General features: G+C 38.4%; 2 protein-coding genes across 2 annotated transcripts; one reads left to right on the top strand and one right to left on the bottom strand.

Annotated features, from left to right (window-relative positions):
- Positions 1-36,471: 36,471 nt before the first annotated feature.
- AGA (aspartylglucosaminidase) lies at positions 36,472-54,294 on the top strand. The gene is made up of 9 exons (XM_063310027.1): positions 36,472-36,702; positions 38,078-38,231; positions 43,452-43,564; positions 44,339-44,451; positions 47,451-47,568; positions 49,626-49,701; positions 50,514-50,621; positions 52,060-52,193; positions 52,813-54,294. The coding sequence occupies exons 1-9, from the start codon at positions 36,558-36,560 to the stop codon at positions 52,911-52,913; spliced, it is 1,062 nt and encodes a 353-aa protein (XP_063166097.1). The 5' UTR covers positions 36,472-36,557; the 3' UTR covers positions 52,914-54,294.
- A 21,619-nt stretch (positions 54,295-75,913) lies between these two features.
- On the bottom strand, positions 75,914-99,042 carry NEIL3 (nei like DNA glycosylase 3). The gene is given in 10 exon segments (XM_063309852.1): positions 75,914-76,247; positions 78,322-78,496; positions 80,834-81,212; positions 84,463-84,632; positions 86,246-86,412; positions 87,129-87,203; positions 90,448-90,661; positions 92,532-92,666; positions 93,758-93,876; positions 98,930-99,042. Coding segments are annotated over 10 exon segments (1,713 nt in total). The 5' UTR covers positions 99,026-99,042; the 3' UTR covers positions 75,914-76,064.
- Positions 99,043-144,179: the final 45,137 nt, after the last annotated feature.

Below are 144,179 nucleotides of genomic sequence, written 5' to 3' on the forward strand. Positions count from 1 at the left end.
CAGTTGGAAGCAAATTCTCCTGGAGAAAATCTATCTACAATATGTAGTTGGTAAGAATCTCTACCAACTTGATGGCGTATAATCACTCTATCTATCTATCTATCTATCTATCTATCTATCTATCTATCTATCTATCTATCTATCTATCTATCTATCTATCTATCTCTAATTATCTAAAATAGGACTAAAAGTCCAAACATCCTTAATGCATTGAATTTCTGAACTTGGGACTTACTGCAGAGTAAATATGCACATATTTATATTTGCTGAGTCCAACTCACTCATTTTCTATTGATTTGCTTTGCTTTGTTTTGCCTATTAAGCTCCATGCTATCATCCATTCCATTTTGTTCCTTGTTTTGTCTTCCCTCTTCCAGGTAGCTAGCCCCCTCCCTTAATCCTTTTCCATTCTCTGCCTCTGCTATTTTTTCTGGAAGAGGGAGGTGTGCATATTTGTGTGCATGTGTATGAAAATGGTTGTCTATGAGAAAGATAATAGTTTGTGAATCTATACGCAGATGGTTGAATCAATTAATTATATAAGCAAAGTGTCATATTTCACAGCTAGTTAATTTTAATCAGTTGTTATTAATTCAGTTAATATTAATTGATTTTGTCCTGGCCCCACTCTTTCTTGGAAAGTGACCTCTGTAGTAGATCATATTATCAAACTTTGCCCTTGTGACTCTTTTTAAGAGCAACAAATCTAGTATAATTTTTTTAAAGCTTATTTTACACAGTGTATATATGATGTATTCCTCATCTGCTATTGTAAAATTGATCACTATGCTTGATTCTGCTTGGTACAGTATATCTGTTCGTCAGTGGCAACTTTAGACAAAAGCAGCCATAACTAAAAATAAATCTACATAGTAAAGTCAGGCATATCATGCTATTTTAGTTTCCCACATGATAAATGTAAAATGTATTATTAAACAAAGAGTATAAATGATCCATGTTAGATCCAGCTAAGAATCTGGCCCGCCCCACCAAATCATGCAGAGAGGGCATGTTACGGACCTCGTCTGTAAGAGAATTTTATCTCGCAGGGTCCAGGAAGCAGGCCTTCTCTGCAGTGCCCCCCGCCCTTTGGAACATCTTGCCCCCAGAGGTGAGGCAGGCCCCATCGCTCTGATCTTCAGGAAGGCCATGAACACTTGCTGTCTCGCTTGGGGCAGGAAGGTGGGTAGGCATTCTTGGGGGTGGCTTGCACCTTAGAGCCCCTCCCACCAGATTGGCATCTTAGAGCCACTTGGATTTTATATTTATTTATATTGTATTTTATATTGGTAATTTGTTTATTTTTATAAAAATTTAATGTTTATTGTTGTGGTATGAATGTTATTGTAAACCGCCCAGAGTCCCTCTCGGGGGAGATGGGCGGTAACAAAATTTGAATAATAAATACAATAAATAAATAAATAAATGTAGTCCAGGATTCTGTGTAACACAGTAACCATGCAGGTATGTTTAGGAAATTAAGAAGCAAAGCAGGGAGGTGTGGGTGGGAATAACAGCATCCCAGCAATTTACTGTATGTTGTCTATGATTCAACTCAGGAGGTGTTATACGGTCTTCAAGGTTTGCATCATCCAGGAATTTGTCTGTTTTCCTTTTAAAGCCATCAGAATAGGTGGCCATTACCATTTCTGATACCTTCCTGAATCTCCCTACACTTAATTTCAAGAAGACAGGAGACTGGCTGACAGCAATCACTTACTAAGGAAGAGGAACAAGAAAAGAGAGCTGTGTGGTGTAATGGCTAAGGTGTTGGAGCTAGGTGCAGGAAGACCTAGGTTTAAATCATTTTCAGTCATGGAAGCTCACTGAGTGAGAGTCATTCTCTGTCAGCTTAATTACCTCATAGGTTTGGGAAGAAAAACTGCAGGAGGGAGTGCTATGTACTTTTTTGCTGAGCTCCTAGAAGAAAGGCAGAATATAAATCTAATGAATAAACAATAAAATAAATATATATATAATAGTGATGCCTCAGATCCCATCTTGTCCTGAAATCTGGAGTCAAAGGGAGTTTGAGTCTGAAAATGGTGGATACCTCCTCTACACTTTGATTTGCCTTGAGCAACATGGCAATCTCATTCTAGTCCAAGTAAGACATGCACTGGGAGGAATCAAGGAGAAGCACTAAGCTTTCTTTAATGTACACAAGCACATAAGGGCTTTCATTCCCTTATACTTCGATAACTATTGATCTAATGTGCAGCTGGTTTTTCCCACCAGTTCTATATCTTCTGCTTAGAAGCCCGACATTTTAGCAGCTGCTTTTGTTAGAGATGCATGATATCCATAAATACATTTGTTTGCATACTTGGCTATACTGCTCCCATGAAATGCAGAAAAGGGTTTGCAAACTATTTCTCTAGGAGCAACATGCCATGACATCCAAAGGTACTTTTCCTCCCAACACACATAAAGAGGAGTCATATATTTCATTAAATATGTCCTGACACAGCTTGATCAGCAGGCAAGCAAAAACAAACTTAAACAACAGTCCACTTTAGTCCTGACCTCAGATCAATGACAGACCTGACATTCTGCTTCTCTGCTGGTAAAGTGCATTCTAAAACTGCAGGAAAAAGCAGTGTGGCACAGTGATTTATAATCATAGTTCTGAACAAATGAAGCCCACCATTTTTACACTTGAGTAAAAATTGGGCTGGGACAATAGGGAACCAAAAACTCATTTGGATACATGTGGAGTTCAAAAACACATCCCCTGGATTTTAAAATCGTTGTGGTATCTAATTGGTAGGCAGCACAGAGATCCCTGTGCTGAAACATGTGATGACCAGCTACTGTGCATACTTAAAATTACAGTAGTGAAATTACTCTCAATGCCATGGTTTTCTGAAGAGAAAACTGACTGATACCTGCAAGCAGTGAATTACAGTCATTTAAACAGAGTGTCACAAAAGCACAAATTAACATTTTGGTATCTCTGCAAGACAAAAGTCTCAAACTTGCTACATTTCTAAGCTAATAATAGGACTTTTCTTCTCCTAGAATGTACATGGTCTTCAAAGAAAAGCCCTCAATTAAAGTTTACTCCAGTATTCAGAAGAAATCCAGAATACAGCAAAAATAGGGATGGGGACTTTCAGGTACCATGTTAACAGCCTTATTAACTATGAAGAATAGTTGACTATTGTTAACTAACTATGAGGACTACTTACCACTTGTGGTGAACATGTAAAAAAACTAAAAAGTACTGGACAGACAGACATAGCATAATGCAGAAAATCTTGGAATTTAAATTTGAAATGAAACCAGAACTTTGCCGACTAGGTATAATCTCAGAAAAAAATCAACAATAAACATTGTAATTTAACGAGATATATTCTTACAGCAGCAAGAATAAATTTTGCTCAACAATGGAAGGAAGACACAATTCCAACAATATCTAATTGGCAACTTAAACTTGGAAAATATGCAGCAATGGCAAAACTAACATTATACTGTATATATACAATAGAAGTTTAACTAAATTTAAGCAAGAATGGTTCCCATACAGCACATCACACAGTATGGCAAATATAATCACTTACAGTGTGGCTTCTAAGGGGGCCAAAATGTCTATAAACATTGCAAATTAGCAGATATATAAAAAGGAAGGAATTAGAAATCCAATAGTCTTTTTATTTTCCTTTTTTTTTACATTTTTTGCATTTAATTCTTGTTTAATTTTCTCTGCTTATCTGTTTTTTTCCTTTCATTAACATTTGTGTGCATGTGTGTGTATGTGTATAAACAATACAATAGAAATTTTAATATTAAGTAATCAGTTTAAGATCAAAACCTCTATTATACAACAATAACTTTGATGTGAGTCATAATGATCCTTTTTTCAATGTTATACTCAACTTTGGATGAGAAAGCCAAATAATTTTATGTTTGTAATATTGACATCCTAAATTGTAACTAATATTTATAGAATGTTTTTCTTTCTCTTCTCTTTTCTCAATAGTCTAAGCTAGTTAAATAATATAATGTTAATAATATTTAATCGTATTATATAAACATCACTGTGTTGAAACAACACAAGGTATCAAGATTTGTAACAACATCATAATAATTTTTAAAAAGCTATTAAGGCTCATCTTTTCCTCTGCTGAGGCAATTTTCAGATACCAAGAGCCAGTCTGCACAAGATAAGGGGAACCAGATGCCAAGACTGCTTTTGTGGCAAAATAATTTTTAACTATTATTTCTAGTATCAATGCCAATTTTTCCATTGTGCTGCCTATTATCTTTTCCTCCTCATCTGTCTTGTCTACAATACTAAGACAAAAATATAGCAATCTGAGATTATAAAAAGCCTGGAATGAAGGTTTCATTACCCACTATTTTATCTAACAAAAGATAGCAGTAATTAAATTACTCAGTAAAGTCTAGACAATGACATCACCAGGAGCTTCTTGTGGACAAAATATCAAAGTAATCAGTTCTTAATCTTTCCTAACCAAATCTGTTTTTCTCTTTCTCAGTCACACATACAAACTTACTAAAATGTGTATACATGTGCAGGGGCTGAGAAGATTTCATTAGGTGAGGGAAACAGACTTCTGACTGAATGCTCTTATTTAGCAATTTATGGCAGAAACCATTTGCAAAACAAATTTATCTAGTCACACTTATTTTTGCCCAAATTTTCTGTGAGGGGCTTCTGCTGAGGATTTATGGTGGACTAGATGTCCCTGAAGGAGCAGGGATAGCATTGTGGTGGAAATCAGTGGCCAGACACTGAATTGTGTCTGGCACAGTCTCTCTGGAAAAAAGAAAGATGAGATGCCCCTCATGAGAAGCAGAGTGCAAGTGGGCATAACAAGAAGTGGGTGTAAGAAAGTTTAAAATGGATAAAGGGGATAATTATTTTGAAAGATTTATTTGTTGGTGAAAGTACTTTTGAACAAATTAAAATAGTCAAATGAACTAGACCTTCTTGGAAATGTTTTTTGTTTGTTTGTTTGTTTACTATTAAAGATTGCAGACAATTGGTGAATTTTACAAAACAAAAGATAGAAGTAATATGAGCCAGACTGTGATGCTGACTGTAACTATGGAGTGCCATTTGAGACAAAGTATTAAGGGCATAGGAAGACTAAACAAAACAAAAAAAAGAGGGGTGCTTGTCTTTTACTCTTTCCCTTGCAATTGACACTTTCACTTTTGGATTACAATATTACAATGGCAACCACTAGAAAAGTGGCAAAAACAGCAGAGGAGGAGGAGAGGAGCCCTGGAACAACCTGCAGAGAGAGGAATTCCACCAGATTTTCTTCAGAAAATGTTTGGGAAATTAGACAATAAGTTAGCTGAATCACTTGATACTAAATTGACAGCTTTTGAAAAAAGAATGGATCAAAGACTTGAAAAGATTAAAGAGGAGATGAAAGAAGTTAAGTAGATGGAAAACTCTGTAAAACAAGTGAAGGAGATGTATAAAAAATCAATGGCAAAGTGGAAATTCTGGAGAGTAAGGCAGAAGTTACAGACAGAGAGTTGGAAAGAGGACTAGATTATTTGGTTCTATTGGAATTAAGAGAGAATGAATTTTGTTTGAGATTTAGAGCAATCTCAGAAGATTCTGGTGAAGATATTAGAGAAAAGGTTATTAAAGTTTTAGCAACCTTGTTGGACTGGAATGAGGAAGTTACAGAGGTATAAATTGATAAAGTATATAGAATAAATACAAGATTTGGAAGAATAAGAAATTTTCCAAGGGATGTCTCGGTGCACTTTGTCAGGAAGAAGACAAGGGGTTTTGCAGCAGCATTTTAATATAAGACTGAAGATTGATAATACAGATGTAATTGTTCTTAAAGAAATTCATATTCAAATTTTGTGTAAGAAAAAAGAGTATTCTTTTTTGACTGATAGATTAAAACAGAAAAAGATCCCATTTAGATGGGACAAATTGGAAGGTGTGATTTTTACTCTTAAACAGCAGAGATTTCAACTGAATTCTGTCCAGAAGGTGAGGTAATTTCTAGAAAAAATTAAATAAGAACTGGAGGAGATTCAAATGGAGGTGTCAGATGAGACTAGACAAAAACTGCAACAGGTACAACAAGAATCTGAAAGGGATGATGCCGAACTAGGTGTTACAGCTATCGACTTTTCAAATTTTTGGCTTGATTATGGATTACAAATGCCTAACATGGAATGTAAATGCAGCAAATTCTCTTCAAAAAAAGGAAAAAAAATCATTATTTGAAAAAGTTAAAACAAGATATAATTTGCCCAGAAGAAACATATTAGAATAAGGACATAAAATATTTGATTTTAAAAATTTGGGTGAAGAATTTATTTCAACAAGAACAACAACAACAGAGTTGTTTTGTATATAAATCCCCAACTAAAACCAGAACTTGTATTGACTGATGAACATGGTAGATTTGTTGGGGTGGAAGTTAATTTCATGGCTCTGATACTGGGAATTTATGCCCCAAATGAGGATAAAGTACTGCTTTATAAAGGACTTATGGAGAGACTAATAGGTTTCGCTCATGAAAATTGGTGTTTGCTGCGGGATTGGAATGGAGTGATCTCCCCACAGTGGATAGAACTTCTGAGAAAAATATTAAAATTACTCAAGGCAAATTACCAAAATTTTCTTTGATTTGATAGACAATTTAATTGATTGATATATGGAGACAGAAAAATGGCAATTCAAGAGACTACACCTACTTTTCTAAAAGTCATAGATCCTTTTCAGGAATAGATATTATTTGGTTTGATTTATAAAAGGAAATGTAATGAAATTAAATAAAAGGAAAGTTTGGTTGATAAAAGGAAATCTAGTTCTTTTAAATGGAGTCTAAATGAAATGTTGCTCCAGAAGGAAAAAGAAATTAAAAGAATTTAAAAAAGTAATTTAGATAAAGGCACTGATTTAAGAATGGTTTTGGATGCAAGTAAAGTTTTTATTAGGGGTTATTTTATACAGCATAATAGTGAACTCAAAACGGAGAATCAAGAGAAAACACAAGCTATTTTGGGTGAGATAAAGAGAAAAGAAGATGAATTAAAGTAATTTCCAGAGAAGATAAGTATTTCTCAACAAATTAAGCTTTTACAACAACAGTTACCTATGTTAACAGTGAAAGAAATTGAAATAAAAATGAACTATATAACTACTGTATAACTACTGTAAAACAAAACAAAAAAATGGAGTTTGCAAACAAACCAGGGAAGTTGCTGGCATATAAACTAAGAAAATTATACCCAAATTACAAGAGGGAGATACTGTATTAACAGGTAAGGCTGTTAGCACAATGTGGCTATACAAAAAACATTTCATCAGTATTATTCCAACTTGTATAAAGGAAATGATATCTCTCTGGAGAAAATAGATGAATATCTAAAGAAACAAAATTTACCGGGGATTATAGAGAAACAGAGACAGGTTATGAATGGACCTATAACAATAAGGGAAGTTTCTGAAGCTATAAAAAAGATTAAACCAGGAAAGGTGCCTGGACCGGATGGATTATCAGGTTCTTATTATAAATGTTTTGAGGATGAACTTAATGAACAATAATGTCATTATTGAATAATGACTACAAGTTGTTCACAACGATTCTGGCTGATAGACTGAAAATAATTTTGCAAGAATTTATTCATGAAGATCAATGTGGGTTTTTACATAAAAGACAATTAAAGGGCAATCTTAGAAATGTGTTGGACATCTTGGAATATTTGGACCAACATAATGAAAAACAAGCCGCAATGATTTTCTTAGATGTGGAGAAGGCCTTTGACAATTTGAACTGGGCTTTTCTGTTCAAAGTTTTGGAGGATATGAACTTTGGAGAAAACTTTATAAAATGGGTAAGATCAATTTACATTTCACAGAAAGCAGAAATAATTGTTAACAGAGATTTAACAAAGCCTTGTGATTTACCAAAATGAACAAGAAAGGGATGACCACTATCTCCTCTTTTGTTTATTTTGGTTCTTGAAATACTGAATAGAGATATAAGACAAGATGAGAGAATTATGGGAGTAAAGATTTATATATATATATATATATGTGTGTGTGTGTGTGTGTGTGTGTGTGAGTGAATTAGTTTGTTTGTTTGTTTGTTACTTAGTTAGTTAAGGGCTTTTGCAGATGACTTGGTGTTGGTCTTGGAAGATCCTTTAAAGGGAATTGGAACATTAATGGGAAAACTAAAAGAATTTGGTACATTAGCCAGTTTTAAGATCAGCAAACAGAAGATGAAGATGTTAACAAAAAATATGAAAATAGAAGATCAAACAGATTTGAGGAATAAAATGGGTTTTAAGTTGGAGAACAAAGTAAAATATTTGGGTATCACTGTTATAAATATTAATTGTATGTTATTTCAAAATAACCATGCTAAGACATGGAATAAGTGAAAAAAGACATATTAAGATAAACTAAAATTATCATTGCTGGGAAAATTTATATGATAGAAATGAATGTCTTGGCTGGAATGATGTTTTTGTTTCAGACAATACCTATTTTGACAACTGATGCACCTTTTAAACAGTGGCAGAAGGATATACCTTAATTTGTGTGGCAGAGGAAAAAACCACAAGATAAATATAAGATGTTACAAGATGCAAAGGAAAGGGGAGAACTGGGTCTATCTGATTTGAAACTGTATTTTACAGCTTGCTGTTTGGTTTGGATGAATGAGTGGGTGCTGCTGAGAAATAAAAGGCTATTTATTTCTATATCTCTACAATAGAACTTTTGAAGTTAGAAAGTTCAAGAAAGATGCAAACTGAGATTTGGGTAGCATGGATATTTGTGGTATGATAAAGTCAGGGTTAATGTGGATTTTAAAAATCATTATATTATACATGCCGTATTGAGAATATGGGATAGTTATAAACTTAGGTTGTGCCCGAAAACACCTTTGTGGCTCTTAGCACAAGAAGCATTTTATAGATGAGACGTAATAGGTAAACACGAATGGCTAACCTATCGTGAGATACTAGAATTTTGTCAAGGGGAATACAAAATAAAATCAAGAGAACTGGTGGCAGAGGGATATAACTGCCAATGGTTTTCCTATTTACATTTATTAGAAAGATTTAGGGGTAGACAAAAGGGTTTATGGTTTTGAACATTATAAGACTGAGTTTGAAATAGAATTGTGTACAAATGATGAACAGGTATTGCTAAAATGTATAAACTTTTATTGAAATTTGAAACAAGAACAGTGAAAGAATGTATGATAAAGAGGGCTAAAATTTTGGTTATAATATACAAATGGAACAATGGGAAAATATGTGGTTGAAAGGATTGAAATTTACACTATGTTATAATCTTAAAAAGAAGTTTTATAAAAGTGATATACCATTGGTATATGTCACCAGAGAAATTGTGTAGAATGTATAAAGGCACTTCAAATTTATGTTGGAAATGTAAACAACAAAGGGACATTTCATCATGCTTGGTGGATGTGTAAAAAAGCTAGAAAATTTTGGATTCAAATACATACACTGATTCAGAGAATTTTAAAGATTAATATACAATTAAGACCAGAGGTCTTTCTTTTGGGAATGATGAACAAACAGTTAGAAAAAAGTCACAGAACTTTGGTAACTGCAGCGAGATTATTGTATGCACAAAGATGGAAAGATTCAGCACTACCCACAATGGAGGAATGGTTAGTGAAGATGATGGAACTTGCTGAGATGACCAAAATGGCTTCTTTGATCAGAGAAAAGACCATATCTACATTTATTGCTGACTGGAAACCCCTTATGGACTTTTTGCATAAAACAGAAAAAAATGAACTTTTTATGGTTTTATGATGATTATACAGGATAGATTATGGAAAGAAGAGAGTTATGTTGTAACTTTAGAGTAAGAGATAAATTTATAATTGTACTTATATTGTAACTGCTATAAAGAAGATTGGAAGCCACTTCTTTGTATCTTTTTTCTTTCTTTTCTCTTTCTCTTTTACTTTCCTTTCCGTTCTTGCACTTGAATTTTACCTCATTATCATCATTATTACTGTTAGGCATGTACATTTGTATATTATGCCCTGGCAAATCTTGAGCACACGTGCTTGATAAGCAGGACATTATGATTTCTTGGTGATACCAAAATTATTGCCCATTAAGCAGCTGAGCTGAGTGGTAAGACCTCTTCTGCTTCCTGCATCACCAGTTAAAAAACAAGATCTGTATTAGGGCTGATGCTTTTTCATTTACTCAGAAAAGATTTCAGGTTTAAAGTGTATCATAAAGTGGCCTACTCTGCACATGATATTTTTAGGAATAGTAAAAAAAAAAAAAGAGAAAAGCTCAAAAATTCTCTCCCCCAACTGGGCAGATAGACAAATACAATTCAAGAGTGTTATTATCTCATCTGTCTATAGAATAATGTAATATACAGTGTAAGTATACAGTGATGTACATGGGGATAGTAGCCACAAAAATAGCCCTAACTATTGATGGAATCTGAGCCAGCTGTAACTTTTCATTTGGTTGCTCATGCTGTAAAATAGGGTATGAGATAACTAAAGCTTTAGTATTTTCCATCAAGCTCTGCTTAAGATCTTAATTGATTTTTATGATGTTTACCTTGTCTTCCCTCCAGGAGTTCAAGGCAATGTGCATTATATTCCTTCTTCCAATTAAATCTTCACAAGATCAATCATGTATGGTTAGTTACTCTGAAACTGGCCCAATGAGCGAGTGAACTTCTATAGCTAAGTATGGATTTGAACCTAGTCCAGCACACTTATAGTCCAAGCCGTCAAGAATATAAAAAACGTAAAAATCTTTTCCGCAGGTACCATTACCAAGCTAGGTATCTTTCACCACATACCTGCGCTTTGAATTTTTGTTCCCTAAGTGAAGATGAGTGAATTTTAACTTGTGTCTCTTAAATCTCATTCTACGACTTTCTGTTCATTTCTCTAATCCAAGGTTTCTCAACCAGGTTCCATGGAGCCCTAGGGTTCCGCGAGAGGTCACTAGGGGTTCCCTGGGAGATCACGATTTATTTAAAAAATTCTTTCAAATTCAGGCAACTTCACATTAAAGAGGTAAGATTCCTTCTTTATTTTTAGTTCAAGAACACTGTTAATGCATATATACAAGCTTACACATGAAACTAATATAACAATTTGTAACTTCTGTCCTATATTTGAGCCTGAATGTGCAGGGGTTCCCCAATGCCTGAAAAGTATTTCAAGGGTTCCTCCAGAGTCAAAAAGTTGAGAAAGGCTGATCTATCAAAATAATTCTGAGTTTTATTTCTGTTGTTTAGGTTATTAGCATTATGATTAAGTTTAAAAAGCCCACCTTTTTTTCAGGAAGGTAGCCAATCGGAAGTATGGCCATATTAGTCTCTATTAAATAGAAGGTACATCATACCATTCTAGCTTCACTTATTAGGACTAGCAGTCCTAATATAGTTTAAATCCTATTCTCTCTTGCCAGTAAATGTTTATTTAACCGCACTAAAAGTTAGTTTCCTTGACATTAAGTCTAGTCGTGTCCGACTCTAGGGGGCGGTGCTCATCTCCGTTTCAAGGCCGAAGAGCCTGCGTTTGTCTGTAGACACTTCCGTGGTCATGTGGCCAGCATGACTACACGGAACACCGTTACCTGCCTGCTGAAGCGGTACCTATTAATCTACTCACATTTGCACGTTTTCGAACTGCTAGGTTGGCAGGAGACTAAAAGTTAAAATCAAACAATAAAATAATATAGCAGGGTCTAGAAAAATATGCATCTGAGTTGACAAATGATCATTCTCAAGCTCAGATGGTGTTAGGAAAATAATTTAATGTAAGATTAGGCCTAAACAATTGAGTGCTCTACCCAAAGAACTATCTTTACCTCCCCCTCCCCAAAATGACCTGCAACACCACTAGAGCCACACCAGTTTAAGGATGGGATGTGAAGTTATTCTGGCTTCTGTTTGATGCAATGCATTAATAAATTAGATCTTCATATCTTAAATGGAGCAATCCAGGGAGACAGTGGAATGTGCCTTCTGGGCCAAAGTGAGCATAATATATTATACAGCCCTTTCATGGAGTTTGCTAAAGCACTTGAAAAGTTTTAGTTATTAGCTCCCCAGACAGTGACCACCTACCACTGTTCCTATATCTGTATTAAGGAGATAAAGCTGAGCTGACTGCATTTCCTACCTTAGCAGTAATAGAAGTGAACCCTTGTACAGGTAGTATAAGATGGTCAGCAAAACTGAGCATAACCTTGGGAAGGCTTTTGAATTTCATCTAACTAAGTCAGATCCATATGAAGGTTATCTCAAATCTACCTACTTTATGAGTCTGTGATCCAGTCCTGTAAACAAAAAACATTCTTGCCCAAGTCTAACAAGAGGCCAATAAGCAATATAGTTCAAAGTTTTGGTCTGATAAGGAATTTCAAAACACTAAGAAAGTACAGGTAGTCCTCACTTAACAATCCTAACTGGGACCGGCAACTCGGTCACTAAGCAATCATTAAACAAAACATCACATGACTACTCTGCTTAGTGACAGCAGTCCTGGCAATCCCAGTTGCTGTCGTTGAGTGAATTCCATTCAGTTGTTAGGTGAGGACCCACCTGGATCCAAGCCATTCTTGGAAGAAGGAAAGGGACTGTCTCCAACTTCCCCCATCCACCTATCTCCCTCCCACCTCTGCCCTTTTGGCCACTGACCTACCCATCGCCCTTGCCACCTGGCCCTGCCTGCTGCCAAACCTGCCACACCTGCTGCACCATGCACCACTACTGGCCAGGTCCTTCTTTCATGCCACCTCCTTTTGGGCCAGACTCCTTTTGTATGCCAGCCAGGTCCTTTTTTTGCATGCCAGCTAGGGCCTTCTTTTGCATGCCGGCTGGGTCCTTCTTTTGCACCTGTGCAGCCAGGTCCTTCTTTCATGCTGGCCTTCTTTCATGCATTCTTTCCTGTGCTACTTGGGTCCTTCTTTCGCAAAAGGAGGCCTTGACCAGCACACAAAAGAAGGACCACGCTGGTACACAAAAGAAAGAACCAGCTGGTAGTGGCACATGAAAGAAAGCCCTGGCTGGCACATGAAAAAGGGACCTGGCCAGTAATGGTGCATGGTGTGGCACACACCCACCTGCCCACCTGTAGTTCTCACCCTCCAGCCCTCTGGCCTGTGGGACATTTCCACGGCACCTCCCCCATGTGTGGCCGGCATGGTGAGCCCAGCAGCAGGGAGGCAGGTGAAGACAACAATGAAGATCAGCTGGGGGTGGGGGCAGCAGCAGTGGCAGAGGGGTGGTTGTAAATACAGATGGGCCCAAATTTTGTTCACATGACTGTGGGGGCACTGCAATGGCTGGAATTTCAAGGACCATTCATAAGTTCCTTCGTTCAGCACCATTGTAACTTTGAATGGTCTTTGAATGAATAGACATTAAGCAAGGACTACCTGTAGTGACCACTTTATTTAGGATTTACAGCCAGAATCCATACTGAAGAGTTCGGCTTCATAAGAAGCACCACCAAAAAGGAAAAGCTGTTCATGTAGCCTGGCCTCAGTTGATAGTGGCAGCATGTAGGCAAGATTCTGCTAAATTCTGGAGGGCAGTTATGGTGGTCTGAATGCTCAATTGTCTTGATTAGATTATTATATTTCAACAACTGTCTGGAACCTTATTTCTGCAACTTATATGATAGGGAGAACTTGCAAAGCACTCAGTTATTACTTCATAGGTCCATAAGCCAATAAGACAACTAAAATTGAGAAAAGCACCAAGTATGGACTTGATCTGTCTTGAGTTGATACAGAATCATGATGATGTAGTAGGGCCTATATTAAGGCCTCTCTTCACTTATATAGATAAATCAGTTTGCATCCCTAGTAACTGGGGCTTCACTCTAATCATCCCTACATTTAAGCAAGGGCAGAAAAATGACCCAGCTAGCTATCACCCAATAGGTCTCGTCAGTACTATCAGTACCTGTAGACTAAACATATTTACTGGAAATGTCTGGACTGGCTAGAAGATAAGAATCTTATAGCCAAGGAACAGGATTTAAATAGGGAACATCTGTTTTTGACTATAGATTGATACTATCCTGCCTGATTGAAAAATATACTCAGTTTCCCAAGACAATTTTGTTTGCTCTTTTTGGGGACCTCAGGTAGCTTTTGAATGAATCTCCAAAGAACTGCCCTGGCATCAACTAACTGGCTCCTGGTTTGCCACAAAACATTGCAAATTCATGTACCCTTGGGTGTCATAGGCAGGGCCAGTGGGCCCATTTTGGGTGCAGCTTTCTTTGGAGTCAAGGCCTGTGGATACCTGCAGAAACTTTGGAGCCCCGGGAGCAAGCACTACCTGTTCCAGGAAGCCATTCTAGCTTTCCAACCAGGCCTTTGGTGAGGGTAGCAAATCTCCCTTTGGACTGTGTGGTTTTGCTTGTTTTTTTCATTCCTGTCCAGCTATTGTTGTTGTTGTTGTCCTGTCCATCTTCTATTCTTCATTCCTGTCAATTGTATTCTTTTTTTTTTTTTTTTACTTGTGAACTGCCCAGAGTCATCAGGAGTTGGTTGGCATATAAATCAACATCATCATCAATGGCAGATTAATCCTTTTGACTGTACTGTGGAGAGTAGAATTCTCCACAAAACATTCGAAAAAACATAATTTTTTACCCTATTTTCTCTTTTTTAAAGAACTTTATTAGTTTTCAGAATATAATTAAAATACAAAATATAGAATATAGAACAGATAGACTACAGAATTAAAGGAAAAAGAAAAACTATAAAAGTGCAGAACAGAGAGAGAACAGAAACAGAAAGTGACTTCCAACCTTCTCCAATACAGATACGAATACATTTACAAATATAATCTCTTACCATTAGTTAAACCTTAGTAACATTATTTCTATCAAATCAAACCATTTAATTATCAAAACCCAAAATCAAAACTTTTTTTTTTTCTGACACAAGAAAGTAGTCTAAAAGTGGTTGCCAAGTAGAAACAAATCCAGAAATAGTGTTTTCTCTTATCAGCACTGTTAATTTGGCCATTTGGGCCAGCTCCATCAGTTTGCTAACCCAGTCCTCCACTGTAGGTATTTGTGGATCTTTCCATCTTTGTGTATATAAAATTCTTGCTGCTGTAATCATATATATTTACCCTATTTTCTCATATAATATTTTTTTATTTTAAAATTTTTATTTAGTCTTTTATCTATCTGATTATTATTGTATTTAATCTAATGTTCTGATATGTACTGTATGTTGGGTCTGTGACTTGTAATAAAGGAATTGAATTGTTTAGGTTATTAGTTCTCTAATGTGTCATCCACCTACTGATCCAAGTTGTTAATAAAAAATATTGAATAATACACATGGCCATCCATGAGCATAGTGATCATACAGGAATAGAGGTTCCACCTCCTCAGAGGATTTTGTTGTTGTTGTTCAATCATGTCCAATTCTCAGAAACTGCCTGGATAAGTCCCTGCAGTTTTCTTGCCAAAGTTTTTCTGAAGTGGTTTGCCATTGCCTCCTTCTTAGGGCTGAGAGAGAGTGACTGGCCCAAGGTCACCCAGCTGGCTTCATGACTGAGCATAAATAGAACTCCCGGTCTCCTGGTTTCTAGCCTTATGCATTACCCACTATAACAAATTGGCTCTCTAGTCATTGAGAAAAAGACATTTTCCACATACTTATGAATGGCTCCTGAAGGGGAAAAGGCGGGGAGCAGAGCATCCAAAGGGCCTTATCTTCTACATATTCACCCTCACACTGAGTGAATGAGGAAATGGAGCAGTGGAGGGTCAATTGTAGTGCTGGTGGAGTGAGACCTACTTCTCCCACTTAGCGTATGGAGAAGGAGCAAAATCAACAAGAATGCTAGGACTGACTTTTGCTGCTAGTTTCACTGGCCTACTGAAAAAGCCTACTCATGTATAGCATCAGCTTCCTGCAGGTACCCAGCGTTAGAGGAAGAATTTCCAGGGGAAGGCAAAATGCTAGGCACCATTTTATACATGCACAGAACAGGGCCACTACCCTTGTGCATACACACAAAAGAGTGACTGCTCCCCTTGTCCTACCCATCTCCAACAATCCTGCAGATTCTATCAATAGCTTACAGGAAGTGGAAATACAAAGTTTGTGGAGTCCTAATAAACCTTTTTAAAGTTACTTTTCAGGATACTGGACATTACTGGCAAAAAATGTTAGGGGAATTAAAATCCAGAGTACTCAGCAACTGCACAACTTTTAAAAAAGGTGAAGTAGAAATAGCTTTAAACCATTAGATTTCTAAAAGAACTAATCAATAAGCACTGGGAACTTGATCATGTACCACAGGCCCAGTCTAACAGTAATTAACAGGCCAGACACATCAAGGCCACTGAGGAATTAAAGCTTCATTTGACAATTGCAATAGGGGCTCAATTCACCAATGTAATATAGGCCTAATGGAGACAATTTGACAAAGCATTAATTCCAAACCAACACTGGGACAAGCTGAATGGAAAACCAATGTAATAAAGTCCCCAAAATAGCTTCTAAACATAAATACTAGAATCAGAAATTGTAATTTAAAACACAACAATTTAACCAATAAAATCATGTAGTATTTCAGAAAGCATAAAAATAGTTACAGGACTATAAGCAGTCATTTATTTTCCCACAAATCTGCTTTTTAAAAACAGAAACAACCCCCAAAGAATTATTATGTCTGTTGCTCCTCCAGCATTTTACATTATATGTAATATCAAAAAAGCATCTTGCAAAGTAAATCTGCACTTTAATTCTACAATGTAATAATCTGGGCTGCTACAGAAGAGCTCAGATTGTTGAATCATTGCAGTCAGAAGAATTCAATAGCATTCAATGATGTTGATTTCCAGATAAGCACACTATAATTGTGGGATGGATGCATAGTCACAACTATACTGGATTTTAGCCTGCTATATTTCTTTTCTGTTCACTCCACCCTCAGTTTCCCATATTTCTTCCTAATATATACTATATATTGTGGTCACTGCTTCAGCAAAGGATCGTTACCTTGTCGTGGTGCTGGAGCTTGAGCACCTCAATGATGCCATGAGCTAAACCGTGAAGGGCCACCCAAGACAGGAAGGTCATGACAGAGAGGTCAGACTAAATGCGATCCCTGGGGAAGGTAATGGCAACCCACCTCAGTATTCTTGCCGTGAAAACTCAATGGATCAGTACAACCAGAGATATGTTGGTATACCATCGGAAGATGAGACCCCCAGGTCGGAAGATGGTCAAAATGCTACTGGGGAGGAACAGAGGATGAGCTCAACTAGCCCCAGACGTGATGACGCAGCTAGCTCAAAGCCGGAAGGACGGCTAGCGGCCGACGGTGCTGGTGGTGAACGGCGAATCCAATGTTCTAAGGATCAACACACCATCGGAACCTGGAATGTAAGATCTATGAGCCAGGGCAAATTGGATGTGGTTATTGGTGAGATGTCAAGATTAAAGATAGACATTCTGGGCATCAGTGAACTGAAATGGACTGGAATGGGCCACTTCACATCAAATGACCACCAGATCTACTACTGCGGACAAGAGGACCACAGAAGAAATGGAGTAGCCTTCATAATTAATAGTAAAGTGGCTAAAGCAGTGCTTGGATACAACCCAAAGAATGATCTCAATTCGAATTCAGGGCAAGCCATCTAACATCACAGTGATCCAAATATACGCCCCAACCACAAATGCTGAAGAAGCTGAAGTAGAGCAGTTCTATGAGGATCTGCAGCACCTACTGGACAACACACCTAAAAGAGATGTTATTTTCATCACAGGAGACTGGAATGCTAAGGTGGGCAGTCAAATGACACCTCGAATTACAGGTAAGTATGGCCTGGGAGAACAAAACGAAGAAGGACACAGGCTGATAGAATTTTGCCAAGACAATTCACTCTGCATAACAAACACTCTCTTCCAACAACCTAAGAGACGGCTTTATACATGGACTTCACCAGATGGACAACACCGAAATCAGATTGATTACATCCTTTGCAGCCAAAGGTGGCGGACATCTGTACAGTCGGTAAAAACAAGGCCTGGAGCTGACTGTAGTTCAGATCACGAACTTCTTCTTGCACAATTTAGGATCAGACTAAAGAGATTAGGGAAGACCCACAGATCAGCTAGATATGAGCTCACTAATATTCCTAAGGAATATGCAGTGGAGGTGAAGAATAGATTTAAGGGACTGGACTTAGTAGATAGGGTCCCGGAAGAACTCTGGACAGAAGCTGGTAGCATTGTTCAGGAGGCGGCAACAAAATACATCTCAAAGAAAGAGAAAACCAAGAAGGCAAAATGGCTGTCTGCTGAGACACTAGAAGTAGCCCAAGAAAGAAGGAAAGCAAAAGGCAACAGCGATAGGGGGAGATATGCCCAATTAAATGCAAAATTCCAGAGGTTAGCCAGAAGAGATAAGGAATTATTTTTAAACAAGCAATGCGTGGAAGTGGAAGAAGACAATAGAATAGGAAGGACAAGAGACCTCTTCCAGAAAATTAGAAACATTGGAGGTAAATTCCAGGCAAAAATGGGTATGATCAAAAACAAAGATGGCAAGGACCTAACAGAAGAAGAAGAGATCAAGAAAAGGTGGCAAGAATATACAGAAAACCTGTATAGGAAGGATAACAATATCAGGGATAGCTTTGACGGTGTGGTCAGTGAGCTAGAGCCAGACATCCTGAAGAGTGAGGTTGAGTGGGCCTTAAGAAGCATTGCTAATAACAAGGCAACAGGAGACGATGGCATCCCAGCTGAACTGTTCAAAATCTTGCAAGATGATGCTGTCAAGGTAATGCATGCTATATGCCAGCAAATTTGGAAAACACAAGAATGGCCATCAGACTGGAAAAAATCAACTTATATCCCCATACCAAAAAAGGGAAACACTAAAGAATGTTCAAACTATCGAACAGTGGCACTCATTTCACATGCCAGTAAGGTAATGCTCAAGATCCTGCAAGGTAGACTTCAGCAGTTCATGGAGCGAGAATTGCCAGATGTACAAGTTGGGTTTAGAAAAGGCAGAGGAACTAGAGACCAAATTGCCAATATCCGCTGGATAATGGAAAAAGCCAGGGAGTTTCAGAAAAACATCTATTTCTGTTTTATTGACTATTCTAAAGCCTTTGACTGTGTGGACCATAACAAATTGTGGCAAGTTCTTAGTGGTATGGGGATACCAAGTCATCTTGTATGCCTCCTGAAGAATCTGTATAACGACCAAGTAGCAACAGTAAGAACAGACCACGGAACAACAGACTGGTTTAAGATTGGGAAAGGAGTACGGCAGGGCTGTATACTCTCACCCTACCTATTCAACTTGTATGCAGAACACATCATGCGACAAGCTGGCCTTGAGGAATCCAAGGCTGGAGTTAAAATCTCTGGAAGAAACATTAACAATCTCAGATATGCAGATGATACCACTGATGGCTGAAAGTGAAGAGGAACTGAGGAGCCTTATGATGAAGGTGAAAGAAGAAAGTGCAAAAGCTGGTTTGCAGCTAAACCTCAAAAAAACCAAGATTATGGCAACCAGTTTGATTGATAACTGGCAAATAGAGGGAGAAAATGTAGAAGCAGTGAAAGACTTTGTATTCCTAGGTGCAAAGATTACTGCAGATGCTGACTGCAGTCAGGAAATCAGAAGACGCTTAATCCTTGGAAGAAGAGCAATGACAAATCTCGATAAAATAGTTAAGAGCAGAGACATCACACTGACAACAAAGGCCCGCATAGTTAAAGCAATGGTGTTCCCCGTAGTAACATATGGCTGCGAGAGCTGGACCATAAGGAAGGCTGAGCGAAGGAAGATCGATGCTTTTGAACTGTGGTGTTGGAGGAAAATTCTGAGAGTGCCTTGGACTGCAAGAAGATCCAACCAGTCAATCCTCCAGGAAATAAAGCCAGACTGCTCACTTGAGGGAATGATATTAAAGGCCAAACTGAAATACTTTGGCCACATAATGAGAAGACAAGACACCCTGGAGAAGATGCTGATGCTAGGGAGAGTGGAAGGCAAAAGGAAGAGGGGCCGACCAAGGGCAAGATGGATGGATGATATTCTAGAGGTGACGGACCCGTCCCTGGGGGAGCTGGGGGTGTTGACGACCGACAGGAAGCTCTGGCGTGGGCTGGTCCATGAAGTCACGAAGAGTCGGAAGCGACTAAACGAATAAACAACAACAACATTGTGGTCACTGACCATGGTCAGTCTTCATCAGGCTATTTCTTTAGCTTAAGGGTGTTCCTTAAATATTAGGTACATCCCTCTTGCTTCCCAGAAGTCTTTGTCTAAGCTGCAGTTCTTTTGGCTCCAATAGAAGAGGATATATTTAGCCTAGGGTTGAACTGTGGAGTGCTTGGTGCTCTCTGAGCTTGGTTGTTTGCTTGCAGATGTTTCATTACCTGACTTAGTACCATTATCAGTGCAAGTGAGTGTGGGGTTTGCGTCCTGTTTATACAGTAGCTTGCCCTGCCAGTGTTGGTGTGGTTTTCTCCTTGGTAATTCCTTGATTGGGGTTTTGATAGGACTCCACAGTTCTTTTGGCTTTTGTCAGCTACATTTGTAATTAAATGATAAGATATTGTGAAAGGTAGAAAGTGCAGCATAATTGTGTAATGCCAGGGATAGACAAACTGCAGCCCCCTATAGTCCCTTTTCCATCCTTTGAAGGCCCTTCAGATCAGGTATGCTCAAAATTGAGGCATAATTCCCTAAGTGGAAAATACTTGAAAGCTGTAATACTACCATTAAGATAGGCTAACAATAATATAAAACAATAAAAACAACCCTCCAAAACAAATTGGTTACAGTATGCCCACATGTGTGATAAGCCCCATCTACTTTGTGGCCTTCAGATTTTATTTATTTATTTAATTTTCATCCCATTATTATTTTTATAAATAACTCAAGACGGCAAACTTACCTAATACTCCTTCCTCCTCCTATTTTCCCCACAACAGCAACCCCATGATGTGGGTTGGGCTGAGAGAGAGTGACTGGCCCCAGGTCACCCAGCTGGCTTTCATTCCTAAGGTGGGACTAGAACTCACAGACTCCTGCTTTCTAGCCCAGTAATTTAACCACTACACCAAAAGTACAGCTTTTGGCCACCAAAAAGTTGTCCATTTCAGGTGTGTTAATATGTTGCCACCTGGGGATTGCATGACAACACAGCTCTAAGGATGTTTGGTTAGAAATCAGTCCTGTGGAATTCATGAATTAAAATGGATTTACTCCCAAATATGTGTGCAACCTTTGTTTTGCTTCAATAACAGTATCTCTCTCTCTCTCTCACACACACACACACACAATTAGTGCTTATTCATGACTATGTAATGCACCTTTGTTAAGCACTGGAAATTGAATGGATTTGCCATTTCTTCATCCGTAGCTAAACCAGACTAATTAAATCACATTTGAATTTAAGGTATGTTCTAGAGCAGAGTGGACATGGTCTGTGGGAAATTAATTCGGGCTGAGCAATCCCTTTAGATGGTGCTTGTCAAAGCAACCAGAGTGCCCCTCTGACCTCAGTGTTTGAAGCATCAGGATGCTATGGCTCCTCAGAGACTGATCACAATCACTTTGTGGGCTTTTTTGTGTTGCCTGACCATGCTTTATTTCAGCAGCACTTCTGCTGGGATCTTCTATGCACATGCTTAGATGCTGTGGGGTGGCCCTCAGGGGACTCATGCCCAGTCTTCATCAGGCTGCAGCATCATGGTGGCTCAAGCAATGAGTTTGGTGGAACATACTTAGAAGTACCAACTGCACAAGCTATATATGATATGTGGATTATCCATCCCAATGATAGAGAACACTCCGGAATTATAGCAGAACACTTTTATTTAGTACTTCAAATGCTGGTTTAATCTAACCAAATTAGGGACAGTTATTTCTGGAATAAGAATAATACAATATTTGATAACAAAAGAACAATTGACGGACAAAACAGCATAGCAGTATAATGAGCTTCCTTGTATCACACAGCATTCTACTATGCTCACATTCAATATACCATTATAATTATATGAATCTGGGTGCAAATCAGTTTGATATCCAAATAACTCATACATATATAGCCTTTATTATTTTCATTAGCCTTTATGAAAACTTAAGATCATTTTTAGTTTGGTGAAGTTTCAGTTTTAGCACATTATTTTGTCCTCATTCTTAAAGTTGGGTTGATAATCTGAGATTCAGTTCCAACGCAGAGAAGTTATCCTACAAAAGGGGTGGCATTTCCCTTTTTCCCCATAAGTAAAAGTTATGGAGTAGTGTTGATTACTGAGTTTTTTATGAACAATGAATGGAAATATTCAGCCAAGCAGAGATGCACTTTCTGTTCATATTAAAATGCCACTCAATGAAAAATCCCAGTGGGGTGATTTCAGTGGAATAATATGCACCCCTCTATTTTAGTTGTCATGGGTGGATATGAATTCAAAATCTCCAGCTGAGATTCAGTCAAGCAGAACCAGGCACCAGATGGTTATCTGTGTAATATCCTGACATATGTGTTCCTGGTTACACAGCTGTTCTTGAAATTTGAAAGGAATATTTTAAAAGCACAAATATAGAATATTAAAAATGTAACTGGAGAGATAGACTAGCGGCTGTCCTACAAGTCCTTAATAATATATATAAAAAGTAATTTAGAAATTCAGAGCCCTAATACATTACTGGTCCTGTCTACAAGGCTGTTTCCCATCATGGAAGTGTACTCAATCTCAGTCATATACTACATCTTCCATTTCCAATGGTCCTTCTGGGTAATCATTATGCTATGGTTTTCCCCACAGATAAATGCGAAGAGTGCTGCTTCTATTTTAAAGCTTGAGTGTTTTGAAAATGAATCCTAATGAATAGATTTCAAAGTAGAGCCGCAGGAAGTGAGGAGATATTTCAAACGCAGCATATAGGCTACCTTCAATTATTCTGATGAGCCTGTAATCTTTTTCTGAATCCCTCTTGCTGAATACAAAAATATGTACAGCATTATATGTAACCATTTTTAATCAATATATTTTTTTCTACCTTAGTTGCATAAGAAAGTACTTACAGAAATCCATTTCTGAATAGTAACAAATGATTTGTGGTTTTCTTCAGACACATCCAAGCCATTCAGCAGATGGCAAAGTATGTTCTATATAGCACTGTGATTGGCATAATAGCAAATAAGTATGTATTCTCTGTCTCCATATGCGTGCACACACACAACCATTTTTATAAAGGAAATGGATCTTTCTAGATGATACTTTAGAAGCACAGTGCACAGCAAACTGAAGTGATTAAGCCTAAGGCGGCAGTTCTAAGCATGGTTATTTAAGAATATATCTCACTGAACTCAGTGACACTTAAAGAAAATATGTCTGGAGCTGAATTATATCATTATGGCAAATAACTGTTTAGGCCTTAAAGCATTCTCCTTACAATCTATAGCAGTGTTTCTCAACCTTGGCCATGTGTGGACTTCAACTCCCAGAATTCCCCAGCCAGCCAGAATTCCCCATGGCTGGCTGGGGAATTCTGGGAGTTGAAGTCCACACATCTTAAAGTAGCTAAGGTTGAGAAACACTGATCCAAAGGCAAGAGAAGAAACACAAGTGTCACACCCACTTATCACTATTACTTTAAAATACCCATATCTGTCTATCAAATTTAGCCTTTTAATTTTGACAGCGGGGAGAAATAATCAATCCCGAGGAAAAACAAATACCAAATAACTAACCAGGGAGAAGAATATCCCCTCTAAGGGGAGCTTTTAAAAATCAGGGACAGATCCATTTGGCCTCTTTTTGCCTTTTCTCTCATGAGAGGGTCAAAGCATCTTTTTTCCCAGTTGCCTCAAAGGCAGATAAGCAGTGTCCTGGTCCCCTGGACTCAGAGTATGGAGTTCTATTAAAAATATAGCAACCTAGGGAATAGTCATGCTAGATGTGAAATGCCCTTGGGGGAAGGGGGATTTTTATTTTATGGAAATGATTTCAACTGTATGCTTTTGTTATTATGCCTTTGTAATTGTTTGCCCTGCCTTTCTCTCTCTCTCTCTGCACTTTCCTGGAGGGAACAGCTATTGAGATGATCCCTGTAGAAGTCATTGTATTTCCTTTCTTTCCCAGTCTCATTTTTGGTTTTCAAGTCTGGTCTAGTTCCTTAATCTTTATATACAGTACATATTAAGTAAATACTTCAATCCTTATGGAATCAGCACTCTGATTATTTAACCTTAGCACATGCATCTCTCACACACACTACAAAAGGAGAGAAAATCGGGAGGGTGACACCGCATAATCTACAGTGCTCTTAAGTAATTCTGCACCAGAGAGGATTTATCTGGGGAATAGTAGTTGGCAAAAGCATACCATATAGGCTCCTCTCAAGAGTATGGGTGTGCGTGCATGCAATGGGTGGGGTGCAGAAGGCTTAGAAATCCCCTTGAGGAACCCAGAGAAGAACAACCCATCACATTCCAGGGTGATAGGGTTGTCCAATGATTACTATGCTTAGTGTCTTCCCAATTTGCTTTCCTACAGCCCTGTAATGTCAGAAGGATAACTAAGTTCCTTTATATACTGGGGATATTTTTCCTGTCTCAAGAGAATGATGATCAGTCCTTCCTGGCAGGATTGAGAACAGAACAGCAAACTGGGAGTATAGTCCTTCAGCCTTAGGCCTCTGCTCAGTGGAGAACATGGAATTTCTTTCACTCCTTCCCAAACAGATGCTGTCCTGACTCCCACTTCTCCCAACAGTTCAACAGAGATGCTGAGCACCTTAGCTTCTTAAGCACAGTACAGCTTCATGGCATTTATACAATTGTCAGTCCTTCGGGTAGACCAAATCAGGAAATAGACTCCGCAGGAGAAGAACTATACTTCATGGAGATAGGCTATTATAACATTATTATTCCAAGAACCTTGGAAACCTGGTTGCAGTTTACCTCTTCTCCCCCTTACTATATCCCAGTAAATCAGGGAGGAGCCTGCATGAGCTCTTCTGAATACTGTCTTGCTTCCCAGGACCTAAGGAATGTTTCATTTCACTTCGCTTATGTAACAGTGCTTGCCTGTTTCCTTCAAGGCCATATCCCTGATTTTCTGCAATAGCAGACCCTGGCTGAAGTGTGGTCTCTGAGAATTTCACTAAGTAATTAACAGGCTCCAATTTTGTTTAGAGGAGCTCTCCTTTTTGCATACTATTATGATACTATAAAAGGGCAAACTTCTGTTTTCAGTAGAAATTAGTAAAATGAAATTTTGTTTCACCAGTTCAAATAAAAACTTGGTTGGATCAGCCCAAATGTTTATTGTGGCTCGGCTGTAAGCTTTATTAGAACCACTTTATTGCCAAAACTACAGCCTCAGAAGAAAGCAGATTGTGGTCATAATCACCTGTCTACATACAGTAGTTTGCTGTAGAACGAGTTTTATCTGTAGGAGCTTCATGGCAATGGAAAATAGAAAATCTCTCAGACATGAGCTACAACTGAAATAAACATTTACACAAGCATCTCACTGAACAAATATTTACACAAGCATCTAACCACAACACAAACAAGTCCTAATAGCCACTTTTGCCTTCTGTTTCTCCATGGCATTCCCTTCATCTTATCCTTATCCCATACTCCAGACAACCTTAAATCATCCTCTGCTCTTAAAACGTTTTCCCTTTTAGGCAGCCAAGAAGTCATAGCAATTTTACCATGGATTCAATTTGGTGTGCTTCACCCACCATTGGGGGTCGGGGGGGCAAAATGACCCCCTACAGGTAGGTCAGACCAGCATCAATTAGCCATTTTAGGCTACTATGGGTATACTTCCCCCTTTCTAGTCCCTTCAAGGGCCATAGGCAGTTCACCAGAGGTCTGAGGTGGGGAGGAGACAGCATTTGGTCTTTCTCTGCCATTTCATGGCTCCACTCCCCAAGCTTTTGATGCTAAACAGATTATAAACAAACCAGACACCACTTGCTTTGTTGGGCAAAGCTGTGGTAATTCCCAAGTTCTGTTCTTTTGATAATTTTATGCAGTATATGCAAAAGACCCACTGCAAGCTTCCTTCCCCCAGATTTATTTAGTTCATAATTTGGCAGAAAAACAGAAATTTTGGGGTTATTGATTAATGGGTTAAGACTAGTATAAACTTATTTTCCTACTTCTTAAAATTGATTAATGAAAACCAAAGTCCTCCAAAAGCAAGAGTAAAAAATAATACTTGTGTACCCTCTGCTAAATTTACTATGTAATTGTCACAATTTCTGCAGTCCTTAGAGGCTGTTAAAGAGTGTGGCTTTTTTGTGACCATAAAGACATACATTTGCTCCAATAGATGTACCCAGCCTAGTGAATGACCATGGCAACTGTGTGCACAAGAGACTTAAATGTGTTTTGGAGAATATACACTATATAATACATAATTTTATATTGGGATGATGGTTTGCTGTGATCACAGTTATTTTCATGGATAGGACTTTTCTATGTACAACTGCTGGGATGTATAGAAAGTAATTTGATTACATTGCAGTTTACTCTGTGTCTTAGAAGCGGCTGTTATAAAGCTTAACTACCTGTTGATAATTAACTATTCCACTTAACTTTGCCGGTAGGTAATCTTGTTTTTCAATCAGATTTCAGGGAACACTTAAAACTACCTTCCTAATTCAAATAGTATGGGAAAATGCCTTCACAACCCAGAAAATATTAAAGGCCAGAAGGAATGCTCTGACTTGTCAGCTAATATGAATGCAGATATAATCAGTGGGATAAGATAGGTTTTAAGCTTTTGTTAAATATTCAAAATGTATTTCTTATGAATGTCTAAGCTGGATGATTCTACTAAAGAAGTCTTCTCCAACTTGAAAAATAACTTTTAAAGTCAGAAGTTATGAAACAGCAAGTTGCAGCAGCTGTCCAAAGTCCTTGTTATTGTAATGGATGGCACTGTTAAAACCTAAATAGGTTATAGAGACAATTGTTATAAAAGAACAGTTCCAGCAATGTGAAGTGGTCCATTAAGGCTTGGGTATGAAAACTTTGGAGTGGACTACTATTACAATTACTAAAGGGAAATTTATTACACAAAACTTCCTTGAAGCAAAAAAGCAAGGCGGATTAACGTATTGAGATAAGAATACGTTAGATATCTTTCTGAACAGGTAAATAATTATACAGGACAATTCTATACATGACAAACACCAGTATATAATAACAGATACAAAATATTATTCCACTAAAAGAACAGAAATATTCTTTGCTGCAGTACAAGGTTTCATTTTTTTTGCTACAATCTTGTACTCACTTCCCTGAAATGAAACTGTGTTGAACTTAAGACTTACTGAACATTACAAATTTTATAGTAATAAATATTCCAGTTATAAAATAAATCATGCAGCAGCACTTTCAGAATAAATAGCTCATTGAATTTAAATCACATAGTCTTTTCTAATTACCTGCAAGGTAGAAATTAATGTCCCTGATACTTCTCCTCAGGGAGAAAGTGTTAATAAAGGACATTATTGCTGAAAACCTCTTATCCTAATAGAGATCAGTCTTGTTTTCACAAATTACCATATCTGCAGCAGATTCTTATATGGAAGTACATGTTCTCTTAGATATTCTGATCCCACTTTATTGAAGATATTTAATGAAACCCAAACTCATGAGTTGTGCCCAGAAGTTAACTGCTAATAATGACTAACAGATATCAACTGTGGTTGCATAACATATTGTCTCATGTTGAAATTGGTTTACCATGTCCAGATCTGAAGCATGATCATTTGTGGTTAAGTGAGAAGCTATAAGCCATGATGTGTTCTTGGTTAAGCAGTAGCAGCCATGGCTCAGGATGTCACCCACATATCAACTAATAGTAGCTAACCATGCAGAGATGGTCACTCTCAGATACAAGCATTATTTTTTTACTCTCAGATACTATAACAGCCCAAGCCGGCCTATCCCAGATTGGGGCCTCTCAACTCCCAGAATGCTGAGCTAACAAGGCTGAGACTTCTGAGAGCTAAAGTAAATGAGCAGACAGGAGGCTGGCCTAAATATTAAACTTGTTTCACCTTCCCCATTTTCTGTGACACCTGGTTAACTTTCTTGAGGATATATATATTTTTAATAAAATGTTTCCAATTTCTAGTTTAAAACAGTGAAATTCCCACTGAAGACCCTAGTACAGTTTTACTTGTTTGGAATAAATTATACCCAATGTCCATAACAAAATAATAGACAAGTATCAAAATACAATTAGCATGACAGTAATTCACAAATGCTAATTAGATGAAGTTGCAGATTTCAATAATTGCAGATTGCTTAGAAAGTCAAACCTTACATTCCATTTTTAAAAACTATTATTTATTTAGACCTCCTATTACCTTTTTGGCTGATGTACCAAATGTCATAAATCCAGGAATAAATTAAAACACATAAAACCATATAAAGCAAACAGCATGTACAAATTTGAAATCTTTTCTTAAAATAGGAATTAGAAAAAAGTAAATTTTAAATGAGTAAACATTATAGGCCAAACAAAAGATAAATATTTTTAAAGACTTCTTAAAGCCAATGTGGATGGGTGTTCCCATATTACAGTATATTGGGAAGAGAGTTCCAGACATGGGCAACTATAGAGGTAGCTGAATCGTAAATAGTAGCAAGATAAACCAACTGCTACTAGAGGTAGATCTTCCTAGGTCGTAGTGGGTGGTGGGAATTCTACAGGAGACAGCATGGTCTGAAAGAAGTACAATGTACATTTATGGTCTATATTTTTGCTATTTGGTCTGCCTAAGCCCAGTGGGCTAAATCTAGTATAAGATGAGCAAAAAAAAAAAAAAGTCATTCTGCATTTGTGCAATGCTAGCAAAACAACTAATGTAAATAATTCATAACAAGCTATGGATGCTTTCGCTTAAGCAGCATCAAATATACTGAAACTTGAACAATGTCAGGGCAGCCACGCTCTGAATAAGACACAGACTCACTTAGAAGGTCTAAGGATTTCTGGCTTTATTAGAACGGAGTGCGTGCAAAGAGAAAGACGGGAATCCCTATGTGGTGACAGGGTGCCCTGTTTATACTTTGCTGGCGGACGTTGTGCTTCTCTACCCTCGAGCCAGGGCCAGATGGGTGCTTGGGACTGCGATGCATCAGCTGATGGGCGATCTCCTTTGTCTCCCTGTCCTCGTCCGGACCGGGTGCGTCCCCTGGGGAAAATGGGAAGGTGTTTCCCCGATCTTCCGATAGGCGTTAAGTCCTGTCTGATGGGCACTCCCATTATGTTGGATATTCCTCTGTGGACATGTATGCCTGAGGGAGGTGTGAATGCATCCCCTGGGGGAATGGGAAGGCGTTCCCCCTATCTCTTTATGGGTGCCAAGTCTGATCTGAAGGGCTCATCTATTGTGTTGAGGATTCCCTTCTGGATATGGGTGCTTGAGTGATTTAGGGATTATGCTTATCCCTTCCTCTTACCTAATGTGCATGTTCCCTGTTGTGATGCCCATATGCCTTGCAACAGGGAACATGACAAACAAGGAGATTTAGCTTGTGCTCATGGAATGACAGATGAAAAATCCAGTGATTATAATGGGCTTAGGTACACTATTTAGAAAAGGCATCTAGAACTATATTTATTTTATTTATTTTTTTATTTTTCAAATTTTGCCACCACCCATCTCCCCCCAGAAGAATCATCTTTGCATATGAATTTTCAGACTGTTCAGACCAGAGCCACAGGCTTCCATCCTAATGAAAGCGGTGGTTAAATAAACATCATACAATTTATTCAGTGGACTTCATTGGGAAAACAGGAATGAATCAAAGGTCAGACATTATATATTCCATATCACATTAGTTATATATTACATTTATGCAGGTGAACTTTCAGGAAATCTTAGAAGGGTGGGATGCCTTGCTAAGAATCCCTCTTTTGGGGGAGATGGGCAGTAATTAAATTTGAATAATAAATAAATATGTAGGATATTCTTCATCTATACCATGAGCAAACAGGAAATCTAAACAAAGTTTTTGTGCTAGCTAGTAGTTTGGCTGTCTTGTAAGGTGCAGTTAATCAGCTGAGAAATTTATTTTAGAGTTGTTTCAAATTGGTTTCCGTAAAAGGTATCTGGCTATTTCATCACCTAGACTTTTGGTGTCTTCGCAGTAATGGTTTCTGTTGGAACAGATAATTTTACTTGCAAACAGTATCCTCAGCTACAGTAATGTTGAAGTAGAACAAACAAGACATCTTGTGTGTTTGACAGAAATCCCAACATATTATAAGTCTCTTTAAAGAGCAGAACTAGAAATCTATGGATTAGGTGAGACTCAGTACAGCCAGTATATTTAACCAAAGGGATGTCAAACTACTCCAGTCTTCTATGCTAACTCTGCATATAAACTGGCTATGAAATATGATGTCTAATATACAAGTAGTTCTCATCTACTGACCACAATTGGTACTCACAACTTAGTTGCTAATGGAAAACTACATGCCAGCAACTATGTTTACAATTTTACTTCAGCTTTCCTTTCTCCCCACTTCCCCCCTCTTTGGAGTGCTCACCCAAAGTGTTGGTATAATTAGCAAGAAGGGAATTAATGTTTGTATTTACAGTCATTGGAAAGGGATTACAAGAAAGTAAGCAGGCACATAGAGGGGAATTCACATAAAGGAATGCACTAGCACCAGCTATTTGCTTATAGCACTCAGGGCTCCAGGCACACTTAGGAGGCAAACAGAAGCCAAAGGTGTGAAACTGATAGAAGTCTTGTCAGTTACAGGCAGCAGCCCAATTAAGGTCACAGAGCTGAGCTTGTTAACTTGCCTTAGCACCTTTTGCCTAAGCAATACTGAGAAAAGCAGCTCAGGAAGAGATTGCTAGTTTAAGCAATCTCTCCACTCTGTGAGGGGGAAGAAAAAAAAATGGGTCAGGCATAGGACAATGCATACTAACCAACTGTAATGATGAACACATGACTGAGAGACAGAGAGATGCTACAAAGGTCATAAATGCAGGCATTGGTCACAAAGTTACTTTTACATCACTGTCATAACTTCAAACAGTCGCTGCCCAAGGGAGTTACTTAGTGAGGTCTGCTGTATGGCTATTATAAATAGTAACTTAGCAAAGTGTGCATACAATATTTTGCAAAAGTGGATGTTACATTATCCTGCAACCTGATAAGCTATATTATTACCACTGTCCTATTTTGGCATGATGCTGATCGCAATTTGGCAGGACAACACCTGACAATTCTGTATTCATCCACTAATAACATCCAAATCAAAAGCACTAACATAATTGCATTCAATAATAACATCAATTAAGTAATATAACTGTGTTTAATAATAATTTATTAAATATATAATAAATACTTTTTAGATTTTAGATTTTTTTCATCCCACCTTTGTTATTTTTATAAACAACTCAAGGCAGTAAACATACCTAAAACTCCATTCTCCTCCTATTTTCCCCCCAACAACCCTGTTTGTAGCAGAAAGAAATTACTTGGGATGTGCCAAATGATCATGTACAAACCATTTTCACAGGTAATTGCAGGTGGCTTCTGCATGAACCATAACAGTGTTTTGCTTGCTTTGCTCTCAACATGGACTGAAAGTGGATAGAATTTTTTGACTGTTCTGTTTTAGCTGTTGTGACTCTTGCAGTTGCAGTATTATCTTCTGATTTCTCCTCTCTGGGCCAGGACAGTCATGGTCCTACTGCTATCGCTTAGACCTGTTAGATGACCAACTGAACAAAAGGACATCTTGTTACTCTATGTGCCAAGTGCATCCACGTGCAGAACACAATTTTCTCGGTGACACTAAGCTTTAGAGCCTAGTAGAACACTATATGGTTTACACATCAACAAAATAATAATTTGGTTTGGCTGATCTTGGCTTAGCATGCTGTGTGAACCCAGCCATGATTGACGTTTTAGTTATTCAAAGTCAGCCGGTTTGTATAATGCATATATTTGTTTTTGTTGTTTATTCGTTTAGTCGCTTCCGACTCTTCGTGACTTCATGGACCAGCCCACGCCAGAGCTTCCTGTCGGTCGTCAACACCCCCAGCTCCCCCAGGGACGAGTCCGTCACCTCTAGAATATCATCCATCCATCTTGCCCTTGGTCGGCCCTTCTTCCTTTTGCCTTCCACTCTCCCTAGCATCAGCATCATCTCCAGGGTGTCCTGTCTTCTCATTATGTGGCCAAAGTATTTCAGTTTTGCCTTTAATATCATTCCCTCAAGTGAGCAGTCTGGCTTTATTTCCTGGAGGATGGACTGGTTGGATCTTCTTGCAGTCCAAGGCACTCTCAGAATTTTCCTCCAACACCACAGTTCAAAAGCATCAATCTTCCTTCGCTCAGCCTTCCTTATGGTCCAGCTCTCGCAGCCATATGTTACTACAGGGAACACCATTGCTTTAACTATGCGGGCCTTTGTTGTCAGTGTGATGTCTCTGCTCTTAACTATTTTATCGAGATTTGTCATTGCTCTTCTTCCAAGGATTAAGCGTCTTCTGATTTCCTGACTGCAGTCAGCATCTGCAGTAATCTTCGCACCTAGGAATACAAAGTCTTTCACTGCTTCTACATTTTCTCCCTCTATTTGCCAGTTATCAATCAAGCTGGTTGCCATAATCTTGGTTTTTTTGAGGTTTAGCTGCAAACCAGCTTTTGCACTTTCTTCTTTCACCTTCATCATAAGGCTCCTCAGTTCCTCTTCACTTTCAGCCATCAAGGTGGTATCATCTGCATATCTGAGATTGTTAATGTTTCTTCCAGAGATTTTAACTCCAGCCTTGGATTCCTCAAGGCCAGCTTGTCGCATGATGTGTTCTGCATACAAGTTGAATAGGTAGGGTGAGAGTATACAGCCCTGCCGTACTCCTTTCCCAATCTTAAACCAGTCTGTTGTTCCGTGGTCTGTTCTTACTGTTGCTACTTGGTCATTATACAGATTCTTCAGGAGGCATACAAGATGACTTGGTATCCCCATACCACTAAGAACTTGCCACAATTTGTTATGGTCCACACAGTTAAAGGCTTTAGAATAGTCAATAAAACAGAAATAGATGTTTTTCTGAAACTCCCTGGCTTTTTCCATTATCCAGCGGATATTGGCAATTTGGTCTCTAGTTCCTCTGCCTTTTCTAAACCCAGCTTGTACATCTGGCAATTCTCGCTCCATGAACTGCTGAAGTCTACCTTGCAGGATCTTGAGCATTACCTTACTGGCATGTGAAATGAGTGCCACTGTTCGATAGTTTGAACATTCTTTAGTGTTTCCCTTTTTTGGTATGGGGATATAAGTTGATTTTTTCCAGTCTGATGGCCATTCTTGTGTTTTCCAAATTTGCTGGCATATAGCATGCATTACCTTGACAGCATCATCTTGTAAGATTTTGAACAGTTCAGCTGGGATGCCATCGTCTCCTGTTGCCTTGTTATTAGCAATGCTTCTTAAGGCCCACTCAACCTCACTCTTCAGGATGTCTGGCTCTAGCTCACCGACCACACCGTCAAAGCTATCCCCGATATTGTTATCCTTCCTATACAGGTCTTCCGTATATTCTTGCCACCTTTTCTTGATCTCTTCTTCTTCTGTTAGGTCCTTGCCATCTTTGTTTTTGATCATACCCATTTTTGCCTGGAATTTACCTCCAATGTTTCTAATTTTCTGGAAGAGGTCTCTTGTCCTTCCTATTCTATTGTCTTCTTCCACTTCCGCGCATTGCTTGTTTAAAAATAATTCCTTATCTCTTCTGGATAACCTCTGGAATTTTGCATTTAATTGGGCATATCTCCCCCTATCACTGTTGCCTTTTGCTTTCCTTCTTTCTTGGACTACTTCTAGTGTCTCAGCAGACAGCCATTTTGCCTTCTTGGTTTTCTCTTTCTTTGGGATGTATTTTGTTGCCGCCTCCTGAACAATGCTGCCAACTTCTGTCCAGAGTTCTTCCGGGACCCTATCTACTAAGTCCAGTCCCTTAAATCTATTCTTCACCTCCACTGCATATTCCTTAGGAATATTAGTGATCTCATATCTAGCTGATCTGTGGGTCTTCCCTAATCTCTTTAGTCTGATCCTAAATTGTGCAAGAAGAAGTTCGTGATCTGAACTACAGTCAGCTCCAGGCCTTGTTTTTACCGACTGTACAGATGTCCGCCACCTTTGGCTGCAAAGGATGTAATCAATCTGATTTCGGTGTTGTCCATCTGGTGAAGTCCATGTATAAAGCCGTCTCTTAGGTTGTTGGAAGAGAGTGTTTGTTATGCAGAGTGAGTTGTCTTGGCAAAATTCTATCAGCCTGTGTCCTGCTTCGTTTTGTTCTCCCAGGCCATACTTACCTGTAATTCGAGTTGTCATTTGACTGCCCACCTTAGCATTCCAGTCTCCTGTGATGAAAATAACATCTCTTTTAGGCGTGTTGTCCAGTAGGTGCTGCAGATCCTCATAGAACTGCTCTACTTCAGCTTCTTCAGCATTTGTGGTTGGGGCGTATATTTGGATCACTGTGATGTTAGATGGCTTGCACTGAATTCGAATTGAGATCATTCTGTTGTTTTTTGGGTTGTATCCAAGCACTGCTTTAGCCACTTTACTATTAATTATGAAGGCTACTCCATTTCTTCTGTGGTCCTCTTGTCCGCAGTAGTAGATCTGGTGGTCATTTGATGTGAAGTGGCCCATTCCAGTCCATTTCAGTTCACTGATGCCCAGAATGTCTATCTTTAATCTTGACATCTCACCAATAACCACATCCAATTTGCCCTGGCTCATAGATCTTACATTCCAGGTTCCGATGGTGTGTTGATCCTTAGAACATCGGATTCGCCGTTCACCACCAGCACCGTCGGCCGCTAGCCGTCCTTCTGGCTTTGAGCTAGCTGCGTCATCACGTCTGGGGCTAGTTGAGCTCATCCTCTGTTCCTCCCCAGTAGCATTTTGACCATCTTCCGACCTGGGGGTCTCATCTTCCGATGGTATACCGACATATCTCTGGTTGTACTGATCCATTTAGTTTTCACGGCAAGAATACTGAGGTGGGTTGCCATTACCTTCCCCAGGGATCGCATTTAGTCTGACCTCTCTGTCATGACCTTCCCGTCTTGGGTGGCCCTTCACGGTTTAGCTCATGGCATCATTGAGGTGCTCAAGCTCCAGCACCACGACAAGGTAACGATCCTTTGCTGAAGCATATATTTGTATAATGCAGTTAACCAATTATGGCTTAATTAGTAGTGCATGAACCCAATTACAACCCAATCTTTCCTTGTAAGAAATGAAAATTCTAAAATGCAAACTGTAAAGATCAACAATTTTATGAGAAGTTTAATTGTTCCTGCTGATACTTGTATCTGACAAGTATAGATTATACTCTAACCTCCCCTACTCCAGTTGATGCATTTGGTCTAAGATATCATTCACGCAACAAACTGGCTATGGTACTATGTACGTACTTGGGCAAACTCATTCTCTGTACTCTGCTGCTATATGAGACTGCAGCCATACTGAAAAGTGATTTTCACTGAACTAGTTGGAATTCCTGAATAAGGAAGAATAATGTTGATCTGCAGATTTAAGAAAGGAAGTGAGTTATCAGAAACAGTGGAGGCTACAACTACGTTATCACTGCCATTCTGCACTAGCATACTGAGGGCAGAGAGAACCAATGGTGCAGCATCAATAGCTGCTCCTGCAATGCCTCCTTTCACTTATCTTTGCAAGTGGCCCACTGCCAGGACTAAGCCCAATCCCACTGCTGTTTATCTTTCAGGAAGTAATCAAATAAGCAAACTATTAGCTCTCTGTAATCACTCGGCAGCATAACTTGAAGGAATATTCAAATAATGTCTGAAAGGAGGCGCTTCCATTTCTCTGAGAAGGTCTGCGGGCAGAAGTTGCTCTACCTCCACTTGGATGCCTATTTCCAGGTTGTTATGCACACAAGACAAGGCACACTGTGCTCTTAATTCTGAGGAAGGCACATGGAATAGGCACTGCAGAAATCCGACCTATATAGTTCGTTTACGGTTCAGTCCGCCTTGGGAACCCAGAGCACTGGGTTAAGTATTAAACACGGGCGAGCATGAAACACAGCAAGGAGATCTACGAATAGCTAGAAGCCACGTTCTCTCAGTTTCCTAACTCTGCATGGCTACAACCATTTCCCCCATCCCAGCTTCGTCCTTACTGAAAGCTAGCTTGCTCGCTCTCCCTGACCCATTCCCGAACAACGCCCCGTGCAGCTTTCTCATCCGCAGGCTGAAAGACATCGGACGGAAACCAGGCGCACTTGCGCCGCCCTACCCAGCCCGAAGGCAACCGCCGATGTTAATATCCGAGTGCGCAGCTCTAGCGCGCCCTTCCTGGTCTATTTCCTGCGCATGTGATCCTCCGGTCTCTAGTCACGAGAGGCGGGAGAAACAGAAAGGCGATACGGATGTGTTTGTCGCTGCGCGGCGGAGAGGCGGCGTTCAGCCTTCGAGTTGGCGCTTGCCATGGGACATCACAGCCGGTGGCGTGAATCCTGCTGGTTCTTGCTGCTGTTGCATGGGCTGGGGGGCTTGGCCGCAGCGAGCGCTGGGGCGTTCCAGCTGCCTATGGTCGTCAATACCTGGGCATTTAAGAAAGCTACCGAAATAGGTGCTGCTTCTTTTCTTTCTTCGGTCCTTAGTTGGGGAGGCATCAGTGTGGGTCGAAATCTTCACCGTAATCTGGACTTTTCTGAAGTTTTGCATCCTCGTTTACCTGCTCGCCCCTACCTGTGCCATTTATGGTTCTCTCTGAGCTGGTGTAGTTAATATTGTAATATAGTGTCACCTAACTGCCTTATGAGTGGTTTACCTTATACCATTGTCAATTCTGATTATACTTTAGGGAGCACTATTTTCTTTTTTTATATTACTTGGCATGTTCTGCTTTCACTTAAGGTTTGCACTGAAAACAGATTTCAAGTTTAAGCATCTGCATCTTTTTGCACCAAGCAAAATATTACTGATTATTGCTCTCTTTATATTATGGTTTAAAGATGCATCAAGATTATACAGATTAACAGGGCCTAGGGGTAATAGCCCCATTCCCTGGCAGTTGCTAAAACATAGTGATGAATACAGTAACTTGTACTTTTGAGGTGTAGACCTTTTGGTGAAATAAATTTGACCTTGGTTGATCTCAAAAAGATAAGCAGCCTAGGACCGGCTTAATACGTAGAGGGAAGGCTATTAGAAGATCTTATTATTGTATTCTAGACTGGGAAGACTTTGAAACACATATCAGAAGAAGGGAATGGTAAGCCATTCCATATACTGTTGCCAAAAAATGAACTCACCAGGAGTTGAGCTTCAAGAAGATTCTTGAAGAAGACTTTACATTTTGATGAACTGAATTTTGTGACCTGCAGTCATTGCTAATAGTAACGTAGCAGAGAAAGCTTGGCTACCTTTTTTAAGTCTTAACGAGCACAATGAGACCTACTCCTGGATGAATATCTGTAAGATTGTGCTGTTGCTAATATAAGTAACACTGGGACGTTCCTGGATGTAGATTCGGTTTAGTGTGCGTTCTGTAACAGAGCTGAAAAAGAAAAATGTGAGTCTGTGAAGTCAAATAGCCCATTTTAATTCTAGTTTATTTAACAATACTGACCAATGCCAGATTTTAAAGAGAATATTTAAGTAAGCAGTTATAAAAATCAATCTTTCTCCAGTTAAGTTACTTTTTTAATGACCTGAGACTGAAGAGCTTTGAAATGGGTACTATATTCTTTGGAACTCTGGGATTCAGGCCTCAAATCTGTGCTTGCTTACCTTGGAATATAGCTTCTCAATAGACATGTGCAAGTTTCTTGTAACTTCTCATGAATTCATTTGATGTCTGACGTGCACACACACACGCTTTTTTACGTTGAGCCAGCTGCACGTTCTAGGAATGGGTGTGGAATTTGCATGTATTTTTCTTGAAAGAAAAACGATATGCATTCAACCAGTTGTAATAAGTCTGTGCATGCTTTTGATTGCAGCTTGGAATACCTTACAAGCAGGAGGTTCTGAACTTGACGCAGTAGAGAAAGGTTGTGGGCAGTGTGAAATAGAACAATGTGATGGAAGTGTAGGATATGGCGGAAGTCCAGATGAACATGGAGAAACCACTTTGGATGCCATGATTATGGATGGGTAAGATATCCTACAAACAGCAGAGATTTTTTTTCCCCAGCCCAGTAATTTCTTAAAGCAGGAATGGGGAGCGGTGGAGCTCTTCTGGCCATGATGGCACAATTTCCTGCCATTTTAAGGTGGAAACACCAAAAGACTACAATGTAGGCCCTAAGATACGCATATTTCAATTTTTTAAAAATTAAAATCCTCCATGCCTATTATCCATTATGTGTGATGTGGTCCCACCTACTTTGTGGGCTTCTGTAAACACTTGTTAAGCATATCTTTTGTTCATCAATAGGTTTCCCAACCCTGTTTTATAGTTTTAAAACTAAACTGCAGATACTCTATTCAGCAAGCAATTCTATAAAATGGCCAACTCCATTAAAAAGTATGGTAGCAAAACCTACTGAGATCAGACATTCATGTGTGCATCTAAGAATAAAGATACTGTACTTGGTATTAGAGAAGTTAAAACTAGAGGACAGCAGGATGAATGATGCTTACTGCAGTTTATTGACATACTGTATGTCAAGGGGTTCTGCTTAAGAGAACATGCCCAGGGAATGTTCAGCTTGTATTTATACTGTATAGTGAACATCTATTCTTCTCCTAAACTTTGATTATGTGCCATCAAGTCAGTGTAGACTTGATGATCACACAGACTTTTTCCTGGGATAATCTGTCCCTAACCTGCTCTTTCAGATCTTCCAGTGATGCCCATCACTATAACTGAGTCTGTCCTCCTTTCTGCTGGCTGTCCTTTTCTTTCTTTCCACCTTTCCCAGCATTACAGCCTTCTCCAGAGAGCTAGATTTTCACATAATGTGTCTGAAGTAGGATAATTTGAGCCTGGTCATTTGTGCACTGAGTGAGAACTCTGGGTTGATTTGTTTGAGGATCCATTTGTTTGTTTTCTTGGCTGTCATGGTATTTTCATGAGTTTACTCCAACACCCAGATTTCAAAAGCATTGATACTCTTTCTGTCCTGATTCTTCAAAATCCAACTTTCATTTCCATAGAGTGTCACAGGGAACATCATTGTCTGCAATATTCTGATCTTTGCAAGTATAGACACATCACAGCATCTGTATATCTTTTTTCATGGCTATTCTACCAAGTGCTAGTTTGCAGCATATTTCTGGACTGCTTGTTCCTTTACTTGTTGATAGTTGATCCCAAAAGTCAGAAGTTATCTATCTCTTCAATATCTTCATTGTCAATTCTGATTGTCCTACCTGTTGTCATTAGTTTGGTCTTTATATTTCATTTTAGTCCCATTTTTTCACTGCCCCTCTTGACTTCTGTTATTCTGCATATTACCTGCAGAGCAGATCCTTTGTATATTGGCTATCAGAGTAATGTCATCAGCACAGCACAAGTTATTGAAATTTCTTCCTCCAGTTTTAAAACATGTTCATCTTCTTCCAATGCTGCTTCTCTTAATATATATTCAGTATATAGGTTGAATAAATAAGAGAGATTATACAGCCATGTGTCACTCCTTTGTCAGTCTGGAGTCTCATAACATCTCATTGTCCTCATGCGAAATCTATATACAGGTCAGGCAGCCACAGTACAGACAGAACATGGTGAAACAGATTGGCTCCAGACTGGCAAAGGAGTTTTCTTGGTAAAAATATAGCAGTATTTTACCATTGGCTGCTCCCATGCAGTATGAAATGATGCATTTGCCATTGTCACTAAAGCGATCATCTGCCTCCAGCTTCTTCCTATATTGCTGCTGCCCAATATAGGTGCCTGCTTGTTTTAGCTGTGCTGTTGGTATGACCTCATGCCTTGGGTGATTCTGCTGGGATTGTATATTCTTGGCATACACCATACACTCCCTCATTCTTTGCTCATACTTCCCAGGAATGCCTCCCCTCCCCTCCCCAATGATGAAGTAGCATAGCAGGACTTGGGGGAGGGAGGTGTCCCAAATCAGTCATCCTTAAAATCTTTTTGTTTATTCGTTTATTTGCTCCTGACTCTTCATGACTTCATGGACCAGCCCACGCCAGAGCTTCCTGTCGGTCGTCAACACCCCCAGCTCCCCCAGGGACGACTCCGTCACCTCTAGAATATCATCCATCCACCTTGCCCTTGGTCGGCCCCTCTTCCTTTTGCTTCCACTCTCCCTAGCATCAGCATCTTCTCCAGGGTGTCCTGTCTTCTCATGATGTGGCCAAAGTATTTCAGTTTTGCCTTTAATATCATTCCCTCAAGTGAGCAGTCTGGCTTGATTTCCTGGAGGATGGACTGGTTTGATCTTCTTGCAGTCCAAGGCACTCTCAGAATTTTCCTCCAACACCACAGTTCAAAAGCATCGATCTTCCTTCGCTCAGCCTTCCTTATGGTCCAGCTCTCGCAGCCATATGTTACTACAGGGAACACCATTGCTTTAACTATGCGGGCCTTTGTTGTCAGTGTGATGTCTCTGCTCTTAACTATTTTATCGAGATTGGTCATTGCTCTTCTCCCAAGGATTACGCGTCTTCTGATTTCCTGACTGCAGTCAGCATCTACAGTAATCTTTGCACCTAGAAATACAAAGTCTTTCACTGCCTCTATGTTTTCTCCCTCTATTTGCCAGTTATCAATCAAGCTGGTTGCCATAATCTTGGTTTTTTTGAGGTTTAGCTGTAAGCCAGCTTTTGCACTTTCTTCTTTCACCTTCATCATAAGGCTCCTCAGTTCCTCTTTGCTTTCAGCCATCGAAGTGGTATCATCTGCATATCTGAGATTGTTAATGTTTCTTCCAGCGATTTTAACTCCAGCCTTGGATTCCTCAAGCCCAGCGTGTCGCATGATGTGTTCTGCGTACAAGTTGAATAGGTAGGGTGAGAGTATACAGCCCTGCCGTACTCCTTTCCCAATCTTAAACCAGTCTGTTGTTCCATGGTCTGTTCTTACTGTTGCTACTTGGTCGTTATACAGATTCTTCAGGAGGCAGACAAGATGACTTGGTATCCCCATACTGCTAAGAACTTGCCACAATTTGTTATGGTCCACACAGTCAAAGGCTTTAGAATAGTCAATAAAACAGAAATAAATGTTTTTCTGAAACTCCCTGGCTTTTTCCATTATCCAGCGGATATTGGCAATTTGGTCCCTAATTCCTCTGCCTTTTCTAAACCCAGATTGTACATCTGGCAATTCTGGCTCCATGAATTGCTGAAGTCTACCTTGCAGGATCTTGACCATTGCCTTACTGGCATGTGAAATGAGTGCCACTGTTCGATAGTTTGAACATTCCTTAGTGTTTCCCTTTTTTGGTATGGGGATATAAGTTGATTCTTTCCAATCTGATGGCCATTCTTGTGTTTTCCAAATTTGCTGGCATATAGCATGCATTACCTTGACAGCATCATCTTGCAAGATTTTGAATAGTTCAGCTGGGATGCCGCCATCTCCTGCTGCCTTGTTATTAGCAATGCTTCTTAAGGCCCATTCAACCTCACCCTTCAGGATGTCTGGCTCTAGCTCACTGACCGCACCGTCAAAGCTATCCCCGGTATTGTTATCCTTCCTATACAGGTCTTCTGTATATTCTTGCCACCTTTTCTTGATCTCTTCTTCTTCTGTTAGGTCCTTGCCAACTTTGTTTTTGATCATACCCATTTTTGCCTGGAATTTACCTCCGATGTTTCTAATTTTCTGGAAGTGGTCTCTTGTCCTTCCTATTCTATTGTCTTCTTCCACTTCCACGCATTGCTTGTTTAAAAATAATTCCTTATCTCTTCTGGATAACCTCTGGAATTTTGCATTTAATTGGGCATATCTCCCCCTATCACTGTTGCCTTTTGCTTTCCTTCTTTCTTGGGCTACTTCTAGTGTCTCACCAGACAGCCATTTTGCCTTCTTGGTTTTCTCTTTCTTTAGGATGTATTTTGTTGCCGCCTTAAAATCTACATTCCCTCAAATTATGCTTTGATCTCTGAAGGTGTACAATATTCTTTTTTTCTTCTTAAACAATCAAAACGATATTGAACTTGTTCTCAGATAAGGTGGCTTGACAATCTTTAACTAGTATCCTTGAAGACTGCTAGGTTTACACAAGAAGTTTCATAGTAACACAGAGTTACACATAAATATTTAGTTATACATTACATGGTTTAGACTGTGGTTATATTACATAATGAGTTCCATCAGCATCCATTTTGGAACAAGATGGCTTTTCAGTACAAAATGGTTCCTCCTGAAATGCAGCATTCCCACAGTAGGTAGTATAATAATCTGAATACATATTTTTGACCCAAACAGTCTTAAAACCTGTGTAAGTATTTTAAGAAATTTGAATAGTATCCCGCAGTGCTACAGGTGTAAATCTAAGTTTCTTAAGGTGATAATGAACCTATAAGGTTATCTAGTTTAGAATGCTTTGAAATGGATATTATATCTTGGGTGGTAAATTTATATGGGAGAATGCATGTGGTGCCTAGCAAATATGTTTTCTTCCTTTGATATATGTAGTAGTGAATTCATATAAAGTGTTTTTAAGAGGGGGAAGGTGAAGAAACTTGTTTCGTGGATGGCAGCCTTGTAATTTTCAAAAGAGCAAAAGAAACCTGCTGCTGATAATGGCAAAATGTTTTTTAAGTTAAAGCCCCAGTCTAATGTGGGCTTTATATACTCTGCTATTAGAACTGCTTTGGTTTTGGTTTATCCAAACACTGCCATCTGGTTGGAGACCTCAAACATGTTTTGTAGTTGCAGCAGATATTTGTAGCATGTAGTTCTCTAGATAAGCCTTGTGTTGCACAAAGCAGTAGGTGGCAGTATTGCAACTGAAACTCTCCCCACAACCCGGGTTCAATCCCAGAGGAAGCTGGATTCTCAGGTAGCCGGCTCAGGTCGACTCAGCCTTCCATCCTTCCAAGGTCGGTAAAGTGAGTGCCCAGCTTGCTGGGAAAGGTGATGACTGTGGAAGGCAATGGAAAACCACCCCACTCTATAGTCTGCCAAGAAAACGTTGCAAAAGCGGTGTCCTCCCAAAGGGTCAGACGTGACTCGGTGCTTGCACAGGGGACCTTTCACAGTTATCCAGATTGCAGCCTACTAGCAAAAACTATTTATCAGTTAGCAATCTAATAGGCTGCAAATGATCATTGAATATCAATTGTATCTATATACATTTTGTATTAATACCTTCAATTTGGCATAACTGATTTTGTTTTCTGTATTTGGGGGGTAGCACTTTAAATATTTGTTCCTTGTTTTTGTTTGTGATCTAGTAACACAATGCAGGTTGGAGCAGTAGCAGATCTCAGACGCATTAAAAATGCTATTGGTGTGGCACGGAAAGTGATAGAACATACTAGGCATACCTTACTAGTTGGCGAGTCAGGTAATTTTTTTATTTCTTCATTTGTGAATATTAGCTGCCATGTAGTACTGAGAGAGGCTCAAGCCAGAGCCAAGAAGTTCTCTCAACCCCAGTGGGGCAAATTGATTTTACTGGAACACAGTGAGGATGATTCTTGGATTTGTATTCCAGGTTTTGGCCAGATGGCACTTACAAAGTAATAACTCGACAGTAAAATGTTGGTTGTTGTAGACTAGAACAAAATAATGAAAAAGAGATCACCAGCTACATGTAGTTCGATTTGAGTAACTAGTGCCTTGTTAGTGTTCTTGCTGGAATAATTAGTGGCCCTTATCCCCAGCTGGTGATTGGGGTTAGAGTGGGCAGCCTTGAAATCTCAAGCATGAGCTTGTACAGGCTGGGACTGTAAAGGGATAGGATGTTATCCTTTGTCCTGATGTCTTTTCTGGGAGATAGAATGTCTAGTCCCTCTCTGTCTCTCTCTCTTTTAATACATTTTATTAAAAGTTTTAAAGAGAACATAAAAACTGATACAAACTAATACAAAATAGAAAGAAAGGAAAGGAAAGTGAAAAAGAATAAAAAGAAATAGAAAGAAGAAGCTATATATAGTCTCTCAGTGTCCGTTAGGCTGTGGCCAATGGATGAGGAGAGATTGTGCTGACAGTATGAGAACAACTTAAGTTACATACTGTGGATTCGGATACTGTACATTATTTTTATGATTGTAGACAAATAGTAACTGCCAGGAATACGTATACATAACTTATTGTTTCTTTTTCTTCTTTTATAAAGCTTCACTGTTTGCAGAAAGCATGGGATTTCCAAGTGAAGATTTAACTACACCAGACTCTCTTTCAATATATGTAAGGTGGCTCAATCAAAGCTGCCAGCCAAACTTCTGGAAGGTAAAATACCATTTAAAAATAAATGGTGGCTGTTATTTGTCATAAAAAAATTCTCTGGTAAACAAAATACATCATCCATACATTATGACTGTAACTTGGAGACAAGATGACTGACTATAGTCCACTTTGCCGAATATCATATTTTATTTATAAAAGCATTTCTGAGTCACCAGAAAAGGCCATCTTGATGATATAATTTAATATTTTGAAGTGATTTTTAAAATTTCAAGCACTGCATACAGGAAATGAGAAAACTATTGTAAGTGTGAAGCTAATGCATTTAACATTTCTTAACAGCAGTATCATATCAAGAAATCTATTTTACACCAATTTTCAGTGGTAGATGATCAGGAAGATGTGATGAGAAGGGGGCAGGGGCAAAATGATTGTTCACCCAAATAATTGTGAATATGTCTAATATGGTTTTCAACTATTTATTGTCCTTGGGGTGAACCAACAGCATTTTTGTTTTGTTCTATTTAATAGCAAGAAAGTAATATTAAAAGTGATTTAGGACATATTGGGAAATTTAAAAAGTTGAATGCTTTAGAAGAAGATTCTTAGTGGATCAAACGAAGGCCTGGCTCTGTTTTCCCTTACCCTTGGACTACAGTTCTCATCCTCTTGAGCTAGCATACTTGCTGACAATTATGATCATTATAATCTAACAGAATATGGTGGGATCAGGCTAGAGCTGAGTCTGTCCAGGCATCATCTTTCTCACAGATGTTGATGGAAGCACAAGGTAAAATTAAGATGTACCCCAGCTTTTCCTCCCAGGAACTGGCATTCAAAATTCTCCCACCTCTGATATTAAAGGCAGAGTTTTAATTTCCTGACTAGGATCATACAAAGTAAAGCCAATGCTTGAAGAAAGCTAATAAAGGAGATGTAAGTAGTAACTTAAGTTTAGGAATGTTCCTGTACCTTCTCCAGCTCCAGTGAGCAGGACAACAGCAGAGTTATAGAAACACAACCGCATCAGTCAACTTCTTCCTAAAGCATGTTTTCTGCTTGCACTGCTCCATTCTGTCACTGTCCCAGTCTTTGTACATAGCCATAAAAGGCAGAAGAAAGTAACAAATGGCTTTAGGAGAGGAGAGGCTGTTTCAGCTCCAAAAACGAGGTGGTTTACAGGAATTCTGTTCTGTTCTGACTACAGTAAACAGTATAACCACTGGGTGAAAATTTGGAAAAGCGGTGGTCAATCTGTGCTTAAGAATGAGCAAACATTTTATTTGCCACTTCGTTAACATTGAAACATGTAAGATAAATGGGAATGGATGCCTTAAAGTTGGTGTCAGACAAAATATATACAGTTTCTTCCAATTAGTTGGCCATTATGATTCTTGTAAAAGTTGCAGAGTCTTTACTAGTGTTTCACTGCCAAGGTAAACATACAGTTCCCAGCAACAGTATAACTTAGGAAGCTCCCTAGGTATATAATCTTTCCAAAGAATTGGGCAGATTTCAAATAATCTATAATAGCCAAAGTTTTGGGGGGAAGGGGCCTGTTCATATTTCTTCACCCTTCAGCTAAAGCAACAGCTCTTTTTTTTCCTTGAAGCCTCTCTCCTAATTGGTATTTTAATCTATTTTATATATTCCCTGAGGTTACTTTAGATCCTGAATTTTATGATCACCTGGGAGTGCAGGGAGGAGCTTTATATGGCTATGTATATTACTTTGCAACAATGACCAATTTGTTTCCCAACTAGATGGCAGCACCCAATTGACCTTGGCTGTACTTAAAAAGGAGATCTAGATGCTTTTAATATTTGAATGGGAAAACATGAGGAAGCCGTAATGCTATAGGCTAGAGGGTTTTTTTTTAAATAATCCAGAAGAAAGCAAGAAAATTCACCTGTATTGCTTCCAAGAAAATAACATGAACATGTGTATGAAATCAGTTTTTTAAAAGTGAGAATTTCTAAGTTTTTACATCTGTAACCCAGCCAACGTATTTATTTATTTATGGCTATTGCAGCAATGCCAGCTCCATTAGGCCCTGGCATGTGAGCTCAGATCTGGCAGTATATGTTATCCTGTATATGTATATGTTATAAGTATGTTTAGTGGACCAATTTTAACATACCCTGATGATCCTAGGTAGAGCTGTAATAATCAATACTCTGGGAGCCTTTTATGCTCTTGAATTAGCTGTCTTGCACCTCTAGTTCTTCATATAATATTAAATAATGAGAAGCTCCATAGCTAGCCTTAGCCAATATTGTTGAGTGTAACAAACGACATCCTAGCTGTGTCCTGTAAGTTATCCTTCAGAAAGCACAGGCAGTGCAGTATAGTGGAAATCTAGGGAAAATACTAAGGAAGTTAGGAGACAAGAGCTTGTAAGTGTTGCAAGAGAACTTGGTAATTATACCAAAGTCTTCCATTACCTTCCTTATGAAAGCAGGAAAGCGGGGTCTTGTATTTTGCATTCAGTGCCTGATTTGCATGTAAAGTGGGAATACAATAAGCTGAATTATGAGGTTTAAATCTTACAGAAACTAGAACTATAGTTATATATGAAGTTGTCTAATCACAATCAGTAGGGATGCTCATAAGGTCTGGGAGGAACTCATCTTAAATTATAGCTGTAGGTGGTAAGACATATTATCATGCTGAGGTTTTTTTGCACATGGAATGTTGATATATTTCATTTCTCTTCTGGGTATTCGTCTTAGGGCATATTTGCAAATCACATAGCAACATGAGATCTGAGCATTTTTGTAACTGAAGTGTTTTCAGTATTGAGTTCCTCTAAATTGAGATATATGCTTTATCTGTTCTTTGTTTAATGCCTCTGAACTGCAATAATTTGCTTCAGATGAAAGTTCTTTGTCCTTGGCATATACAAGCTTATATTTTTTTTCTTTTAGCAGGGTAATTTTGTTCTTTTTTTCTTTTTCAGAGTCTAGGAGAAAGATCCATAGGCTTCTTTGAAATGCCTCTTCTTTTCCTTAAATATTTTAATGTGAATAAAACTTTGATTGCAGAATGTTACACCAGATGCTTCAAAATCATGTGGTCCATACAAACAGACTGCAGAGTTCAGTAAAAAAGAACAGAGCTCTTCAGAGAGAAGAATAGAAGTTCACAATCATGATACTATTGGTATAGCTTCTTGACAACTATTCATACTTTAATACTTGTGTTTGTTGCAGCTAAAATCCCACACAAATCAAATCCCAATTGTATATAAAGTAACAGACATAGTACAGGGAACTTCTACCAATAAATGGATAGTGTTACTGACTTTGCTATTTATGTGTTGAAATCTGCCTGGTGCCTATGGTAGGCATCTGGCATATTCTTCCCTAATTAGTTTTAGAGCGTTCTATTCAGTTTTCAACCCTTAGCTTTCCCTCCTCAAATATAGTCATAATGGACTCTAGATCCACTGATTGGTGTGTACAGATGCATACAGCCTAAGGAGAAGCTTTTATTAGCAAAGCAGGGTTGTGATCTTGAAATGTGCAATACAGGTTCATTTTCAAGCAAGAGCAATTCTTTGTTTTTGCCTGCTTAAAACATTCATCAAGAGTATCCTTTAAAAAAAAAAAAAAGGAAAAAGTCTTATTGGATGTTCTGAAACTCTGTAGCCAGATGAAACTTGGGGATTTGGACAGATTTAACTTCACATTTTGAAAAATTCACTCAAATGGGTAGGAGGGGAACTATCTATGTATTTGGATTTGGTCTCTGCCATCTGCATAGCAATTAAATATGGAATTTACAAAAGCACTGGAGTGACTTGGGAGCATAAGTCTCATTGCCAGACACTTAAGGCAACACTTGAAGTGTGATGATTACACTCGTCATCATTTAGCAATTGGCATTTTTAAAATGTCAAATGCTAAGTTTCTTACTAATCGAAAGGTATGTCCTTGTGAGCGCTTTCACTTTGGCAGCTTACCTGAGCCAGTGATTTACTGTGTGACAAAGTTTTCACAAGGCACAGTGATGTGCAGGAAAAGTAGCAGGAACAGGGCATGTTAGTGTATATTGAATTTGATATTTTGTCTGCTCTAGGCAAGTTGCCCATTTGGCAAATAGGCTGTGATTGGATACTTGTATTCATTCAGTAGTGAGATAGGATGCTCTCGCTGCCTGTTATATGAGCATTATAGAATTGTTAGTAGAAATGAAGAATTAAGTGCCTTAAACTCTGCATTTTCACAAGGAGGTAAAACAAATTATTAGAATGCTTCCTTGTAAAAATCAAGATTTAAGGATACCAACCACACTGGAATTTCAGTTGTCTATTAAGAAAGGAAGAAAACACACAAAAGCTATAGACTCATCATCATCACTCTTACACTTAAAAACCCAGAACGGAAATAAGGGAATATCAAATAAATTTGAATATACAGAAATACAAAGTAGACACATTAAAAACCTAAGCAGCTCTACCTCTAAGGGAATAGCAAATAAGTAACTACTTTACAACAAAAAGAATAAATAAACTACCCTATAAAGCTTAATAATATATGACTAATTAAATCAAACAAAATTAAGCAGTATACACCAGAGAAACATGTCACCAGGACCAGGCCAGAAACCCCAAAACCCCAATTCAATTTATTAAAGTTTAATAAATAATTGTTTTAATCTTCATTTTTTCCCCTGTACTTCCTAGAGCCACTTTCCACATTTCCTGATTGCTGGAGCAGAGTTTTTTAGGGAATTTATTCAGAGAACACCTACTTTATTCAGTAGGAACACCTACTATTATTCTATTGCCCCTCTAATAACAAAATCTTGTGAGCAGAAGTCTGTTTTCAGATAATCTTTATGGAGCTCAGTGTTTCTAATTTAATTGGACAGAATTTGAAGACGGGGAGAAATTTTAGCGGTCGTGCGTCTTCTCTGATGGAAGAATCCCTTTTGGCTAATGGAATGTCCCTTGAGCAAACCTATTTCAAAAGTAAAATGTCTTTTGTCTTATTTTTCTGAGAGGCCTCTGGAAGAAAGATAATTCCCAAGTGAGATTAATCCAATCAGCGTGTTGGGGGAAAAAAATATAGCTGCCACCTAATGCTCTGTTGGATAGCTCCTAAAAGAATGGAAGCCCTGTCCATTTTGAAGGATAGGCATCCTGGTGTTATCCTCATTAAATGAACAAAAGCCTCCCCAAATGCTTCTAAGTGTCAATTCTTTTTCATTTGTAGGCATGATGGTAATTGGTCGAAGTGGAAGTATTGCTGTAGGGACATCTACAAATGGTGCAAATCACAAAATCCAGGGGTTTGTATAATTGTCTACAAATCTTGGCTCTGTAAATGTAAAATCTGTTTTGCTTTATTTAATGTGATGCAAATAGTTTCCAGCAATGTGTTTATGAACTATTTGTGTAACAGGGATCACTTTTATTTGGTGTTATGGGAAACTAAAGATAGAGGCTGGATTTTTCCTATGTTGCCATTATTTATTTTCTTCTCAGTAAAAGGAATTTATTTTAGGAGTGAGTGCTTTGAATAAAACTGCTACTTCCTAGTGATGAATAAGTATTTGAGCTAAACATCTTCAGTTCTCAGTCCTGACATTGCTAGATCCGCATGGGCATAGAAATGCTAGTCTTTCAACCATAGACCATCTACTTCAATACCCGTTTTCCCTGAAATATATATGTAAAGCTTATATCTTTATGACAATTAGGTTTGAAATAGAAATATATTGCTGTCAAGATTTGGTATTGCTGTCGTAGAACAAACTATCTGATATATTCACAGATGATACATTAGATCTCTTAAATCCCAGGACCACATATGCTGCTCTGACTCTCTTCGTGAGCCGTAGGAGCTTGCTCTGACCACAGTTGCTAAAAGTGAGCAGATATTTTGCAACAACCTTGAAACATGAAATGCCAAAAAAAAAAAGTAACACAAGTTCTGAAATGGGTTTGGCTTAGTATAAATAAATATCTGCAAGTGTTTTCCAAAACTCTCTTCATTATGGCCCCTCCACTGTGATTTTTCAGTAGTTGTTCCTTTGCTCAAAATAAAGCTGCTATTATATAGAAAAAAAATACATTTATTGCATGTTACTTTCTTCCTTAGACGTGTAGGAGACTCTCCAATAGCTGGAGCAGGAGCATACGCTGATAGTACAGCTGGAGCTGCAGCTGCTACTGGTAATGGGGATATCATGATGCGATTCTTGCCCAGGTTTTTATACATTATTAACTTTTGAACATGCTGTGTTTCAACACTTTTACATTTGAAACTAATAAGGCTACCTGTGCAAATAAATAAATAAAAATGGAGGTTGACAAGTTTACCAACTTAGAATGTTTCAATTAAGATTTAACATATTTTTAAAATGGCATTTATTTATTGATTGATCACATTTATATCCTGCCGCAATCTGAATTGACTTCTGGGTACGTTTTGAAGTGAAGCCAACCTAAATTGGCTTTTTATAATGCTGTCTCTTCATTGGAGATCTAATTCCCCATTCTATCTTATTTTAGAGAGAGACATACAATGCAATACTTGTGATAGTTACACCACCATTCTTTTTCATATTATACTGAATTATTCCTTCATTTTCAATGTTACACCACCATTCTTTTTCATACTAAATTGTCCCTTCGTTTTCAACTTTTGTGGAATGAGATGGCCTGTTTTATATGGGTACAATTTCTTGGTCTAGTGAAATAAATGGATGATCCAGTTTATATTACATTAGGACTATAGACTGTATTAAGCACATCACAATGACATTTCAAACTCCAGGAATGTTCCATTCTCCTATGCAAAAATTTGAAAACAGTCCATGTGGGAAGTTTTCATAGCATACAGTGTGTTTATAAGTGCAACTGTTGAGTTTCAAATGTCCTTTAGACTTTGATGAAAAGCAAAAGGAATTTTAAAAAGCATTTGGAAACCAGTGGCCAAGGGCAGCTGAAAATTATGAGTACATCACTGCAAGCATGCTGGCTATAACTGACAACTTTTGCCCTGTTCTGAGCCTTCCCTTTTTGGGGAAGGTTGTTGAGATGGAAGAGAACCAACTATAAAGGTTAGTTTCCTAGAGGAAGCCAATTATCTTGGTCCCTTCTAGTCAGGATTCAGGCCTGGACAAGGGATAGCATTGGTTTCTTAAGTGGATGACTTTTGTCAGAACCTCAGTGGAGGAGTGCATGTCTCCTGGTCATTTTAAACATCTTGCAGTGTTCGATAACAGATATTTCTGGACCATCTACAAGGTCTGGGAATTGGAGGAACCATTTAATGGCAGTTCCACTCCTAACTAAATGAGCAGATCTAGTCAATATTCAAGGAGGGAAGGGTTAAGGCGCTTGATTGTTCCAGTATGGGTTTAAAGCGTTTAAAGGGTACTCTTCTTCATCTTATTTAACATCTATATTAACCTGCTGAAAAAGGTCGTCATTGGTTTGGTCTGAGGTATAGGCAGCAGCTTGATGACATGGAAATTGTCAGAGACTGGATGTAGTGAAAAGAGCTCAGATTAAACCCAGCGAGACTGAATTTCTGTCATCATTAAACATCAGCCAATTCAGAAATATTGGTTCCAGTAGTTACTCTTAATGGGATCTCACTGGACAATGTGGATGGTCAATTCATTTTCCTGTCTCTGTAGTTATCAAGCGGTGGAATATATGCGAATGGGAATAGACCCAGTGGTGGCATGTCAGAAGGTTATTTCTAGAATCCGGAAATATGACCCCTACTTCTTTGGTGCTGTTATTTGTGCCAACACAAGTGGAAGCTATGGTATGTCTTTTAGTTTTTCATGCAAATTTTTCTTAGCATAAAAAAATGTATAAGTATAGGTTTGGTTCTGTTTACAATCCATTTGTCACACAAGCATTGATATGAATATGTTTCATATGAAAGTGGCTAAATGAAATGTTCACTTTCCTTTTTGGAAAATAGCATCAGGCTGAGGCCCACTTCAAAGCAATCAAAGATCAGTCGTTCTGGTGTCTCATTAGTAAACCCTTGAGAAGGGTAATTTTGCTAATCAGTATAGCCTGTTGGGCTAGGTTGCTTAGTGTAATTCTTTTATCTCTGATCTCCCACAGTTCATATTTGAAGGATTAAATATACAAAGGTTCATTATATTGGTCAATATTAAGATGTAAATTGAAATAAAGTTGCAATTATACTTTTAAGAGATATGAAGTCTATAGAGCTGCTTTGAGGCAGATTCCTTTTGAAAAGGGAAAAGATTTATGAAAAAAAAAATCAGTGATGGTTTAATTAAGGCTATAAAGGAATCATAACACCATTGTAGAATAGTGGAGTCCGTAAATGTTAAAAGTACCAGGACGCAGATTAATGTGACACCCATTGTGTATTCTCTCAACTTCTTATCTTTTTCCTGCCACAGGTGCTGCCTGCAATAAAGTCCCAGGATTCACACAGTTCCACTTTATGGCTTCTAACCCCATTCTGAAGCAGCCGTCTGAGCAAATAGTAGACTGCATCTAACTTCTTTTCTTCATCCCTTCTCTCAGTATCCCTTCGCTTCTCTTAATGGAAGTCTCTAAACTCAACCCAGTGGAAGAAATGAAGGCTTTCAGTTTAATCGTAATATACTCTTGGAATTAAACTGCACTGCATTCAATAGGAATTATTTCTATATTAGTTTGGTATATAAAGACAATAAATGAGTGGATTAGGTCCAGTCAAGTTGAACAGAACCGCAAAACATCTCTTCTCAATGACTTTTTGAGCTACTTTTTGCAATAACATTCATTTTTAAAGATACGTTACAAAATTGGAGAGCTTAATGATTTTTTTCCCTAGGCTAACTCTCAGCTCTCTATTTTGCTTATATTCTAATATAAGAGAAGCTATTCCTCAAATATACAAAAGGAAGTTATTGCTTAAATAGTTCCTTACTTTTTTACCCTTAAGTTTAGACTTCAAAAAACAAGATTCAATTAATTCAATTTTTCTTTGCGACACTGTACAAAATACTTTTTTTCTGTCATTGAAGTTGGAGCATAGAAAATACCTGGATGACACCAGTTACTAGTCTGTCCTTCAGGCTATAGAGCAGGAGTTGGAAATGTAGCCTCTGTGGCCCAACCATACCTTTAAATGGCTACCACTCGCCCTCAACATCAAACATTTATTAAATGAACACATGAAAATGGCTGAAAAAGATCGCAAAACAAAATGTTTGTTTTTCTTTTAAAATTCTAAAAGCAAGTTTTTCAGCTGATTTTACATTTTCCCTTTGTCAGTATTATGTTGTTTTAGTGAGATCAATACTTTTAACTAGCGTTTTTTCTATGATAAATGACTTCAAGTCAGTGATTTTACTATGCAGCTGAATTGCTGTATGCGTGAATCTTTAAAACAAATTCTGTTCTAAATGTGTGATTTCTATTCACAGAATGAATAGGATAGTGATAGGATAATGTATAGTATAGAATAGTATAGTATAGTGAATAGAATAATGTATTCACAGAGTGAATAGTATAGAGAATTTCACTTCCTTACGTAAGTGATCTTGTTAGCAAAACAAAAAAGTCAGTCATGATTTCCTGAAACAAGTTTAATTTTAAAAAGTTCTCAAATTCTCCTAAAACAAAGGTTGTTTTCCCACTTGTTACAAATTTTTTAAATTTTTTACAAAATCCAGATACGGGACAGCTAATTGCATTTTGTTAACGCTGAACCTTAAAGGACATCTCCAGAATTTTAAAAAAACCAAAACTGTGGTCCAATGTATGTATATTAATACTAAATATAAACTTCCCCAGCCTGGTGTTCTCCAGAAGGATTGAGATGACAACTCTGAGTGTTCTAAACTTTTGACCATGACCTAATAAAACATTGTTTTCAATGGCTTCAGACAGCATTATTTTAGCTTGTTCTAAATAAGGTTCTGCATTTTTACCTTTTTGTTGCAATTTTATACTGCTTTGAGGGCCTTGGGGGTCAAAAAGGTAATTTTGAAATATTTTTAATCAGTACAACCCCATACTTAGCTCCAAAGACTTTGGTGAGTGTTAGCACTTTTATAGAGTCATTGTAGAAATAGATCGTAATAGCCTTTATATGTTTCTTGGAATTCTTCCTTTATGCCTCTTATAAGCAGGAATCCTATTTGTAATTGTAGGTACGCACATTCTTTTGAATTCACTGTATAGATTTGCCCTAAGGAGCCAATTATGTAAGTTACTTTGAATCTCCATTTTTATCTATTGTGGAATGGAAAGGTTTAGGTCTTGTATTAAAAAGGAAAAAGAACAAAATTGCCCTGTGTAATATATTGAAGAAAATTATTGTTCATGAAGGTTTTTAAGATGAGAAACTACCAACTCTATTATTACCTTATTCCTTTTAACCTTCCCCAAATAAGTACTTTTCAAGTAGTACTTCATGTTATGGAACAATACAAATTTCAGTATTTCTTAATGGACTTTGCGCCACAACTTTTCACGATACTGCATTCAGTGACGATAATTTTGTCTTTGCACCATAATTAATTACAATGTGAGAGTTTTGCTGCAGTGTGCTTTAGGGAACCAATTAAAGGAAAATAAGAATGGCTAGTGAAGTTATAATTTGTTTTTAATACTAAAGAAAAGCAAAAGTTTTATAGCTCAGTGGTAGAATACTTGTTCTGTGTAAAAGAGATGCAGCACTCAGTTTCTGGTATTCCCAGCCTGAGCTGGGAAAAATGGAAATGTACTCATTTAGTGTTGCCAAGAAACTTCAGGGACTTGTCCAGGCAATCAGCAGGAGTCAAGCCTGACACAAAGATACAGTCAATCATTGAGTCTAATTTAGTGTACACAATTAGATGAAGCAATGGTCTAACACTCTGATACTGATTCTCATAATAGTGAAAGTATTTGTTACATAACAGGCATGGGAGTGTAGATATATGTACATTCATACTGTACATACATAGTTAACATTTTTAACATGTTCCTCAAACAATCAGTGGTGCATAATGCTTCATTTCTTCAACCCTACCCCACCAAACCACTTCTGAAAAACCTTGCCAGGAAAACTGAAGGAACTTGTCCAGGCAGTCTCAGAGAATTGGACATGATTGAACAGATTTTAAAAAACAACACAATGAGATTATACTGATGGTGGCTTTCCAAGGTTTATGTTAAATCTGAGAATTAATGGAGATTTGAGCCAGTTCTTCCTAGTCCTATTCTAACATACTTAGAAAGGCATTGCCAAATGTTATTTAGTTGAAGAGAAAATGAGTAATACTGTTGTTTGATGAAGCAAAATGCCACAAAAACTTACCATTTCTGAATTCCATGTATACGTACTTGTATAGATTTCTCTTCATCAGGCTTCCCTAGAACTCTGTGAGACCAAAGTTTTACATGTTGGAAAAGCTTGTGGGCACAAAGGTATACATACAAGGGCTTCAATTATGTATGACTAAAATGAGAGAAGTCACATGATATTTGGAATGTGATACTGTATCCCTTTCATATATTGATTGCAGGTAAAATCGTTAATGCGAGAAAGATGTTCATGATTTTTCTGCAGTTGAGATAACATGTTTCTTCAAAAATGAATGTTTCTCAGACCACGGGGCTTCTTTCCAAGCTTCCAACATTTCTAAACTACTTTTCATTGCTATTCAGAGAATTTGAGTTGGGGAGGAGGAGATTCAGAAAAAAAATCTAATTCCTATTTTAAACATAATCTCACTACTATCTTCTAGACAGTACTGCTTTATAAAACCTCTGAAAACCAAATATCAAACAAAGGTACCACTGAATTTCAGCAGAAAGAGGCTTCCAACTGGCTCATGGAGCCCAGAGGGAGCCCATACTTCCCTTAGATTTTATTTCATTTACTTTACTTTGCCTTTGAGTCAGTGTTAATTACTGGCCACTGCCTGGACAAGTCCCTGCAGTTTTCTTGGCAAGGATTTTCCAAAGTGGCTTGCCATTGCCTCCCTCCTAGGGCTGAGAGAAAGTGACTGGCCCAAGGTCACCAGCCTGGCTCTCATCAGGAAAGCCATTAAGACTTAGCTATTCCAGAATGTAATTTGGAATTGAACTGATACATTTGGTCTTTCCTGGTTTTGGATTATTCCTCAGCATGGCAAGATGTGACTGATACTGTCCTGTTTGATTCTATTTGATAGGTTTATTGTTGTAATCTTTATAGTGGAATTGCAAGTGTATGCTGCTTTGTTTTAACTGAAGTAAATCTAATAAAATAAAGCCAGTTTGGTGTAGTGATTAAGGCATCAGGCTAGAAACTGGGAGACCATGAGTTCTAGTCCCACCTTGGGGACGAAGCCAGCTGGTGACCTTGGGCCAATCACTGTCTCTCAGTCCTAGGAAGGAGGCAATGACAAATCACTTTGGAAAATCCTTACCAAGAAAACTGCAGGGACTTGTCCAGGCAGTCTCTGAGAGTCAGACATGATTGAACAGATGAAAATTAAACCAAACAATCAGGTTATTAAATTGATTGGAGTAAGCCTCATCTACTTTTTGTAGGCCTTACTGTTTCTATAGAAATTAGTTTTCCTTATTCATTTTTTTTAAAAAATATCTCAGAATAATTAATCCAAGGACATTTTTGTCATTGGTACATAAGTGGTTTGCTGTAGTGGTTAAAAGCACCAGGCTAGAAATTGGGATACTGTGAATTCTAGTCCTACCTTGGTCATAAAGCCAGCTGGGTATTTCTTGGGCATCTAAAAGACCACCAACTCCCACTCAAATCTGTGTGCTGCAATATGCTCTGCTGGCTGGAATGATTCCCGTAGTTAACAGAAAAACTCTTCTTCCGTGGGGCAACTGTTTGCTGCAGTCTCACCAGACTGAACTGGCACTGAGCATTTTGTCTTTTTGTCATCAGGCAAGTGCTCAACTGCTTCTGATTTTCATATTCATGGCTGCCAATCTATTCCCACCCCTCCTATGTTTTTAGTCTCTTACTCTTCTCGTACTGAAAATGGATATAACTATTGCTTTGTATTATACAGTAATTGTAAGTTGTCCTGAAACTTGTCACTCAACTGAAGAGTGAAATATTACATTTTATTAATACCTGGCTCCTTATGAACATAAGTGAAAAGAAGGCTATATATAAGAGCTATTGAAGAAATCATTTTATTGAGGCAGAGTTGTACAACTTTTTGGAGCTCACAGCCCCATTTGCTCCATAGGCCTGCCAAGGGCTATGCTAAAAGTAAATTTATCATTTAGATTTAATGAAGTTAATTAAATACAGCAAATAGGATTACTTTCCATGTATTCATACTTCTCCTATCACATTAAAAGATACAGTTTGGTAGCAATTTTTGGAAGGACTGGGAGCCAATTCCAAAGTTTTTCAGGGCCATATGTAGCCCTGGTGGTATTTGGGTTATGTATCGTGGCTTTAAGGCAGCAAAATGCATGTTAGCCATTTTTAAATTCTATTGAGAGAAAAGCAAGTTACAAGCCAAGTATTTGTTTATATTAAAATTGTTTTAGACATGCATACAATTTTATTTTTTAGGAGGAAAAATCTGGGAAGGGCAATAATACATGTCCAGCACACCCTGAAGCCAAATCAATTTGCTTTAACAGCTTTTTCTCCAGGCCATGCACTGACCTTAATTTTTACTTGCACATCCATTTTAGTACTTGTTTCATGCAAAGCTCAAAACTTACAGTCCAAATGGGCAAAAATGCTTGGGACATACAGTATATTGTAAATCATCTTTACCAGTTCTGATAAGGTGGACTAAAATGAATAATAATAATAATAATCCCTACCAAACCACTGAATATCCTTTCATATCAAACAGACAATGCTGAGAGATTGTTAGTGAATCTTAAATGCACATACTTGCCTATCATACTTGAATTCCCAGATTACACTGGAGCCCTGATCTTTCCTTTAAGTTCAATGATTGTAAATAACTTGATTTTTTTAAAAAATCAGACAATTTCTCTACAAATATATATTGTACATGCTGCTTGCTATCATTTTAACTTTATCTAAATAGAACAGTGTCTTATTTTTGTACAACCAACCTGGAATTGTCTGTCCACAATGGGGCATCCTAAGATACCAGTATAATTTTAACAATGGCTACCCAAACAGTAGGAATCGCTGCTAGGGATGAGATCCTTGGCATGAAATATGACAATTTTCTTGCTTTCTTGCTTTCTTGCTTTCTTTTTGTGCTTACAATGCCCCTTGAGCTGTGCAAAATGATTTAAAGAGTATTTCTAGCCCTGTCTTCCTTCCTTCCTTCCTTCCTTCCTTCTTTCAAGGAAGCTATTTCCAACAAAATTAAACTTGTCTCTCCAACTTGCTATTTCAAATGATGGTGATAAAACTATTACAAATGAAAACACTCAGCAAATATTATCAAAAAATGTAAATAGGACATTCTAAAAATAAGCATGCCATCCATCCATAAGTCCAATCGATACTAACCGGTAAACAACTGTGAAGTCTCTTCCAGCTTTCTAGGGACAGTACAAGTTGAATTTAAGCTCCTATGGTCTGTGCCATAGTTCCGTATTATGCCTAATAAAGGACAAGTACGCCAGTAAAAATTGTATTAATTTCAAAGAATACATTTTGGAGGTGAATAATTCAGAAAAGCTACCTGAAGCCAGAGATAGGAAACACTGCAGATTTTAGCCAGTGATGTAACTTGTTTTTTAAATGAATCATAGGTGCTAGAACAGGCAGCTTCTATAAACTTTCTTCAATTTTAAGAGCTGCATAGAATCACTGGTGCAGAGACTGAAGTAACAATTGACAGAACTCCTTTATTTCAATACTGAAAGATAAAGCATTTTCAAAGATCTTTTAAGATCTTAAATACTGTACCTTTTGTTTCTACATCCCACAGACTGTGCCTTTAAATTGAAGATGGCTGAGACAGTGATATTCCCCCAACATTACTCAAATGGTTTGTTTATTAAAGAAATTTGTATGGCCACCCAACTCACTCATGGTGACTCAGGGTGGCTTACAGAAATAAAACCCAAATAGAAAACCCTCCTGGTGACAACACCACATTCAAACAAACCACTTGATGGGCCCTGCATAAACCTGGGATCCCCAGGCCCACTGGCAAAACCATGTCTTCAGAGCCTTTCAGAAGAGTACTAAGGTGGGGGTCAGTCTTATCTCCTCAGGGATGTTCCATGGGGAGGGAGCCACTACAGAAAGGCCTTCTTCTCGGTCCCACTAGATGGACCTCCTTAATGGGGGCAGGGGACATAACATACCCTGCCTTCCCAATCAGGTTGATCAGGTAGATATAACTAGAAAAAGGCAGTCCTTCCAATAACCTGGTCCCAAGCTATGAAGGGCTTTAAAGGTGATAACCAGCACCTTGAATTGGACCTGGAAGCAAATCGGCAACCAATGCAGCTCCCGCAAGAGAGGTGACACGTGTGCAAATCTAGACTTGCATAAAACCCTGTGGGCCACCATATTTTGAACCAACTAAAGCTTCCGGATACTTTTTAAGGACAGCACCATGTAGAGCATGTTACAGTAGCAAGATGGAAGGTAACTAGGGTGTGGATGACTGTGGGCAGGGCCTGTTGGTCCAGGAAAGGGCATAACTGGCACACAACCCGTAGTTGTGCAAAGGCTCTCCTGGCCATGAGCAAGAGTTGCAAATCCAAGAGAACCCACAAATTATACACTGGGTCTGTCTGGGGTATTGCAATGCCATCCAAGACCAAAGATGGCAATTCTCCATGAATGAGAGCCTGAAACCCAGAGCCGCTCTATCTTTCCAGGGTTCAGTTTCAACCCGCTGCTCCCCATCCAGACCTTAACAGCCTCCAGGCACTGTGAAAGGGAGGTCATGGCATCGCTTGGCTCACCATGGGCTGAGATATATAGCTGAGTATCATCAGCATACTGATGATATCTAACCCCATGGCGATGGATGATCTCACCCAGTGGCTTCATGTAGATATTAAACAGAAGCGGAGAAAGTACTGAACCCTGTGGAACCCTGCAAAGCAGGGACTGAGGGTCAGACCTCTCGCTCCCTGTCAACACTGACTGGTAATGGCCACAGAGGAAGGAAGTGAACCAGGACAACACAGTGCCTCCCATTCCCAAGCCCTGAAGCCACTCTAGGAGAATATCATGGTCAATGGTATCAAAAGTTGCTGAGAGGTCAAGTAGAGCAATGGACACACTACCCCCATCCCACTCCTGCCAGAGATCATCAAAAAACACAACCAATGCCACTTCCATCCCATATCCAGGCCTGAACCCCATAATATCTAGCTGCATTCCCCTACCATCTAACCATTCAGGGTTTCCAGAAGTGGAATAGCATAAAATAGGAGGAGGAAGGAGTATTAGGTATGTTCGCCACTTTGAGTTATTTATAAAAATAATAAAGGCAGGATACAAATTAAATAAATAAATAAAATGTTATAAATAAATCTAAGGAGCTAAGTTAAGAGAGCCAGTTTGGTGTACTGGTTAAACTCATCAGGCTAGAAACCGGGAGACCGTGAATTCTAGTTCTGCCTTAGCACACAATTGAACGGATGAAAAAAAAAGGCTTCCCTAATGCTACTCTAATCTTGAAAAGGGAGAGAAGCAGTACAAAAGAATGGGACAGAAATGGAAAAGCCCCCTTTATGATTCCTGATGTAACCCTTTTTCAGAATATGGACCCAAAGGGAGTCCTACCCAATCAAGCCTTTTTTACATCTAAAGAGACCACCATAGCCCATTTCAGTGCTTTGAAATGATATTTAAAACACTGATAATATTACCCAAGGCTTGCCAGCTTTTCATAAAAGCTATCAGATTGTGCAGGATGGGTAATCATCATTGGTTACCTGTCAAAAATTTGAGATTTATATTTATAAGGGAAATCTGTTGATAGCCTGAGCATTAAGTAGGATATTTACTAGCCTTCAAAATCAATTATATATGCTAATTAAAAGAAGTTACTAAGCTCCATTCAAAAAAGCATCCTTATAAATCTCCAACATATTACTTGTGGATATGTGTATCTTGTGCCACTAGTTGGATAGCCATTGAGAGCAGGAAATTTACTGTTTTCAGAGACTTAGTAGTGCCTATTGTTTTCTGGAGAGAGAGAGATGTAGCTAAATAAACAGCTTGGTCACGCCATTTTGGAATGGTTACGTTGCATTAAGATGATTAATTTCTTCTTCAGTAACCTTTGACTCACCTTTATAAAGTCAAGTATAAAGATTAAAACATTGCTGGTGTATTAGGACAGATCATTATGCCCTTCATCCTTAGCTTTTTTCCTAATAGAAATAGTATTGTTTTCTTGTACCTATAATTTACCAAAACTTTCTCCTCTTTTCCAATATCTGCAACTAACGTGTTTCAGTGAATATTATGTATAAAGCGCATAAAAAGAATTAAATTTCTATTTGGCAGACACTGAAGTTATCTGTCATTCCAGTGTAGGCTGTCCTGCATATGTGGAGGTGATGGTATTGAACTTTAAGCTCTAAACATCTTAGGACTTGACTATCTCAAGGACCACCTTTGCTGTTACGACCCTGTTATGCTGTTATGAAGATCAGCTCAGGTATTCTGTGTTAGGAAAATGGTTTCTCCTATGCATTTCTCTGGAAGGAATGCTTTTCCTGGGGAGTGTGTTTGGCCTTCTTTCTCCCAGTAATTAGAAGAATGGTGAAAATGTATCTCTTTCACCAAGACTTTAACTGTTGTTGGTTTTAAGGATACTGGTTTTAATTCTGTTAATTGTATTGATCGACTGTCATGCTTTATATCTTGTATGTTGTTTTATTGTTGTAAGCTCCCTTGAATGTTTATTTATGCAGAAAGGCAATGTAGAAATAATCTCTAAAAATAAAAATAAACATTACCTACAAAAAAACATGCAGATCCATTGTGTGTTCTTGCTTCTCTGCTGTAGCATATTTGTGGAGGATATGCTGAAAAAGTAACTTCCGTCTCTTTAATGTAGAACTCAGAAATGCAGTGAAATAGGACTTTTAAAAAGTTTTCAGTTGGGCTTCAGTCTGTACTCAGTTTTATCTATCCCAAAGCATCCTCTGCTTGATCTCTAGCTAACATCTGCTTCATCAATCTCAGCTTCCTCGACCAGGGCTGATCTGGTTCTGCTCGAGGGAAGAGAGCGCTTTGGAGCAATAGGTTCAAGCTTTTGCTTGTTTCAGTATTCCACTCAGTGGTATTCTTGATGAACTGAAGAACTTTACAACTTGTATACCTTTTCTGCTAATAAAGGTATCAGACAGCTATCATTGTATATGGATTTGATGTGTCTGTTCCTCCCAATAGCAAAGGCTATGATGGTTGAGTTTTTGTTATGAAGGAGAGGTCCTAGGGTTATTTTAAAAAAATCTATGTTAGGCCTGTTTCAGGGCTTGCGTTGCAAGTAATTTCTACCTTAAAATGTACTCATTCACTGACTTCAGGCAAATGTGATTGGAAGGGGTACCAGGGGCAGCAAATTAGAGTAATGAAGTTTTTATGTGGGCCCCTATAAACTATGTTAATGTTGTCCACACTAATTAGAAGTGATACTGCAAATTTTTCAGCCAAGAGCCTTAAACTTGGGATCTTCATATACAGAATATATCTGCATTCAGTCATAACGCTTGCTAGCTTTTCATATGTATGTGACATCTGTAACATGATTGGGAAGTACATACAAATCCCCCCCACCCCACCCCCCACTGCCTTGCTGCTGGATATCAACTACTGAAATAGTTGTTCAGTTCAACAGGAAAATACAGTGTTTTAAATCATTCATAGAAAGAAGTATTTAGGAAGGGAACATTTATCCTGTACTAAGTTGCAGTAGAATGCAAAGGAGTGTCCCAAAGTTCTTCTTTGACACCAAACTATTAAAAGTCTAGCATCCTCACTTATATTGAGCTTGACAACTCTGGAGCTCCTTGGCTTAAAAACATCTAATGAAACCTTCCAGTAAATGAGATGAATAAGAGGTGTAATAAAACCCTTTAAGCTGACCAGTAGGTCCAGTGTTAATTACAACAAAAAGCTTTTTAAATATTTTCCTGGATCCTTAGTGTCTTTTCTTCTTTCAAAGCAAACCACATTTGACTATTAATAAGCTATAATCATTATGTTCACCCCTTTTTCCCTGTTTTATTTTTCTTTTCAACCAGCTCCGAGAAGTCCAAACAAGATGAATGGCTGTATCATTCATCTAAAAGGCTTTTGTGGGTTTAGGCATAAGTGGTTCTACATCTCAGCTGTTAACATCCTGAAATCTGATTCGTACAGTTGTTGTCTAACTTGCACTTATGCCTCTCTCATTCCAACACTTGGTCGTCATCTGTTTTAAATTGCCAATGCATACTTGTTTTTCTTTTTATTTCTGATGAATCAGGCTAGATTTTTACTGTTGAGTGGAATGTGAGAGTTCAGGCACATGAACTGCTACATACATGACTATATGCCATAAGCACAGTCAAATTTGTTCAAACATGAGAAGGCAATATGCCAGTTAATGATGCGCCTCTTGGAGTTTACTGCTTATGAGGTTAAGGAAATATAACAATTCAGGATGCTATGGCTATATATAGTAACCTTTATGCTTATTTGCAGAGATCCATTTAAAGGTTGTGTACAGCAGTAGAGACTTATGAGTTGCATGGTATATAAATTCTAGTACATATTTATTGTTACAATTATGCTAATATTAGAACTATATTCTTGTGGATCTACTCAAAAGTTGACGTAATTGGCTACCTGCCCAGGTCTGTTTCCTGTCAGGTAGACTCACAACCACTCTCTTTTTCTTGCTGTCTGTTTGATATCTGTTTCAAAAGATATCAGGGGTTAGAAATCTGATGCTCTAGACAGGTTTTAGACTACAGTTCACAATCTCTTGACATTGACCTGGCTGGCTTGCTGGAGCTAGGCAAGCTTTCAGGTTCCCTATGCCTTTCTAGTCGATGGATAGACAGTGAATGACAGACTGTTACAGTTGGATGAAATCATTTAGGAAACCAAGACTAACTCCCTGCTCTAAATTGTCTGCTCTTCAGCTCACACAGTAAAGAGGAGCCTACCACATATACTATAGGTAATTGTTTCTATGATGTTGTCAAATTTCTCTTATGGTTTGAAAGTTTTTATAACCTTCAGTCAGAAATCTACTTTCCTAGGATGTCATGTTCCCCGTTGCAAGGCATATGTGCATCACAACGGGGAACATGCACATTAGGTAAGAGGAAGGGATAAGCATAATCCCTAAATCCCTCAAGCACCCATATCCAGAAGGGAAACCCCATCACAATAGATAAGCCCTTCAGACCAAACTTAGCGCCCATCAAGAGGCAAGGGGAACGCCTTCCCATTCTCCCCGGGGATGCATTCATACCTCCCTCAGGCACGCATGTCCACAGAGTAATGCCCCACATAATGGGGGCACCCATCATGCATTAGTTAACACCTATCAGAAGATCAGGGAACCACCTTCAGGGGGCGCACCCGGTCCGGACGAAGACAGGAAGACAAAGGAGATCGCCGGGATCGCCCATCAGCTGACGCATCGCGGTCTAAGCACCCATCCAGTCCTGGCCCGAGGGGAGAGAAGCACAACGTCCGCCAGCAAAGTATAAACAGGGCACCCTGTCACCACACAAGGATTCCCGTCTTTCTCTTTGCACGCACACCGTTCAAATAAAACCAGAAATCCTTAGACCTTCTAAGTGAGTCTGAGTCTTATTCTGAGCATGGCTGCCCTGACATAAAGACGGTAATCTCCAAACAAATTTTTTCGCTAGCACCTTTCCAGACTTGTCTGTGAGGGAAAAACGCAGCGATGAAGCAGCACCCGGGAACCGGCGACAGCACCTGCAACCTCACGGTAAGGACCAGCGGATGCCCAGCAGTGGAGAAACCCAGCCGCAACGTGACCAGGGCGACCACCAGTGAGTCGCAGGCGGAATGGGTCACCCTCGACGCAACGGGGGAATCCCTACCTGTGATGGTCGAAGCGGTGTGGGAGCAATGGAACGCACCCACAGTGAGAGGCGGAGATCACTGGCGGAGCGGGCAAGCCGTGGGAGGCGCCATGGAGAACTCGTGCTGCGGAGCCACGGAAGCACGGATCGAGCGGCTCCTTGCAGAACTAGCGCTGGAGCGCAGAGGCAGCAACTGGGGTGAGTGCGAACGGAGCGCCAGAAGCTCGTCCCCGCCCCCGCTTGACCCTGAAGCATGGCAGCTGCAGCGGCAGGGCGCAGCACGGGAGGAGGGAGCTGACCATGCCAGAGTACACCCTACTGGGTTGCCTGGGAGAGGGTTTCCCCCCGCCCGCTCTTCCGCAGGGCATCAGCTGGGAAGAGGCTGGAGGCGAGTGGATGCTGAGCCGACACCACCTGGAGCCTGGTTGAGGGAATCCCCACATCGGGACGACAGCTTCCTACCGGAGGGGAGAAGGACCACGCGTCCGGAGGTGCCCTGGAGCCCACCCACGATGGGAGTGAGAGACCTCGTGGCAAGATTCAATGGTGACCCAGCCACGTTGTCGTTCTTCCTCATCAATGCGAGGAACTACATGGCTGAATACGGACTCTGCTTCCGGACAGAACAGGGAAAGATCAACGCCATTGCCAACAGACTCAGGGGGAGGGCGGCTGACTGGTACGTCCATCTATGCCAGGCAGACGCCCCAGAGCTCAAGCATGTGGACGCGTTCCTGGTTGCTCTGGACTCCCATTCCAGAGACCCCCTCGAGACCGAAACGGCGAAGAGAGCACTACGGCAAATCAGGCAAGGACAGCGCTCCGTGGTGGCTTACGCAAGCAAGTTCCAAGCGCTTGCAAGCAAAGTGCGGGACTGGTCACAATCCACCCTCACGGAAAAATTCAAGGAGGGGCTTAATTTAAACGTTTTAAGATGGGCGCTAAACCGGGATGACCCCACCACTCAAGAATGGATTTGGCTGGTGGGAAAGGCGGAGAATGCTCAAGAAACCTTTCGGCACATCCAGAGGTCCCTACAAACCACTGCAACAGCAAGAGGACCCCGATCTGGGGGTGCTCCAACGACACCGGCGCCCCGACCCTGGGGGGAGGAATGAGAGCACAGGTTTGCCCAGGGGCAGTGCTTCAAGTGTGGAGAGGCGAACCACAAGGTGGCGGCTTGCCCGAAAGCAAAGACAAGAGACAGCCAGGGAAAGGTTCCCAACATACCAGCCCCAACGCCAAAGAAAAGGCCAGCCGCGAAGGGGGAAACCTCGGCAAGGGAATTCCCTGATGTCACCGATGACGAGGAAAGCGGAAGTGACAAACCGGCGGGAAATGCCAGCCACCTGCCTTGAAGAGCGCCAAAAGACAGGTGGACGATAACAAAGGGCGCAACGACTTTGGGGTGAGTGACAACTGTCCTACCCTATATGTGAGAGCCACCCTGGCCCACAGGGGGAAAACAGAGAAGGTTTGGGCGCTGATCGACTAGGGTTGTTCGAAATGCCTCATGCACCCAGACCTGGTGGCCGCGCTCAACCTCCGCTGCTATCCACTTCAGCACCAACTGGTGTTCACGCAGTTGGGTGGATCAGCAGCGGGAGGGGGCCCAGTCACCCAATACACAGAGAGAGTTGCGATGAGGCTCGGCAACCACGAGGAAAGCCTCCCCTTCATCGTGGCACTGGTGGGCCAACCCCTACTCATACTAGGGATCCCGTGGCTGGGGCATCACAACCCCCAAATAAATTGGGCGACAAGAGAGATCACCTTTTCAGACGGGTGTTACAAAGCACCCACAGGAGATCGGGTTCCCTGCGCCGCAATGGGGAGGGCGACAATGACCTCAAAGCACCTGGAGGCAGAAACCCCGGAGGGCCTGCCTGCCAGATACAAACACTTTGCTGACGTTTTTGGGAAAAAGGAGACTGACAAACTCCCCCCCCCCATAGAAAAACAGACTGCACCATTGAACTGATCCCGGGGGCAACCTTACCAAAGCCAAAAATATATGCCATGACTCAAAGGGAGTTGGCGGCATTAAGGGACTTTATTGACAAGAATTTGGCACAGAGGTTTATCGAACCGGCTAACTCACCAGTCGGAGCCCCGGTCCTTTTTCGGGAAAAGAAGGATGGGTCCCTCAGGCTCTGCACAGATTACTGCAGGCTCAATGCCGTGTCCGTTTCAAATAAATATCCCATGCCCATAATAAAGGACATTCTAGCCCACCTCGCAAAGGGCAAAATATTCACAAAATTAGACCTTAAGGAATCCTACTTCCGGATTTGAATAAAGGAGGGGGACGAATGGAAAACGGCATTCAATTGCCCGCTGGGGTCGTTCCAATACCGGGTTCTACCGTTTGGGTTAGCTGGGGCACCGGGTGTGTTCATGCAGCTAATCAATGAGGTCTTGCACGACCACTTGTTTAAGGGGGTGCTTGTTTACCTGGACGATGTTTTAATTTATTCTGAGAATGAAGCCGAGCACGAACGCCTCGTAAAGTCAGTGCTCACAAAACTCCGCAAGGCAGAGCTATACGCAAAGCTCTCCAAGTGTGAATTTCACAAGGAGCAAATCGACTACCTCAGCTACCAGATCTCGGCAAGGAGGATCAAAATGGACCCCAGTAAGGTCCAGGCTATACTAGCATGGGAGCGCCTGCGCATGAGGAGACAACTTCAAAGTTTCCTGGGGTTCACGAATTTCTACAGGGGTTTCATCCAGGGGCTAGCGGAAATTGTGCTGCCACTGACTAACCTCCTCTGGACAAAGGGCCTGAGAGACACCCGTAAATCACGAAACCCGGGGGCGCTGTTAAACTGGACAGCTGATTGTCAAACGGCTTTCGAAGACTAAAAAGCCTCTTTATGGCAGAGCCAGTATTACAGCATCCTGACCCCGCCAGACCCTTTGTCGTACAGGTAGACGCCTCAGACTTTTCTATCGGAGCGCTCCTCCTTCAGCACGATTTTGACAATCAGCTGAAGCCCTGCGCATACCTCTCCTGCAAGTTCTCGGAAACGGAAAGGAGATGGCACGTGTGGGAGAAGGAGGCTTTCGCGGTCAAGGCAGCCCTGGAAACGTGGAGGCACCTCCTAGAAGGGGCCTCCTGCCCTTTCAAGGTCTGGACTGACCACAAAAACCTGGAGGCTTTCAGCACCCCGAAACGCCTCAATCCAAAGCAAGTACGCTGGGCGCAATTCTTTAGCAGATTCAATTTTAAACTTAAGTTCATCCCGGGGAGAAAAAACTTCCTGGCGGATGCCCTTTCCCGACGACCTCAAGATGCTGGCCAAGCACCGGACATTGTAGGGACTGTATGGACAGACACACAGCTGGGCTGCCCTGCTGTCACACGCAGCCAGACTAAAACCCGACACGCCTCAGAGCAACCACCGGCAAACGGGGGAAGGTGCAGGTCAGTTTCACAGGACTGGCAACAAAGACTCGCCCAAGCCCTCGAAAAAGATACATGGTTGCAAAACAACCAACACCATGTATCTATTACGCATGGGCTCGCATGGAAACAAAAAGCCCTATACGTACCAGAACCATTGAGAGCGGAGGTGTTAAACCGCTCCCACGATGATAAAACGGCTGGATATTTTGGGTTCGTAAAAACTTTACACTTAATCAGGAGGCGATTCTAGTGGCCCACCCTAAGAAAAGATGTCAAGGACTACGTAACATCCTGCCCCACATGTGCAAGGTCTAAACAGAAGGTGGGGAAACCCCAAGGACTGCTGCAGAAAGTAGCAAGCCCCTCCCGTCCCTGGGAGGAGATTTCCATGGACTTCATAGTCGACCTGCCACCCAGCCAAAGGAAAACCATAATCTGGGTGGTAAAAGACTATTTTTCCAAGCAGGCACACTTCATACCCTGTGCATCCATCCCCTCTGCACAGCAGCTGGCACGCCTGTTCCTCACCCATATCTACAAAATCCACAGTGCCCCCTACTGTTTGGTGACAGATAGGGGCACACAATTTACCTCCAGGTTCTGGAAAGAGTTCCTAAACCTCATTGGCACAAAGCAAGCACTGTCAACGGCTTGGCACCCCTACACAGACGGCTCTACAGAGATCCTCAACTCTACCCTGGAGCAGTTCCTGCGGGCATTTATTAACTACCAACAGGACAATTGGGTGGACCTGCTTCCTTTTGCAGAGGTGGCCTATAACAACGCAGTACACCAAAGCACAGGTCACACCCCCTTCAAGGTGGTTTATGGCAGAGACTTTTTGCCAATCCCAGAACTGCCCCAACCAGACACCCCACCTTGTTCTCCAGATGACTGGGCAGCTCAACTGGGTACGGTTTGGCCCATCATCCAGCTAGCCCTGGCCGATGCACAAGCTACATACAAGAAGTTTGCAGACAATCACAGGGCAGCGCAACCGAACTACAAAGTGGGAGATAGGGTCTGCCTCTCCACTAAGTTCATCAAATCCCCACAGCCCTCCAAGAAATTGGCACCCAAATTTATCGGACCATTCCCCATCACAGAAATTATTAACCCAGTCACTTTCAAACTGGACTTACCCCACAATCTAAGGCGTATACACCCAGTTTTCCACTGCGCCCTCCTGAAACCAGCCACCCCTTCGAAATGGCACACAGAACCCCCCCCCCCGCCTCCACCCATCATGATAGATGGGCAACAACATTTTGAAATCCAAGAAATACTTGACTCCAGGAGGCAAAGGGGCACGCTACAATACCTGGTCAAATGGAGGCATTTCCCACACCCAGAGTGGGTCCAAGCCCAACATGTCTCAGCCAAAAGGTTGGTAAAGAACTTCCATGAAGCATACCCATCCAAACCAGCACCCTAAGATCTTCTTTGGGGGGCAGTATGTCATGTTCCCTGTTGCAAGGCATATGTGCATCACAACGGGGAACATGCACATTAGGTAAGGGAAAGGGATAAGCATAATCCCTAAATCCCTCAAGCACCCATATCCAGAAGGGAAACCCCATCACAATAGATAAGCCCTTCAGACCAAACGTAGCGCCCATCAAGAGGCAAGGGGAACGCCTTCCCATTCTCCCCGGGGATGCATTCACACCTCCCTCAGGCACGCATGTCCACAGAGTAATGCCCCACATAATGGGGGCACCCATCATGCATTAGTTAACGCCTATCAGAAGATCGGGGAAACACCTTCAGGGGACGCACCCGGTCCGGACGAAGACAGGAAGACAAAGGAGATCGCCGGGATCGCCCATCAGCTGACGCATCGCGGTCTAAGCACCCATCCGGTCCTGGCCTGAGGGGAGAGAAGCACAACATCCACCAGCAAAGTATAAACAGGGCACCCTGTCACCACACAAGGATTCCCGTCTTTCTCTTTGCACGCACACCGTTCAAATAAAACCAGAAATCCTTAGACCTTCTAAGTGAGTCTGAGTCTTATTCTGAGCGTGGCTGCCCTGACATAGGAGTTTGTCTGGAGAAGTTGAGTGTAGTGGTCTTTCTAAGTCAGTACTTTGACAGCAGATATTAAAAGATGCTGACCATATAACTAAGAAAAAGGGCATATGATGACAATGTTCTGTTTAGATTCCAAGTGGCCACCAGAAGAAATCTAAAGCAACCACATGCAATACAGAATAGGCATCGTTGTTTTCAACAGTTGACTGTTTAGCAATAGCATAATAGCATAAGCAAATGTCCATAAGTTCTTCTTTGGTTTACCAGAATTCCCGTTATTATTGTCTGGGTATTGTCATATTTCCAGTATGTTTCCCTGGGTTATTTGCAGGGGTCCACAGTGATGGTCGCCGGCTTCAAAATGATGGCCATGATTGGATGATTGAAACCTGTCCCTTTTTACGTGCATGGAATGTGTGCAAACAAAATTAAAAGGGGGGAAGCTTTGATCTCCCAGATGTGCCCATCAATTTGAAGCCAATGATCATCACTGCAGATGGCCATGGTTGTTTTTAAACCCTTACACAGTTTCTTCTGGGTATTTCTCAAATCTTTCTTTGTTAATATGGAGAAATTGCTGGCAGTGATGTCAAGTGGTTTTTCTTTGTCGCAGGTAATTCTTAACAACTCTTCACAAATGTATCTAAAACAGTAACTGGAACTTAGGATATATTTACAAGAAACAGTCTAGGGTTTTTTTCTTCCAGCATGAGAAATCTTTAGTATGTTTCGAACACACTTTTAAACAGTAAACTAATGAGATTTATATCAAAGCACAATTGGATATATCAGTCAAATATTAACTTTGTGCCATGAGTGTGACTGCATCTTAAATTCTGTTCTTCTGTAATCTTTTTGGAAATGCTGCTCAAGGAGAATGTAGAACAATTGTGTTTCCTTCAGTGCACCAATCAGCATCAGTGGTCAGGATCCAAGTAATGCTGAGAGAGAAGAAACCATCTCTGCATGCTGTTCTCAGGACAAAGAAAGGGCTTGTTTTCAGTACGTGTACCTAATTTCTTCTTTGGGGAATGTTAAAATGAACAGTTCTTCAAAATGAGTCCAAGACTTGTAGGTTTTTGTCACCTTATGTCTATTTCCAAGTCTCTTTCTGTCATATGTCTATCACATTTTCTTTCTTTATCCCTTTCAAACTGCAGGAAAAAAAAATCTAAATATGGCATGATTGTTAATCTGCTTTTCTTTCCCAAATATGTCCTCTAGATGACTTAATGTCCCCAGTCTTTTTGATACTCTGATATCCTTACTAAAACTACAAAGGCATTAAGATTTCCAGTCATTCTGTGCTGTAAGATGTAATGCAAATTTAGCTTAGATATAATGTAAACTCAGCATAGAGCATTGTATGTTTTGGTAAGCACAGCTGCGAACAGACTATTTTAATCTATAATCCTTTCATATTTTCTAGATAGCCATGGGAACGCTTCCATTTGTTGTTAACGATGGGTCTGATTATTGTACACTTTGCTTGCTTCTTATAAAGATATGGAAAATGGATTTTGCCTATTCTTTGTTAAAAATATCTGAAAACTTTGGTGACAGGCTTAACAGTTTACTTGTGTCAACATCTCTAGAAATGTGCAGGTCAATACCTCTCTATTCAGAAATAAGCCTCATCGATTCCACTGAGATGTATTCTCAGCTAAGTATGAGGTAGCTGTCATCCACACTAGACAGACTAGACAAGGAAATAAACTCTACAGGAAGGCTAAAACTATTTTTATTGAGATTGGCTATAATAACAGAATCTTGAAAGTATGATTGTTCTGTATCTCCTTTTCCTTCATATAGTTCAGTGAATTAGGGAGGCAACTGTCTGAGCTGTTTTTGAATGCTGTCTCACTGTTCTGGACTTTCAGAAATTCTTCAGCTCTTTTTGCTTAGGCTTCTGCAAACCTCTGTCAAGGTCACTTCGCTCCAAATTTAGAGAAAATTTTGAAAAATAGAATTATACAACAGAATTAGATAAAGCAAGAATCCAGCCTGCTTTTCCCACAATATATGCACCAAATGGGTGAGTTCTGTCTGAAGAAGGTGGTCCCGAAGGTACTGAATGAGCAGTCTTATACAGGTAGTCCTTATTTAGCAACTGCCTTGTTTAGTGACCATTTGCAGTTTCAACTGTGATGAAAAAGTAACTTTACAACTAGTCCTCACACTTACAACCTTCACAGGTCTGTAAAGCAAAGGAAAGCTGAAGTAGGATCATAAGCACAGTTGCTGTTTCAACTGCTTCAGTTAACAAGTGACTTTCCAGTCCCAACTGTGGTCGCTAAATGAGGACTACCTGTACATGAAAACACATTGTTTATAAGTACTGTATATGGAAGCTTCTGAAAGCATAGATTTCTACTGTAACGTACTGCACATCAGCATAACAATCTTCAGTATTATCTTCATTTTACTAAAGTTAGAAAATGAGTCCTTTGATTCTAGAACCACAATCTTTAGTACAAGTGATATGGAAAAAAATTAAGTATACAGAGGGCAGATAATGTGGGATCCCAAAAGCTTCCCTCTGCCCCTTACTGGATATGTATTTAATGTAATGCAGTGCCAAAACAGAGCTTGCAGTTTTTCAAAAGTCTATTTCCAAGTCTCTTTCTGTCATATGTCTATCACATTTTCTTTCTTTATCCCTTTCAAACTGCAGGAAAAAAAAATCTAAATATGGCATGATTGTTAATCTGCTTTTCTTTCCCAAATATGTCCTCTAGATGACTTAATGTCCCCAGTCTTTTTGATACTCTGATATCCTTCGTTCCTCTGGAAAAGAAGCTTCTGCATTTCTTATTTTCAGGATGCTTAAGAATTTCAAAATTCTCTTCAGACTATTTTTGAGCTTACTTTTCTGTTGGAGGTGGTGGAGAGCAAGCTATTCCTAGTGATATTGTTTCCTGTTATATATCTTTCCATCACATCTTTCTGCTGACATACTTCATGGTCTGAAAAAGTGCATGGGAGGAGTTCCCACAGGATCTGACTGAAGTGTGAGATTCCAGGGAAGCTGCAGATATTATTGTTCAAAGAGAGAGATTCAAATAGCACATAGCCATACTGTAACAGTGCAAGAACACCACACTGTACACTTGGGAAATTCACTGAAGTTTTCTTCTCCTTTGAAAGAAATCAAAAAAGCAAATTCCTTTTCAGCAAAAGAAATGTAATTGGTAGAGAAATATGTAGATTTTTTTGTAAAAGTCCTACCATCGATTTAAAGAGCAGCACGCTTAGCATTGCTTAGAGTATCTTGAACCTTTATTCAAATTGCCTAAAAGTGACATTAAAACAATGAGTGCATAAGCAACACTTCAAGGATATTCAAAAACTTTAACCCGTTAAGTCCTGTAACCAGTGAGTGAGCTGACAATTAAAAGATAAAGATATAATTCAATTGTGGCAGAAGAAATTCACTCTAACAGACTTCAGAGAAGTGGATCAGAGAAACTAAAACTTGAAGATTAGAGCACATTTCATCACTCCCTGAGCAGCTACAAAACATTAGTAGATTCCAGGGTCAGAATGTAATATTATAGTTACATATAAAACTCACTGTTTGGAGATGAGAAATTCCAGAGTATCCCATCCTTGAAGAATGAATTTGCATATCCCTATACAATAACACTGAGTAGTGACCCTACTAAGCAATGAACCAGGTCACAATATATCATCAGTTTTATTCCCAGGAAGCCCACGGGGCCCAAAAACATTTTTGTAAAAGGAGTGGGTGGGGGGAGGAAGAAAAGAAATAGCTGGTACTTCTCTTCGTAGAATTCCAGCTTTCATTTTTCTTTTAATTAGAAGTATCTAAGAATGAAAAAATGAGGCAGCCTACAGGATGCCAAGAGCAATATCAATGTGTGCCATGTTTACTAAACTTAATTGTGCTTTGCCAAGAAACCTGGATTGGTTTAAACTGTTAGGCCCATTCTTTGCTGTTACTTAACCCAAGTCCTAGGAATTGGTAGCATCTGATCATACCAACTGAGTTGAACTTTCATAAATTCTTGTTAATAGAGGAATGAGATGATGGATTTGAAAACACCACTGAAGTAATGTAGACCAAATCTACAGCTTGCTTTAAAAAAAGCAAACTATCAATTTTTATGACAACTTTGATGATGTAATCACACTGAAATTAAGTTTTACTTTCTAATTATGACTGGATCAAACTTATTTAAAACCGAGTTTGATTTGACATTATTTGAGATTTGAGAATTTTTATTTTTAGTACAGATTCCAATTTATTTTTAAATGTTATTGTTTATTATTTTCAAACCAAAGCTTTATAAAAAACTATTAGCATAAATTTACCCACTGATACATCACACTGTCCTCCCAAAGATCTGGAGAGTCCCAATAATTTTTGGCTTTCATAAGGCGTTAAAGATCTGGATGTTCCCTCAGGGCATTTGGACCAGAAAGTTAAACCAGCCCTTTTGGTGTTTCATCTGTTTTGGTTTACATTGCATAAAAATGGATTGATTTTCAAATTCAGTGTGTATGTTATACTAGTATTACTGTTATTTCAGATTAGTACTCAGGATGTTTATTTTGCATGTGAAGTTGCTGGGGTTTTTTTCAGTTTTTAACGTCTGTGTACCACCCAGAGTCACAGCTGTGAGCCAGGCGGCTATATAAATAAATAAATCAAAACTATTTTTCTGTTCTGACAATGAACTCATATAGCCTATTCTTAAGAACAAACAAATGCTCATCATTGTTTGAAACATTTTATTGAAAATATTAATCTTTCATAACTGATTAAAAAATGTAATACAATCTATTCATCGTAAATGCATTGAAATAAAAATTTTATATAAAGACAAAGAGAAAAGAAAGTTGAAGGGCAAATGGCACAAGCAAACAAATGACATCCAAGTTTGGACTACTCTTCACAGCCAACTGAAAATAAATAAATATTGGTCTTCATGTGTATGTGTGTGTGTGAGACAGAAAAACTAAGACAACAAAAGAGAAGACTACCTATTGTTCAGATATTAACTCAGATTTTCTAGTATTAGATAAAATGCAACAAGCAGCAAAGAACAAAGAGGGATACAAGAAGGAACCTTCAAATATATAATACAGATGGATTATCACAAAATGCCACTTGATCATAACCCTCCTAAAATATCTCCTACAGAAGAGCAGTATAGCACACACAGTTTGAGAAGATTAATGTCAGATAGTCTATTGCAGATGAATAGCTCAGCATCCTGGGATAATCTTCATTCCTAGACCATTTTCAGCCCACTGAAAGAAGTCACACTGTTTATCCTTCCCAAGAGGACACACAAAGAAATTCTTTCCATTATTAGGGCCAATCTTCAGCACTGTCCTCATAATGCAGTGCTTCCCATGATTGCAGAAGGGAAAATGCAGGTCTGCCCACTGCAGAGAGAAATCATTTTCTGTTAACACTAGATGCTGAAGCCAAATTCCTGTTTTAGCAAAATATTCCCCTTTAATTCTGCAAGGTAGGTGGTGAGTAACAGTAATCAACTAAGCAACTTTCTTTAAAATTCAACTTGCTCCACTACCTGAACTCAACTTGTTTGACTTTGTGAGAGGACAATTGTAAAAAGTCTTATCTGACTTTTGGAGGAAACACAGGTTTAATTTATCCAAGTAAAACTCTTGATAGCTTATGGCTTCCAAGCAATAGATCTCACTTCCCCAAGCTCTAATGGCTCTCTCCCTTGGAAAATCTGAAGGTCAAAATAACACTGTATTGCATTAGTTACCATATGGTTGAACAGAAACTATTATCAAAGCTGAGCTGAAGAGAACAAATACAAGAAAAACAACAGCACTCATTTTATGTTGTCAAGGTCATTTGAGAAAATATGAACTCAGATTCAGTTGTGCTGTTTTATTACATTAATTTTGTCCCACAATCTTTGCATGATTAAGCATTCTTACGCTAGAATTGTGTCTCCTTTGAAGGTTCTTGCTTTATGTTGCCTAACAGTGTTATTCCTTCTAGCTTATAAGAGATTAAACGAAGTATGAACGTATGAGTTTTATATACTCTTACACTAAGTTTGAATCATTTTGATTATGGTAAATATATTCGTAGAGTTTGGCTAATGCTGTAATTTTAATTGTGTTTTTCCTCCTTGTCTTTGCTTACCCTACTATTTTCAAGTTAGTATTACATTTTACCACTTAAAAAGAAGAAAGAAAGCATAGCAATATGACAGATGAAAAGTTCAGAAGAAACTAGCTAGTTAGGCAACAAAGAAAGTTTAGTTAGCTTAGAGCAGTGTTTCTCAACCTTGGCGATTTTAAGATGTCTGGACTTCAAGTCCCAGAATTCCCCAGCCAGCCATGCAATAGAACAAATTCATAATAAATCATCAGCCCTACAGTTAACCCCAATCTGATCTAAATAGTCTGTTCTCTTCGAAATGGCCTTTGATATAAAGACTGCAGTCTTACTAGTGATATGCAGGTTTGTTCCCTGCAAAAAGTAAGAGTTTCTCCTGGATGCCCCAGTACTTTTTGGTTTTTAAATATGAATCTAAGTGAGCAGTCCTTTCTGCAGAATATAGTTTGCAATCAAATATGTGCAGTGTCTTCAACAACTGGCGCACCACAGATACACAGTCTTTCTTCAAGTGGAACTCCATGAAACCTCCCATACCTTACCATGGAAAGTAGTTGTTCAGAACGAGCTCTAGAAAAAGCTCTTCTAAGATGTTGGGGCATATAAGTTGTTAAATACATTTCTAGCTGGGAGGCTGATTTGTGTTGAGCCAGCCACTTCAAGGACTTGACATGTTTAAGGGATGCAATATCATCTTGGGCAGCCACATCCATGACCCTTTGTTTGAAACTTTTCTTGACCTTCAGATCTGATTGGACTGGGAATTCAATGGAGAATCCATATTGTGAGATGGTATTTGAAAGTTGGGCAGCCCAAGCACAAGGAGGTATATTATGCATCTGCTCTTCAAAACAAAGCTTGGGTAATCTATCTGAGTCCATAGATAGGATCTTCAGCCAATAGTTGAATGCTTTAATTATCAAATGGCTTTGTACAGGGGTATACACAACTCTGCCCTTACTGCTGGAGTTGGTGTAGACATGTCCAACCCCAATATGCATTTCAAGAAAGTGGACTGTATCAGTTCTAATAAGGGGGCCTTTATATATCCCTACAGTTCTGCGCCATACATAATCATTCAGACTATTTTGCTGTTGTATACCTTTATGATTAGAATTAAAGAACCTGGATAGCTGTGGTTGGTAAGCTGCCTTACGGCATCTGTAGTGACCAGAGAACCCATCTATCCCTCCCAAACCACACCAAGAACCTCTTTAGACAAAACCACCATCACAGCAATTCATTTTCCACTATGCTAAAGCTAAACAAATGATTGAAATCTATACATAAGCACAGTAGTTGGAGAAACCACTTTATCTCTTTCAGGGGTGTATGGTACTATACAATCTCACATACTTCAAAATAGTTACACCGGGCTTCTCTCGGCAAAGGACAAGCATAAAATTGCCTGCCCTTGTTTTCTCCGTCCTTCCTCACAATGCGAAGAACACAGAAGCGACTGTGTTTACTGCAGCGAGGACTGCCAGCATTTAATGTGCAAGAGCCATCTGTCATATTATCTGGAGGTGCTCTGTAATGACAGGTAACAAGATAAAACCCTGCATAAAGTTAAGGAGATTAGTTATAGCAGAACCAGCATCTTCCATCCCAGCATCACTCCTCCTGCGTTCTTCTGAAGTCCATATAAACTCTTCTCTTTCAATGATACATCTGACCTAGCAATTTTATCTGCTCTACTTTCTCTTTAAAATGAAATTGAAGGACTCTATGTCAAAAATACACTCTGTTGAAATGAAATGCAAGCAGCAATTTTTTAAAAGTTCTCTTACTGCTTTTTTAAAAAAGTAAACTGCACCATTCTGGCATTGCTAGCATAAATTTTATACTTTCATGTAGTTTAAAAGGCATCCTGAATTGGCAACAGCAAGATGTACTAGAAAACCAATTCCTTCCAATTATATTCTTCCCCTCTGGAAAGTTATTACACGTGTCTTAGACCAGTCCATGGGGATATCTATCTACTTGTCTGCTTCAAGACAATTTTCCATGCTCTTTGATCAAAGCTACTTTAATGATCCCCATCATATTCCACAGAGGAGGAAGTCTGACTGGCAGAGCAGAAAAGTGTATTTTATGAAGGTGACAGGAAAGCTTTGCTCTCCTCTGATGTTAGCATCACCAGAATAGCTGGATAGTGCCTCTGTTTACAATGCACAAGGGCATCTGCCTTGATGGTTAATGTTTAAACAAGGTTAGATTGCTTCTTGTTTCTTAGATTTAGCAGCAGCCAGGGTTTTTTGGCAAATATGCTCCCAGTCAAGCTCAAAAAGCATTAGATAGTTCTACTCTAGGGTTCATTAATATGTAAGCAGTATTTCTCCCCAGTATTACTATGACCTGATGGCTTTTTATGTGGTTTTCTCTCTAGACCAGCTGGGTGAAACTTCATGAGTACAGCCTACAGTATATGCCATTAAAAGGCCTATAGACTGTTAACAAATCCTGTAAAACTTTGCCCCCAATCATTTTTCAGTATTTTGGCATCCAGCAGCTATCTCCTGTAAGACTCCCTCCACCCCTGAAGAACACATACCGAAGTATAAAGTACGATTATATTTTTTTACAGTAGCTCTTTAATCTTTCTTAGGAAACTGAAGCTCATACTAAACAGCTGAGTTTGGCATTCTCCCATCTCTCACCTGCAGTGATACCATGAAAGACTGATTTATATGTCCATTTCCCAACATGATTTATGCTACCTGGCAACACTGTCCTTCTGCCATTTACATATGGCCAGACAGGTCGGTAAGACTTCACAAAGGAATGGTAACACTCAAAAATCAAGTACTCCAGGCATATCTGTAGAAAACCTGAAGGTACCTAACCAAATAAATATTTCAGAAGAAAACTCTTGTGTTTCTCTACTCCATGGGAACTCTGCTGAACCAAAAGCATGAGCAAATTGTATTGTAAAACTTGTGGGGGAATTTGGAGCCTTCTTTACATATCTTGTGAAGGCTAAAACAGTGCAATCAGTGCTGGTCCTATCCACTCAGATCCTCAACCTGGCATAATGAATGAGAAGAGTTCTACTGATGTTACATGTGTAAAATGTCCCTGCTGTTCTTGGCATTCAGGGACTTGAGGGGAAATTGCACAGCTGGAGCCCAGCTCTGAGCAGATCCACCAGATGCCTGGAATATTCCTCTAAGCAGCTCTGTAGAAGTTCCTCCAGTCCCCCTTTCTCCAAGAGGGACCAAGTTACCTTAAACACGGCTGTTGGCCAGGAGTATTCAGACACAGTAAGAGTGGAAAAATAATTATGTATTCAACGTATGCAAGTAATTATTCTTGGAAGCCTGAAAATTCCAATTTGTTTAGATTAAACCGGTAATTTCAATGCATGTTTTAAAGAATATTTTATTCCAATGTTTCTTGTGCAGCATTTCTTTACAGTTTGCCAGAATCCACACTTTAAGAAGGAAATGGGGCTGCAACTCCTATTTATGTTTCCATTATGTTTACCAAGGACTTTATGCTTACCAAGGACCATGTTTGCCCTCCCTCACTGCTTCATTTCTTTATTAAGTGATTGGCAACTGCAGATTTGAAATATTTTTCAAACGTTTCTATTCTCAAGTATGTCATAGATATATACTGTATATGTTTTTAATCTTCATGCATCTGGCAAACAACCATTTCTAACCATTTCTTTGGATCTAAGAAGCTGTCTCAGCCACAAGCCTATAGCACTTTAGGACACATCTGCAGACCTAGTTGTTTCATGGACTGGTATCTGTCAGAAAATAAGTAATATTGCACCATTTCAAAGCAAAAATATAATACAAACAAACAGTTTTTCATATGAACAGTTTTGCCCCTCAATATGTAGTTGAAATTAACAAACCTGTTTGTAAATTTCTCAGTGAGGCTTCCAACAGATGAAGTTGAACAATCAATTTTCTGTCTCTTTGATGCTGGCTTTAAAGAATTATATTGATGGGGAAAAGGTATTGATGAATTTACTTCATAGTGGTAGGTACTGTTAAAATTGCTTCTTGAAGGATCATGCAGACAGCCTCCATCTGGAGTTCGACTTTCACTTCTGTTACGTCCTAGTAGAATGTCTTTACCAGCAAAATCTATCAATACCAGAGTTGCTGTCCCAAATGCAGTCTTCCTGTTTATCTTAATTTCCATTCTTGATTTTCCGAAGTTATTACATGGATATTTGACTAAGGAGCTATTACATGTTGTTAAACCTTTATTACTTTCAATTTTTTGAACTTTAAATAGATAAAAAATATCCTGGTTAGTATTATTGAATCAACTGTTCCCATGTCTCCCTAAATTTTCTTTCTTCAGCAATAGTATGCTACATAGTGCTTCAATTTATGATCCTGGTAGTCCGAGCAATCTACTGTAGTAATACAGAAATAGTTATGGGCATAACTCTTGCTTATTCCCATTTATATAAAAATGTGCATTAAAGTAGTTCAATGGGTCTCAGAAGAGCACTCCACTATTATGGTCATGAACATCCAAATGCACATTAAGTGAACTGAAGGCATGAGAAATGAATATTAATCTTGGTGGCAGTATTTTTTGTCTTTTCCTGTACAAAGCTGAATTTAACAGTGGCTAATCAACTAAGGAGCAAGAGAAGTATTTACAAGATGGTGTGAATTATAAGCACTGAGCAAACTGTTTGACTTGCAATACCCTAAAAAATACTGAAATCTTATTTTGGGGAAGGGAGATAGAAGTTGTTTTATTGGAACACTGTAAAGAAGTCTTCAGACGGCAGGTACTGAGCTTTGACAAGAGCTTAAAAGCTTCTCAATTGGAATGCAAGAGTGAAAAGAGCATTATTGTGATTTTCTTCTAAAGCCCTAAGCTATACTGCCTTTGTTGCATAGGGTTTGCTTCAGCTCCTTGATAACCAGCTGGGTACATAACTTCCAGGGGATAACTTAATTGATGAATTTGGTTTTCTAAAGGAACTAAAACCTTTAGGTTCCTGAGGCTGGCTAAAGAATCAGCCAAGAACATATTCTGCAGCCTATATAAATACTAAGAGCAGATAGGTCTTTCAGGCTGTCATGCTCAGCACTATACTAACTACAGAAGGACTGATCAGCATTTTTTTTCGCATGACGGTCATTGGATTTTACAAATTCAGTTGTGGCTGCCTTCTGTACCTTTCAGTTTTATGTACGTAAATCAGGAGCATTTTAATTACATTTTTGAATAACAGATTCTATGAAATAATTTATTTAAATCTAATAATTTTACTAGTAATAACAGATGTTTCATTGTTGCTGTCATTATTTAAACCACATCTTAACCCAGGTTTGCTTGGGCACATTTAGGATTCTGAGACTATGTCACAAAGGAGCCTATTCATCAAATAGCTGCCATTCACAAAAACCTTTTGGTTCAAAGGCAAGTAGTGAGGCCATTGCCCCGAATTGACTCTGGACCATCTCCCGATGCTTCATATTATCTAGGGATATGAAGCTATTAGGATCCAGAGCAGAAAAGGTACTTTGGTGTGGGGCTTGCAACTGCTGCATCTGTCTGTACCCCTTTGAAAGAATCTGCATTTTTTTTATCCTGGCCTGCACAGCAGCCTTACAGTCCTGGGAAAATACATGTTAGAATTAAGGAGGCACAGACAGTGGGGGACAACGTCACTGTATCCTGTTACCACCTCCTTAACATCTCCTTAACTCCAACACATATTTTCCTGGGACTACCTGGCTGCTTTGCAAGCCCAAGAAAAGACATAGCTTCTTTCAAAAGAATACTGGTAAGCACATCAAGTGTGCCCACAGCCCTTCCAAAGCATCTTTTCCACATCAGGCTGTATATCACTTATTCCATCCAACATGACCTATTTTTGGTCACCCGCTATTATATTCTAAAAAGCCCAAGAGTTGTCTGTCAAGATAAAGAAGCTAGACTGCTTGTGCTTCACAGCATGCCAGCATCCTATTTATAGTTTTTAAATAATGTTTTAAACTAACTTAAGGAGTTTGTCGGGCAGGGTTTTCTTGGGCACCTGATAAGGTGTTTGTGATGCACTGATGACTGCAGACACAAAACTGCTTATTCCTTATCAAATGCATTCCCAAGAGCATTCATCATTAGGGACATTCTTCTCAAGGCACATGAACTGCTTCAGCACTACTAAGGGAGAATTGCTTTTTCAAGGGGGAAGCAGGTCTTATGTCACACCCCCATGATAAGGGAAAAGGAAAGTTACACTTTGTAGTAAGGATAAACTGGGAAGAATCCAACTGAAGCTACACAAGTTAAAAAGGCCAATGTGTTTTTAAACAAAGCATCTTAAAGTAAATGAGTTGTCATTTAGAACCTTGGAAGGAGAAGAACAAGCTAAAGAAAAAAAAAGGCAGAGAAAACTCATAGAAGAGGGTAGACAAAGAATAATCAGAGTAGAGAAGTGATGTGCTTTGAAGATTAGAAGCTTAAGACTACGGCTGAATACTGCCCCAGGTTGTGGAAGGAAATGTTGGACACAGCCATTGATAGGAGACTGGGATATACTACAAATGGCAAAGAGAGTCTGAACTTATCTTGGTCATTTTATGGATTGAGATTTAGAATCTCAACTATTTTATTGCTAGGATTAAACACCTCTCAGTGTGCAGACTCTCAGTATCCCAGAAATATCAGTACAGTGAAATACAGCAATGGCCCCTTCTAGCTATAAAAGGAAATATTCACCCCTTCCTGCAAATGTATTCCTTTTCAAATGTATGAAACATTTGGTTTGGCAATTCAGAAAGTTGCTGAAGCCCACAAAAAGTACAGAAGGTTCAAGTGAATAATTCATTCAGCAGAGGATCGGAGAACAGCTGTGAAAGTATAGATTTGAGTTACAAAAGGAACATGCCATTATAACACAAACAATTGTTCCCTAAAATGACTAGCGTCTGGGTTTATAATTCAGACTCTAAGCACAGGTCTCTGCTCAAGGATATTTCTTTTTCTTTATCATGGTTTGTTTAAAAGAGAAGTTCCTCTAAATTTTCTTCCTTTCTCAAGAGAAAAGACTATACCTCTATGCTGCTCTTTTACAAGATGCTTGAGCAGAGATTTGCCATTTTTATTGTTAATAAAAATTAACAATAAGAACTTCATGTAGCTAATGGCACGTAGAGTAGCAGTAAGATTTGGCGAAAGTTTGCTATAATAAAAAATGCAAAGTGTAGTACATGCATATTAGAAAGCATTTGCAGCAAAACAACAATATATCAACAATAAATGAAATGGAGCTGCACACACAGTAGATTAATGATGTATGTGTCCATTGAAATATAATTTCAGACTGAAGCATCAGAGCAAACAACACTCTGATGAATAAAATCAAAGAATCTAGAACTGAAACCTTAATATGTTAATTCATATTACAGACATGTTACATGTGAGAATGAAAATAATATCCAGGCTACTTGTGTTATATTACATAATGATGCAAGCAGGCAATCATAAAACCCCATGATTTCTTACCTTCGGGCCTTGAAGTCAGGCATGCATCACATATTTTGACAGAGGGCTTGTTTATTAGAGTGCAGAGTATACAGGCCCACTCCTCTTCTGACTTCTGAGCAACTTCTTCTCTAGAACAAGACACCCTGCTGAATTGCCAGCCACTTAAACTATTTTTTCTTGGATGTTTGCTGTGAAATGAAGGAAGGAGAAATTTGTATTAACAAATTAATGGGACAATGTGGGATGGGTGGTCTCAGCCAGAGAGATCCACAGTTGGTTGAACAACCATATTCAGTGAATGGTCCTTACTGGATCTATGTTACATGGAGACAGGTATGCAGAACTTGGGGTTCTGTCCTGGGCCTGGTGATCTTCAACATTTTTATAATTGTTTAACTGAGGGGATATTAAGGATGCCCAACAAATCTGCAAGCCACACAAAGCTGGGGGGATTGCTAACACCTCAGAAGACAGGCTGAAGGTTCAGAAGGATTTTGATAGACATTGGGCCTTTTCCAACAAAATGCAGTTCAGTGGCAAGAAATGTAGGATTCTGCTCTTAGACAGATCAAATATACATGTACAAGGTAGGTGGTTTTTGGCTCAGCAGTAATACTTGTGAGAAGGGAGTCTTGGTAGATTACAGATTAATCATGGGCAGCAGTGTAATTGTATGTGGGAATCACCTTGAAAGACAGGGGAAGAGCCACAGCCAGGGCAGTGGTCAGATAAGAGGCAGCTTAGCCCACTGCAGGAATGTGGGTGTGACAAACATCTCAAGAGGGAGCCTCCCTAGTTTCTTGGGCTGTAAAGGTGATGGGGGAGAAATGTACTTTCGGACTTGCAAGGTTCTGTTAATGTAACCTTACAACAAAGTAGAATTAGTTCATCTAGGTGTGCTTTCTGTCTGGAATACCACACAGGGCTGACAAGCAGTGTGCTGCAGCTGCCAAAAGAACCAATGTAATCTTGACTACATCAATAGAGATATATCAAGATCATGGGAAGTGATTGTTCCAGTCTACACTACACTGGTCAGAGTGTGCTTGGGATACTGTGTCCAGTTTTGCTCATCACAATACAAGAAGGATGCTGAGGAATTGGAAAGAGTACAGAGAGGAGTGACCAACACAGTGAGGGGTTTGGATAACATGACAGCAGTCTTCCAATATTAGAGGGCTGTCACAGGGAAGAGGGATTTATCCTCTGGAATGCATGAAGGTAGGACGAGAACCAACAGATGGAAGCTTTACAGAGAAACTTGAAATAAGGAATAATTTCCTGTGAGAACTATTAAGCAATGGAGCAGCCTGCCTCCTGGAGTATTGCATGCTCCATCACTGGAAGGTTTTATTCAAAGGTCGGACAGCCATTTGTTTGGGATTCCTGCCTTCACAAGGCAATGGACTAGCAGACCTCCAAGATCCTTATGATTCTGAGCCCCTTGTTTTGACAATTGTGTTTTGCCAGGTTTTGACAGTAATGCAAACTTCAGTTCCTGTAATAATAACTTGGCCATCTGTAAGAAAAATGCATTACCAAAATTGCATTACCAAAATTACTGTTGAATGTTGGTGGCTCTAACTTGGCAAATGGGGAATTGCCTACTGCTCCGTGGATTACCCACTCCTGTTGTAATGGTTCAATATAAGTTGCTGTGATTTCAGTGGTTGAGCAGTGAGGACCAACTAACATGGGGAGAGGGAGAAGAGCAGAAAAACATAACATCTTCTTTAAAATGCAAACATTAAATTGTACTGAGATAATTTGTGAAATTCTTTTAGAGGCAATACAGATTTACCCCAAATCCCCATTCTGAGGTTTGTCCTTTTGACACTGTGAGCAGAAATAGGTCATTCTGTTGTTCTCTCCTAATCGACATACTGTGATCTTTTCCCTGCACTCACGGCAGGTGGGGCGTTTGTACACTCTGTAGTGTTTACTTAATGCCAATCCCATTTTGCGACACTGAAACAGACAATTATTATTCATGTATCTTCAAAAGCCAAAGATGCAGTTCACCTCAGACCATATTTATGTTGTAATAACTGGAAATAACTTAAAAATAACTTGAAAGACATTCCTTTATTTTTTAGGTGTACTGGACAAAATAAAGAACTGTGATCACTCTTTTCTTAGCTTTGCCTCTTTCAGGGAAGCATGTTTTCTAGTGGTACCTCTCAGATGCATTAAAATTTTCCAAGCTGTGTCCAGGAGATGATGGGTTAAGTGGCATTTCTCCAGTCACCAAATTTAATGGAGTACAACCTGTGCACCCTGCAGTATTTTTTAAGAATCACATATCTCTGCTCCAGTAAGAATTCAAAGATAAAATATTGTGTTTAAGAATAATTAGAAGCTTTGATCTGGAAGTGCTAACTTTTTTCAGAAAGGTAATTTTTGATGGCTTGGAATATTACATCATAGGATTCTCTTCCCTGGTCTCCGATGACATAGCTCCAAGAAGGCCACTTTCATTATTTTCTAATGTGTAAGTTGGCCCTATGTCCTAAAAAAAAAAATTAAACAGGATCGCATTTGACAATCTACCAGGATGGAAAATCACTTCTATCAGTTGGTGCAATAACATAATACTGGAAATTTTAAGTAACATTTACTTTAAGGCTACATATTCAGCATGTTGTACTTTTTGCAGCACTCTTAGAAAAGGGCTTTTTTCCTACCTTCTAAAAGAGGAGTGAGAAATCCCACGTCATTTTCACCAAGTGGCATATTTGCTTATCTGTTCATTGACAAACCTGTAATTTGGAACATTGGTTTTAAAAAGCTACAGTGAAGCCATCTACAAACAAGGGTTCCTTGATTTCTGATAGTGTTCTTTATTAAGGAAATATTGATGATCAGGAAACCTATCTTTACAATATGGGTAACACTGACAATGATAACAAGCCCATTGGGATTTTAATATAGCAATCCTATACATGAAATTAACTTTTGAAACAGTATGTTTAGGATTGTACTATTAATTTGATCAAGGCTTCATTTATGGAACTTTTATGCAACTATGCAGTATGTGCCTAGAGATCCACAATGGACTCATGATCATGGAAAATATAACTGGCATTTATTTGGAGCTGTGATTGCACAGCTTTGTAACAACTTCCTATTCTTTCAGTTTACATGACTAGTCTGAGCCCTCTACCCTTTTATATTTATTTATTTTATTTATTTCTCACACTTCTTCACTGCCCATCTCACCAAGCGACTCTGGGAGGTTTAAAATTCAATTAAAATAACAAGAGGTTAAAATCATAAAAACAAGTGCATCATAAAAATATAAATATAAAATCCCGGATGGACAAACAATCTTGATTAAAATTTCTCAGGGCCACATCACAGCGCCAACCACCCCCATGATTGACTATCCCTCCTCCCGCCCCAGGCGAGGTGGCAAAGCCAGGTTTTTACTCCCTTTCAGAAGGCCGGGAGAGTGGGGGCCTCCCTCACCTCTGGGGGTAACGTGTTCCATGGGGCGGGGGCCACGGCAGAGAACACCCTCCTCCTAGATGCTGCCAATTGACAATCTCTCATGGACGGGGTCCGTAACATGCCCTCTCTGCATGACCGGATGGGACGGGTCGATGTAGCGGGCATGAGACGGTTCTTCAGGTAACCTGGACCCATGCCATGTAGGGCTTTAAAGGTGATAATCAACACCTTGAATTGGACCTGGAAACAAAGTGGCACCCAATGCAACTTGCACAGCAAAGGTGTTATATGTGCCATTCTTGGGGTTCCTAAAACTGCTCGTGCAGCCGCATTCTGAACCAGCTGTAGCTTTGGAAGCTCTTCAAGGGTAGCCCCATGTAGAACACATTGCTATAGTCTATACAGGAGAAGACTAGGGCATGAGTGACTGACCAGAGGGCTTCCTGATCCAGGAAGGGGTGTAATTGGCACACAACATGAAGTTGGGCAAAGGCTTCCCTGGCCACAGCTGCCACCTGCTCTTTGAGCAGTTGTGAGTCCAGGAGAATTCCCAGGTTCCACATCAGATCTGTCTGGGGCAGTGCAATCCCATCCAGAACCAAAGATGGTAAGTTCCTGGAGGCCGAGGAGCCTCCACAGCCACTCTGTCTTACCAGGGTTCAGCTGAAGCCTATTGTTCCCCATCCAGACCCCGACAGCCTCCATGCACCGAGAGAGTGGTCACAGCATCACTTAAGTCACCCAGGATGGAGATGCATAATTGGGTATCATCAGCATATTGATGATACCTCATCCTGTGGTGATGGATGATCTCACCCAGCGGTTTTTAGGTAGACGTTAAAAAGAAGCACAGAGAGTACCGAACCCTGTGGCACCCCACAAAGGAGGAGCCGTGGGCTGGATCTCTCACTCCCTATCAACACCGATTGAGACCAGCCCCGGGGGAAGGAGATGGACCAGCGCAAAACTGCGCCACCCACCCCCACTCCCTGAGCTGATCCAAAAGGATACCATGGTCAATGGTATTGAAAGCCACTGAGAGGTCATGAAGAGCAAGAATGGATGCACTGCCTCCATCCCGGTCCAGCCAGAGATCATCCAAAGGTGTGACCAAAGCAGTTTCCATCCCATATCTGGGCCTGAAACCTGACTGAAAAGGGTCCAGATAATCCATTTCATCCAGGATTCTTTGAAGCTGCAATACCACCTCTTTCTCAACCACCTTCCCTAAAAAGGGAAGGTGGGAGACAGGATGAAAATTGTTCAGTACAGTGGGATCCAGTGATCATTTCTTATATGTATTTGCTGGGCTGTTCATTTCTAATGATCAGATTGGTAGATTATACCAGATCACCGTAAAACAGAACTGTATTCAAACCTAAAAAGATGCAGTAATTTTTATGATAGAAGACGATGTGATAAAATGTATCGCTTGAAATATCACTGGAATAATTTTATCACATTTTTGTCGTTTTGTATAAAAATAATTTTTCAAGATCACTTAATGAGTTTCAAGTAGTTTTTGTAGTACATTTTGACATTCTTGCATTTCAATTCGGATATACAGTACACCATGATTTAGCCCTTAACTTAGGCACACGGTTGATTGCTGGCCAGTTGTTGCTAATAGTCAACTGTATTTGCACATCTAAGGCTAATGGAAAACTACCATATATTCCTGAAAGTATCAGATTTAGCCACAGCACTACATACTTATCTAACCATAGGTTTCTGTGATGGATATGGGGTTGCCATTAAAAATGTTTCAAAATGTAAGTTGTTTTAGAATAATTATTCATTTGTTAGACTTATATACCATCCCTTCACAGTACAGAAGGAAGCATCTTCATAGTGGTTATTTCTAGGGTTTGTAACTTGAGACCAAACAAACCAATTTAGCTTCATTTAAGTATCTTTCAATGGAACGCAAGACATTCATGTTCAGATAGGCTTCTGGACTCCAAAACATTTCGTCAATTTGTAAGAGTTTAAGAAACTTTTAAGAATCGTTAAAAAAGTGATTCCTGTTATTTTTTATTAATGTGTTTTAACTGATTTGCTTTTGTTTTGATTATGGAAAAACTGGATATAAATATAATGCATAAAAATACAGGTGTTAACATATTAATATTTTATTAAGTCCATAATTTAATTCTGAATATCTTTAACTTTTATTATTACATCATTTATATCTTATCTCAGTTTATTCTAATATTTTTATTGTTCTAAGGAATGCCGTTACATTTTTTTTATTCCATTTATGCATTTATTTAATATTCTTTGCATGATACTCAAATTTCTTTGTCTTTTAAAATTTCTGTTACAAAGTTGTATTAATCACTGGTCAATGACCATATAAATTTTATTTTGATTCTGAATATAAATAACCTACTGGGATTATCCATGGAAGGTAAGGTTTCAATTAATTCCTTACGGAAACATTTTATTTACGATGTAAGAGAACAGTCATTGCACACTCTACTGCTCAAGACATAAATCATCATAAGCAAAATCTAAAATACAACTGAAAGCAGCTAGAAATATTTTACATACTTTAACAATTGGATGCGGACCACTGTCATAAAGTGCTTCATTCTTTATAATATTTCCCACTCCGGGTAGGACTGCCTGATCAAGCAACACATCACATAACATACGGCCCTTTTGCTTCTTAATCTCACTTTCTGCTCTTAGGAAGCTAAATTTTGAACAGCAAACATCTAAATCTTCCAGCATTCTAATTTTTTGTTCACATTCAACAGTATTCCTGTAGGATTGAAAATAAAAATTATTGTTAGATCATAAGCACCCAGAAGGCAAACTCTGTATAAAATAAAACATCCTACAGGGATTCAGCCAGCACTCTGCCCCAAGGCCTCGGAGAACAGCCAAGCTTTCATTGACTTTCTGAATGTTACCAGGGTAAAACCTGTACAGATCTTTGGGTGGATGGTGTTCCGGAGGTCAGGTATTAACACTATAAGTGACAGTTTTAAGGGATATGACACACACTCACTCTGCATGATCTCACCAGCCAGGCACAAAGAGAGATAGGTAGGCTCTCAATTGCATTACATGGACATAACACGGCATGCCCATCACTGCCTGCACCACTGCATTCTGGACTAGCTGTAGCTTCCAAGAAGTCTTCATGGGCAGCCCATGTAAGACTCCATTTGTGAGGTAACTAGGGCATGAGTAACTGTCTGAAGAACCTCAGTTGGCAGACTAGATTAATATGTGTGAAGGCCCTCTCAGCCACAGCTGTTACCTGCTCTTCGAGCTGGAGCTGTGAGTCCAGGACGACTCCAAGGTTGCAAACTAGTCTCAAGTGGGGAAGTGTAACCCAATCCAAGACTGAAGTGGGAAACTCCCCAGAAATAGGGGGCACAATTGCCATAGCCACTCAGTATTGGCAGAATTTGGCCAGATCCACACAGCCTCCAGACACTGGGACAAGATATGGACAGCATCATTTGGCTGGCCTGGGATCAAGATATACAACTAGTTAGTCATAAGCATACCAATTATACCTGACCCCAAACTGACAGATACCCTCACTCAATGGTTTTATGGAGATGTTAAATAAATTAAGAATTAAGAAGTAGATGTGGAAACTAAAAATGATTAAAGCTGTCAAAACCAAGCTGAACTTAGCCAAAGCCTTAAACAAAAATGGGGGGTGAGGGGGAGTATGTTTTTTGTTTTAGCCTTTACCTTATTGAGTTAAAAAATGAAAAATGGGTTAAGAGGACAAGATTAGCAAAGGCTTAGGTGTTCTCAGAATATAAGATCTCTCAATCATAGAATAGCTAAGTTCAGACATAATACAACAAACAATGGTTTATCAGTAATAACAAGGTTATCTGAATCTTGGGTTTCCACAGTCTTCCCACTTCTCCTCATTTGGTGGAACCACAGGAAAAGCAGAAGTTTTAGTTCCTGTTTTCAATTAACCACAGTGACTAAAGCAGAATTCATGTCATATGTAAATATATAAGTAGTGATAAATTAAAAATAATTAACCCCATTAAACATAACAGGTTGTAAGTGAATGGGACTTACTCCCAAGTATGCTTGCAAGGAACTCAGTAGGAATTATTTCTTAACAAGCATGATCAGGAGCAAGCTGTTAATCAACATATAGGGGATTCAGAGAGACACAGAAGTAGGGCATGCCTCTATAAAGAATGTTTGCCACCTGCTCATTTTTATAATACTCATGCTAAATATCAATACCTTAAACAGAATGTCTGCTGACTGATTTTTTAGGTGCGTTTTTAATCAAGCATGTTTTAAAAATCAATTATTCTAACTTCTTTATGGATACAACACTGCAGCCTAATACATACAAACATTTATGAGTAAAATGAGAGTGTAACTTATGATAGAGATTGCCAAGTATGAATCAAGGGAGTGGCTTTTTGTCATTAAATATACAATCCAAACATGCACTGGGATTTTAAAAACCTCTTCTCTCCACCCATTCACCATCAATCTATATAAAGCAAATGAAGTGAACTACTGGAATTAAGCATATTTTCAGTAGATTTAAGCAAGCTCCCTCAGTTGACTTAGAATGGCAATATTTCCCTTCCTGGATGAAAGATATTCCAGTAAAACATAAGTTGCTTTACCTAAGCTCTACTGTTGCATCGCAGAAACAAATCAAATCAGTAGTAAATTGTATTTCTAAGACTGCAAGTGCTACTCTTCTGTTTTGGCTGGCATCTGGATTTATACGCAAAGAACCATTCATGCCAAAGTGGATCCTAGAAGAGAAACAGTATTTCTTAAAATTTGTATCCATTCAGAACTACTTCTAGCTTTATGACTACTCATATGTAATGATAATCATAAACAATCCTGGTTGTGATTAACAACATACTGTAACTGTGGCCTAATTTCATGTGGCCTTCAGTCTAATATCACCCCCCCTTTTTTTTGGAGGGGGTGCTTTTGAATCAGTGCTGATACCTGGCGACTGTCTGGACTAATCCCTGCAGTTTTCTTGGCAAGATTTCAGAAGTGGCTTGCCATTGCCTCCTTTCCAGGGCTGAGAGAAAGTGACTGGCTCAAGGTCACCCAGCTGGCTTTGTGCTAAGGTGGGACTAGAACTCAGTCTCCCGGTTTCTAGCCTTGCACCTTAACCACTACACCAAACTGAGCAAAAACCCTTTACAAAAGATAAATTCAGGGTCTATATAACAACAACAAAAAATATCTCTTATCTTCCCAACTGTCTGCTATCTACTGAGGAAAACTTACAGAAATAAGAGAATGTCAGAAACACTTTTAAAAAGAGATGTCTGATTTTTTTTTTAAGTGGAATGATAGAAGGGAAAAGAATGTGCCCATTAGGTCCCAGCCACTAAAGTACCCCTCAATATTGTCATGTTATTCAACAAACCATGCCTGCATGAACATGGCTGTAAGAAAAAGTAACTTTGTGTGAGATGGGCGACCATATAAATTTGACAAATAGATAAAAAAGGGAATATAACTGTTCTTGAGGCACTTAAGATGTCCATCTTATCCTCTCTCCAGAAATAGTTTGCTTTGCTTTAAGCTAATTCATACAAAAACCTAAGTGCAGGCAAGCTTCAGTAAACACATTTATTTAATGGAAGATTTAAACATACACCTAACATGGTTTTAGTGGGGTCTAAAAGCTTTGACTGCCTCACGACCCCCTCCCCCAAAAGTGAGGGAGGAGGTGTCTATTTGTTTAATACTACAATTCATGCTAAGTCATGTTCATACTTATGTGTGTCTGGGCAGGAAGAAAATAATTTTCTGACAAAGATAAATAAATCAGAAGAATTTCTTTGAATTATACAAGTTAGGGACATGTCTTTCTCACCTTAAGGCTTTCTCTCCAAAGTACATGAAAAGTTCCTTCCCCAAAGTTTCCACGCCACGGTACACACATCCATTAAGCACCTTTAAGAAACCTTGGCACAAATTCTTATTTCCAGCAATCTAAATAGTTTGAAAATATTAACAAATAAATGTTAGGAGAGGGATTTAAAAATAGTTTTCGTTTATCCATTTAGGAAACATTATAAGTTACTGAAAGAAATGCCCTTATGCCAACAGCATTAAAAAAAAAAAGAATTTACTTTCCTCACCACTGAGTTAAAATATTAGCCACCCACTCTTGAGTCAGCATCGAACGATGCTGGCATAAAATTTGCTGCTTTCTTTGTCAATCCCTATCCTGCCTTGACTGCATCTGAGTCATTGCCAAAAGGTGTTTTTATGCAATATGACTGGCTTGCTCCTCTGGCTTTGCTGCCATTTCTCTTTAATATATCACCCGCTATCATGAAAAACATCCATCCATCAGTGCTTTACAGCAGGAATGCAGAAGATCTCACTGAAACCCTGCCTAAACTTCTCTTGCCTGGTGTGTGCCCCATTTCCCACATTTCATTTGGGCATAACCCAAGTTAAAATAATTAACATTATAATAATTAAGAACTACAAAACATATGGAAGGGCTTCAGGGCAGAATAGGCCCCGTGGAGGGACAGAGGACTTGTTATGATTGTGCACCTAGTTACATCCAGGAAAGCAGGAATAGCTTTTGAGGAACAAGATTTCTTGCTTGGCGAGGGTGACAGTGACTGAAACTGACCAGTAGAATTGGCACACAATTGGCAAACAAATTTACCTCCTCTTCTGCATCAAATGAAAAGAGTGGGGGCCATGTCTCTCTGGAAGCCTGAAAACATGCTGGTGCCAAAATCTGTCTTAACTGGTATTTTAAAAAAATCTCAACTATGGGATGTGTATTATAACGGCAACATCAAAGGAATAGGAGAAAACTTACTGTGGTCAAGGCATGATTATGTCATGTGTTAGCGTGAGTAGTGAAAGGGCCACAGTACTCATAATATCATTCAACATAGATCCTAGAATATTGATTAGTCTGCCTTCTATGTTCATCAGCTGAGGTCCTCTTATACCAGTACACTCCTGAATATTATTTTGGTGTCATATAAAAACAAGAGTTTTTCTGTTGAGATGCCTACTCTTTGGAAAATTTTCTTCCTAAAGGTAAAGCATGTGGAACCCAAGTTCAATTTATGTAGAATCTAGAAACTTTATTTAACTATATATGATAGAAGACAGACTGACCAACAGAACTCCTCTACTACAAATAAACATTGGTTATTGTTTTATTATATTTGACTGCTGTGTAGAAGATATATATTTAATACTGTATCATTTGGAGATGTGTTGCTTGAAAGGTGATTCATAAATATTTTAATAAATAACTTCTTGTGATAAAAATGCTAACAGAAATGTTATATTCATGTCAGTTGACAAGCTGGGTATCAGTGAATCAAGCAGCTCTGAGATTCTTAAAGAACCATCTTTAAATACTATTCCTAAGTGTTATAGTTGCATATCTGAGACAAGGGGGGGGGGAAACTTGTTCCTAAACAATTTCGTTAGAAAAACCCAGAAATAATTTGATATTTTCAAATGCAAGAAAGAATCTATTTTATTATTTCATAATCTATTTTATAGCTTATATCTGTATAAATCTGTAAACACAGCTTAGTACTGAACTATATTCCTATTTATTATTTGCTGTTTGCCTATGAAGATCATACAAATAGGAGAAAGGAAAGGAAGTTTACTCAGAGCAATCACAGCTATTGACCAAAAATTGACAGTGGCATCTAAAACTTAAATATCTAAATAGTAGATGAACAATGCTGCTTATTTAAGTTTTAAACTGATTTTGATGGACTATAAGGGAACTTTGTTTTCTAATATCAAAATTGCAACTCTGAGGTAAGAGTGTTAGGCAAAGATGCCATATATACAGAATGCAGATATATTCTTTTTTTCTTAATCCTTCAGAAATTATTTAGAGGGAGGAAAAAAAGCATTTGAAAATGCATTTTAAAAGCTGAACCCAAAATTCATGACATTTAACAATTCATTTAGCAATATTTTAGTATTTGCCATTCTACTATAATATGCTGACACTTTATGAAGTATCTTCTCTGCTACATACACAATAGTAAATAATTAAAAGACCTAAGATTGCTGTTTTCGCAGTTGCTAATTTGCTTTTGAATTTTTAAATGCCTTTGTGAAATAAACATGTTGTAAACTGAAGGTCATGGTGTAAGTTGATTATTTCAGACATGATAACAACTTGGCATTGGGTTCATGAAAGCAGAAAGTGATTAGGAATAATTTTAGGCTTTCTTGAATGTAATTTTCAGTGACAGAATCAGCTGTGAACAGCTAGATGAAAATCAATAGTATATCACAGGAATGGCTTTCTCTTAATATATTCTCTTAAGTCATGTGATAGATAATTGCTTACTCTATTTTTTTTAGTTGCATCCGCTTCCACAGCTTCTTTGATCCCTATAATAACTTCCCTTCCCAGCAAGTGGTGATCAGGTGGGAACACATCTCACAATCAGACTTAACCATGAATATTCAGGCACTCAATAAAGCAGGCTAGAAAAATATGACAGGGCTTTCATGCTGTGAACATTATGTATGAGTAAAGCTCACATTTACACAAAGAGTAGATTGATGATATTAAAATGTTCCTGAACTATATATTTCTACAGAGTGAAAATGGTAGAATTACTTGTTTTCTTGCTGCTACAATAAGGAAGATACAGTCCATAAAAAATGAAAGTTTACAATCCACCCTTCTTCAAACCATGATCCTTTCCTATATGACTAGAATGTTGGAGGTACTCATATTGAATATGAAGTTATAGAATCCTGGAAGAATTTTACTGGATGAGCTGCTATGATTTCTGGTTAAGCCCAATTATCTAGCTCAATATATAGAATTCTGGAGGCCTGATATCCAGCACTGAGCCCAGTCATAGGACTATCTGTGGTAGAAGATAGCAATAGCAACACAAGGACACAAAGACTAATATAAGGTAAATACACTTGTAAATTATCTACAAAGTAGTAGCACTGACCTATTTAACACAGATGCCAAACACTGAGCTATAGACCTTGAGCTACAATTGACAAGCCAAAATATAGAGTCTACCAAATATTTTTTCCCTAGTTAGAAATCGGTGAACACTTTGTGGATGATGTTCCCTCTAATGACATTTCTTTGCCTGCACTCAAACAAAGACGGAGGCGGCAATCCTCTTGGTATATCCACCCCACCAATCAGAAATGCAGGCTTGGCTCTTCACAGCTCATTAATCCAAGCTGCTCATTTATATTCCAACATCTTTTCCCCTATAAAGTTCCACAAGCCCCAACAGAGTAATTTTATGCTGGCAACACTAATGATCAAAACTTGCAGGGAAGTGGCATGCTGTGTACATGGGAAGCAAGGAAAAAAAAATCTGCTTGTCCTAAGCCTTTACACCAATGGTATGCCTCATTAACACATTTTTAAAACAAGTCCAGCCACCCAGTTTTTCTATCTATCATCTATCTATCTATCTATCATCTATCTATCATCTATCTATCTATCATCTATCTATCTATCATCTATCAATCTGAGCCAATTCTGAATGTGATCTTTCCCCATGCCAATGAGAGTTATTCTACAGTGGATATTGTGTAACTGACTTCTTTATAATAAATTATATTTTTAAAATTGCCATCTTTCTAATTAGACAAAGTGACTGGAGGACACTTTCCTCATTATTTCTTACATGTGTTCGATGTTTGTGCAAGTTCTTCCAACTCTTCAAATTAATCAGACTTGTTATGGTTGATTTATTATGTTAATAGCAGGAATATATTACAGATGTTGGTTATTTCTTTTTAAGTGTTTTGTGCAAGGAGAGAAAAAAGCCACACAAAACAACACTTGTCAGGAAATCTCCTGATAGTCAAAACTTATGATTACTGAGGATGAGATGAGTGTCACTCATGCTAGCCTCATGTTAATCAGTCACATCTTTCACAATTCTCATATGCAACAAATGCTTGTGATAGCAACTGGGCAGCTTGCATATGCTTAAGCTTTAGGAACAAGACACTGGCATAGAGGCTGTCAATCTTCATAGTAGCCTGCACAGTACTGCACAACATTGCCAATCAGATGCAGATAAAGTAAGGCCAAGCTTGCTATGCAATTATCGATGGAAGAATCAACTGGAATCCCTAAAATTAGAGTTACTCTAACCATGCATGTATTCCTTTTCCACTTTATAAGCTGCAAAGTAGCTTGGATGGATGGATGATATTCTAGAGGTGACGGACTCGTCCCTGGGGGAGCTGGGGGTGTTGACGACCGACAGGAAGCTCTGGCGTGGGCTGGTCCATGAAGTCACGAAGAGTCGGAAGCGACTAAACGAATAAACAACAAAGCTTGGATTCATTAAATTAAGACATAGGTTTAACCCAACCATAAAACAAATACTAAGGATTAGTTTAGCTGGATTGTTTAAATTGGTCACCTGCTGTATATTGAATGGCACTGATGTCTTGGCAGGAGCAATTCAAGTAGGAATCCTAGCAGTTACAGAGGCTATTAGTGTTACTCGGGGTTTTAGTCATCATTAACAGTACTTGTGATCAGTACTGGATCCCAATGGCATGGAAACCAACCTGCTGTGTAGAAAGTTTTTGGTCTCCAGAGAATTCATCTCAGGGCCTGAGCCCCAAGCCCTGGAAGATCCAACACCAGAGCATGGTCACTACATCAGGTTCCCCTCATGTGAATAATGTGTTAGGGGGATTAAAGCAATATGGATTCTTGGTCCTAGTTAGTGCTATCAATTCCATGAATGCAATCACACACAAAAAGAACATGCTTTGAAAGATTCCACCATTCAACAGGCACTCAGTGTGGTTTGCTTGTCTTTGTCTCCACTTGAAGCACAGAAAGGTAAGATGCCCTAACCAGCTCTGGCTTAATTACAATCAAATGGCTCGTGGTGAGGAATGTGGACTTCGTGCACGCCCCTCCGTGGAAGAATCTCGGCCTGTGGCCGCTACTAACCCTATCCGAGACGCCGTCAGCGGCTCTTCTCTTTAAGGCTCCAACGTGCGACGCGGACTGAACCAGTGCGGTTCCTCGCAGACACCTCACGACTTGGCCAGGGGCAACTCGGCTGCTGATCTTCTCGCCGTTCAGCTTGCAACCGGGACCTTCCACCATACTCGAAGAAAAAAGTATCTGGAAAAGCGTCTGGCAAGATGGAGAAGCGTTGTTCAAATTTCGCGCCGCAGCTCCTGCACAAGTGCTCCGCCCAGCCGCCCCTCCTTCGTAGCTGCTTTTGATGATCTCACAAGCCCAGGCAGAGATCGCTAGTGAGCCCCGACCCAGTCTGGGAAAGTGCTTTTGAGCTGCAGGCTCCAGATGTGAGTCTTACGAATCAGTGAGGTATTTCTTAGTACCGGCAGTGTTCTTTTCCTTTCTTAAGCATAACATTTCATGAGCAAAATAAACAGTCGAGCTACTTTTCTGCCAATAAGAAAATAACTTCTTCCTGCATATGAGTTTTGTCTTGCTACTGGATACTACTTAAATTAAGGACTTCTGAATATCTTAACTTCCTTGCTGCAGGATGTTTCCCACTGTTACATTTGTATGGGTAGGAGATGTTGAGATTGTTTTCAGTAAAGGTCCTCTCAGCCTATCCTACCTTACAAGATTGTTATAAGGATAAGGAAGTGTGCCATTTAGCACTTCTGGAAGAATGCAGGGGAGTAAAGGTGAAAGTAATAAATATTAAAAAGGAAAGGAGCAGGGGAAAAGGAAACGTTAAAAAGAAAAGCAATAGAAGCTGGGTATATTAATCGGGATCAGCATGCAGAAAAAGAAGCCCAAGCTTTGCATTTCATAAAAAATTAAATTTCATTGCTACTTTGTATGTGTTAGATCGGTCTTCCCAACCTACTTCTTTTAAATTACTCTGAATTAGGCTTTCCAGTCATGCTGATTGATGGGAGTTGTAGTCACATCTCCAGGCCCTTAAGACGGTGGGGGGTGGAATGGGGGGGTGATTCCAGATAGACTGTCAATGTGGCATATCCCATATTTCACTTTTTAGATTGTTTTGGTAGTTTTAATCTGTGTTGCAATTGATTGTTTATGTGATTATAGTTGATGTTGTTGGCAGATTGCTAGGAAAGCCTTTGGCCCAGGAGGGATCAGAAAAGTCACACACCAGGCATTTCTATAAAAATAATTTTATTTACAGAAAACAAACATATTTAAAAGCTTCTGCATTCTTACAGGATCTCAGTGAGAGCTGCTTAACTCTCTACATGCCTACACAGAAGGGAAACTGAAACTAAAACAAGTCCAGGCAAGTTCTTCCCCCAGGTGCAAAAATTAACAACTGAAAAGGGGACAATTAAATTCAACCTCTTCACCCGGCCAAAATGATTAGTTACCATAGTAACCTTAATCTGTAGTAGAAAAGATATTAACAGATGTTATGTACTATTTTGGAAGTGTAGTCGTAATAGCTCTGAAAGAAGGCAAAAAGGAATTACTTAACTAGATATTATACATATATGGTAGAAAACCAGAGTATTCCATTTCTTACAGAAGAATTATTATATTGGGGTGTTTGATGCAAAGGGGTCTCAGGTTGCTCCCAAAGATGATTAGAAGCTTGGCTGTCCCTCTGCAAATGTAAACACCAGCAATATTCCAATATACCTTGGTGGATTTAAGTGCAAGATGCAGCATTTGCAGAAATAGTATCTATAATCTCATCCCATCAAATGTATCTCTACCTTGGTCAAATTAGCACTAAATCTAGTCTCAGAATAATTGAGAAGCAGTCCTTCCCTGCATGCCTGTCATGATGTGCTTCAAGGAGAATTTAGACTGGCTTAGCTTGTACCTTCCCACAGATTCCTCACAAGAAATAGTTGCTACCTGGAGGCAGAATAATGGTGTCTCTGCTTTTCACAGTATAGAAAAAGCTTGTGGATGCTCCCAGACGGAGAGATAGCTATAGTGCTGTCAGTTAAAAGGTGCTGTATAACTCACATGTGTTAAGAGAAAGATGGAAGAAGTAGGACAACATGGGCAGCTTACAGATAGATGATAACATTGCTTGCATCCCTATAAAATTCCTTGAATGATGTGAGGCATTCCGCACTATAAAATGCAATAATATTTAAGATGTCATTCATTCATTGTTTTGCTGCAGGAGATGAACAAGACTGTCCTCCAAAAATTGCTGCAATAAATATTCTATAGTCTCCAGAAGCACAAAGGTCACTTTATATCACTGTTATTATCTTTTATTGATATTACTGTTATTTATATTACTTTGATGTCAGTTCTTACTTTGATTTACAAATATGCATATTTATGCATAAACAAGTAGAAATAATTGTTGTAAAATGAATTGAGCTGATTTTGCTGAACTGCTTTTGCTGATAGCAAAATTGCAATCTCATATTCCTGATTTACATAGTCCCCATGGTATACATATGTAGTTGGGATTGTGAGTCTGCCCACTGTGTGATCTTTTGGTCATCAAAAGATCAAAGAAGCATACTTCTTTCATACTTGATGAAACAGAGAACATTTGAGAGCAAACAATTGTACCCCCAGTCATCCCTCAAAAGTACATGGCAAATTCAGCCCTTGTTGGCACATGTGAGGCAGTGAATCCCAAAGGTATCTACAACAATTACACATAAACATAATTAACCATTTGCTGCTCTTTCATGAAATCCTAAATAATTACTTTTTCTAGACTTTGACTGGCTTTCCCTATTAGAAAACCTGAAACTTATGGTTCTGTTGTAAACTGAATGCTGGAAGACACATATGGTACACTCAAGAGATATTTTACTATATACTGTTTTTAAATATGTTGATGATAAAATGTTGCCTGTGTAAGGATTGCCTATTCTAATGGATATCAGACTCATAAGCAGGGTTTCAAAGATATCTGATTTATTGAAGAATAGTATGCAGGATCACAAAGAAAGCTGACAATGATGAAAGTGTGGCAAATTCAAACTAAAAACCCTCAGTACAAACGAAATCCCTCCCCCCGTAGAATCTTCTCAAGTCCACAATCCCAGGTGCTCCTAACAGTTTCTGATGGTCTGCAGGAAAAGTCCTTGAACAGAGAAAATAACCCAAACACATTCCATTGTCCTGATTTCACATACAGAGCTTGGTACAAGGTCTCACAGCAGCTCCCTCCTAAACAGAAACGTTACGATGTATAAACTACATTGAAACAGTGAACATGACAGCCTGCAACTGAAGTTAGAGTAAACATGTTAATTTCAAATAATTGTTCAGATTTTGTTTTGTTTTTTAATCTGTTCAATCATGTCCGATCCTTGGAGAATGCCTGGACTAGTCCCTGCAATTTTCTTGGCAAGATTTCAGAAGTGGTTTGCCATTGCCTCTTTCCTAGGGTTGAAAGAGAATGACTGGCCCAAAGTCACCCAGCTGGCTTTGCGTTTCAGGTGGGACTAGAACTCACAGTCTCCCAGACTATTTGTAGTCTGATACCTTAACCACTACACCAAACTGATTCTCTCAGGTAAATTAGAAGTTCCCTATCCACTATCTGTAGATATGTCTAGGACATATAGATGGTCCTTGTTTAGCAACTGCCTCATTCAGCAACCATTTGCTGTTATGACTATAATGAAAAAGTAATTTTGTGACCAATTCTTGCATTTACTACCTTCACAGGTCTGTAAAGCAAAGGAAAGCTAAAGTAAGATCATAAGCACAGTTGCAGTTTCACTTAGCAACTGCTTCACTCAACAGCCAAGTTGCTGGTCCCAATTGCAGTTGTTCAGCAAGACTACCTGTAGTAGGATATACATATTCTTGTGAAAGTCAGAGGCAAACCCTTTGCAGCTTTCACTGGAAGAGCAGCGACTGAGCATTCAAGGACTCCCAGTCTGAAAGTAGTGATAGAAACCTTCCATTCATGATCGGTTTTCTCTTTTAACTGTTGCTCGGCAATACATTTTCTCTTTGTTTTTCTGATGCCATCCAAATGCCCAGATTCCAGGTGCCTGGTTGCAACACTTTATCAGCTGCTTGCATATGTGCAGCACTTCATTTTAATTAGCCTCAAGATCTAAGTCTCTGATGGAATAGCAGGGGTCTCTAATTATCATCACAAATTAGTGATCTGCCCAGAAAATGAGGAATGCATAAGGCATTAAGCTGTCAGAGGCCACTAGTACAATTAAGAAGAATAGCTGAAAAAGTGAGAGATAAGGAAAACGTTTTTTAAAAACTTGCCAGATCTCAAATTAGTTTTAGTGGTCTTTGTTTTTATAAAACATTGTGGCAGATTTTAAACATTGGAAGACTAGTCTATCTTTCAATCATATATCTGATACCATACAGGTAACACATCTGTTAGAATTGTAAGGGTATTTATGAAACAGCTATTTTAATTATATTTTTGAGACATCAGTAATTCTTAAAGGCACATGTACTAAAAACGTTGCCAATTTAATGGGCCAAATCATGCCCATACACTATCAATGAAATAGGTAAAATATCACAATTTTATTAGCAAACTTTCTGGAAAAACACAGCAAAACCAAGTTCTCTTAGAACAAGTTCTTCTTGGCTCTGAGTGTTAGGCCAATCCAGCTACCATTCTGAACACCCTGTCCCTTAGGCCAGTGAAGTGTTGCCTAGCTGTGTAATGGGCAAACAAGATGAAACTGTCCTCCATCTTTACAATGGACTGCAGTGTGCAAAAGAATGGCCTGTAATCCTCCTGTCTCAGTGGGCTACCAGGATAGTTGACAGTCTGTTGTGACATCTGTTACTCAACATGTTGTGACCAAGTAGCAAATGACAAATTAGCAAACTCTCCAACATCTTTGCAGCGTGAAGTAAACTTCCAGTTGGTGTAGGCTACTTAGCCCCTCTAATAGGTGATCAGCTGATCTATTACTCTATAAGGGAGGAATGTTTTGCTGAAAGGAAGAGACAGAGAGTAGAAATGTGTATTTTGGAATCAGATGCTATAACAGCTTTCTTGAGTTGTTACCTTTTTCCTTCCTAGTTTTACCTGTGGTTGAAAGTTGGATAGGGCAATGTCTTTTTCCCCTTGCTAATGTGGCAGAATGTCTATATTAACATGTAAATACTTTCTATTGTTATACATATGTGTTTTGGAACCAGTGTGTATGGAATATATAGAACTTCATATAAACTGTTTTAGTTTGTTCTTTATACACTCCTAATATTTTCTGATCTTCTGGAGCATGGAAGCCCATAATCCATTTGCAAGCTAAAATGAAATATGTGATCATCATGGAAAACATGAGATGGGAGTGTACAAGGTTTTTGTTGTTGTTTTGCTTGTTTGTTTTTGCTTCTAGGGTACTTTATGGCGATCCCATTCCTGAGCATTACTTGAAAGTAAATCTCATTGGGATCACTAGGATTTATTCCAGGTAAGTGTGCCTGAAAATGTGTATCTGAAGCTACATATGCCATCCTGATCACAAACTTGGTGTCTGTTTTGCACAGAAGTTAAAAGTAGTTAAAATGACATAAATGAAAGAGCTACGTATCCATTTTCTACATTTACTGGCAGTGTAAGGAAATGAACTCATCCGTTCTTTGAGCAAGTATGCCAATGAGAGAGAATTGTAGCTAAATTAAACAGTAAAAAGTTAATTATTTTTCAAAGCTTTGAGAAATTGAGCATTTAAGTCTCTGCCCATGTGATAGTTGGTCATTATAAGTAGATCACATTTTCAATAAAGGACGTGCCAGAATTTTAATTATAGATACAAAGGCTGGACTTGACATAGGGTCTTGAAAGATCTTGGAAGCAAAGAAGAATTGAAGTGACATAATTGATAATGAAACTCCAAAGAGTTAGCCATTATTATAATCTCAAGCAAAGCCCTCTGTAGGTCTTCAAACTTGCAAGTGCATATAGTAATGAAGATGTGAACTCTAATCTTTCCTTTCTCCTATCCTGTGGTTGTGGGAAAGATCTGATTTTAATCCCATCTAATTTATTTCAGGGAATCTCTGATTATACAAAGCCGTGTATCCATATATGGTCAAATGTGGTTGTTCTGTTACTTCAGTCCATTTCTATTATGATGGGAAAGTCAAATGTAATCATCACTTACTTCCCGTTGTACTTAAAATATTTCTAAAGGGTCTTGGCCCAGCTTTTTCATCAGAAAAAAGGAAGCTGGCAATAATTCTTTTATTATCTCTGACACTGTATTTAGTTGTTGTAAAAGAAGCTGTGAAAGCGGCTAGAGGTAATTTTAATTTATCTTCATTTTTAGCAGCAAACGAAAATATAAAGCAGCACAAATGACCTTAGTACTGTCTAGGGGCCTATTGCCAGTATATGCAGCACAGAGAAATTATTTTATTGGGCCATCAATATGTAAACAGTAAAGGAATATAGATATACTTTGTGCAGATGAGAGAAAAGAGGTTTGCTAATGCTGTAATCAGTGCTGATAGGTACTGGTTGTGTCATATGCAGTCTCTGTGATATAATTGATCACAGCTCACATATCCTCATTATGTAGAAAAATGTTAGGATGAAGTCAGCCTATAAATATCTGACTTTGGATTTGTGTGTTACACCTAAATCCTCATTTCACTGAGATGGATGAAATATGAATGCCTGCCCAATAAGGCTTTCATATAAACTGCCTGAATGACAACACTACAGTCCATGGCCATATTGAGGGTTGCTGGATTAGCAGTTCAGGGGTATCTGGAGAGCTTTAGGTTTCTTGGCCATACATTACTGACTTGACTGTAGACAGAGAGCAAACCCAGTATTCTTTCCCTTGGTCTCTGCTTCCTCTCCTTCTATTTTCCTCTTAGCTTTTTCCTCTCTAATGCACTTTTCTCAGAATGTTGTCTTTTCAACTTTCCTATTTTTTACTTTTTTTTCACTCACTGTTACCCTACTTTGCAACAATTTATCTGACTCTGCTTCTATCTTTTCTTCCAGAACCACTAGTCTCAGCCTTCTCTTAACCTTTACTTGCTTTGATACCAAACCATCACTACAGATAATTTTCCATAACATTCATTACTTTCTATGCTATATGAGTACTCAGTGATAGGAAAAGAAGCTAATACTCAGCTCTGTACATGGAGATCATACACTGACAGCCAGAAACTTCCCAATATCTTTAATAGATTGCCTGTTAGAAAGCTTGTGTTGAATATCAACATTTAATAGTAAAGAGTAAGTTTTCAAGAAACCCCTCCATTAAGATATTCACTGGATAGATGTAGCCAGCTAACAATAAAAATAATGAGTTGCCTGCTTTGTATTCAAGTCATGCATTCTGATTAGTCCAGCTGAAGTTTATCTGAAGCTGTAATTCAAGCCTTTTGTCCATTTGCTGCCATAAAGACAATGGTATCAGACTCACAGAATTAATTAAGGAAGTCTTTCTTTCTTTCTTTCTTTCTTTCTTTCTTTCTTTCTTTCTTTCTTTCTTTCTTTCATTGTTTTAGCTGTATTAACATTGAACAAATGTATATATCTAATGAATAAATGCAGATTCATTTTTCAATGCATTGTTTATCATTGTATTCCTCAGTGCAGCATATTTTAAAATCATCACCTTCTCCTTTTTATTAATGGGGCAAAATAAAATTTTAGGACTATTTCCATCCCTTTCTTCAGCAACCTGCACTTTCTGGAGAGACCAGAAGCATTGCTAAACAATGTGTGATGGAAAATTGCAAGGAATGACAACGATGGAGATAATCCACACAACTATTACTCTTGTTGCCTAACATAAATTAATTCAAAGAAGTTGTTGGAATTAAAGTATTCTATTGCTCTCCTTTTTCCACCAGTAATGCCTGCCACCATTTCACACTGCTCAGAACAGTTTTTTGTTTCTCTAGAGGAGCTTCCACCCACCTGGCACCATCCAGTTGTGTGGACTTCAACTCCTAGATTTCTCAGCAATGGCCACACTAAGAATTCTGAGAGTTGAAGGTTAGGAAATCCACATAGCGCTATTCTAGAAATGCTTCAGGGGGGTCATTCATGCTATAACAAAGGTTTGGAATAGGGCAGACTCATTGAATCATAGAGTTGGAAAGGATCATGATGATAATCAAATCCAACCTCTGCTCAATGCAGGATCTCTTTCCTATAAATGTGTTTACTAGCACTAATGCACTAAGTTCCACTAATGCACAGAAGCAAACAAAGTGCTAAACATCAGAAAATGTGAGATTCGGTGAATTGCCACATCTCCCCCCCACTGCCCAAAAACTCATTAATTGAAACAATAATGACATGAACCATTTGTGTTACATCATTAAATCCTTTTTTGCCCTTCAAGGAACCAAAAGCTTCTCTCTCTCTCTCTCTCTCTCTCATATTCTAAATGCCCTTTATAATAAGTAAGTTCAACCAAGTTATTATTCATAGGCCATGGGATTATGGCCTTAATTATTAAATATCACAAAGCAATATTTCAAAAAAACATTGTTTTCTTTATTAAATGTAAACTGTATTGGGAAACTTGCATAAGAAACAAATCTAGCCTGTCCTCCATTGTGAGTGGGGATTTTTATTTCTTCACTCCTTTGTCTCAACTGGAGTTGTACATTTCTGGTAGCTGTGAAATTCAGACTCATGCATTCTTTAAAATACGATAGAAGGCTTCCTGACTGCATCATATTCATGATTATATGAAATATAGAAGTCTCAGGTACACAATGACTGATAATGTGACGGGAGAATTTATCTGTCTATCTGTTTGTGTGCTTGTGTGTGTGTTTGTGTGTAATACTCATTGTGCAATATTCATATTTTTAAACTAGATTCTTTGCGGGGGGGGGAAATCATGACACCAAACTGTGCTATATTGCTGTTATAATGTGCAATGCCTGTCTTTTGCTCAGAGTAACAAATGGTGTCTGCAAATAAATATCTACATTCTCCAGAGTGAAGTAACATTCAAGCGTGTATGTGTGGTGAGCTTGGAAGCAAATGGTGGCTTTTATTTTTTAAACACAAGCTCAAAATAATGCAGCAGCACCCTCAAGAGGAAGATGCTATTATAGCACAGTCTGTGAATAAACTATGGAAAAGTGAAAATACAATGGTAGTTTAGTAAGCAGGCCATCCATCAAATGGGGAGACTATAAAAAAGCAAAGATGTGTCAGTGATTATGCCAAGAGAAATGGCATAATATAAACTGAGTTAATGATGCCAGCAATTTGAGCAGGTATTGACTGTTAAATCAAAGTACATCAAATGAGTTATATGCAGAATGGAGGTAATTCATGTAGGTTGGGACTTTGGGAGAAGCTTACAAGCTAGTTGATGTTGGTGTTGCAGTTGTTCTCTGTTGGTTTAACCTTCCTCATGCGCTAATCTAATTTCATACTTTTTGTTTAAATGCCAGATGTCTATACAGTTATAAATACTTTATAAATAGTATATAGATATCTATAGAAATTATACAGATACTTTCTGAAAACTAGGTCTATACAATTATAAATATTCAGTAGCCTAGCTTTCCTTTCATACAATGTACTAGCAATAAAGTCATGTATATTCAAAATAGTCATGGAATCATAGAATTGGAACAGGTTATTATGCAGTGAATTAAACTCTTTGCTCCATGGAGGATATCAGATTAAAGTATTCATGAGTGATGGCTGCCAGCCTCTGCTTTGAACATATCTAACAAAAGAGTGGCCCCTTCTGCTCTAAATAATTGACTCTGCTTTCAGACTGTTCTTCTGGATAGTCAACTAGAATCTGCCTTTCTGAAACTTAAGATAATAATTCTGGGACTTCTATTTTGGGTCCTAAACAACTAAAGCACCTAACACTGGACAAGTTCACATCTGTTAACTTGAATCAGGCAGCAAAACTAGTTTTCTGAAAGTAAACTTCAAACGCTAGCTTTCTAAACTGAATCATGTTTAATGATCTAATCTTAAGTTTCCATTTCTTAAATACTTGCATTAATACCAATGGTGAAGATTGATACTGATAGTGAAGATTGATCAGTATGGTTTTCCAATAGCCAGCTACAGTACTTTTCATCCAATTAAAAGTAGGCTTTAATAGTTTGACTTCCTCATGGCCTACTGACCACAAGATGCAGTGGGGTATAGGTAGAGAGTTAAGAATTTTCCTCTCTGTTCCCTCTTTAAATCTCAGAACTTGTTCTTTTTCTGTGGAATTGCTTGATTATTGACTGCTTTGTCTACCTGTTGGTTGTATCATCTGCTTCACTATGCTCAAGTTAGAGTCTTGCTGTCCAGGAACATACTTGGAAAACTTTTGCCAACATTAATGTCATTAAATGAGACATTAATAGGGAAATATCAGATCTAAAACAGTAATAGCCTGACAGATGCAGGACCTAGGGATGCTTCACTATTTCATGAAACATTTAAAATGTTCGCTTGCTTGTTTTATTTATTTATCATATATCCTGTCTGTCTTTCAGAACCTCAAAGGAAGTGTACATGCCTTCCTCCAATGTTGGTTCCACAAAAGAAACCAAAGTCATCAGTGGATTTTCCTGATTTAGAGACCTTACTATCTGCTCCAGAATTCTGGAGATTAACAATCATTTAACAATTGAAGATTGTTGTATGTATGTATGTATGTATGTATTTATTTATTTATTTATTTATATAAATAAATATATATATATAAAATTATTTTTTTTGGAAGGGATGAGTAATTTGTAACACTCCAAATGTTGAACTCCAACTCCCATGTAATCCCGCGAGACCTCTGATAGCAGTCAGCAGTGTATGGAAATTTGGTCTTCCTCATGCCTGCTATCTTTTTGGAGCACCACATTTTCCACATTTGCCAGTTAGGCTAGAGGAAAACCCTTCAAAGATAAGCTAAGTCTTTAGGGAAAGAAAAGGTGGACTAACTTCAGATGACACACAGGTTTCCCTCACTTCATGCAAATTTGCTTTATGCAAATTCACTATTATGGCAATTGATCGTTTTCATCCAAAAATTCACTATATGCAAAAAAAAAAAAACCTATTATGTGATTTATGCCAGTGTAGTCAATTTGCACCAGAAGGTCTGGAAACATGCCAAGACCTCTTCCAGCAAACATCACTTGAACATTTTCCTCACGAAAACCCCTTTCTGCCCTCACTCACACGTTTATCCTTGTTCTCTGTGGTTGTCCTAGCTGTATAGCCTGTTTTGCATTTCTGTACCAGCAATAGCCATGTTATCAAAATTTGCATCAACATCTTGTCTAACGCTCTTACCAAAAATGAAAATGAAAAGGGCCTCTCTAATCATTTCTCTGGTAAAGGAACCTCAGCCCAAGGATGAGCTTCTGTTGTAACCTTGGTGAATCTACTGTGTACAACTTAATGACAAATGCCAATAAAATTCATAGGACTGTAATGCATTCTAATTGCCTATCTGCCATGATAACCATGCATATTATATATCCATGTGTATTAGTTATGAAGAAAAGATGGAGAAAATGCTTTCACTCATAGAACATGCAGCATGAAAGAAACATATTTAAGGAACATAATTCTTCAGAATTTACATGCACATTGGTCAGTATATACTCCATAACCCTCCTTTTTTCCACCAGCTTTATGAAAGATATGGGGGGAACATAGTCCTAGCATAAAACAAGGGAAGTTTGATTAATTCCTTAATAAAAACGTAACTAGAGATATATTTAGATGTATTAGTTTAACAATGAGTTTTTTGTGACATGCTATTGTATGCAATAACTAAGCCAAACCAGGTGACAATCATTGAGCAAATGTCATTATGTCACTATGTTGGCATGTGACTATGGGCACTTCCCTGATCCATACATTACAGGAGAAGCTTTTTTCAGTACACATTACAAATATGTGAAATATCTGTGTAATTTTAAAAAGTTTTAAGCCATTCATGATGTATTTCCCCAAGTTTTTATATTTTTCATCCAAAAGAATTTGACAGATTATATATGATATACTTAATAACATGTACAATGTTTGTCCATTCAATTAATTCATATATTTTTACTCAGTTGACTGTATGATGCAGTTCAAATATTCCAATCCTGGTCCAACTAGGAATGAGCAATGTACCCTTTCACTTCCCTTCCTTCTTATTCTTTTTTAATATATAGTTTATTGGTTTTAAAATAAAACTATAGTGCTATTATTTCTAATTCAAAACATGCTCTTGCTCAACCCAGAGATTACTAGCTTAGTTACTGCAGGAAATCTTTATGGCATGCAGAAATTGAGGGGAGATTTGTTGGTCCCTTATTAACACTGAATGGAGCTTTCCAATATGGGGATTATCAGTGGAAAAATGTCTTATATAAAATGAGCTGCCTTGAAATATTCTCCAGTGGATTTGCACCTTTGCTAAAAAGATGTGCAAAATTAGAAAACCTATTTCTGAAAATACCCATCAATACTATTAATCTTCACATAGAGGTGCTCATCTAGCAAGAGTATCTCATCTTGATGTATTCAAAAGCAGTAATGAATGCCTACTACACTTTTCTGATAAAATAAGTGCAAAAGTCATTTGTCACAAAGCAGAGCAACTGAGATCATGGAAAATTATTTACAATGGCCCATGGTCACTTCAACAAAAGTGGTTTCATGGTGACAGAAAAATGTGACTTGTATCTCTGAAGCAATTACACATATACCATCATCCACTTAATTGTAGTTTAGTTTTATGAATACAAGGATTCTGCATATAGTTTCACTAAAGGATCTACAGTATGGACAAATTGCAACTGTTCATAAAGAAAAATTCACAACTATTGTGTTCTTTTTAATGAAACAGCTATAGTATCAGATCTAATAGAAATTCTCAAGATCGGTATAATCAGACTAGATGAAGTATATATTTGCTTAGAGAAACATCTGTTGAAGAATCTCTTCTGAGTGCCATCAGTAAGATGCCAAGTATTTATCACTCCATATTTTCTTTCTAGATGAAAGTATGCAATATTCTATGTTGTTTCACTTTGATTCTCAATTTCCAAAAAGTGTAACAGCCTACTTGTATATTAATTATGCCATAATCAGTTCAGTACCCTTTATGTATTATTCACCTTCGGGGAAATATATAAGATCTTGGTGATGAACCAGTTCAAATATTTTATTGTAGAAAGATAATATATGCCAAATGGCTTTTGCCAATTTTAGGGTGTTTTCTTGTTATCTTATATGTCTATTAAAGCCCAAAAATATCTGAATGAAAGAAATGGATCATTCCTCTTACATTTGGAGCCAAAAGGGGTACCAGGCTTTCAGGGAATCTCCATTGAAATTAAAGAAAACTGGCCAATTAAATTCAGACATACTTTGTGGTGGTAATGGCAGCAAATAATTTTGCCAATACATTACTAATTGCTTAATATACATGCCAACCTGGATCCCAAAATTGATACGGTTTCAGTAGATGTAACTTTGTCCTCTACTAGTTCAGCTATCATAGGTATTTACCTGTTTTTCATAGCCAAAAAGTGTAGACAGCTTCCTTGGTGTGGTAAGACCTGCTAAATCTTTTATATTTGCCCTTTCTGGCTTCTAAAACTAAACAGAAAAGGAGTGGCAGAATGGATAAGAACAATGGTGAATGCATCTTTACTAAACTTCTCCATACTGGTAACCAATCTGCAGACTTCATTATTGGAAAATATATTGATGCATTATAAGGGAGCATATGATAGCATCTTAGCTCAAGGAGGTTCTTAAATGATGCAGATTTTTTAATACCTGTTCCAGTTCGTCTTCAAAGCTGGCTTGGGTCATCTTGGGGGATGATTTTGCTTGGAATGGGACTGGAGGGAGCTCTTGACTTCTTAGCAGCATTCAGTAACATTGAATACAGTATCCCTGTGAAGCACCTGGCTTGGGAGGGACTAAGGAGAACTAATGATTACAACTGTCTTGGATGAGCAGTTTTATAAGGTTATGAAAATAGTGGAGACTGCATCTTCCTCCTGATCATTAATTTGGGAAGTGAAGAATTAAAATGGCATTAGTTAGGACAAGTAAATTACCCCTTCCCCAAATCCACTTTCCCAAAAAATAAACTGTCAGCAAATGCATAACACTTTTAGACACCTGAATGTTGATTAGGATACTAGGAGATGAGAACAACTCTGTAAATCAAAACTCCTGGAGATAACACCTACAAAAAGTGACACATCAATAGTAACTTTTGTTCAAAGCATATTGTGTTTGTCTAGTTCAATACAGTATTTCTTTGTAGTTCCACCCTCATTATCTCACCACCCTTACCTCATCAGCTGGTATATCCAATCAACTTAGGCTGCTATATTCAACTACTTAATCTGCTCTACTTATCCATATTTTAATTAGCATAAGTCTGTGAGGTGGTTGCAACCTTTTCAGGTTTGCTTCAGCTGCCTCCCATATCATAACAATTTGTGCTACAATGAAAGAGTGTCTGATCTCCATTATTAAAGTACTCTATGGAGAAGTTTCTTCAAGAAAAGAGAACTTTGTGCTTCATTTTGACCAATTTAAACTAATTTTCTGTCTCAGCTAAGGTAGAGAATATTATAATATCTCCAGTGTTTAAGTAACATTCAGCTTTCAGTTTGGGAATGGTTGACACCAATGTGCCTTTCACTTCAGATAACAAGTTCTTTCAACTCTCCATCAATGGGAATATGTTCTTAAGAAAAAGAGGATTACTGAGATTTGATTAGAAATTAAGAATTTTCCCTCAGAATTGCCTCTTGGGGCACTTCCACTATGGATCTTTGTGGTACTCCATAATCAGCTCTGAAGTTGTATGGAGTTACACACAGTTATCTATATTTGGCATCAGAGCTAATTTATTTCTGACTCAGCTGCAGAATATCTGAAATTGCACTGAATATTATGTTTCCATTTTAAATGCTGCAGAAGTGTGCAGCATTTCTAGCAATTTTAGGACCAAGACTTTAGAGAGTGGAGTTACCTGTTGTCAACAAAATATGGATATATTTAGGTCAATATAATCTTAAAATGGACATAGTAGAGGAACAAGAAAAGAGTCTAATCATTTTATGCAAAAGCAAATAAAAGACAGACCCTGCATATAACTCTCTTAATTTCATTTGGCTTGCATTAGGGATCACTTTTGGCCCATTGCTTCCTGTGCTCAATTCCAACCTGCACTTGCTGGTTCCTTTATTAAGTTAATTGTTTGGGTCATTAATCTGTGTCAAGGAAGCTTTCAGAGTGCTTGATGAGATTTTCAGGCATCAAGCTGTGAGGCATTAAAAATGATAAATTTACATCAAGGTAAAACAATGCCCTTCAGCTTCAATAATGAATCACCATTTTGTTTACAAATGAGTATTCTGCTCAAGACATGGTAGACAGATCTAATTTTAAAGAGGAAATGGCATTGCTTTTGGAAATGATCTTTAGAATTTAAGCAATAATATGGCTAGAAGAGAAAAGATTTGGTGCAATTAATTTTTTATGTATGGATTTATAGATGCACGTTTGAATTGATTCTGCCTGATCCGTGTTTAATAAAGAGGAAGCTCCCCTATGAAATAGCTTCAGTGGAAATATTTTATATTTGCTGTTTTTTTGTAAGTTTTCATTATTACTTAGGACCTAATTAAAAGAAGCTTTACAACCTACTATTAATGCTTACAGTATTCTGTACTTTATGCTGTCTTCAGTGGCCAAAAACTGTTCTGTCACCATAATTGTGTCTTGATCCAAGTCTGAATTGCAAGGCTAAGACTTTTCAAACTCACTCACTATAATTTTATCCCTGGTGTTATATTATCACTTACATTAATCTTTTGAGTGAACATACTTACATTATTAATAGCAGTACACCACTACTGTCTAAGTAGGGCCTTTTTAGCTGTATTGAGTTTAAAATTCTAAGTAGGTTGAGAATTAAGAACCATATTAGTTGGTTGAAGCTGCACATGGGGGAAACCTGTATTCTGGGATTGTATATGTGACCCCGAGTTTGAAAAATTTCACTACTAGTCTTTTATAACTAGTGTGACTTGAGGGCAGTTGGGCTGTTTGATCTTTTTAAGAAAAAGGTTCTGTGTACATTGTGGGGATATGTACTGTAAATGCTCTGGTTTATTTTGAAGTGGGATAAGGGTTAAAGAATATTTCTCTGGATTGTTTTTAAGGTTTGGCTGATTTTATTTATCTTTAATGAGTTGTATTAAGATTAATAAGGTATAAAATGTCTATTTGGAGGGTTTTGGGTTTATTAAGATTAAGATCATTAAAATTGTTGTATTACTAAGTATAATGGCAGACAATTTATGTGCTTTTTAGTTTGATTTTTATTATAGTAGACAGAAATGTATAGCATAGTAGTAGGAAAGGAATAATTAAATAGATGTTATCTTTGGGGAGAGAGAAGTTGTTTAGGAGGTTTAAATGATTTTTTTTTCTTTTTTTTCTTTTTCTTTTACTATAAGGGAAGGAAGCAACTGTATTTAGTGATTTTTATAATGTACCAATGGAATGATTTACAGAAATAATGTGATTTTGGTTTAATATAGAGTAAAGGATTGATTATGGAAAATTGTTGTATATCCTTGCTGTTAAAAGTCAGAAGTCACCTCTTTTTGTAATTTTGAAAAATTTTCTCTTGTGTTTCTACACTTTTTCAGTTTTTTTTCTTTTTTTCTTTGTAGGTTTTTGTTTTTCTGTAGCTTTTATCTTTGCTTAAAACTTAATAAAATTCTTATAAAAAAAACTCATGTGACTTGCATATGTATTATATGAGACCTGAAAGAGCAGCTGATATATGGACAGGTGTTATTCAGGGAGTTAGTGGGCTCCTTTCACTTGATGCATTCAAGTGAAGGCTAGAGAGCCATCTGTCTGAAATCTTGATTTGTTTACCAGGTGGGGAGTTAGCCTAAATGGTCCTTCCAACATTATGATTCTGTGGTATCCCTTCAGAGCAGCCAGGAATTTTTATACCAGTTGGCCATGTGTCCCTAAGCAATTACAAAATTGCTCTCTTTCCTTTTCAAATACTTGCTCAGTGCATATATTTGTGAGGAAGTTATGGAGAAACTAGATCAGGTTAACAAGCCCATTTAAGTTGGAAAGAACTATCAAGAAACACAACTGTCTTGTTAATCAGTGCAATTGCTAATAATTTTTAATCTCACTTCACTCTTTAGAAAACTAGGCAGGTCCCCAAAATTCAGGAGTTCTATGAATTACAATAAAACAACAGAAAACTAAATCATTGTAGGATCAAAGGCTACAATCCAGCTTGCTTAAGCTTCACTGAAATCAGTAAGACCTGATGTAAGCAAAATTTGTCCTGCCTACATTCATATGTTAATGAATAGATATGTTAAATGCATTTTATTTAATAATCATATGAAATTAAAAATACAATCATTAAAAAAAACACTAACCAATTCCAAGAAAAATTCCTCTTTGCAAAGGAAGTGTTCTGTTTCTTTCATAAGTAGAAGCAGATTCAATTCATAAAAGGAAACCTTAATAGAGTGGTAAAGTTGAAAGGATTTGGCCACTGAGTCCAAGCATCTAAAAAAGAGTTCCAAAATACTAGAACTGTAAGTCCAAACCACTGTAAGTATAAGGAAAAAAACTACAACAAATATACTGTTTTGTTTGTTTGTTACAGTCAATAATCAGTCAATGTGGCACATTAGTAAATATGTCAATAACACTTTGTTATTCACATGCCCTAAGACAAAACTTGCATTAGGTTTGACATGAATTATATACTCAAAAATACTACAGACATAGGTGTATTTGGAACATGTTTATTTTTGCTAGTTACATCATTCCCTGACCAATCATTTTAACTATATATATATATATATATATATATATATATATATATATATATATATCCTAAACACATCCACACACACTATTTTTCTCTGAATAATGGTGGGCATTTGCTATTTTATTTGATACAAACAGATTCAAATAGATTCAATGTTACATTTAATTCATGCAAATAAATTCAATTTGTCTTCAGTATCAGTCACATTTATGTGTGATTAAAATAATATAATCATATATTAGCAGAATTCACTGAGGTTTTGTTTTTTCATATAATCAGAGCCAACTCATTAAAGTCAGTAATTTGATGAACACAACACAAGACTTTTTCAAACAATCACAGGGATCAGGAACATAGTCTGAGACAGTTGGTGATTTACACATTTTCTAAAGAAAGAAAGGTGTGAACCAAACTATCTGGTTCATTAATTTAATAAGCATGTGATCTGATATATTCTGCAGACTTAATTTTTGTCTGCCCATTATAAATGTGAACTTCTGCTTAGTCATGTTTTAATATGCTACAATGGATTAAAATGAAAACTGGATGCAATTAGGAGTTTTGAGTAATTATCATTCTCTTTAAACTATGGTTGGGTGTGATAACTGGGCAGTGAGCCTGTGTTTCTAAAGACACAAACTAAATGAGATCACATATGACAGCTGTAGCATCCTGTGAATTCATGTTTGCTTTATTTCCCCTCAAAATGATTTTAAAAATTAACACTATTTTTTGTGATATTAAATAAAATATTTAAGTAGATTAAAATATGAGAAACAAAAAAGAAGCCTTAATCTTTCAATACAATAATAGTGGTCTACAAAGTAATAAATGGCTTAATATAAATTAATATTTATTGAATGAGAGAAATTGAACATAAGCATTTACTATTACATTGTCAGAGAATCTTTAATTCACCAGATGAATCACAAAATCACAAGTCAATAGGCAGAAAATAACCTAACAGATATGGACACAGAAGATTATGAAAACAGTGGAAAACCAGATTTGACATACTCTATATAGTTTCTTCATTATGCAGAAATGAAATGGAAATTAATTTGACTGACCAAAGCAAAAATGAGTTAGGCAATCATGGTAAGTTATTTGGCTTTGCTCATTTGCTTACAGCTGTTGGCCATAACAGACCCTTGTACAAGAAAATGTTGCCCTAGTGTCCAACTTACCTTATTGACCATGATGGGGTTATAAATGCTATTAGAGAAACACCATTTCTAGAGACCATATAGTAATATGTTCAACTCCTCCAAAACTCATGAGTCTGACTCCTGATTCCAATGTAACAGAGAGAGAGAAGGCTGATCTACTGGGCATATTTTAGTTTGCGGAGATGATTGGTATTTGTGATGTAATAAAAAATGTGAACTTGTGTTAACATCATCTCTGAATCCAGAGTTTACTTTCAGAAAATTGTTGTCTGGATTCATGAGTAAAGTTAGCAGATATAATAAAGTCCTTTTTAGGTGGTCATTCAAACAATTGGGGCCTCACAGAATACTCTTCTTATGTTACAGAAAGGCAGATTCTGACTCAGAACAGTTTGACAGTAGAATCAGTTCCTGTTCTCTGGAAAGGCTGGACTGTCATCTGTTGGGAATGATTTAATTTTGATTCGTGTACTGAACAGGGGATTAAATTCAATCTAAACAAGCCTAAACAAGCCTTCTCAACTCTGTAAGTCTAAGAATCTTTATCTTAAATCACTTCCATGGCACCAGATCTTGTGAATAGCCTTTATAATTGGTTTTTGAAATATTTTCAACATACCCAAGGGTTTTATGACTGTATTAATGTGTGTAATACTGTTCCAGATTATTTTCGTAGCTAAAAGATTTTTTTTTCCTTCCAGGACTTCATTATAGTTATTATCCCTCCCCAGCCCTGAAATTATACATTTTTTAAAAATCGCAGAATTTTTTTAAAACATGAAGATTTACAAAAAGAACCATACATCCTGGCTCTTCTTGGCCTGTCAGCGGCTTTCGATACCATCGACCGTGGTATCCTTTTGAGTCGGCTCAGGGAGTTGGGGGTGGGTGGCATAGTCTTACTCTGGTTCACCTCCTTCCTCCAGGGCTACTCCCAGTCGGTGGTGATAGGAGAGGAGAGATCCAACCCTCATCCCCTCTTGTGTGGGGTCCCGCAGGGTTCGGTTCTCTCCCCTGTCCTATTTAACTGATACTCAGTTATATATCTCCATCCCGGGTGACGTGATGCGGTGGCTGCCCTCTGTCAGTGCTTGGGGGCAGTGGGGGTCTGGATGGGGAACAACAGGTTTCAGCTGAACCCCGGTAAGATGGAGTGGCTGTGGTTTGACGGCTCCTCTGTATCCGGGAAGTTATCATCCTTGGTTCTGGATGGGGTTGCACTGCCCCATTCAGACCTGGTGCATAACTTGGGGGTCCTTCTGGACTCACCAGTCCTGCTCGAAGAGGAGGTGGCAGTCATGGCCAGTAGGGCCTTTGTGCAACTCTGTTGTGTGCCAGTTACACCCTTTCCTGGATTGAGAGGCCCTCCGAACAGTCACTCATGCCCTGGTCATCTCCTACATAGACTATTTCAATGTGGTCTACATGGGGCTACCCTTGAAGAGTATCCAGAAGCTTCAACTGGCCCAGAATGCAGTCTCGAGAGCAGTTATTGGTGGTCTAAGATCGGCACATGGGATACCACTGCTGGGGGAGCTGCACTGGGTACCAGTTTGCTTCCAGGTCCAATTCATGGTGTTGGTTATGACCTTTAAAGCCCTACATGACATGGGACCAGGTTACCTGAGGAACCTTCTCATCCCCTTAACATCGACCTGTCCCACCCAGTCATGCAGAGAGGGCATGCTGCGAACCCCGCCGGTAAGGGAATTCCATCTGGCGGGGTCCAGGAGGCAGGCCTTCTCTGCAGTGGCACCTGTCCTCTGGAACATTCTGTCCCCAGAGGTGAGGCAGGCCCTTCGCACCTGGCCTTCCGGAAGAACTTGTAAACCTGGTTCTGCCGCCTTGCTTCGGGTGGGAGGGGCAACAGTTCTACTTGGGGGGTGGCTAGTACCATATGAATAAGATCTTCGCCTCTTGGATTCTACATCTATTTTATCTTTATTTATTGATTTTTAATATTGTAATTTTTAATATTGTAATTTATATGCTTTTAATTCTTGATTTTATTGTAAACCGCCCAGAGTCCCCCCTTTTGGGAAAGATGGGCGGTAATAGAAATTTGAAAAATAAATAAATAAATAAATAATAATTTTAAAAAGCCCAATTAAATGTCAAACATTTCTTGCCTTCTTTAAAAGCATACTGTTGCAACGTGTTGACTTCAAAAGCAAAGAATTCCAGGGTTGTAAGAGCTATGGACATACTGCACTCAAAAGTAGAATGTATCTTTAAGAAGGTAATGGCAGTGGTAGCTTCCATGCTGCTTCCAAGGAGCTGAGTTTAATTTGAAGGAGTTTTTACCTTTTATAGTAATTTTTTTTTTAAAAACAGAACAGTTGAGTTGATAAACAGTTTTTATGTTATTCCATTTATAAGGGATTCTGTACTGAACATATTTGTTCTTAAGAATACAATTATTCTGTTATGCATATTTCTTCCTGAAGTAGCCAGACCAAATAAATACTTTTATTATGATCATAGATCAGAAAATTAAAATATAAAATATAAATTACAGAGAAAAATTAAAATTAGCTGAGGGGGTCAGCTAATGTTGTATTCTTCACCACTGCCTGGCAATAGGTGGCAATTCTCCTTGTTATGTCCTGGTCGGTGTCTGCTAATAATAATTTGGTATAAATCTCATCTGTTTTATCTGGGAATCACTGGAGAATTGATGCTATATGGTACTTTCAGAAATCTCTATAGTAATTGCAATAGAGGAGGACATGCTTGACTGTTTCTATTTCTCCAGAATTGCATGGACATAGACTTTCATTTATCGGTGTTTTATTATATCTGCCATAAAGAAAGGCAGAAGGTAATACATTATGTCTAGCTCTGAAGAATTCTTTCCTTAGGCTGGGAAGATTTAATGTGCTCAGATAGTTCATAGGTGATGAACATTCTGGAGCTCCATGTTAGAGAACTAATTTTGGTTTATAATTGTACATCTTCCAACCTTTGGTATATTCTCATTTTGGCTTGATTGTATCCAGCAGAGATTAGCTGTTTTTTAGATAGGCCAGTGATGGCTAATATATTTTCTACTGTCAAGGCCCATGGAAAAGCATAGTCATCTGTTAGGGTCAGTGGTGCTAAGCCTAGTGGAAAAAACAGAAGTTTCAACTGGTAAATCAAAACTGCTTGATTTTGGGCACCCTTGCTTCAAGTGACAGGGCTGTATTAGAGATGCTTTTTGGTGCAGCAAGCATTGGCTTCAGAAATTTAGTTGTGTGACCTCTGTGGAGAGCCAGTTTGGTCTAGTCCATCTTAGATATGACCTGGGTGACCTTGGCCAGTCATTCTCTCTCAGCCCTGGCAAAGAGGCAATGGCAAACTGCTTCTGAAATCTTGCGAAGAAAACTTCAGCGACTAGCCCAGCCAGTCATCAGGACTGACTTGAAGGAAGCAAAAACGAAAACATAACCTCTGTGAAGTTATTCTTAACAAGTATGTGATGAATATAAGATCTGGGCCAATGTTTTGGCCTTAAATGTGGTGGTGGTGGTTAATATGTAGTTTGTGAAGGTCTCAGAGTATGTAATAGCACTCATGGCTCTTCTGAGTCCAATTTGAGAATAGGACTTTTTGGAGTGGGATGAAGATGATATGGAGGTAGAAATTGACAAAGTCTATAGAATCAATATGCAATTTGCAAAATTAAGAAATGTACCAAGGGATACTCTTGTGCACTTTGTCAGAAGGAAGACCAGAGATCATGTTTTGCAGCAGCATTTTACTACCAGACTGAAGATTAATAAAGCAGATGTGACTGAAACGAAATCTTGGTTAGAATACTGCACAAATGAAAAGAGTACTTCTTTTTGACTGACACGTTCAAAAAGCAAAATATACTATTTCAATGGTTAAATTAGGAGGAGTGATCTTCACTTGTAAACAATAGAAGTTCAGATTGAATTCAGTCCAAAAAGCAAGAGAATGTCTAGAAAAATTTAAAGGGAAACTGGAAGAAATGCAAATGGAAATACCAAAGGGCCCTAAGCAAAAGACATGACAAGAATTTGAGGAGGAGATGTTCACGTTAGGCACTACAAGTATTGATTTTTCTAAGGTGCTGGGCTAGAAGCCAGGAGACTGAGAGTCCTAGTCTCACCTTAGGCCTGAAAGCCTGACCTTGGGCCAGTCTCTCTCTCAGCCCAACTCACCTCACAGGGTTGTTGTTGTGGGGAAAATAGGAGGAGGAAGGCATATTACATATGTTCGCTGCCTTGAGTTATTTATAAAAAAAATAATACAGGCAGGATATTAAATAAATAAATATATAAGGATTTTAAATACCTAATGTAGAATATAAATAGAGGAATTCTCCTCAAAAAAGAAGAAAATTATTTCACTGTTTAAAAAAAATTGAAACAAGATTTAGTTTGTTTACAAGAAATGCATATTAGAAATATGGATACAAAATATTCGATCTGCAAAAATTTGGGTGCACGATCAGGTGGGACAGGCTGATGTAGCGGGGGTAAGAAGGTCCCGTAGGTAACCTGGACCCGTGCCATGTAGGGCTTTAAAGGTGATAACCAACACTTTGAATTGGACCTGGAAACAAACTGGAACCCAATGCAACTCACACCATAAAGGTCTTACATGTGCTGATCTTGGAGCACTCATCACGGTTCATGCGGCTGCATTTTGGACCAACTGAAGCTTCCGGATACTCTTCAAGGGTAGCCACATGTAGAGCGCATTGCAGTAGTCTATATGGGAGATGACCAGAGCGTGAGTGACAATTCGAAGGGCCTCTTGCTCCAGGAAGGGGCGTATCTGGCACACAACACAAAGTTGTGCAAAGGCTCTCCTGGCCATGACTGCCAGCTGCTCTTTGAGCAGGAGTCGTGAGTCCAAGAGGACCCCCAAGTTACGCACTGAGTCTGTCTGGGGCAGTGCAACCCCATCCAGATGGCAAATTCCTGGGAGCTGAGAGGCCATTAACCCACAGCCACTCCGTCTTACCAGGGTTCAGCTGAAGCCTGTTGTTCCCCATCCAGCCCCCAGGCACCTGGAAAGGGCAGTCACAGCATCACTTACTTCCACAAAAGAATAAAACTTCTGACATTAAAATGACACAAGGTAAATTACCATGTTTTATACATATGATGGACAATTTAGAGCAGAGCTCTAGAGCAGAAAGACATAGATCTTTCTCAAGAGTCAATATGTTTTGGATATCTAAGAATTTGGTTACTAGTGTTCACACACTGGGGACACTGCCAAAGACCTTTTCAGACCAACCCAGTGACTTTAGCATTTAAAAGGAAAATCAATTCCTTCAGATGGAGGTTAAATGAAACATTGCTGCAGAAAGAACAGTAATGGAAGATTGTGTTTTCTGTATTCTCTGTTTCTTAAACATTTTAACAATTGTAAAGTGCTGAACTTCCAGTGGGAAAATGGTGGCTTGTGCAGTTGCTTTTAAAGTGCAGCTAGTGGTGCAGCACTTCTGAGGCTGAGGGCAGGATCCCTGGGGTCTGAAGAATTCTCTGGAGCCAAGGAGAATCCAAGAAATCAACCCACTTGTCCTCCAGACAACCATTCCTTGCAGGTAGATCGTGAAACAGAGTTTTTGCGATCCGCTGGTGAGTAGAGCGGCTGGGTGACTTTGAGAAATAAGTTATTGGAGTTGGAAGATCATGATTTGAGATTTGGGTGGCATGGCTATTTGTGGTAAGAGAAAGCTAAGGTTAATATAGACTTTAAAAATCATTTTATTAGCCATGCCATATTGACAGTTTGGAATAAATATAAAGCGAGAATGTATCCTAAAGTTCCTTTATGAATGTCACCCCAAGAAGCTTTTTTCAGAAGAGAGATGACGGTAAAACCGACATTGTTGACTCATGCTACGTTATTGACTTTTGTTAAGGGAGAACCTAAACTAAAAACAAGAGAAGAATTGGAAATGGAAGGTTATACTTTATGTCAGGGGCAGCCTTGCTCCAAGAAAGACACGGACTCACTTAGAGGGTCTAAGGATTTCCGGCTTTATTGGAACAGTATGCATGCAATGAAAAAGACAGGAATCCTTATGTGTTGGTAGGGTGTCCTGTTTATACCCCAGTGGTGGACCTTGTCCTACTCCACCCCCCGTTGACCCTCGAGCCAGGACCGGATGGGTGCTTGGGACTGTGATGCGTCTGCTGATGGGCGATTCCGGAGATCTCTGGTGTTCTCCTTTGTTTCTCCGCCTTCGTCCGGTGCAGGTGTGTCCCCCAGGGTAATGGGAAGGCGTTCCCCCGATCTTTCGATGGGTGCCAAGTCCGGTCTGAGGGGCGTTTCTATTATGTTGGTGATTCCTTTATGGATATGGGTGCTTGAGGGATATGTGAGTGATTAAGGGATTATGCTTATCCCTTCCTCTTTCCTAATGTGCATGTTCCCCGTTGTGATGCACATATGCCTTGCAATGGGGAACATGACAGGGAGAACCTAAACTAAAAACAAGAGAAGAATTGGAAATGGAAGGTTATACTTGCAATTGGTTCACTTATGTGCAATTGACAGAAATATTTAATTTGGATAAGAAGATTTATAAATTTGCAAATGAGAAAACTCAGTTTGAACTGGACTTGTGTACTAATGATGAACATGCTATTGCTAAGATACATAAACTTTTATTGAAACTGAATATGGAAGATGACTATGTTAAAGATTGTATGATAAAATGGGCAAAGAATTTTGGATACAATATCATGCTTGATCAATGGGAGAACATGTGGAGCAAAGGTTTGAAATTTACACTGAATTATAATTTGAAAGAGAATTTTTGTAAGAAGATGTATTGTAAGTACTTAACACCTGATAAATTGTCAAAGATGTATAAGGGAATGACAGATATATGCTGGAAATGTTCTCAAGGTGAAGGTGCTTTTTATCAGCTCTGGTGGACTTGTAAGAAAACTAAGACTTACTGGGGTCAGATATGTACTTTAATTCAAAAGATTCTTAAGGTCAACATACAGTTGAAACCAGAAGTTTTTCTTTTAGGCTTGATGGATACACAGTTTGAAAGACAAACTGGGACTCTGTTTTTATACATGATAACAGCAGCAAGACTTTTAAATGCACAAAGGTGGAAAGACTTACAAATTCCTACAGTGGAAGAATAGATGGTGAAATTAATGGAGCTGGCAGAGATGGTGAAACTGACAGCAATGAGTAAACAAAATAATTTGTCTAACTTTGTTTCTACTTGGAAACCACTATTGGACTTTTTGCTTGAAACTGAAAAAGATGAAGTTTTAATCTTGGGATTTGATGATTAGGATTGTATAAGAATATAGAAATAATGTGTTTTATAGATAAAATAGACCAAGAGGTTGATGTAGTTTTATGCTTGTATCTATACCGAAGATAGTCGGAAGTCACTCTTTTTTTCTATCTCCCTTTTTGTTTCTGCACTTTTAAGCCCGCCTGCCCGCCCTCCCTCCCTCCCTCCCTCCCTCCCTTCCTTCCTTCCTTCCTTCCTTCCTTCCTTCCTTCCTTCCTTCCTTCCTTCCTTCCTTCTATTGTTTGACTTATATTCTGAAAGTTAATAAAGTTTCTTAAAAAAAAAATGTAAGTTGCCCAGAATCACTGGTAGTCAGGCAGCATATAAATTATTATTACTATTACTATTATTACTATTTATTATTATTTGCTGCATTTCCTCCTATTACCTGCTGTTAATTCTTTTTTATATGATGCAAAATGGTGATACGATCCCAGAGCTGGGAAACTTAAAGTTTGCCAGAATTTGCTGAACTATTACTCCGATCAACCCCAACCAGCATGGCCAGGAATTAGGGATACCAGAAGCTGTCATTCAGAAATATCCTGAAGTGTCTCTTTCTGACTATGTCTACTTCCCATTAAGTTCAGTGGAGCTATTCTGTGTAATATGTTTACCGTGCTTGTCTTTATACTATTCAGTTAGATGTATTTCTTTCTTTCTTTAATTTATTTTTCAAATTTCTATCACCGCCCATCTCTCCCGAAAAGGGGAATATATATCTATATCTATATCTATTGTTGTTTATTTGTTTAGTCGCTTCCGACTCTTCATGACTTCATGGACCAGCCCACGCCAGAGCTTCCTGTCGGTAGTCAACACCCCCAGCTCCCCCAGGAACGAATCCATCACCTCTAGAATATCATCCATCCATCTTGCCCTTGGTCGGCCCCTCTTCCTTTTGCCTTCCACTCTCCCTAGCATCAGCATCTTCTCCAGGGTGTCCTGTCTTCTTATTATGTGGCCAGAGTATTTCAGTTTTGCCTCTAATATCATTCCCTCAAGTGAGCAGTCTGGCTTTATTTCCTGGAGGATGGACTGGTTTGATCTTCTGGCAGTCCAAGGCACTCTCAGAATTTTCCTCCAACACTACAGTTCAAAAGCATCTATCTTCCTTCTCTCAGCCTTCCTTATGGTCCAGCTCTCGCAGCCATATGTTACTACTGGGAACACCATTGCTTTAACTATGCGGACCTTTGTTGTCAGTGTGATGTTTCTGCTCTTAACTATTTTATCGAGATTTGTCATTGCTCTTCTCCCAAGGATTAAGCATGTTCTGATTTCCTGACTGCAGTCAGCATCTGCAGTAATCTTCACACCTAGAAATACAAAGTCTTTCACTGCTTCTACATTTTCTCCCTCTGTTTGCCAGTTAACAATCAAGCTGGTTGCCATAATCTTGGTTTTTTTTGAGGTTTAGCTGCAAGCCAGCTTTTGCACTTTCTTCTTTCACCTTCATCATAAGGCTCCTCAGTTCCTCTTCGCTTTCAGCCATCAAAGTGGTATCATCTGCATATCTGAGATTGTTAATGTTTCTTCCAGCAATTTTAACTCCAGCCTTGGATTCCTCAAGCCCAGCATGTCGCATGATGTGTTCTGCGTACAAGTTGAATAGGTAGGGTGAGATTATACAGCCCTGCCATACTCCTTTCCCAATCTTAAACCAGTCCATTGTTCCATGGTCTGTTCTTACTGTTGCTACTTGGTCGTTATACAGATTCTTCAGGAGGCATACAAGATGACTTGGTATCCCCATACCACTAAGAACTTGCCACAGTTTGTTATGGTCCACACAGTCAAAGGCTTTAGAATAGTCAATAAAACAGAAATAGATGTTTTTCTGAAACTCCCTGGCTTTTTCCATTATCCAGGCCATGCTTACCTGTAATTCCAGGTGTCATTTGACTGCCCACCTTAGCATTCCAGTCTCCCGTGATGAAAATAACATCTCTTTTAGGCGTGTTGTCCAGTAGGTGCTGCAGATCCTCATAGAACTGCTCTACTTCAGCTTCTTCAGCATCTGTGGTTGGGACGTATATTTGGATCACTGTGATGTTAGATGGCTTGCCCTGAATTCGAATTAAGATCATTCTATTGTTTTTTGGATTGTATCTGAGCACTGCTTTAGCCACTTTACTATTAATTATGAAGGCTACTCCATTTCTTCTGTGGTCCTCTTGTCCATAGTAGTAGATCTGGTGGTCATTTGATGTGAAGTGGCCCATTCCAGTCCATTTCAGTTCACTGTCTATGTTTAATCTTGACATCTCACCAATAACCACATCCAATTTGCCCTGGCCCATATATCTTACATTCCAGGTTCCAATGGTGTGTTGATCCTTAGAACATCGGATTCGCAGTTCACCACCAGCACCGTCGGCCGCTAGCTGTCCTTTAGGCTTTGAGCTAGCTGCGTCATCACGTCTGGGGCTAGTTGAACTCATCCTCTGTCCCTCCCCAGTAGCATTTGACCATCTTCGACCTGGGGGTCTCATCTTCCGATGGTATACCGACATATCTCTGGTTGTACTGATCCATTTAGTTTTCATGGCAAGAATGCTGGGGTGGGTTGCCATTACCTCTCCCAGCGATCACATTTAGTCTGACCTCTCTGTCGTGACCTTCCCATCTTGGGTGGCCCTTCATGGTTTAGCTCATGGCATCATTGTGCTCAAGCTCCAGCACCACAACAAGGTAACAATCCTTTGCTGAAGATCTATATCTATATCTATTTCTATATATACATACACACATACATACACACACACACATACACACACACACATATATATATAAAATGTAGACATGTAAGATGTCTATATTAACATTTCAAATAATACTAACCTATATCTTCATGTTTTCCTAGAATTATTTGAAAAGGTAATGGAACAAAGGCAGAGGGAGCTCTTGCTTCATATTTGGAAAAAATATGTATTTTTTGCAAAGCAAGTGTCTCAATAAGTATCCCTAGTTTCATACAACCACACTAAGTATATGCAATAGCATAAAAACTAATCTTGGCAGACTCAAGTTTGCCTTCCTTCCTTCCTTCCTTCCTTCCTTCCTTCCTTCCTTCCTTCCTTCCTTCCTTCCTTCCATTCCAGAAAGAATGTGATAGATATCATTATAATATTGGAAAAAGTAAAGCCATAATTTATCATTGGGAATTTTAAAAATGTATCTCTATTTGTTCTGCATGTTCTTTTATCAGCTTTGCATCAAAAATGTATGATATCTCTGTATTTGATCTCATTAAGAGTTCTGTTTTACCAGTGTTTGTTTTCTGCACATCTCTAGCCCTCAGTAAAAATAAAGTAGATAGTCATCCTAGCAAAGTACAATATATGAATTTCTTACAGGATTCAAATCTACAAAATATTATTCCAGGCTCGCTTAAAACTAGACAGAACGTTCATTCTATTGTTTGGAATATAGCCTCTATTCCAATATCAGTAGACCTCATACAGATCATATTTCAGAGAAAGTACCATATATTGGGCATTTTACTTTTAGTATGAATTAATTGTAATTGAAAACTGAATGTACAGCTGGATCTCTGAAGAACTGATTATTTGGGTGAGGCGGTTCTTAAAATGCTGAGAAGCTACTTCTGAATTCTACTCTGCACTATTCCTATAAACAGGAAGAAATTGATACATCATGAATAATAGATATTGGGGGAAGCACATGTATATTGCATAATAATCACTTATGTGTTAATTGTGGCATATGTCAATAGACTGGATAAACACTGCCATATTTGGGAACCAATAAACATGACAGCTTGTACGTTCAGGATCAGAGGCAGCTAGAGAAGAATTTCGCACTTGGGGGCTTTTGTGGATGTCTCATTGGCCACTGTGGGATAAAAGAGACACGGGCAAGCAGGCTTTCTCTGGCAAGGGACTGAGCATTTTTCAAATTTTGGTGGTGTGTGCGCGCACTCCAGCTGTCTCAGAGAACCTGGCAGGGACATTCATTTTCTGCTCTGGATTTTTGTAAGTTGGGGGTGGGATGTTATGGGCTTTTGAAAGAGTGAAATGTTTGTGTTGACCTCCTTTTGAAAAGAAAAGATTTTTAAAGATTACACCACTGATTTCCTACATTTTGCTATTGAATTTCAATGGTGTGATCTCAGGGGTGGGTGGTCTAGAGCCATTTATGGGCCATTGGCTGTGGATTGCCTGCTGTGGATTGACATCATTTGGCCTGATCCAAGAGGGATGCTTTTCATTCTTCTATTAAATGAAACTTTCCCATCTGTGAAGCCCTGTTGGCACTACAGGTCCCAGAATTCTCTGCTTGGGAAAAGAAGGTCCTTTCTTTTCAAGATTCAAATATAAAACCCTGCTGTTTATTGCTGTATGTTTTTATGGATGTATTTTGTCAGCTCTTAAATTCTGTACTGCTACATAGTTTATTGATTAATTTTAGATGCTTAATACATTTGCATTTAATCATAATTTCAGAAGAATGGGATCATTCTCACTTCGATAAGTTGTTCTTTGAAAAGAGAATCCACCATTAGTCCAGTGCCACAATACTAATTTATTCCAAAGTGAACAATGACTGGCACACACCCAAACTCTAACATGTTCCTGGTAGAGGCATGTTGTCAGTAGAAAACTTTGCAAAAAATACCACATCCCTGAGGGAGTGGTGACCCTTTCCCAGAGCTAATGGCTCTTTCTCTTGTAGAGTGGGGAGAAGACTGCTTTTGAGCTGCCTAGAGTAGATTTTGTTACACTTCAGATGTTAAAGATAATTTTAATCCTGCTTCTCAAGTGAGATGCTTGTACATAAATCTTCCAGAGTGCTTGTCTTGTTGGTTGGGAACTTCCTACATAAACATTCATCTTCGGTCATTTCTGGAAGTTTTCCTTAGAGTACCTCTTTGTTTCTGGTCCATTTTTTATCTCTGTACATTTCCATTTTATTTCAGTCAATAAGCCTATTAATTCAATTCATTGTTACTCTGAACTGCCATCCACAACGATACAATGAATAAAACTGTTGACAAGTGTATTGCATTCATAAGAAATGTTAGACTTATTTTAGAAAGGCTATGTGAATATCTGTGATTAGCCACTTCCAGTACAAAAAACAAAACAAAACTTTTTTTAAAAGCCTAGACTAATTTCTGATCATGAAAATGGGATTATTGGAGCAGCAATAAAATAAAAGAAAGGGTGGGGGAGAAAAACATCAACTGGAAAGACAAGCTGTTGAAGCCAAATGTCTGTGTATTATACTACAGTGATTTAGATATGCAGTGTGTTGCTATCTGTGCTTTTATAAAAGGAACAAAAGGTGAAATAGAGTCAAATTATGGATGATAATACTTGTGTATGGTGCAAAAATTGCAATTCTATATTTGCTGAAAAGCATTCCAGACACATTTGATTCCATGTAACTGCAGAAAAAACTTCCCTTCCTTTCAGCAATCAAGGCAGGAAAATCTATTCTATTATGTTCTTAGATCAGAACTCTTTCCTACAGAGCTGAGTGGATACACTAGATCTACGCTTCTATCCTGGAGAGGGTACCAAAACACATGATGTTTATTATGCTTAAGTTTCATTGTGTGTTGCTTTATATTATTTATAAATATACTTCTGAAGAGAGCTTCAGTAACATATATCATGCCCACCTTCCTAGAGGACAGAGAACATACTAACCTAGAATAAATAACCATATAGAGAATGAGAGTTTTGGCATCAGGTGTTAAATGATCAGTGTTCTGGAAAGGTTTGGTTTATCATTTTAATTCATTCAGTATGATTTAATTATACAGACAGCTTTACCACAGAGTAGCATTATATCAACATTACTATTTGATCTTACACATAAATCAACGTTATGATCATCTACAAAAGAATAAGTAGTACTTTAGTAGATTTTACAGCTTGTCTGAGACATCTTAGCCCATTGAAATAAATGGGATTAAGGATGCCTGAACTGCATAGCAAGGCAGGCTTAGACAGCTCTATGAGAAGTTAGTATCTGTCTTCTTCAGTGTCTCTTATTTATATGCCTTTCCTTTACAAAGATGGATCCCTGAATAGACAGTGTTTATCTTAACAGTGATAAGCACAAAGGCAGATGAGACAATATACTGTAACAAGCCACTAATTCATTATTTCTGGGACGTGAAGAATCAGAAGGAGAGAATGTTTATGTGGCTGCTCAAAAGCAACATTTTATACATGTTGGTTATATTAACAGAGTTAATTGGTGGATCTGACCTAGAGTCTCTCCAGTATAATTATTCTAACCCCTGAATTCTGTGAAAAAGGAGCATCCACTCCTTTGGAGCTCCTGTGGTTCACAGCTGGAAGGAAGATATTTCATATGCGGCTAACATGCTCATTTTAATTAAGGATTAAGAAACCTGTTATTTAGAAAATCATTATAATGAACAGAACCTTTCCCCTTATGTAAATGATTCAGATGATCTGCTTACTCTCTCCCTCTCAAGAGTGTTTAGAGATAATGCAAACATGTAAATCTTAAATGTTCAAAAGGAGATGTGAGAGAAGAGCTAGCTCATTAATAGGAGATAATGATTTTGAGGCTGATTCTACTATCAGTTACTGGAGACAGTGTCCCAGAGCTACTTCAGATCTATACAAAGTGTGATATAGGACCATTTCTTTAAACTAATGTTTATACTTCCTGGTTTTCCATTAATTAAGCAAATCTAAAGAGGAAGGAATTCTACAAACATGTTTAAGTCTGGCATAAGCCATTCATCCATTGGCCTAGCTGTATAAAACCAAGGAAGATGCACCTTTTGTGCTTAATTTCTGGGGCTTGGTTGGAACTTGATTTTCAGCAAGCCAGTTTTTCCACACAACTTCTAAACCTGTGAATTGAAGGTTGAAGGTGTGTCTTTGTTGTACTTCTGATTGGAGGAATTCTAATATATGTCTAACTTAGTGAGGTGCCATTGAATTGGATTTGATCCCTGGCTGTCTGCATATACAAGTGCTTGCCATTTCAATCTCTTTCCAGCAATAATGTTCTACTTCTTCCAAGAACATTCACATAAACTCATTCATCCCATCCGTACATCTTATCCAACTTACCAGCCTTTCTTTTACTTCTTTCAACCTTGCCAAAAGATTCATTTTTTCTAGTCCATCATCATCTTGCATTACATGCCCAGTGTATGCTAGTTTCTCTTTATTATTTATTCTGTTAAAGGCATAATCAGCCTTTATTTAGTTCTTCTTGCAGTCCAAATATTCTAAGTAACAATCTCCAGGTTAATAATGCACAAAATATACTCTTCTATGAACATAATTAAGATTTGATTTGAAGACACAAGCACAATTTGAAGACATAAGCACAAAAAGATTTCATTTGATTTAAAGACATAAGCACAAAAATCTTTGGTTTATGTCTTCAAAACACATTTACTGTAAGTAGGTCTTTTATGGCAGAACATGTTATACAAAATAAATGAAGGCAGGGATTTCCTTTTCAAACACTTCCATGCATTGATTGAATTCATGCCTAAAGTTAAGCCAGGATCTTAAAACCACCATTTGCATAACACACTACTGTGGTATGTTTCATACATAATTCTACTCTGTAATGAGTGGATTCACATACCTACTCAGAAAACCAATGAATTCCATTATGTGAATCAGTTATTTAGTTATATCTCACCCCTCAGAGTCCCTCTTGGGGGAGAGATGGACGGTAGCAAAAATTTGAAAAATAAATAAATAAAAATAAATATTGTAAGAGACAAATGTGGTTTACTATTAATGTACTCTTCTGTCCCTCCATCTCAGCTGTGAAAAACAGATAAGAAATATTTGCTTGTGTTTTAGTCCAGCTTGGAGTTATGTTTCATGTTAATTATGGCTAGAAAATGGCATAGGGAAGTAAGAAATAATAACTCCTGAAAGTTGGTACAGTGTATAACATTTGCCTAGTAGTTTTAGAATGCAATATTATAAATTTTAAGAATCCTTCATTTAAAAATTGTAGGAAGGGCCAGGGTTAGCTTTAGCAACTAGTAAACTATAAAACTGCTGTTTACAATATTTTTGGATGATTTCTGAGATGAAATTTCCATAGAATCTTATTTGAAAAACTTTGTTCTAACATAAACAAGGCAGCTTTCAAGAATGGAAGGTAAAATGAAAGGGCATAATTGGTTCCATCCTGCTGTACAATCTCTACAATCTAGCTGATAGAAAAATGTCCCCAAAATTTTATTTTAGTTCTTATCATTTTAGAATATATATAGGTATTTCATATTTTCTTATATGAAGACCACTTTCAAAATTTACCTGTCAGTATTAAATTTAAAATCATAAAATCTATGTTTGAAACCCCTGTTGTAGTACAAAAAACCTATTTTTTGAGTCATCAATTCATACCAAATAGCTTATTTTTTCATATTGTTATTTACAGCTATATAAATCTTTCCAGAATATTTTTTAAATATTTGTTTGCCCTGAGCTCAATTGTTAAGAATTACATGAACACAATCACAGTTCTCTTGACAAAAATATGGAAGATATTGCCACTGCCATTCTTTTGCCTTCAGCCCTGGGATTTCTGATGATATCCCATTAGTATTTATTTAACCAGGTCCAATTCTCATTAACTTGGTGAGTGGAGAGGTGAATTCAGTTAAGGCCAGCCAGAAGCTGCTACCTGCTATGATGCTTATGCATAATAAGGATTGAAGGAGGTCAACAACAACATCACAGTGTGGACTGTGACTTACTGTATAAGATCATGTAAATAGATCCTTAGCTGGCATTAATTCAATCTCATTTTCATATTATCCCTTAGTTTTAAATAACTTTAACTTTGAACCAGGTTTGCCTCTCATGTTTCTAACAAAGGCTAAATACCATATAGGAGTTACCCTGGAAAGAAAGAGATAATATACTAAGCTGGATTAGCATTATTCCTAGAGTTTGGACACAGTCAGAACTTAATATACAATATATGTATGAACATTTTTATGAGAAGTGCCAATAAATACTCCTATGGTGATATAATAAATACCACTTATATGATTGCTAGAATCTGAAATACGTCTCTTTATTTGCCAGCTTATAGCAGTAGAAAACTAAATTGTAAATTGGGCAGCTCTACATACCATTTAACCATAGAACACTAAATCCAATATCTATGTTCCTGAATTAGAATATTCCCATAAAATAATAAAATAGTTCAGAAGAGACAAGTTTAGAGAAAATAAAAGACTGAACAAAAAATTATATACTTCAGGAATTATTTATTGATCTAGTTAATTTGTTCTTGCAGGATTTCCTTTGAGGAAGGTTCTTGTAAGGTATTTCTAGTTCCTCCAAAGCAGCATGAAGTGGATGTGGCAGTCTTCCCTCCTGATGAATTTAGAATTGCTGATAACACCATGAACCAATCAGTGCTCCCTTCCAGCTTTCCAATAGGAGAGCACAGAAATATCATTCAGTCAGTGCATTGCTGAGCCTAGACCAATTAAGTCCTTCATCTCGTACAAAAAGAAATTGCTGGTTCTTTCTCCTCTAAGTTTTCAATACAAGTTTGGTGTATTCCTTCACTTGTAATTTATTGAGCATTTGTAATAGGATGAAGCTGCCTGGCTAAAAAATAATCACTTGACCTGTATTAAAAGAGCTGTGAAAATGAAATGATATTGTGACATCATTTTGAAAACAAGACTTCTAACATGTCTAACCATGATTACAGATTACAGCATTAGCTGAAGTGATGGAAGATATTGCAATAGGTTCTAACCAAACTCATAGCTATTAGGCCACAGGAACGGAACTGGAACCTATTGCTAGGGCACCTGAATTCTGCTTTTCCCACTGCACTGGAATACCCCAAATCTCCTCAACCACCAATCTACAAAAACGAAAGAAAAGATATAAAAGTCCCAGGCTGGCCTGATGCACACCAATTATCTTCTGCTGAAAAAAAAAGGGAAAAGGAACTCTTGTCTATTTTATCCTGCTGAGTCAAGCCAGAATCCCACTCAAAGGGCACTAGGGTGACTGAAGCTCAACAGCTGGGAGAAGGTGTGAGACAAGAGTTTCCTCCAGAGAGGAATATTATGTCCACAAGCTCTGCAAAAAGACAAGTTTGTCTACCTTAGCTGAGCCGGAGGTTGCTTAGTTGCTGTAGGATTGCAAAGGTCAAAGGATGCATTTGAACTGAGACAGAATCCCTCTTTGGAAGTGTTGTTAGAAAGTTCATATAATTTGTATGCAGCAGGATCAGTATAGGTGATCTCCCATACTGCCACCTTGTTTTCTGCATTGCTGTTTAATATAGCAGCATTCCTCCTAAGGGTATAGTTGGATAGAAAGACAGCAGGGGGTTAGGTTGACTACCTTGATATCCCAGCAGCAAGAAAACAAAACAAGAATCAAAAAACAAAAATCTTGAATAACATACTTACTTTAAAACAGTACAGTACCCTGCAACTTTCTTATCTATGTGAGACCCTGTGACCTGCTGCCACCCTGCTGTCTTCAAAGATAAACCCTTTTATTTGGAAAAGGGAAAGAATATCAGGCAGCAGAACCTTGTGGAGTGTAAGTTGAATGAAGGTGGAGGACCTGCTTGAGATGTATTTTATTTGCTCTATATTCACATAATAGGTACTGTTGTCTTGATTTCTAACCTCAACTTTAAGTGATAAAAATGTGAATGACTGTACATAAAACAGACAATTCTAATGGTTTATAGAATGACATTTAGATGCAAATTATTCTTTATAACTTTTTATAACAACAAAGAAACATTAACCAGATGTGATGCATAAAAATGTCCTAATCTTTCTCAATTTGACAGACCAAAAAGAAAGACTTGGCATTTAGAATTTCCTTAAATCACTGGAGAAAACCTCTTCATCTTTATAAAACATGACACAGAAAATGTAATCAGCAATGAAGCTATGGTGACTCTTGCAGCTTGTGTGACTTTTTGCATTGGCATTTTGCTATACTAGTAGAAAAAGCCCTGTTGAACAATGTTGACAAATGCTCAAGCACCAAGAGAGTATTCCTTACCAGAGAAAAATATTAGTTACAAAATACACATATTTCTTTAGGAGAAACAAATGGCTTAAGAAACATTAGATTTTCCAATCTGAGCAACTTGCAACCATGTGTGAAGTTGTTAATGCAGACAAATGGATAAAATTACATATTATTATAAGCTGTACATCAACACTCTTCACTTGGAGTACAGTGGGACTCTAATATGACCTTTTGAGAATTGCTAAACATAATCCAAACCTTAAAACATTATAGTGCAGGAAATGCATGTAAGTTTTGGAATTTAGATACAAGGGAAGCAAAGCACTTAGGCTATAACCATAAAATTATCTGGGAGAGAATTTCATTGAATTCAATGAGAGGTGCATTTGACTAGAGATGGGAGTATGAAATTGCAATCTGTATATACGTATCTGGAACTATAGCCCATTAAACCCAGTGAGACAGGATTGCTCTATAAATCTTGGTTCATTAGAAGATCTTTGGAATAAAGAGAGGAGAGACATGCTAAGGTACCAATAGAAACAAAAAGCTAAATCCTACAGCAGTCAATAGACTAACCCGGTAAGAGGCAAAATCTCAAGTATACCACTCTCATCATTTTTAGAAAAGAAACTTTTAAGAAATAAATAAGCTTGCATATTTTAAACATAAGAGTGATCAAACAGCCAAATATAACACTGTCCTGATGAACTATTTTGTCGCTCATATTGCCTCATTAAAAAAAATACCTTAAAAAAAAGCGAACAATACTTATTAGGAAAGACTTGGAGACACTAATAAATAGCAACCACTGTCGATATATTCCTATGTTTCAGAATCACCAGTGTATTTTTTATGAATGAGGTGTTTCTCAAATGTCTGTCAACTTCCTGGTTTGTAAACTTTCTGTATTATATGGGAAAAGTCAAAACTGTTTTCCATCAGCACAAGAACAGTCCTTCCCACACCCAAAAATCTTTATTCAGCACCAGAGTCCTTTCCAGCCTTTTCAAAGTGGTAATCTCTAGATGGGTTGGCATTGGAACTTCAGAAATGCAATCCAAACATATTTGAAAGACATCAGTTGGGGAAGATTGGCCTACTATATCTGATAGTGCCTATGAGATCATTGATGATTAACAACACATTTGCTATGTATATACATTATAACTTTTGTAATGTCTGCAGTGGTCATATGTACACTACTTAGAATCTATCTAGATTGAAGTAGTCAATATATTTTATATATGTAAATTAAGGTAAAATAAATTTATTTCAATTTGTATAGGGTTAAAAACTATGTAAAAGGTCAATAACATGTAGCTTCTTCACATACTACCAACAGCATCTTCCACATATTTCTATTACAGGAATATTTTTTTATTGTTGTTCTATAGTGACTAGTTCCAGCTGGACAAATCTGTTGCTCGCCAGAATCCATATCTGGCAAGAAGAGGGAGAGAAATAGCAATATAATTCCCCAATTCCTTGGGGAATTATATCTTCAACTCACCTTGGGACGAATGCCATTATCTTGTTATTGTGTTTGACACCTAAAATGAAATGAACGATTTCAAGTTATACTTAAATATGAAAAACTAGAGCAAGTAGTGGTTTGTGAATGCTGACAGAATGTTTACTAGTTATATATGAAGTGGGTAAGAAATTTTAACATGTGCAAATGCTGGAAGAAAATTAGAGGGTGGTATATGCTCCATTGCAAAGAATGACAGTTTGTCAAAGTAAGCAAAAATAGCTTTGAAGAATATGCTTCTGCCCACTTTGCTGTGTGGGACAAAGATTTCAATATGTCAGGAGAAACATAAAAGCAAGTTGAATACAGTGGGACTAGATTACTTAAAATGTATACAAAAAAAAGATAAGATCAAGAATAAAAGGGTAAATGAATGTACATTGAATACAAAGGTGAGTTACCAATGTATTGAAGTGTTTTCGTCATGTAGATAATAAATAAAGATCAAATCACTAAACAAATATAAAGAAAGAGTGAATGGGTGGAGAGGAAGGAGAAAACTGAAAAAGTAATGGGTCGATGAATTGATGAGAGAGATACGAGATTTAAAAGATGAAATGTTTGAAGTGGTGCATACAGTAAATGTGATGGAAGCAAGGATAATTGCAAGGATAGAAAGATATGGAGAGAGACAATGAATGGCTTTATTGTGCACTAGATTTAGTTTGATTTCCTCATCTTCTCCTTTCTCTTTGGCACTTTTCTCTTGTTCCCACTACTCTGATGGCAAATTCAATTTTGAAAGCCTAGTTTTTTAAAAAGTAATGTTTCAGCATCTTTGTAACAACAAATGAATGCTTTAAGTGATTCAATTTTGTTGTGTGTGTGAGTATATGTGTGTGTGTGTGTGTGTGTAATGGTTGACATTTGTCCCTGAAAAAAGAGTATTACAACCCAATATTACACATGTTTATGGAATTCAGTAGGACCTTTCTATATAAATATTCATAGGTCTGCAGTTTTATAAATTCTTATGCATTTAATATGTGTATTAATTAGCTTGTTTCACATATTACACTAATGCACACGTTTGGTGCTTTGGGATTTCAAGTGAACTATGGTTTATTAAATAAATCTAGATTAAGAAATCCTGTTTTAGCATTATTATTTATTAGATTTGTATGCCATCCAACTCCCAACAACTCTGTGTGACTGTAGCCAATATCTGCAGAAAATATGCTGTCACTTTTTCTAGTGTGGCTTGATATTTATTTTGGTGCATCCTTCTTTGCTTCTGGAGAAATATATTAAAAATCCAACCACTTAAAACGACAGTGGTGATGCCTATAAAATCTATGCATTTTGTTTTGAGTATTCTCGCTAAAGCTGAGCACAGCTGCCATGGTATAATAAAAGTAGACTCTGGGTGCAGTGGTCTTCCTATATTCTTCTTCCTCATGTGGTAAGGTGTATTATTTCATCATGTACTCTTATTGTCCTTCTACCAGCATTTACATGACTTAAATGTCTTGATCTGTTTTCTCATCTTTAGTAAAAACTTTTATGTCTTGTGTCTTTCACTTCTTTCCTTCTCTTCCATGACCACTTTTTCTAAGTTACACTGCTGACACCAGACATAATTGGTCTTACATTCAGAAACTCTTGTCACCCTTTTATAATTCACTAATTATTTCTGCCTTTCTTATAAACAATTGAATCAACCATGCTTTTAGAACATTCATTTCTTTGCTCATAACTGCTCATGAACAGACTTGCTTAAACTGTGTACTTGAAACATATATTTTCTAAGCAGATTTTCCTCAAATAGTCACCATTCAAATTCATTCTTGAATCCCTGAATCTATACCCTCTTGTCTCAGTCCCTCATGTTCATTCATGTCACCCTAATTTCTTCACTTGGATCATATTCATTCAGAATATTATGAAGTTGTTGTTGGTGCTGCTGCTGCTGCTGTTTGGGGTACATTTCACTGTTCACAAACCTATTCATTCCTACTTTCAGTTGAGATGACGCCAGTTCTTTCTGGCATATAATTTAGCCATATCTGTATCTATACCTTTGTTTACCTGCATATATGCATCAGCTCAGACCACCTTCATTTAGATCTATTACATCTATTACAACCTTCTCTTAGCTTTACAGAAATGTCACATACCTACTTTTCTTTTTACTCATTTCATTGATTAAAACATGCTCTATACCATTTGCTCCTCACACATCCCAAGTAAAGATCTTCCATGTGCCATTGGTATCACTAGATGGGTCAACTGATGCTGACATATAATACTTTTCAGTAAGATAAGCAATATGTAAACCAGGTTACCAGCCTTAGGTGTCCCTATGTCATATGCAGCATTCCCCACTACTAATAAGGACACTGCTGGTCTGTTAGGGTGTCCCATAACTTTTAGCAATATGCCACAATCAATTTTATCCCAAGAACCTTCATGCTGTTCTATGCAACCTAGAGTCTCTGAATACTTTGCATTCTAGTATCCTGTTTTCCTTAGCTTACAACTGGAAGTATATGCAGTATAGTGACAAGATAAAGTTACAAGGGATCCTATAGTGCATCCTATTGGCTGGCTTGACATATTGTGCTAAGTCATAATATGATTTATTTGGTTTTGGCTTAGTTCAAGTGCAAACCATGCATTGTGGTTTTTAAAGTATGCTTCATGGTTTAGTGTTATGTGAAAACAAGGACACTATGATATTATAATCATAGTGTACTGTTCATCCTGGTTAAAGCAGTCACCTAAGTTACTGTACATACTATAAACCACAGTTACCTCCATTTGCCCCCTGCAAAGCCTTCATATAGGTTAATTATCTACTCCTCCCACCATTAATTGAATTTATGGGTCATCTGGATTTGTTTTAAGTACAGTTGCTGTTAGCCAACCAATATGATGCAATTTATTTAAAAGTGGCCAAATTTTGTTTTTTTGCTTGTAAAACCAGATGTAACCAATCATATTGATTATTTAGTTATTGTTTTTTTTAATTTTCTTTTTTTGTATGTTTTGATTTCTACTTTCTTTAAGCGGTCACTGATCATAACAAAGGACACAGAGACTGGTTTACTAAAAAAGAAAAAGGGGAAAAAAAACAGTGCTATTGTCAGTAGCAAACGACATTGTATTAAGGTGTATCTGATCAGGGCTGTGAAGAACATTAACGCTGAATGCTAGGATCAGAGATGATGACAGGACTTGTGAATGTGGATTATATGGAATTATGTGCCATCAAGTTGGTGTCAATATAATCAGATAATTATGGACCTAATCTTCACCAACAGGAGGAAATGGTTGAGGAAGTAAAGATAACTGGGAGCCTGGGAGGCAGCTACCATGCTATCCTGGAATTTCAGATACCATGGGGAGGAGAAACTGCAGACTGTCAGACTTCAATATTAGGCATCTGAAACGCAGACTTCGATGGACTCAGAAGGATCATAGGGCTTGATAACCTAAAGGAGAAAATGTCCAAGAAAGCTGGAAGCTTCTGCGAAACAAGATACCAGAGGCAACTCAAACAATTCCTGCAAGAAGGAAGAATGGGAAACATCTAAGTACACCAAACAGGATCCACACAGAACTTAATAAATTGATTAAAAGGAAATGCACAAGAAATGGAAAGAGGGGAATATATCTAAAGAAGAATACAAAGTAATCTTCAAGAACTGCAGGTTTAGCATGAGAAAAAGTAAAGCCCAGTATGAGGTTAGGCTAACAACAACAACAACAACAAGTTTTTCTAGGTCTGTCAAAAGCAGAAGGAAAGTTAAGGAGATTATAGGTTACTGAAGAAGGAGAATGGTGAAATGGTTAAGGAGGATGATAAGAAGGCAGAACTGCTTAATTCCTATGGTGCATCTGTTTTCTTTCAGAAGGCAAACGGACCCTTGCTTGACCCCCATTGTGCCACTGGGGGTGGGGTGGGGAGGCTGAACTGAAGCTCCAGATAAGCAAAGAGAAAGTGAGGGAATTCCTAGCTAATCTAAATAAATTAAAGTCTCTAGGATCAGATGAATTACACCCTAGGGTATCGAACTAGCAGAGATAATTGTAGAACCACTCTCTGTAACCTTTGAGAAGTCCTGGAGAACAGGCAAGGTCCTTAACATTGTTCCTATTTTCAGAAAGAGGAAGAAGCAGGACCCAGAAAACCACAGACCTGTGAGCTTAATGGGGAAGGTCCTTCAGCAGATTATGAAACAGCAGGTCTATGGGCACTCTAACTAGGAATTCATTAATTAACAGGAGCCAACATGGATTTATGAAGAACAGCAAGTCATGGCAAACTAACTTGATCTCCTTTTATGATAGAGTTACTGGTCTGGCTGATTGGAGAAATGCCATGGGTATAGTATATCTTGACTTCAGCAAAGCTTTTGACAAAATCTCTCACAACAAACTTATTAACAAAATGGTCAAATATTGGTTTGACAATTCAACCATTCGGTGGAACCACAACTGGCTGAAGGATCATACTCAAAGGGTAGCTATAAATGGCTAGCTTTAAATGGCATCAAATCTACTTGGAGAGACATCTCGACTGGGGTGCCATAGAGTTCTGTCCTAATTCTGGGGATGTTCAAAGTTCTATAAAATGTGGATGAGGGAACCAAGGGATGACAATACAAAGCTAGGGGAGGTGGCTGATACTTGGGAAAAGAGGGAAAAAATAAAAAAGACTTAGAATGGTGAGCAGAAACAAATAGAATGAAATTTAACAGGGAGAAATGTAAAATCATGCATCTAAGCAAACAAAAGAATCATGTACAGGATGGGGAAAATCTGGCTCAAGAACAGCACATGTAAGAAGGACATGGGAGTACTAATGGAACACAAGTTCAACATGTCGCAACAGTGTAATGCAGTTCCAAAGAAGGCCAACAAAATCTTGAGGAATATCGAGAGGAGTCCCAGTAGAGTCCCAATCACAGGAAGCAATTATCCTGCTCTACTCTACTTTGGTCAAGCCTCACTTGGGGTATTATTTTCAGTTCTGCACAACCAGTTTAAAAAAGGGATTGATAAACTGGAGCAAGTCCAGAAAAGGGCTATCAAGATGGTGCAAGGACTGGAAAACAAGACCTATGGTTAAAAGACCTAGGCATGTTTAATTTTCAGAAGAGAAGATTAAAAGAAGACTTAATAGTTGTCTTCAAATACCTGAAAGGCATATTATAGAGGATTTGGACTTATTCTCACTTGCTCCAGCAGGTATGATTAGAACTAATGTGATGAAACTTTAAGGATGTAGATACAGATTAGACATTAGAAAGAACTACTTGACAGTAACAGATGTCAATCAGTAGAATAGGTTATCACATGGAGTGGTTTCTTCTTCACTGGATGTTTTCAAGCAGAGGCTGGATAGTCATTATTGGGGATGGTGTAGTGAACTTGCAATGTGCAGGGGATTGGACTTGATGATCTCTTTCAACTCTATGATTCTTATGACTCTTAGCAACCACATAGATATTCTCCATGATGATGTGTCCTTAACCTGGTCTTTCAGGCTTTTGTATAGTGGACCCATCACCACTGAACTGAATCCATCCACCTTGCTACTGGTTGCCCTCTTATCTTTCCTTCCACCTTTCCAGCATTAGAGTTTTCTCCAAAGAGTTAGATCTTCATATAATGTGTCTAAAGTAGAAAATTTAAGCCAGGTCATGTGTGCCTTGAGTGGATTGATTTGTTCAATGATCCATTTGTTTTCTTGGCTGTCCATAGTATTCTCAGGAATCTTCTCTAATACCAAAGTTCAAAAGCATAAATACTCTTGACTGCAGCGTATTTCTTGACTGCTTGTTCCTTTACTGTTAAGGATGATCCTAAAGGGCAGAAACTGTCCACTATTTCAGTATCTCCATTATCGGTTGTAAGACAGGTTGTTGTACCTGTTGTCATTAGTTTGGTCTTCTTTAATTTAGTCCCATTTTTTTTCACTGCAGTCTTTGATTTTAATTACTAGAGCTTGCAGATCCTTTGCATTTTTGGCTATCAGAGTAGTATCATCAGCATAGCACTGGTTACTAATGTTTCTTTCACCAATTTTAGAGAAATTGAATTATATTATATTATATTATATTATATTATATTATATTAGAATGTTATAATTAGAGAGAAGAAATATTTTCAATTTGCATTGTAATGGAAACTTTCTTTTTTTAAAATAAGATAAAAACTACAAAAGGAAAAGCAAAAAACAAAAAAAAGAGTGGAAACACAAGAGAAAAAGAAATTAGATTACAAAAAGAGGTGACTTCAGACTTTTAACAGCAAGTATATACAGCAAATTTTCCATAATCAATCCCTTACTCCATATTAAACCAAAATCACATTATTTCTATAAATCATTCCATTGGCACATTCTAAAATACAATTGCTCCATCCCCTTTTATTAAAAAAGAAAAAAGAAATGTATATATATGCGAACCTCTTAATCAACTTCAGCCCCCCAAAGATAACATTTATTTAATTATTTCCTTCCTACTACTATTCCA

The sequence above is a fragment of the Candoia aspera genome, chromosome 8 (genome assembly GCF_035149785.1).
Source record: "Candoia aspera isolate rCanAsp1 chromosome 8, rCanAsp1.hap2, whole genome shotgun sequence".
Taxonomy (NCBI): domain Eukaryota; kingdom Metazoa; phylum Chordata; class Lepidosauria; order Squamata; family Boidae; genus Candoia; species Candoia aspera.

Coding starts and splice junctions, on each gene's coding strand:
- AGA (XM_063310027.1), top strand. CDS start 36,558: ATGGGACATCACAGCCGGTGGCGTGAATCCTGCTGGTTCTTGCTGCTG. Junction 43,565..44,338: donor CTTACTAGTTGGCGAGTCAG/GTAATTTTTTTA, acceptor TCTTTTATAAAG/CTTCACTGTTTGCAGAAAGC. Junction 50,622..52,059: donor ATGATGCGATTCTTGCCCAG/GTTTTTATACAT, acceptor CTGTCTCTGTAG/TTATCAAGCGGTGGAATATA.